This window comes from Streptopelia decaocto (genome assembly GCF_964273445.1).
Source record: "Streptopelia decaocto genome assembly, chromosome: 2".
Lineage (NCBI taxonomy): Eukaryota > Metazoa > Chordata > Aves > Columbiformes > Columbidae > Streptopelia > Streptopelia decaocto.
In genome coordinates, this window is record NC_138655.1 from 113,690,833 (window position 1) to 113,818,191 (window position 127,359).

The 127,359-nt window shown below is 41.5% G+C and overlaps 2 protein-coding genes across 3 annotated transcripts; one reads left to right on the forward strand and one right to left on the reverse strand.

Moving 5' to 3' along the window:
- Positions 1-2,682: 2,682 nt before the first annotated feature.
- Positions 2,683-84,833, forward strand: AOAH (acyloxyacyl hydrolase; the record flags this gene model as incomplete). Its single annotated transcript, XM_082045962.1, has 22 exons — positions 2,683-2,807; positions 3,200-3,354; positions 17,778-17,873; positions 22,285-22,345; positions 23,446-23,545; positions 32,653-32,712; positions 39,834-39,904; positions 41,988-42,048; positions 42,549-42,619; positions 43,788-43,836; positions 44,275-44,323; positions 45,434-45,528; positions 51,117-51,208; positions 53,577-53,659; positions 60,180-60,216; positions 61,228-61,302; positions 68,042-68,214; positions 70,917-70,975; positions 71,058-71,117; positions 72,703-72,799; positions 76,035-76,111; positions 84,401-84,833. 22 exons carry the CDS (start codon positions 2,683-2,685, stop codon positions 84,527-84,529), a joined length of 1,875 nt encoding a protein of 624 aa, XP_081902088.1. The 3' UTR covers positions 84,530-84,833.
- A 3,880-nt stretch (positions 84,834-88,713) lies between these two features.
- ANLN (anillin, actin binding protein) lies at positions 88,714-117,156 on the reverse strand. Of its 2 annotated transcripts, XM_082045960.1 has the most exons (25): positions 117,038-117,156; positions 112,317-112,470; positions 111,633-111,917; positions 110,911-111,257; positions 109,988-110,210; positions 108,848-109,041; positions 108,603-108,710; positions 107,996-108,113; positions 106,978-107,094; positions 106,195-106,421; positions 105,489-105,637; positions 105,046-105,193; positions 104,267-104,402; positions 103,769-103,951; positions 101,940-102,066; positions 100,961-101,009; positions 100,825-100,881; positions 100,076-100,114; positions 99,695-99,716; positions 98,944-99,056; positions 97,236-97,289; positions 94,316-94,402; positions 92,745-92,852; positions 90,538-90,710; positions 88,714-90,135 (listed from the first exon to the last, which is right to left on the reverse strand). In XM_082045960.1, exons 1-25 carry the CDS (start codon positions 117,053-117,055, stop codon positions 90,012-90,014), a joined length of 3,360 nt encoding a protein of 1,119 aa, XP_081902086.1. In that variant the 5' UTR covers positions 117,056-117,156; the 3' UTR covers positions 88,714-90,011. The 2 variants fall into 2 exon arrangements, with proteins under 2 accessions (XP_081902086.1, XP_081902087.1); XM_082045961.1 differs by lacking the exon at positions 97,236-97,289.
- Between the last annotated feature and the right edge of the window lie 10,203 nt (positions 117,157-127,359).

Below are 127,359 nucleotides of genomic sequence, written 5' to 3' on the forward strand. Positions count from 1 at the left end.
ACAAAATGTTGACTGCATTCTCAGCTCCATTAAGGTGTGTAATACTGCAGACAGGTACTTAGTGGGATTTCCAGGAGTTCATTCCCACAGCCCAGCTGGCTCTCATGGTCCCCCAAGGCAAGTGTCAAGGCCCTTGGGCACCTATGGACCATAACAACCCTGGTCAGCCCCACCTGGGACCCTCACCCAGGCATGCAGCTCAGCTCTGAGCTGGACCTGGTGCAAACACATTGAAAAAAATAAAACATGAGAATTGAGGGGGACAAAGATATTCGCAAGCTGTCGGGTTACCCTGCCAGACCTTTTTTGGATAAGGGCCATCACAGGCATCACCCCTGTGCCCTGGTGCTTTGCAGAGGGCAGAGCTCTGCTCCCCCATCACTCTTGCTGCCGCACTCTTTATTTATAGGTAGGCAGCACCTTCCGAGTCACCCTTGTCTCAGGTTGGCTTCCCTGACTTAGATGCTGTGCACAAGCCTAATGGAAGTGTTTATGATCACATCCCTTCCTTTGGGACAGACCTAATGTGTTTTTTACCTCCCATTAACATTGTTCATGCACTTATTAAGATTAAGAGACAAAGTCATGTGCTCCTTCACTGCTGTAGCAAGGCAGCTTTACGTCTTACTGTCTTTGGGTCTTAGGGACCTGGAAGTAACATAAAATCTACTTGGCAAAAGGCAGGGCTTGCTATTTGATTTGAGTGGGAAGGAGAAAGATTTAACCCCAGGGGGAGGGGTCACCTTCCCAGCTGGCCTCTAAATCTGTGTATGCAAATCCCTCATTTGTCTGACCAGACTGAGTATTTCAAAAGCTTTTGGGGTTTTTGTTTAACTGGTTTAAGAGCTTGGCTAATGCATAAGGTATAGCAAAAAACAGCTCTGTGCTACACACGATTCTGAGTTATCTCACCACTCCTTCCACAGCCTGAAATGAAAGAAAATAAACAACTGATTACAGGCTAGAGCTGTATGCTTTACTGGTTTACATGCCTGGGAGCAGCCTGGGATCTATCTATATACTTTATAAGTGCCGTTGTTTAGACTTGTATTTTGCCATAGATTTAAAGCGGAAACCATTCCGAAGACCTCTCTGCTAGGAAGATTATTCTTGCCTATTATTAGCACTCTGCTTTTTCAGCGAGAGCTCATGAGCCAATATGCAGAGTTTTAAAGGACTTCAAGGTGTCATTGGGAACCAAGTGATATGTGTGTTAAAAAGGGTTTAATGGAGCTGCAGTCACTGTAGCACAGTGTCTTTTTATAGCAAGTTTTTACAGCATTAAGAAAAACATCCTGCAGATTTCAGTAGGATTGGCATATGGATAAGGTGCTTTGCACTATGATTTTTGTTTATCTGCTATGAAAAAAAAAAAACCCAGCATTGCTAGCTATAGAGAAAACGATAAGCAGGAGCAGGTCTGGAAAACTCATGCAACAGCTATTACTTCTATTTTGGGCTTTTTTTTTTTCTTTTTTTAGGAAAAAAAATACATTTGGAAACCCATGTCTTGGTTTAGAGAATGGAGATACGGAGTGATTAGTATTCACATTGAAGCTTTTAACAGTATTTTTTTTTTCCTCAGAGCTGCTGTATTATATTATCGTTACCACCAGGCAAATTCTGCTTATCAAAGTTGAGGCAAACTTTCTGGGACTGTGTTTAAAAATGTCACAGGTCGGGCTCCCACAGAAAAGAAGTAGTTTGCGAAAACTACATTAAATATGAAAGCCAACCTGATGCCTGCGTAGTCATGTTGATCTGCAGGTATGTCTGAAGATTTGTCATGGAATCACTGATTTTAATGTATTTTCTATTTCTCCTTTTACAATACCATTTACAAGCCTCCTTTAATTATGCCCGGGATGCCAAATGAGACAGGCTCCTCATTACCTTGAAGCAACCCAAGTCAACAGCCTGCCCACTTCTGAAAGAGCCAGGCAAGGAGTGGAAGGGAAAGATGAATACCCACAGCCAGCTGGGGAGGTAAGAAACTTGCCCAGGGTTATACAAAAAGGCAGAGGTAGAGGTGGGATGTAGCTTTGGCCTTCCAGTGCCTCAGTCCTACATTGTATTCATAGAGCCAACCTTGCATGCACAGGGATTGAGCTGTTTGGACTTTACCTCTGAAGCGATGTCATTTAAACACATTTTACTCACTGCTTTTGCTTCAGACTGGGGAACAACTGGTTTCTGCCTTATCTGGAGGATTAAAAAAAAAAAAAAAAGAAACAGGGAAACCTTTAGTTGTTGTGACTGCCAAAGCAGGAAAAGCTCAGGATTTTTCAAGCCTTGCAGGCAGCTGGGAGCTGCAAACGAGTGCGCTCGAAGCTGATGTGAAGAGCGGTTCAGCCCCCACAGCTGCCTCCTGTTCCCATGGCTTGACCCCAGCAAAAACAAAGCCCTGACAAAACCCTGGTGTGGGAGCCCTGTCCCTCTCACCACTTTGTGACTCCAGCCCCAGCGGCACCTTGCTTTTATTTTTCGTGCCTGGTCCTCTCAAATGAAAATGCTGCTTGAAAAATCTTACAGAAGCAGACGGAGATATATATATATATATTTTTGTCTGCGGAGGAGGGCAGAGTGGAGGCAGCAAGGGGGAAGGGTTTCTGGAGTTGTGTTGTGTTTTTTTTTTTTTCTTTTTGCAACACTAGTTGTTCAGGGGAGTGTCTTACGTTATTAATGCTGAGTGGCTCCAGCAGCTACTGTGGTTTAAGGTCGTTAGTCATCTGCCGCTACGGCAGGAGAAGCAGCAGCGCTGAGCCAGAGCTGTTCATGCAACCCCCTTGGTCCTCCCAGGCCAGCAGGTTGGGAAGAGCTGCAAACGGGGCAGCGGGGGCGTGGGAGGCGGGTGCGGGGAATGACCCGGGGTGCCCACGTCTATGGGTCTCGCTGGGATGTGGTGGGTGCCCCCCAAAATGGACTGAGAGGGGCTGAGGGGTATGCAGAAGGCAGGAGCCAGGAGAGCACCTGCTATGTGTGGGTGCGAGATCCTCTGTGCACCCCATGAGAGGGCAGATGTGGGTGTCCTCCCTCCAGGAAGCAGCTCCTGCATTCCGTTTAGCAACATGGGCGTTGAGCCTCCTTTCACAGCAAGCTGCTCATGAGAGAAGGATGCAGGATGCTCCCTGAGCATTCAGGGAATACAGGTCCATATGTACCCTTCCCACCTGATTTCTTCCTTTTTTTCCTTCCTTAGGATGAGGGGGTCAAGGCAAATATTCCTTAATTTATTCTGCATCCTCTGGCTCATGCTTCTGCTAAAGGCTGCCTCTTCCTCACCTCTCCCCCATGGAAATGACCCACCAGCCCCTTCGTTCCCCTCTGGGCTGTACAAAGGACACACCTGTGTTGGTATGTATTCAGGTTTTGTTTGCCTGCTGGACTAGTTCATTTGTTACTTCACCAGTGAGCTGAGAATTCCTCTGCACATCGTAAATCATTCCTTTATCTATTTCAACAGCTATACTACAAAATACTCACAGTCTTTGTTGAAATAACCACCAAAGATTTTACAAGGCCAGCATGGTGTCTGGAACTATTTTATGATTTTGTTTTTGAGTGGCTGCTTCCCAAAGTTCATGTTTTTACTCTGTGGGGAACGGCATCTGAAAAGCTGGCTTTAACATCTGCAGGTCTGGAAAGAAGTTGTTATGGGGTCCTGGTATTTGTTAGGGTTCACGATGCTTTTTGATTAACTGCAGGACGGCAAAGGTTTCCCTCAGACTTGCCCAGGGTCTCCTAATTGATTTCATTGCCTAGGAAACAATTCTTAAGAATTGTTGGTCCATATGCAGGCCAGAGAGCTTTGTGGTCTGGATGGCCATCTCCGGGTAGCCAAGTTGCAAGGTCTGTTTCCTCACATTTCCTTTCTGTTTCGTGAGCACATGCATCTGCATGACATGTACTAAAGTGGAGCGGGCATGTTTTGGCAACCCCTCCTCTCATGTCACTTGGTGACTGTGACGATCTCCACAGCAGCTATAGCTGGGGGTATCCTATAGCCTCAGCTGTTTAAGTGATTCCCAAAGCAAGACCAGTTATGCCAAAGTCAGCATGAACTGTGGGTATTTCTGCACCAGAAATGCCCTTGGTGGGAAACTGTATACCTAAAGAGATGTGGTAGCTTATATTTAATATGTGAGCAAGTTTTAAATGATGGATATAACTCATGCATTGTGATCAAACATTTTATTTTATTTTAGCTTTTGTGCTGTAAACATAAATCCTGTCACAGTTCTCCATCCTTTAGAAGGAAATATTTCCTTTCAGCCCCAAATTATTTTCTCTGTGGCTCAAGGAGCACAATTAGAAATAATAATCCTACACTTGATAAAAACAGCTTTTTTCCTTACTTCTGAGCTGTCTGCAGTGCCCCTGCGGATTTTGGGGCTGGTGAGGCAGGGTGAACTGAAAGCGGGGTGAAGTCAGGTCGGTGAGGCTTGCGGAGCCCCTGCTGGGGTTCAGCCACCAGCCAGAAATTGAGAGCAAGTTGTGAAAAGCAGAAATGGCTGTCAGAGGCTGACCTTGTTTGGGCTGACAGCCACATAAGCAGTGACCCAGCAGCTGCCAGAGCGAGAGGGAAGTGGTGGCTTTTAATGGTGAGATCTTTAGGCAGCTACCATTTCAATGTCGCAGGAAAGGCGGTGAGCCTGCTCACCCACATGATTTTTATGCTGCTGTTTTTTAAATGTCAGGTATGAGCATCCTATTGTCCCAGCAAGGCTCTAAATTCCTAAAGTGACTGTACATTGGATTGAATTTGCCTTGCACAAGATAAATTGTGCACCAGCCTTTTTGCTGGGACCACTGAGCATCTCCCCAGCATGTTTGGTCAGCGGGTAGACAGCAAAAAAACTGCCTCCCATACCAGTTACTCTCTCTGAGGTGTCCATTCACTTAAAAGCCTCCACATGAGCTTGACTTGGGACCAAAACAGACCGTCTACACTTCTGTAAACCACAACCTAAAAATGAAGCACACAGGGCATTAAACCACACAGGCCAGGGCTAGCAAGGAGGGCTGCTGGCTGCAAGCCCAGGAGGCCACCTCTCAGCTTTCAGTGATCATCTGCTCTCTCAAGTAACCCTTGAAAACACTGACAAGCCATCCACATCTCTTCCTTTTCACAAGTGGGAAAGGGAGCAGCTGTGGGTTACACCTGCTGTGGCATGGAGAAGGGATAATGTCAGTTCTTGTGGCAGATTCAGTGACCAGCCCTTTTAGGAGCAGAAATTAAGCCGAGATTAACTTCAGCTGTGGGAGGAAGCTTGTGATTTCCTTTCAACAGCTCAACCCCAGACCCTGCTAGCTCAGTTTGTCATCTGGGAAGGCATTGGGAGAGAGCCCCAAAAACTTTTTCCATGTCTTCTTGCCCTTATAGATCAAGATAGCTTTTTTAACATGAAAAATGCCAAGTATGTAGGAGATTTTATTGAAGAAATTGAATTTTCAATGCAAGTTAAATGCGTGGTCAGATGTGTAATCTTTCAAAGTTATTTGCCTCTCTTTTTCTGAGGGAAATGAGGTGTCTGCACATTGAATAATCGTTTCTGATCACTTCTGTGTGTGTACCACCTGCATGATCGAGATTGCTATGTTAGTAGCCAAACCAGTCAGAAAACGGATGCTCTTTCAGTAACAAACCCAAGAAAATATTTTCCATTAAGCCTTTCCACTGAAAGTATCACACTTATTAAAGAAAAATATAGAAATGATATGACAGGAGAGCAAAATGCAACTCTGGTAGCTCTGTTGAATGTGATACAACTTGATTGATGCCACCTTCTGTTGCCCTTGCTAATAGTGCTCCCTGGGTTGGCCGCATCTCCCCCGGTATACTCTGGTAACACTGGGAAAGCATCTGGATGCTTCAAGGGACTTTCCTGCCCTTAGCACATCCTAGGAAATGTATTCTGGGAAGCACCTATATGCTGATACTGAATAAGGCTGGAAGAGAGGAGGGTAAGTGTCCAGGGATGTGCCACAGCAGGCTGAACAATGCAGATGACATAGGGGGAGGTTGACCAAAACATTTCTGCTTTCAAATTTTTATTTGTCTAAATAAGAAGGTGACTTTTTTACAGCAAACTTGTGTTAGAAAACATCTGGAGAAAAGTTTTAGTCAGCCTCAGTAACTACAGAAAAAGTCACATCATTTTTGCTGCATTTTCTTGAAAAGTTTGGCTGCTTCATGCAGGGAAAAATCTTTTCATAACTGATTTGGTGTAAAAGTAAAGCATCCGGAAAGTGTTCCCACTTGAAAAGGGCTTCAATACTACTGCCCTTTAGAATTATGGAAAAGAGAGGCAAAGGACCTGATGATGATCCTCCTGGCCATAAAATCAGATGTAGTATACCAAAGCAGTTCCTAACCATCTCCAACCTGCTCTTAAATAGATACATGGTCTTTCTTTGGCCCTGTAACTAGAAAAAAAATTCCCAATATCTGACAGTCTCTTTTTTCCATCAGTGTTTCTTGCCTCCCAGGCTGGAAAGAATGCCAGCCTTTTGCATAACATGAAATCAGCTCAGGTACTTCCTCTGGGCCTCTTGCACGCTTGGTGTGTGATATACTCTTCTGCTTTTTCCTTATGGTAGACAAAAGGGTTTTAATAAGTTTTCCACTATGCAAAGGCCCATGAAGCTGTTTCTCCTCATGTAAAGATGGTGGGTTTTTTGCTCTGTGCACTGTTTTTGAAGCTGGATGCTAGGTCTGGTTTTTATTTCTGGGTTTGTTACTGACTGGCAGTATGGCTTAAGGGATTTATTCAGGACAAGACCTGGAAACCCTTTTGCTAGGTACAACCTCAGAATTTCAGTTGGACATCCTGACAACAAGATGTTGTGTATTTTTCTCTCAAAAAACAAGTTTGAAAGAGCCCTTTAGATACTCAGGTCTTTGATTTCCCCACCTGTTAAATGAAAAAAGTACTGCCTATTTCACAGGGCAAGTAAAGTTTTACTTAAGTTAAAATTCACAAAGACAGTACAGTAACACTGTGAACTGTTCACACTGGTGTTAATGTTTCATCATACCTAAGATCATGTTCTTTAATTTTCTACTACTTCTGGTTAATTTTTAAAGGTTTTATTCCACACCTCTCACCACCCTGAATTACAACAAAGCCCTTAAAGGGTCTTTGCAAATTATCCTGTTCTTTAGCAAAGGTGAATTCATCCAGAAGGATGTGAAGCAACCTCAGGAAAGGCAGAAGCTGCCCTGGAGGACACAGAAAGTGGGGGAGATACTGAAAAGCAGGAGGGAACTGCTGTGTTCATCTCTCTTCAACATGGTGCTGAAAGGAAATTTGAGGAATCAGTCAGTTAAACATCAATTCCTAGAAAAATCCTGCAATAGTTAATAAAACTTTGTAAAAGTGCCATTCAGAAGTAAATATGAGTAAGATCCTCACTGGATTTATCAAGGAGAAACAATGTCAGATCAATCTAATTTTCTTTTCTGGTGTGATAATGGCATGTAAGCACAGAAGGAGTAGTAGATATTACAGCTGGACTTTAGCAGGGATTTTGGCACCACCTAAGCACTAATCTAATGGCTGAGAGATATGTGACATTGATTAAGCTTCTACAGGGCAGGACAAAACTGATGGGTGGCCTTGTTGAGAGAGTAATTACGAGTGACTCACTCCCTAAGTGTAAGGATGTACAAAATGAGGTCTTTCTTGGACCTCTGTTTTGAACATAGTATCATTCAATATATTCATTAGCCAGGATAATGAAATAGTGTGCTATTAAATTAGCAGCTCATTTAAAGCTGAAAAGGTTTGCAATGGAGGGCAGGATTAAATTCATAACAATCTTGAAAACTTGGAGTACTTGCCCCCCGAAAAGATCATTTTAATATGGGTATGTTGAAGGCACTTCAGCAGAAGCACAATGACACACGTAGCAGATGAGGAACAACCAGCAGGGTAGCATCCCTAGGGAAGATCATCTGGGCTTAGTGGCACGATGATGGCATGCTGTCACAAAGAATGCACACGCTGCGTACACCGAGATGTGTCAACAGGAGAGTGACAAGAGGTTTTGTAGAAAAACAAACATGAACTGTAAAGAAAGACTGAATAAATTGGAATTATTAAGTCTAGAGAAGAAAAACTTGAGAAAAAACACGATATCTGTCCTCTAAAACATTAAAGGGGTGATCTGTTCTCCAGGTTCATAACAGCTATGGCAAGAAATAACAGAAATGGATACCAGTAGGGACATTCAGGTTAGGCAGAAAATTTTCTAATCGTAGTGATAAGTGAGCCCTGTCACCAGTTCCTGAGAAGGCTGTGGAAGACCTCATTAGAGATCTTAACAGATCTGTGTCTTCCCTGTCCCTTTGGAATGACATATATGCCATAGATCAGCTACTAGGGCAGAGGCTTGTGTGAGATGACTTCTGCTAGGCTGGCTTTTCGGGGTTTCTGTGCTGTGACCACAAGAACCATTTACAAATAGCAAGGTTTATTTATTTTCTCCCCAGCAGCAGACTGCCCTGCTCCTTAGGCGATTAACTTTGGCTGCCCTTATTGGAAGGAAGGGATTAGTCAGGGAGTGCTCAATAGAGTCAGACAGCAGCGCTTTCCATCTCCTTTGCTCGCGAGCAGAGATCCTGCAAGTCAGCAGCCGGGAAAGCAAATTTCCGTGTCTTTATACTTGATATAATGCCATTCTCAGCAAACTTTGCAGGTCACCTCTTCCCTTAACCCACTAGCATATAATTCCTGGCGTATGAAGAAGCATGTTTTTGAAATGTATTTTTAGCGTTGATTACATTAAAGAATGGATGTTTCCAAGCTTCCCAGCAGTGTAAAACACCAGCTTCTACCTGTGTTGATTTGTGTGATAGTCAATGTCCCCAACAGTTTGCCTCTGTCAAGCTGCGCGTGAGTGCAGGGATGAAATATGCCCTGTGGTGCGGCAGCAGGACCGGTGGCATTTGGAGTTCCCAATAACCTCAACACAATGGAACACGCCAAATGGACTTGGAGGCTTTTAATAACTGCGCTCAGACAAAGCAGCTGTACACATATTGTCTGGGGAGGCACCATGACAGAACGTATAATTTACAGCTCAGTGAGTTCTGTAAAAAGGCCATGCCCAATATCAATGTAGCACTACAATGTATTTTGCTCTAAAAGGCTGGGAATCGACTTTGAGTCCAGATAAAGCAGTGCCAAGCCACAGAACCTCTGTTCACTTCATCAACATTGTTCATTTTACTCAGTGGCAAAATTTGGCCTGATGATCAGTAATAAATATCAAATCTGACCATAAAATTTTTTCATATGATTATACTTCAGATAAAAGAAAGACAGGCATTTGAGCAGTACTGTAGTGATAATAAAGCAGCTATTAAAATAAGAATGTTTTCTACAGGGATTCACATTTTTCAGCAACTGATGGTAAAAATTTAATTTTCAAAATCACACCAAGTCTTATTGAAAGTTTATGTCTGTAAAATGCAAATATATCTATCAATCACTATAAAAAGATGTGCTTAGCATACCGACATATATACATGTATGTGTATGTAAATACACAGTCATATATATTTTTTTGCTCATTGGTAAACATGGGTAGTCTTGTATGCTTTTCTTTCTGGTGCTTGCCTTTGGTATAAGTTTCTTTTTATAATCTTATTTATTTAGTATTAATGGTCTGGTTGGTTGCTGATTGCCACAACGTGTGTGCCTCCCACACTTGTTCATATGTTAGCCCTGTACAGAACTTCTGCTTATGTTTAAGCAATCACTTTAAGCAGTTTTAGGAACTGTATATCCGAAACAAAGTTTGTGCATTCAGAATCTTAAAATGGTCAAACCATTGTGACAAGGATGAATATATCCAGTTCCATTAGCTACCCCTGCAACCATGCAGCCTTCAGTAAATTTTTAATACACTTTTCTGATTTGAAAAAGAAAAATATGTTAATGGCACACATACATACACTTTTTTCCCCCTCTTAATTAGTGCAGAAAGCATTTCCATCGGAAATGCTTGGAGTTATAGATTTTGTTAAATAAGGTTCTTTAAAGTGTAATGTAGGAATCACTAGGGATACATTTGGCTGGCAGGTATGGATACCAGAGTCTTCTACTAGACAGAAACTGAATTTTCTGTACTGGCATAACTGTATCACAGTCCTCTTTGGGTGTCTTAAGGAAACAATAATGAATACATAGAGCTCTGAAGCTAGGGGTCTGAAGTGGCTCACTGCTATTGCATGAGCAACAGAAATCACAATTGATATTCTAGGGTTACAGAGCTACAATGCACTCAAAGTACTGCCATATTGATATTAATATTTTTTAAATGTCTTTAGCCAGTATACTATATGTAATTTTATGCCCAGTGACAGGTTTGGTTATAGTGTACTATTTAGCATTTCCAAGATCTTTTATGACACTTAGCGAATTTAGGGGGAAAAGGTCTGGTATATGCCAACAGATTTGAATATGGATACCTATAATTATATTCCATCACTTCAGTATCTCTGTGAAATACATTAACACTGTAAATGGAATAGGAAGCAAAGTCTGAGTTAAAAGACTTTTACACTCAGTTCCTTTTCTAAATTACCTTTCAAAGCAACAAATCCTCTGCCTGTATATGGGAAAATAACTATCCTAAGTTTGAATGTACAGGTATGTCATTTGAGCTTTATATTTCCACACTGGAATGAAATCTTGAGGTTATAGAGGACTGTTCTTTGAAAGTATCAGCTCAGTTCTGAGAAGCAGCAAAAGATGGCAAAATGGGTATTGAGAAGTATTAGGAAAGGAATGCATAGTGAAAAAGAAAACATTCCTGTATCGTAACTTTGCATTTCCATGGTCTGCCTGTACCTAAAACACCCATGTGCATGTATCCATCTCAGAGGATCCCCATGTGAACACTCTTATTTCAAACAGGAATATCTTGTTCTATGTTGAACTGGAACTGGATTAGATGCATTAGAAAGGAGTTGTTTTTACACCAGATCAACAGCATCTGCATGAGAAGTAGCAGTATCATCTTTTGTAGACAGGCTCTGGGGACTCCTCATCCTCAGGCTTTAAGAACTGCATTTGAGCCTATGATCACCTCTAAAAGGAAGAAGCGAAGATTATGTTTTGGGAAAACCTTCATCTTCTGTATAAAACCAGCAATGTGATAGATAGGTTAACTTACACAGGGTCTCGGTGCTGCAGGCAGATATTTGAGTCAGAGTTTTGCCTCTTTGCCAAGAGAGGCTCCGGCTCCACCAGAAGTGAGCAGGGTGACCACAGCCCAGCTGGCAGGGTTTGCAGGGAGCTATTTGTGTCCAGGGCCACTTTCTTGGGCTTATTTCCTCCTTGTGCTCCAGGGGGTATGTTTAATTTATGGCTGGGGAACAGTGATATGGTTGGAGGGGCAAGAGATATCTCCAGCACCCAGGAATGTGAGCAAAGGATGGCAAAGAAGGATGTGCCAGGTGCCAGAAATCCCATTTAACAGAGTTTTACTCAGACAAATATATCTACAAATCTGAAACTTAGAGAGGCAGCTTTCACTATCCAGACACTTCTTGACGTCCCTGGGTATAATTCTAATTATAGAGGCTTTCAAACGTGTGCGGCAGAAGTGGATTAAGTTAAATAGTCTGCTCAAACTGCCAGAGGCTTCACAGTGAAGAAATGAATTTCTCTAGCTCCGATTTTTTATTGGAGTATGATTTTTTTTTTTCCCTGAGCTTATTGGAAATGTCATTTTATTATTACACACTATTTTCAAATTCATGAAGAGAAGTACTTCCTGACGTATGAGTTTTCAGATTACTTCTGCTGAGCAAAATGGTTATGGTTTTCTCTTATCTCTTCAGAAATTAATAGCAGATGGGACAAACTATCATGAAAAGAGACAGGCATTTTATTAATACCAGAGTCTAGTTTCTAATGGCTGGTAGGTATTAAAATATCAATGAATTTCTTCCAGAGAAAGCATCCTTCAGCCTGTCAAGGCACTGAAACCTGTTATTGAAGTGTGAAAACAGAGTCAATTTCTTGAAACTTATTTCTGAAGAAATGATGTGCAACTATAAAAAATTTAGAGCTTTTTTTGACCTTTAATTATGAAGCCTATCTACATTGCCTTATATGTGCCCAGCTCAAGAAGAGAAACAAATAGCATGTAAATATCTACTAAATTAAAAGCAAGCAATAGTTGCTAATGACTGTCCAGATCTGGAAGTGCTTTTCTACTGATACCAGACTATTATAGAGCTTAAATTCTCATGCACATCATAAGTAATTGAAGTAGTGAGATTTCTACAGCCGAAGACAGCTGAGTTCCCCCTGTCCTTTTCAGCTAACTAATTATTTTCCATTTTTAGCCAGCAGAATTAAGACCTATTAAAGGCTAGGATAACTGGTTAGCATTTCTGATGATACTTGGTGTGCAGGGAGATTTCTGTTGACTTCATTAGAGGGTAGTGACTTCTTATGCTGCAGCCAATAGTGAAGTCTTTTTCTGTCACTAAATCCAGAGAAGATGATACATACAGTTAAAAAGAGGGCAGGTTTGGAGTAGGAGTGAGGACAGTCTGAGTTAACTTTAATTTATAGACCCTAACCTCTTGAGGGTTTGCCTGTAGCCCAACACAGGAGATAGGTTGTCCTAAAAGATAAATCTGAATTACTGGGAGGAGCACATTTTTATTAAAAAAGAAAGGATTGTGGGTGTATTAGACTGCCTGACCTACAGTGAGTCCTCTCAGATATTCCTCCTCCTCTCCTCCCAGGATGCAGACTTTTTCCTAAGTAATTTACAATCTTCAGCCCAAAAACTGGTCCTGATGACATCAGTCTAAATGAAAGGCTCTGAAGCCAGCAGGGCTCAAACATAAGCAGTCATTGCCATGGACATGATCCATGGTGGGTCAGTAAGAGCTGCCAGCAGGCCACGAGAAGTAAAGAGAGGTGGACCAAGAGCACCTGATAAAATCTTGGGTAAACAGGGGAACCACAGAGCAGATCAGCTGGTGACACATGTTAGTGACACACATTCCTGGGGAGCACCTTTCCCACTGAAGGGCAGGAAGGCTCCCCAGATTTGGGTCTAGGGACTTCAGCTGCAGCACCTGAGGCTGAGGATGCCTCAAGTAAAACTGCAGACGCCTTTGAAAATCAGTCAAGACTTTCTTGATTGTCTTGTCCTGTGAAGTGTAAGCATTTCATCTGGAATAAGTGCATTTGTGTGGGAGCATTTGAAAAACCAAGGTGGGGTCTGTGGGTACCTGAGTCAGAGAGGGTATAACAGTGTGACCAGAAGCATCCTCTCTCTGATAGCAAGGACTAGTTTAGGAGGGTAAACATTTTGAAGTTCAGCTCTGTGGGGTTTTCCCAAGTAGTCAGGGTATTATTATTGTTATTTATATTCATATTGCATCTGGTAGCCCAAGGTACTGCATTAAGTACTACACAAACTCAGCGATGGCTCCATTAATTCTCATGTGAAGCAAATCTCCCTTTAGGCCTGGTTCAATAGACATAAAAGTGTCTAACTGACTTAATCAACATGAAAAAATTCCATTTAATTGCTGGGAGACCGCTCCATGAGCAGGGTTACCTGCATGATTGTGTTTGTGATTAAGAATTCTGTTTCCATTTGGCAGAGCTGAATCAAAAATAGCTATTCTTTTTCCCCCTCTCTGTGGTACCTTGACAAACATGAGAGAGAAACACATTCCATGGAGACTGTTGTCTTGTATAACAGAGGAAATAGAAACACCAGGGCTATTTTTATCCTCGGCCTAACTTTCTGGATTTTGAGCAATCGGGCTGGTTGTCCTTAAGCCCCTTTCTCTGCACTGACTCTACTGGAGGCAAGAAGACCTCACTGTGATGATGAAAATGAGAGTCATGGGGACAACATCTGAGTCAGAGAGAGAGGAGTCTCTTTGCACCCTCACCCTGAGACGAACCATTAGGCAGGCTGCTCAGCCTGCACTTGGGATGAATTACTCTATTTCAGCACAAAAGCGGTGCTCTGAGGTGCAACGGGGCTGTGCAGCACTGCAGCCACAGGAAAGCTCTTTCCTCATCTGCCCACACCTTCCCCAGCAGACAAGGAAAGAACTTTCCTCTCGCCATGTCATGGGCTGGTCTCTCCCATTGTGAGAGGGTCAGCTTGTTGCATGGATGTTTTTATCAGGCCAGCATTTTCACTGAAATAAAATATCTCCTTGCAGCACTGGAGCCAGCATTTTGGCACCCAAGGATGCAGAGATGCTGCAGGTGTTGACTTCTGCTTGCGGCTGGAGCAGACCCACCACCACACAGGAGGCACAAGTCGTGGTGTGGGCACTGGGGGGAGATGAGCAGCGTTTGCATTGTGACAATGCATGGCACACTCTTGGCCTGCAGAGGATGAGGGTGTGCTGGATGTGGGAGATAGACTTCTAGAAAGCTGGACCCAGCTGGAGCCCCCTGTTTCCATGCCACTCAGCGGGGATGCCGATCAAGTGAGGCGGGTGGAAGAGGTGGGCAGGGCAGCCAGGGACCAAGAGACAAGAACTATCTCCTCTCTGCAAAGCGTGCTGGGAGGCCCTGGTTGAAGGCGCAGGGGTGCTGAGTTACACAGCACAGGCAAAATGAGTGTAATTTCTCTCTGCTGCAGCTGGTGACACTGTCAGCTCCCTGGTGTGACAGCCTCAGGGACTTGACATCCCAGATCCCTCTGATTTTCTCTTGTCCCCCTGTGTCTTGGCTCATGCTTGTGCTCACAATGGGGGCTTTACCCTTGCTTTGTTTGCATCCAGGCTTGCAGTTTCACAGTATGGTCAGGTCATCCTATTTCTCAAGCTGCATTGGCATCTAGTCCATCTGTGCTGTCCATTTGCCCCTCTGCTCAGTTCTGTTCTTCTACCCACTGAAGCATTTTCCTCTGCTAACATTGCTAACCTCTGTGTCTCCCGAGTTTCCTTCTCTCCTTATCTTCACCCCTCACAGACTCCTGGACCCATGTTCGCTAAGCTATGGCACATCCTTATTCATAGCTTCCTCAAGCTCCTGGTGCAAAAGAATGAGAGGTAAAACAACAAAAGCTGTCTCCTTTAGAAAATATCAAAGGACTGGCTTTTTGCTCTCTTTCTGCTTGGACTCCTTTTTGTCTTTCAGACTTCTAGACAGCAAGATTGTTAGACGAGGGCCTGACCTTGGTAACAGGAGAAAGGAAGACAATGAAATAGTATGTGGTTTTGTGGTTAAGGCAACATTTTGGTAATTTAATTTTTCTGAGCCTCCATCCTCATGAATAAAGCAGACATGGAAGGCTAGTTTTGGTTATCTGTAGGTTGCTCATGTGTGTTAATAATATGGCCTTGTAAGAACCAAGTTATGCTATGTCTTTTAGGTGTGTTTCCAGTGTGTTTCAAGGACATGCACTGCCATCTCAGCCCTAAGTAACGGAGTCGGTCCACAGTGGCTGTGCTCACGCTACCCTTGCAAATAAGCCAGCGTCTGTTTTCTGTCTCTGGGGCCAGTGCAGGTCATGGCTTGCACCCAAACAACTGAAGTTTCTTACACATCTCAACTCCGCCCTGCCTCAGCTGGGTGTTGTCATCCGCCTGTGCTCTGGGGACTGTTCCTCAGCACAGGAACAAACATTGTGCCTGGAGAACAGAAGGCTCTGGGGAGACCTTATTGTGGCCTTTCAGTACTTAAAAGGGGCCTATAAGGAAGATGGAGACAGACTTTTTAGCAGGGCCACTTGCAATAGGACAAAGGATAATGCTTCTAAACTAAAAGAGGGGAGATTCAGGCTAGACATCTAGTTGAAGGGTTGGACTAGATGGCCTTCTATGATTGCCTGGAGCATGGCATGGGTTAAGGCTGTGCTAAGGCATCTGCTTGTGGTTTAACAGGGGCCAGATAGCCCTGAGCTGTTCTCCAAGCCCAAGTCCTGAGCACGCTTTCCCCTCCAGCTTGGATATACCTTTTGGTTTTAGTTTGGATCTTTATTATTCTACTTGTACTTTTTTCTTTATGAGCTCTTGTGTTTTAATTAACTGTTAATTCCTTGGGCTAGCCTGTGGCTATTTTGGGGGGTGGAAGGGAGATGGAAGATGGAATGACTTGCTTCAGGGGTTTTTCTTAGTTGTATTTGTCTCCATTTGTTCTCCTGTTCTTTTAGGCTGACTGGAGGTAATGGCTCTTAGCAAACTTTATAAATCATTCTGCAGAGGACTTTGAGTGAGCATTTTATTTAATAAGTATGGAGAAGTGGGCTTTTATCCCTGCAAAAGAGGTGGCAAGTTCACTGTAATTTCCAGTAGATTTCTGTATTTGGGCTAGAAGAAGTAATAGAAGACTCGAAGATATTGGTCTTACAGCAAGTTCCAATTGTATTACCTCCTCTTTGACTTGCTACTTGATCCATAGGAGCATCAAAGTTATTTATGTTGAAAAACCACACTTTGATTTAATAGCACATAGGCAGAGGTACTTGGAAGGAATTTAAAAGCTCACTTTGAAGAGCTGGGCCAGTCTGAAAACATAAACATTAATGCTCTTGAGCTTTGGAAAAAAGTAGGTCTGCAGCTACATCCAAATACTGCAGCTCACTTCCAGACTGTGTCAGAGCAAGCCCTGAGAGCTGAGATTTCTTCCAGAAGGGAGGAAATAGGGCTCAGCTACAGGGATTTCAAAGAGAAATCTTTATTCAGGCTGCTGGAAACTGGCATCCTGACTCCTTGTGTCCTGGCTGCCTGGGATACCCATCTCTGTTACACAGGCTCTGAGTCCAGGCACTGACCTCACTCTGACTGTCAGGTCTGACTATATTGGTCAGACTTTGCATCACCAAATGCGGTTTCTTTATAAAATGGTGAAGCCACTACAGAGAGAGCATGGTGCTGGCCTACAGCAATTTAAAATTGAATTGAAATGAACCACTTGTGGTCATCACCTGGATTTTGAATGATTGCTGTGTGGGGATCACATTGAACCTACTTCATCCCCAAAATACCAGAAAAAGTACTGCACATCTCAAGAAACACTTTATAACAGTGTGTGAGTTCTTGGGTCTCAGCCACAGCCAGTCCAAGGAGCAATTAGACTTAGCAATGAGAAATAACCAGCTTTGTAGGTCATAGGAAGTGGTTTCTTTCCAACCACAGCAGGAGAGCAGAATGAACTCTGAAGACATTATGGCTTTAGCAAATGCGTAGCTGGGCCCATCAGCCCTGTGCATGCCAAGCACCGTGGGGCTTCGGAGGAAACTCTGTGAAGAAGTGAAGCCACGGAAGCCACATTTGCTTCATGCCATCTCTCCTGCAGGCAGTCACACCCATTTGTTTTTCAGTTTCAGTAGCTCTCTGTGTGGCTTGTGTGGAGAGGTATAGAACTCCTATCAAGTACAGACCTGTGCCTTTTTTGTTGTGAGAAATAATGAGAGAGCAGGTGGCCAGGCAGGCAGTTGTAACAGTGTCTGTCCTCCCAGCTCCTTGAATCTTAATCCTTGAAAGGGTGGAAAATCATTTTTTCAGGAGCAACATCCAGTGCTGTAAAAGCCAGGCAGTTCAGTGCACTCCTCTGGCATCAGCATCCTCTATCTGATAACTTACAGGTTTTGAATAAAGTCAGAAATTCACAGGTATTTTTTTCCCCTTGAACACTCGTCTGCCATGGAACATCTCAAGAAATGAAATGCCCAATGATGCCTGAAATACTTTGATGGCGTGGAGTGCTTCATCACACTTCACAGATAACCATATTCACTCTTTTTGTTTGTTTGTTTGTTTGAAGGATGCGTGCTTGTGGTGTCTGTAATTGAACAGCTTGCACAGTGGCACAACAGTACAGTAAAGGCAGCCATGGAGAGACTGTGCAACTACATACCAGGTAAGTACCAAATAATATGCCATATGTTATGTTGGTACTGCTGTATTTCTCTGTTAATTAAAAATTCAGACGTGGAGTTTGAAAAAGCTTTATACACTTCTTGTGCACCATCTTAAATGAAGAGAACTGAAAGATAGCAAGGTGCTATCTGCAAGGAAGTCAGTGGTGTGTCTCACTTGGCTTCAGAGCTGGGATTTTGTCCCAAAGTTAGAGGGGATGGGGTTGTGTTAAGCCCACACGTGTGTGAGCAACAACACATGCAGACCCCTTCCCTCCCTTTTTGTCCACTTTGTCTCTTTGTTAGCAGCTTAATAATAGATTCGCTGTATGCCCAACCATTTGTCCTTCTTGTTGATATGGGTCTTTATAGCAACGGTGAAGATGAAAATGTTTTCAGCAGGTACAGAGAGCTGCTATTGTAAAAATCTCAAAAATGAGCTGAGATTGACAGGTGTAAGATGTGAGCATTTGGTCTGCACAGCAAAGCTATTGAAATGTAACTGATGATACAAATTTCAAAGCCCTTTATTTTATCTGTACAAAGGAGCTTAGCTGTCCGAATGCACATCCCTAAATAGAGAACAGCATGAATGCCAGAAGAGCTTTGTGCCTCAAAGACCAGTCCTATAACTATTTAAGTAACTAGATCTCGTATTCATTATATCTTTTAACATTATGAATGTAAAAAGATGGCTTAGGATTCTTCATTAAGAAGTCATTTATATAAGACATCACAAATTGTATCTCTGAGAAACCATCTTGCTCTGAAGACCCTAGTTTCATGGAAGATGCATGTAGAATATTAATTCCCTCCTTTCCAAGAGAGGATTTCCCAATGCAGGAGGGGGCAGGGAGGTAATTGCTGGGATTCATTCATTGATAGAATGATGCTTATCTGATTTCTATTCCATAAGTCGTATCTTCAGTGTTTTAAATTACAGGCACATAACCATGAAGTAACAATCAGAAGAACTGATCCTGGTATTAAAATACAATTTTCTTCTTTAAAATATGACATGCTAGCTCTATGTTCATGATTCACTCAGTGGACCTTGTTCCACTGACATGTCAAGATATATTTTTTCAGCTGCCATTCTTTACAAACATAAAATCCTATTATCCCTGTAGTTAATCTGTATAATCCAGTTACCTTCTATGAGATGCATGGATACACTCAATAGAAAAAACTGACCCTGAACTTGAAAGGAGTGAAAAATCCTATGGATTGTGTGGGAGCTACAGTGTAACCTGATTTATCCTCTCCTGGGAGGTGAATGCTGCAGCCCGGGAGGAATCAACAGCTGCTTCTTGCTGCTTGGAACAGTAGAAAAGCTTTGAATGTTCACAAGGAGCAAACCTACTAAAACAGGCCATGCCATTTCACCTGAAGGAACAATTTCATTATTATACACTTGCCTACAATTGATTGCAAGAGTAACAGCAACAAATTAATGGTAATGGGGCTTTTCCTAGGGCCAAAGAGGGAATGAGAACTAGTGTGATTTAAGTGTCTCCTATAATTTTGATACAATCAAGTTGGGGCTGGATCAAGCCTCCAGGAAAGTAACACGGTGTTCAAATACAAAAAATGTTTAGAGAAAAAGAGAGAGAAAAATTCAGTACCTGTCAAGCCCACTCAATCCCATAGGCTGTGTAGAAAAAACAATCACATCCTTATTTATATGTAAATATTTGCAACGTGTGTGATTCCAGCAACACGTCCAATAAACCTGTGAAAATAAGAACAGTAATACCATGAGTGAAGGAGGCTTTTGAGCAGCCAGAAAGGCCAGGTCTGAGGCAATGGGCAGTATTTACTGTGTAAGAGATGTTGTTAGCAAGAATGTATGTTCACCTGGCTACTGGCTGTCTGCTTGATGAAACAGAGGTATCTGACACCCGAAATGTGCTCTGAGACCATCTGCCTCTGGCATTGCCTCTGAGTCCTGCTCTACTTCTGTGTTGGCCACCGCTATGTAAACACCTTAGTCCTCAAGTGGAAACGGCAACATGATTAGGACCATCTTTCTTGTAAATATTTATCCTCTGGGATTCAGCCAGAATTTGTGTTTCTAGGGCTGTGAAACTACAGAGGAAAACCTTCTGGATTTTTATCACATAAGAACAGGGCAGTTTAGGGAATCTCTTTTACCTGAAGCAGGACAAAAGCAAACAAACTCTAAATTTTCTCTAATTTTTCCAGCATTTAGTTTGATTTAAGCTCTTCTCTTGCCCCGAGCACTCAAAGTTATTAGTCCTTTTTTTCTCTTTCTCTCTTCTCGTCCTTTCTGACTTATGCAACTTTTTCCTAACAGAGCTTTCTCTCTGCAAAATCCTCTCCTTGTGTGTGTTAGCAGAACCGGAGGTTTGTGAAGAGGTGAATGCAGACTGGTCAGAGGGCAAGTCCTCTAAACACCGTGACTGGCTTGGGTCTGTTTTGCTGGAAGCCGAAGCCTGAATGGCATCTGTATCTTCCAAGAGGACAATAATTTTATGTTATGGCTGTGTTTTTTTCTACCCGTCATTTGTTACACCATGGGATACTTACACGTCAAGTTTCCTATACGCATAAGGAAATCAGCGCGTAGAAATCAGTGTGACCAGCAGACCCCCAACATCAATTCCCCAGAGCTTGACAGCCAGCCAAACCCTCCCCTCCTCGCTGCTACCAGGACAGGTTACAGCAGCCAGCTGGCTCCTCCAGGGCCAGAATTGTTATGGAAACCAGCTGATTTGGGAAACTCATGAGGAGAGTATTGCCTGTGATGCACAGGGGGGAGTGCTGGGGAAGCCGGCCACCTTCTCTTTTGACTGCTATAGGAAGCCAGGTGTCCCACAGGCAAGGCTTGTCAGAGGGTGTTTTAATCAGTGATGATACCAAACACAGGGCTGTTGATATCTGTGATGTCTTTCCTTTTAGGTGAGCAAGAGTAAAATCTAATTCTAGCCAGGAGGCCAATTTTTAACTTGCAGATTGCTTCTAAAGAGCCAATAGAGAGGAGTTATATGGCGAAGGAGGTAAAGAAATGAAGATAATAACTTGATTGAAATAAAACACCTGGCAGCGGATAAGAAAAATCAGCTATCGTAGTTACAGAAGCTACCTGCAATACTGTATGAGTAGGAGGGTGTTGGGAAAATTATCTTTTCATTCCCTGCTCTGCCTTTCTGATGCCAGTCCTCCTTTCTTGGGTGCAAATTGCCAGCTGGGGTGTTTGTAGTCCTGGTGCAAGAGCAGCTGCAGGAGCGAGAACAACCCATCCCTGCTGATGCAGTCAGTGCTGCAAGGTTTTGTACCTTCCTCGGAGCAAAACTGCCCACCTTGTAGGCAGCAGACCCCCAGCCCTGGGCATGTCGAGCCTGATGCTGGTTGAAATTGAATATTCAGCTTTGTGGTTTTCTAAGGCTTTTCTTTGGGAACGACAAGGATGGTCTATGTTTTCTTCCCCAAGTACAAATAGTTATCTGTCTGGTTAATGGAGGTGCAAGAGAAAGTGACATGTCTCAGGAATTTCAGTAGCTGCAAGTTTGTCAGCACTGCACTTGTATGAACCTGCCTCTTCACTACTTTTCACAACACCACCCCTGCCAAAACAAGGCCTGACATCTCCTTTACTGCATATGTGAATGGTTAACCAGCTCTTGTCTGTTCAGGCCAAGAAATAGTCAATTTTCCTTCATGGGATCTATGAGACCGGTGCTACCATCATGCCCTACCTGTATTTAAACCCGCAAACTCTCCTGAAAGTGTCTTTGCTCAGGTGTGGGCACCAATTTTTTACAACAGCACCTTAAAGAAATCTCTGATGAGCTGTCTTCTGGAAGGCATGCTTCACCAGGATTAAAGAAAGCCACCTGAGCCAGCATCCAAAAAAAGGCACACGGCTGCAGTCTGTGAAAGGAAGCCAAATGAAAAGTGTCAAATATTTGTTTGAATGTAATTACTCCTGCGCAACTCCTGCTCTACACAAAACATATTCTTTTAACTCACAAAAACCCTCAGAAGCTCCAAGGCAGCTCTAGCAGTAGCATCAAGCCCTACATCACTTTCTGCACTTCAGTTTATATATTTGTTTTCTTTCTTCTTGCAAATGTATTGAGCTGTTTGTATAAACTGCTTAGAAGATGCTGTGGCATGTATGATTTCTTTTGATTTTTCATTATGCCATACTGAGAATATTCAACAAATGCTAGTTACCCTTTTTAGTCTTTATCATGTGGCTTGCCTACAGCTAGAGAAGGGCTCTAGGCAAGGTTAGAAATTCAGGCTTTCTCATTCTCTGGTGTTATACTGAGGTCATGGATTCACACACCTTCCTCTAAGATAAATCAGCATTCACCTTAATGAACGAACTCCTGATATATTTTGACTGTTATAAAACCAGTTTCACTGTGCTCAATTACTTTCTAGAAAAACTGCAAGGAGTCTGTTACGTACTTGCTGAACTTTACGGACCACACATAGCTGAACTGTAAGTATTGCTGCGTCCTCTCAGGTCTTTGCTTGTTTAGCTTGTTATTGACATGTACAGATGTGCTGTTGGATTGAAGTGCAGGGGTTTTGCTCTTAAAATCACATTATCATTAAAGCAGAGATGCTTGGGAGTGATGCTGGTTTGGCATTTGGCACAGCTATTCCTGAGTGAACAAACACAGGCTGCCACTGGTAACCATTTTCATACTCCATTTGAATCTCAGATCAGGCCCACCTGATGTAATTACCTTTTGAAATTCAGCTCGTTTGGCTGAGGGTGGAATATGAATAACCGTGTGTGCGAGACAGGTTCTACAGAGTCATGCTACTGTAATACTTGGCTCTTGCTTTCCCTTCTACCTTTAATCAAGCTAATTGTCAGTCCCTACATTCTCTCAGCCCCAACCTTGATACACACTCTTGGGGAAGCCTACTAAGTAATGTAAGTGATTAAAAAAATAAAATGTAGGTCATTTTATTCCTCTTTGAAAGTTCTCAGTTTAATTAACAGAGCTTTTGCTAGACCTTCTTTCTCCCTAAGGTTTTTATTTTTATTTTTAAAACTAGTCAAGGGACTGCAAAGTGCTTACAGGACTAAGAAGTGCTATAATCAGACATTTTAATTTAATTCCTGATTAGCCCAGAGGTGTATCCCAAAAAGAAAGAAACAATCCTAGCACTTGTGCTTGGTGATTAAAGGTTAAGGATCTTTGAAGGTTTTCTGGTTATTTTCTTGAGTTAATGACTGAACATTCATATGTGTCAAATTGCATATGCATTAACTTTAACCTTTACAATCTTTGTCAGACTTATGATTGATTAAAAACCAGAACAATCATAATATATTTGATTCAGGTGCTGTGTATAAAGCATGGTGCTTTTTCATCATCCTGGGATCCAATTTTAAATGCTGAATAGGGTGTCACGGCAGAAAATCGTTAGGACCCAACAATGAACTGAGGAGCAATTTCAGGCCACAGTGAAAGGAGCTGAGGTTATTGTTTGGCGTTAGGGAGATTAAGCTTCCCATGGAAATAGCTTCTCCTTCAAGCACCCAGAAGAACATAATAGTCTTTGTTTATGCACCATTTCCTTCAGCATAGACAAGGAAATGAATGCCGATGTGGTCTGCCATTCCTTGAAGCTGTGTAAACAGGATCCAGGCCAACCACTTTGTCATCTCTACCCTCCTCCCAAGGTGAGTTGGTTTTCTGCTTTTCTCAAAGCTACTGATTGTGGAAGGTCTTTTAAGCTGGAGCTGAACAGTATAGAGGCTACCAGTACATGTGCATCTTCTGGGAAATAAACTTCAAAATTTTGAGCATGGACACTTTAAGAAAAGGTCTATTTGAAAGGTGCATAACATGCTAGCTGTGTGTGCCACTAACAACATTGTTGTCAGACAGTGGACATTACTGAGCCAAATTCTCTTGTACCAGTCTGGGTCAAAGAACAGTAGAGAAAATAAAATCTCACTTTCTCCAGACTTTATTGTTTAGTGGTACAGTAACTCCAAACCAGATACTGAGATTCATCTACACCACAGCATTACTACGGCATGGTAAGTTATCCCCACATTGCCCGATTTGCTGTGGCAGGCTGTGTAGGCTCTAGATACCTGCTGCAAATGCAGGGCTGTTTGACTTGGATTAGTCTGCAATGCAAGAGGTTTAAGTTCACATGCATAATCTTTCACCACAGGCTGGAAACATAATGAGTTACCGCTACTTTTGTTATGTACAGTTACCTGCTGCACCATGGTAACCTGATTGCATCTCCTAGACCTTTGCTACACAGACACATACATAGGTGTCTAGACAGATACAGTTTGTTTTGGGATTTTTTTTTAGTTGTGGTGGGGTTTGTTTGTTTGTTTTCTTTGTTTTCTAAGTCATCATGCAGCCCCAGTCACGCTAAAACCTGTGAGTGATGGTCAGGTTTTGGCAGTGTCAAGAAGCAAGTGATTCACTTAGGCATCTGTTTTTGGAAATATTTTTCCTTGCATCTGAATGGATAAAGCTAAGTTTGATTTCTAAAGGTTTCCACCAGATATTTTACATGGGGCCTCATCCAACAGCCACTTAAATCAGTCAGAGCCTTTTTATGAGATTTGGTGAGCTGTGGTTCATCCCCAAGATGGATTTAGTTCTGGCAATATTAAGGCATGGAGAAACACTTGCATTCCAAGAATGACAGTAACATTTGTTTTATAGCAGGTGTGTCCCATGTGACTACTATGCTCCACGCTATACCAACATAGAGATACATGGGTGTGCAACCAGGAAGGGGTGAAAGAAGAGTGCAGGCAGCAGAGTGGGCCCCCACTAACTTGACTCAATCAGGATATTGTCCAAACTTCATCAAATGCGTTCCTTCAGAAATTCTGCATCTGAATTGATAAAACAGTTCATGGGTCCTTCCGCCCTTCCCCAAGGTAAATTAGAGTGACCCTACTACAAACTCTCCCTTTATAATTGCCAGGTCTTTACTCACCCCACAAACACTCATGAGTCTCTAGCACCTTCTGACCAGGTAATTGCATATTTTTTTCCTCCCCTGCACTTCTAACAGCAGCTGGCTGTGGGGCCTTTTATTATTTTATTTTATTTTATTTTATTTTATTTTATTTTATTTTATTTTATTTTATTTTATTTTATTTTATTTTATTTTATTTTATTTATTTTATTTTTTAAATTGGGAGTCCTGGAGGTAAAGGGGAGAGTACAGCAGGGGCTGGGAGGCTCCCCCAGCCCCCAGTGTAGCAGCTCACTCAGGGGGACAGCAGGAGCTGTAGCAATGGTGATAGCACATGCATTGCACTGCCAGCATGAGGGTTAGATTTTTATGTGGACTTCCTTGCTTGTGCGAGGGAACAAAGAGAAGCAGAAACCACCCTGCACCCTGACTTCTGCTGGTGGCAGATGTGCCAGCTGTCTTTTGGAGTGAAAGAGGATGCAGACAGTCAACTGCATTGAAAGAAAGGGATGGACTCTCTGTGGCTGCACAGCAAGCTAGACTAACGAGACTGGACAGGGAGGCTGTTTAAACCAAGGTGGCTCCCATGCAGAAATTAGGAGACCTGTGGTGAAGTTCCTGACCTATCAACCAAAGGGGACAGGCTGCCACTCATGGGGTTGCTGTCAAATCTTTGGTTAGCTCTTCCCATCTGTCAGAGCAGGTGTGGGACCAAGCTGTTGACTCCTTCCACCTCCAGTGACAGCTCCAGTGACTGCACTTTCTTTGAGGAAAACAACGGATGATTTTGTTTTGATTTGGGTTTTTTTTTTTTTAAACAAAATTAAAAATCTCATTTTTGTAGCCTGGACACTGTCCCTGTGAGTGTCTCAAGTAAACTCTCTCTCTTCCAAGAGGTAGTTAAATTCCTTTCTGTCAAGGTGTATTTGTTTCTCACCCATGATAAGGAAACTCTACCAACAAAACAATTTTACTACCCTGACTACGCCTTCCTTTCTAGCACACCTGGTGCCCCAAGACAGTGTGAGGAGGCTGGTGGAGATGGGAGGAGAAGAGCAGTGCTTAGAGTTCATGCTCAAGTGGTTGATAAATTGCCCACAGTAACTCTGTGACAAGTCAGATTGAGTAAAGATGAATTATGGGTGAAAAAAAAATATACAGTCAGAGATGCAGATGCATAAAATGCAGTTTACCTCACATTTGCTTCTTTGGTTTGTAATTTGATTGATCACTTCAGTTATATGATCCTGCAAATGTTGGCTCAGTCCCCTGCCAAGTGTTTGAACAAGACTTTAATACTAATGACTATTTTGTTCAACTCTATTGATTTTCAGGTACTTCATTTATTCATTTAGATTTTTGGATGCCCATTTTCCCAGGATTGGTATCATATTTGTAGTGGTGAAGGGAGTGAAATAATTATAGAATTACTGTCTCTCAAAAGGCAATGTAACGTTCAGGTTTTAATTGCCTTTAAGGTGCCAAATATCAACATGTAGCTGCTTTTTCAGTCAGTAGTTTGTTTTTTTCTGTTTCTTTGATGTTGCTCCAGTGAAGATTGTGTGTCTTGAGGAAGGAAGAGCCCCTGCTTCAGAGGCCCTGCAAAGAATCTACATAAAGGAGACACTGCAAGCTGAATAAATGATACATGTGTTATATTACATACTTCCCTGGTCCCTGACAAATTAGCCCAAATTAATTTTTTGCCAACCTACTTGGAGCTATTAGCACTCTGTGATTGTTCTACGAGACTTGACTCTAATTATGAATAAAAAATGTTGCTCATTTGCACAGAGCACAGTGCTCTCAGCACAGAGCTGGAGGAGGAGATCATCTAACCTGGGCGAGGGCAACTCCGTCACAGGGGCTTGGGCAAGGTGGGCTACCCCTCTGGTGGACAGTGACAGGAGGAGACCCTGATGCTGGTGGGGAAGAGTGGATCCTCGATTACCGGCATGGCTATGCAAGTAGATGTCATTCATAATGGGGGTCCTGTGAGCCCCTAGTTGCCATCAGTGGCCCATAGACCAGAGCCTGGGCCAGGGCTGGAACTGTGGGTAGAGGTGCATGAGTAGGCTGGACATCTACACTGCATGTTTCTTGCTCAGCGATATGTTCCTTTCTATCATTAGTATGAAAGTAGCAACACTGTGGGTTCCTTCAAGTCAGGAGGCAAAATAATATGGCTCATGACAAGTCTAGGCTTACCATAGGTAGCTGAAAACTGGGCAGCATCTCAGGCTGCTGTAATATGCCTTGTGGTTTAAGATGCATTGACAGCAGATGCTCTCATATTTGCTGCAGCACCACTCCAAAATGCTGACAGTGGGTACAGGTATCCAAACTACCTGTTTTAGGATGACCACATGTTTTTTTAGTCAAAAAAGTTTATCAGCTCACATGGTGGAGCATTTTCTGCAACAGGTCCCGTGATGCAGGGACATTCCTCTAGTGAGTAAAAAGGGTTGAAATAGGGTGAGGGGCTATAGGCACTACCTACCAAGTTCCCCTTCTGGCCCTGGGAGCAAGCAGGTTTGTGGGACATTGTTCTCAGCTTGTCAGTAGATCTTTTCAAGCCAGCTGGCCTGTTTGGTTAAATGGCAATACTTTAATTGATTTTGCTGGGGCCAGAATAATGGCTCAACTTCAGCACTGAAGTCCTGCTGCTGGCAATCTTAAATGGTCTGTGTTGGAAGGAGCTTATGCTCTTCTTTCTGCCTTTCAGAGTGCCTCTTCTGCTCCCCATCACTTTTCTGCTCTGGATTATCAGAGACCTTGTGGCTGCAGACTTTAGCTTAAACTCCAGTAGTAGGATTTTGCCAGGAGTCATTTTAAGTCAGCAAAAATATACATATTTATGCTAATGTCATTTTATCTTACCAAAATAAGCTTCATTGCCACAAGCACTCGTGCTGGTACTTGTCCCCTCTGTCAGGTCTTTCACTGACTTTGTGAAAAGCAAAAGCTACATCCCTCATGGACATTACTGCTGCCAGCCTGTTCTTTGACAAAGTAGGAGCCAAACAATTCTGGCTTGGAAAAAAGCAAGCATTTAGGGTTCCATAAAATAAAAATACTCCCACTATTTTCTCTTGTTCCTCTCTCTCTTTCAGTGAAAATGTGAACTGCTTCCCAGGAGGTGAGGCAGAACCAAACTCCGGGGAGAGAATGCTTCTGCATTCCTGATAAGAGCAGGTTGCCACCCAAAGGTAGACCTTGTGACAGGGATCCATTTCCTTCTTTTGTGACCACTGACTGTAAAGCAAGCATCTGGGAGGCAGGATAGGTCTTGGGGAGGAAGATGCCCTCCGTTCAGTCTTTCTTTTTAGAAACAGGTAAAATCTAATGAAATGTGAGTTATTTCTGCTGCAGTCAGAGCTAAGCCCTGAAGAAACAACCTATAGATAAGCAATAGCAGAAGGCACAGTTTGAGCACTAGTTCTTCTTTCACTTGTTTTTCACAATTTCCTCTGTTCCTCTTCATTGGCAGAACATAAAATGAAAAAACAAACCAACCAAACAACAACTACAATAAGAATCAAAGCCAAAAACAAACAAACCAAAAACCCAGCTAACCAAACACTAAGCCACACAAGCCTAACTTTCCACCAAATAAACCCAAAGAAAATAGGGTGGTGTGGGGTTTGCAGTGTGCTGTGTGCAGCTGTGTTATAACAACGCAGATGCTTCTCCAGGCAGGTCCCCTGAAAACAAGTCTCGGGTGACCCACAGGCACAGTGGCATTCGGGGTGGGAGACTGGCAGACAAAAGTATGAGGTCAAGGGAACGTTGCTCATGGATACTGACTGTGGCAGAGGTAAGCTAGAAAAAGTAAATCAAAATGTTTCATCCAGAACACACAGAGTCCAAGTCCAAAGGAAACAAGTGGTGTAAAATAAGCGGAAGTGAGACTGCCCTGGGAGGAAAAAGAGTCAAGTCAGGCTTCACGTGGTTTAGATGTGAGCTTGCAGGGAAGGTCACTATTTTGTGTCCAGAGCACATATTGTTTGGTTGAGCTGTCTCATGCAATCATAAAGATTCCCTCTTGGCCTCTGCAGGATGAAAGGTGCGAGTTGTAGAACAAAACACAGTTTTGCCAGTGCTGTTTAACAAGCTCTGCTGCATTTTGGTACCTTTCTAGGTATACTCCTGGTATAAGGATGAAGAAAATGAATTAGAATGGAAAATTTCTCGAGTGTTTTGTAAATATCCACTCTCCTGGGAAAGAGCTGGCTAACAAGGGTGATAAATGAGAGACAATTAAAGTTGGTCTGTGCATTTGTTTATGATGAGAAATAGATCTGTTTGCAAAAAAAATTAATTACTGGGAATACACAGGCTCTGTGGAGACCATTGAAAGCAAGCAGTGAATGAAATCTCAGTGACCCTACTGCCCCAGCCCCAGGATATTCGATATTTTGTGTAGTGCTGGGCATTGGGGCTGCACGGATTCTAGCGTGTGGGGCATTGCTGCTCCCCAAGACCTCTGCACACCTTATGGGTAGCGGTGACAAGTTCGTCCATCATCTGCTGAAGACTGGGACCTTTCTCGGTGGTGCTGTCATGCCATGGGCAAGAGAGGAGGCTACTTGTTAGCTGAGTTGCAGCGAGAGAGGTTGTATTGGCTGTATGGCCCTTGGTGGGGCAGGCTTGACATGTTGGTGTCAACCAGGGATTACAACCCATGAAACCACAAGTGTTTTCTCTTGGGTGAGTGTTTCAGCTTCCAGTCCTCCACAACCCACCCCGGAGTCCTGGCTGAAGTAACTTCTGCAGTGGGAGGAGATCTCATTTCAGAGAGAGCATTTTCTACTTGCAGAGGCAATTCAGCCTTTCCTCCCTTGTTTTTTGCTTTCTCTGTGCAATATTGCTGTAGCTGGCTGAAGTGTGTGCTTCTCACGCACTGCTATTGAGAGCAAGAAAGGTTTCTCCTCTCCTGCCCAGCAAAAAGGGATTGATGGAACTTGCCTCCCTGGAAATTTTTCATGCATCACTCAATTTTAAGCCATTTTCTTCATCCAAGTCTCGAGTTATTTTATAGCAGAAGTGACAGAAGCTGTTTGCATACAACGTAACTAAGGCAAATGCAAGAAGCATGTTTGGTTTTGGGGACAACAGTTGCCCTGGGGGAAGAAACTAGGAAACCAGCTAGGTTCTTTCATAGCATCTCTCATCTGTTTGTGACATACCCAGTAGACACAGTGAATTAAGCATATATTGAACACATATATTAATGTGACACGTATATTAATGTCACATGTATATTAAAAACCAGTAACTTAGAAGTCTGTTCCTTGCTGCTTATTCTTATTCTTCCTTATTCCTTTATATTGTTCATTGTAAATTTTTGACCCTTGAATACCACAGTTAATTAATTTGCTTTGATCACTGCCTAAATCAACTATAATGACATGCTAAATTTTACCCCTAGTAAAAAAAATGTTGGTAATGGTTGCTTTAAATGCAAATATATGCTGCTTTACTATTCCAGCTGGTATGCCCGCTGTTCAGTAAGGTGCCATCACTTGAGGGATATTTTCTTTTTTTCCAAATGCTTTAACACTACCACTTGGCCAAGCATAGTTTTTCCCCCCATGTTGAGTTCCTGTAGCTCCAGCCAGATAAATATAAACTTGTACTGAACTTTACCTCAGAGCCCTCAGACCTGTTTGGTATGAAGCTAGCAGTTATGTCCTTAGGCTGAGCTGTAGGAGAGACTGATGACAGGTCATCATCAGACAGAACAATTTGTCCTCACTTAACATTTTTATCAGAAACAAAGTGCTAGCATGTTTCTGATATACCAGATTTTCCCTTCCATTTTTGAAAGTAATTGATTTTTGTCCCTTTTTATTTTATTTTATTTTTTAAACTATCCTCAAAGCCTACAGAACAAGAGAAATTATTTCTCCTCAAAGAGGGCGAGTGGGTGATATTTTCAGCCTTCATGCTGGATGCTGAGGGGAAGGACAGAGGCCATCACACAGATAGTGCCTCACAGATATGACTGAAAGGTGGCCCTAATAAAAGCAGGACACCATATGGCAATTATCATCATTGAGATGAAGGAATATTGTCCAAAAGTGAAAAGGGAGCAGCAGGAGGGAGCATGCTGGCATTATCCTGCCAAAACTAAATGCTTTTGCCTGAAGTTTGCACACAAGTCTGCAAGCTGGGCTCATCTCAGGGGCACTCAACAACTGGCTGTCTCATGAGCAGGACACCCATAGCACAAACTTAAACCACCCTCCCAGACCTCTGGGACTAGATTTTTTTTTTTCATTGAAGTTGTGGGATCTTCTTTTCCTACGGAAGATGTGGCTGAATTTACAAAGTGCTGTTCATCACAGTTGTTAAGCAGTTGTTAAACATTTTGGACTGCATGAACGTGTCTGGGGCATCTCCTCACCTCCATGACTGGGTAGAGTCCTTGTGACAGGAAAAACACTCGTGACAGTGTGATCCTTCTGCACTGTGGTACAGGCCACACTTCATAAGGCCAGAGTAAGCACTTAACAGCATGATGCAGAAACAGCTCCTGCTTACTCCCCAAGCCTCAGCATTCAGCCAGGGCTGTGGACCAGGCGGGCAGAAAAAGTCTATGGGTTGAGGTTTCTGCAGTGGAAGAGCCTGGAGGAAGCCTCCAGAGCAGGACCTCAGCAGTGCTGGGCAATTCCCAGTTGTGACAAGCGGCCATCACTGTGTGTTCAACTGCAGCCCTGCTGCACTTCTTGTGGCACATCCATCCTCCTGTTGCCAGGCGCTGGTCCCTGGCTGTCACTCGCATGCACAGTTGATGCCCCTTGCACAAAATTTCCTCTCCTCCTTGAGGAGCATGCTTATAAATGGGAAGGCATTTGGGGAATTATGAAGTTTGAGTCACCATCCTCAGGAGGTGTTTAAAAGACATGAAGATGAGGTTCGCAGGGACATGGTCTAGAGGTGTTCTTGGCAGTGCTAGGTTAACCCTTGGACTTGATGATCTTAAGGGTCTTTTCCAACCAAAACAATTCTATGATTCTACCACCAGTAGCTGTAACTCATGGCCTTATGATGGCCAACCCATTCTCCTTTGATAAGGATGCCTTTCCAAGGTCTTTTCTTACAATGGTTCTCCCACTCTCCCTTTCTATTTAGGTATAAGTACCTAATTTTGAAGAGTCCCAAAAATGCTTCTTCAACACAAATTTGCATGAACCCAACAGAAAAACACTCTTGCCACTGTCTGGGAGAACTTGCCCTCCAGGGCAGGTATTTCCAGAATAAATTCTAACCTTCCTAGGTCCTAAGCAGGAAACTTTTCTTCCAAATTCTATTCCCTGCTTTGTACCTTCCCACATGGCAGCTGTTCCCCTGCTGAGATGAACCTCAGCTGAGAATAACCCTTATTCATGCAAGACCAAATGTTTCCTCTGTACCCTTCTGCAGCAAGTCAGACCAGCATCACATGTGTAGCCCTCTTTTGACCATCTAATGGATGAGTTGTTCTTCAGCAGGAGTCCCTAGAGAAGTCTGTCCTCTGCAGCTCATGCAGTGCAGTCAGGATATGAATCTCAGCTTTTTAACCATTCTGGACTTTTCCTGAGGAGATAAATGATGCCCTGGAGCAAAATAAATGAACTCTTGCAACTGGAATTTCATAGTGGGTGATCAGATAATTGATTGTTAGTCCAATAAAAAGTAACTGATGATGAGTTTGTGCACTCATACATCATTTTTGTGCTGTGACTGATATATTTTTTTTAAATGATAGAAAATGGGGAGGAAAATTGGTAGAACACTGTAATGCTGATCTGTTTTTTTTTTTTAATTTTGTTCTTGCTCTTCTAGGTGGGGCTGAGTACTGCAATAAGGAAAGCAAAAAGGATGATGAAGACTTCCAAGGATCTGGTAAGAAATCAGTGGCATTATGATTTTTTTCACTGTACTTGCATTTTATCAGGAATGAGTCCGTGTTTAATATGTCCAATTGAGAACACACCTGTTCATCACTGAATTGAATGCTGACTCTCTCCTACCTGGTATAGGATCTGCTCTATCAGGTGACAACAGGAAGAAGGAGAGGGAGATGACAGAGAAGAAATATGAAAGTGTGGGGAGAGCAGAAAAAAACTCATAAAAAATGCAGACTGCTTGTAGAGTAGGCATAACTGCCTACATCCATCCCAGACATAAATTCTGTGAATGGAATTCATGCAGCAGCTGAGGATATTATCTGTGAGCTCCATAGTGCAACTCTATGCTGAGACACTCACTTGTACTAGTCCAACTCACCTTTGATGGGGCAGCCAGCCTTAAAATAAGACAGAAACAGATATAGATTTTGTTTAGATTTTTTTTACAAAAGCAAGAATTTCCCACTGAGATTTGCCCTGTGCTTTTTCATCTAGAAAAGCTTCCTTCCTTAGTTCTTTCAAAATTCTTGCAGTGTTTATTATTTCTTCTCCTCATTTTATGCTTCTTCCTTGTCCCTTGTCATCCCTGTCTTGCCCTTTTAGCCTTATGTAAGAGGGAGCCTCAGGAACTGAGCCGCTGCCTCAGAACAGTGACTGGTTGCACTTTGGGGTTGTCTGAAACTCATGCAATGGCCCGAACGAAAATTCTGCCTAGTTCTTATTGATTTGAGAGGCTGCTTTTGCCTCTAAACTTGAGAACTGGGATTTAAAATCTTACCACCTCCACCAGTTTTCAGATTTATAGAGGATATTTAAAAGGTAGCAGAGAAAGGAATAGCAGATTTTATTCTGCTGGGTTCACTTACATGAGTCAGCTCAGCCATGGAGTTTGCTTTTAGTTGTCCTCAGACACTTAATGCAGAGCTAATCTTTTTGCTCTTTGTGAAGAAATTATTGAAATTGCTTCTTCCTGAATCCTCACTGTGATGCTACTCACATAAATGAAAATCGAGGTGCCTAATTAGCCTTTGGGCAATTGCCAAATTGCCAAGCCAGGGAAATAACCAATGTGCTGGAGAGACGGGTCTCAGCTCCCGCAGAACAGCAACCAGCAGGATCTTATTCATCTTCCTTCCTCTTCAGCACTGTGCTACTGATGGCCTGAGATTTCTGCTCAAATTACATGAAGTTTCTAGTCCCCTTTCCCCGGGTGCAAGTCCTCATGTTAACACCTGCAGCAAGATGCTCTGTGTCAAGGAGGTTCTCTCTGATAGCCAGAGCCAGGGCGCAGGTGTGGGGATGAAGAAGGATCAGAGTGCTGTTTCTGCTTGCTAGGACACAGGGCTTCTTTGGTCCCTCACACGTGCTTCTACCCCTGGCATATCAGGCTGTGTCCCTTTTATGGTTGGCATCATCTGGCCTCTGATGTCCATGCATGCCATGTCCTGTCATAGAATCATAGAATAGTTTGGGTTGGAGGGGACCTTCAAAGGTCATCTAGTCCAACTACCTTGCAATGAGCAAGGACATCTTCAACTAGATCAGGTTGCTCAGAGCCCCATCCAGCCTGGCCTTGAACATCTCCAGGGATGGGGTGTCTCTCTGGGAAACCTGTGCCAGTGTTTTACTACTTTCATTGTAAAATATTTCTTCCTCATGTCTAGCCTCCTTTAGTTATAGACCATTAACTCTTGTCCTTTCACAACAGGCCCTGCTAAAAAGTCTGTCCCCATCTTTCTTATAGGCCCCTTTTAAGTACTGAAAGGCCTTGAGTAGGGTGGCATGGTTTTCATCAATCTTTGGGTGCAATGGGGTCTCCTTCCAGCTTGTCTCTACTCTCCCATATCCTCAAAGCTGTTTGATGCCCTGATGACTCTATGTCTCTGTTGCTCTCTATCATGATGCCCTTGGCCTCTTCCTGCTCCTACTTGCCTATTTAGCAGCAGGAGGAAGGAGCAGACTGTGTCTCAGCTAGAAGCAGCAAGGCCCTGGTTATAGTTGCGTTTCTTCAGTCAATGTATTTCTAAACTCACAATACAAGGTCAGATCAAATTAAAACAGGCATCATGTGGTTGTTTGGGCACCTCCTGCAGTTATTGCTAGCACGTTCTCTGTAATGACCCTTGCTGAAGCTTATTTTAAAGCTAGAAAATTTAAAACCAACATTTCTAGAGGCATTGCTGTCTCTTACAACTTCCCCTTCAGCTGAGTTGTGGTAAATTTCATTTCAAATCCAGAAAAACAATGGAAAATCTCCAGGAGAGAGCACAGCATGTATTACACCTGCATAAGCCCCATATCCCAGAGCAGCATCATGTGATGAAATGGTAGGAAAATCACCAGCAGAAACTGAATGCTGCTAAATCATGTTCACCTGCCTAAGCACATACACATCAGTGAGCAAGGGCCAGAGAAATTAAGGTGCTCTTGCTGCTTGGGGAGAGGGTTGTGTGGGTGAGGATCCAGAAATGCCCTGTCTGTGGTGTGGGACATCTCTGCATCCACACCAGTGCAAAGAGAAAACATTCACCTGACATGCTTTGGCTTATACTGGACAAAACCATCAAATTGTATCTTCTTATTCTTACCATATCTGATATTTTACTTGCTTTTGCCCCATTATGTATTTGGGGAAAACCATGTGAAGAGGTTCATGTAAGTTATCTGTTCCCATCTTTGCTTGGCAGCTGTGTGTGACTGTGCATAAAAAACATGCAGGATTATGGCTATGGGTAATGAGAATGGTAAGTCTGTCTGGCTTCCAGGGCGGTTGTATTTACTGGGCATTTCTTAGCATCATTGTGGATTTGGGAAAAATAAAAGGTGTTTTTCCAGATATAGAGACGCAGTGAAAGTGGCTACAACCATCGAAAAATCTAATAAATGTCTCCATTCTTTGAGAGTAGTGAGCTACCTGTGAGCGACCGGTTTAAACCAAACACCAACAAGCGTTAAGGGCTCGTTATTATTCTTTTTTGTAAAACAAATTAAAATCATTAAGCAAATGTCATTAGGGAATGTTAACAGGCAATTAATAAAGTATTGGTGTTATCAATCACTGTGAGCACTTCCAGTGCTAACTTTTCTAATGGGTGGAGAAGACACTAAGAGGCATCTTTGAGCAACAGCAGTGAAAGAATACAAATAGAGTCATGGCTGTAGCATTTCATGAGAGCAACCACACAGAACCACAGAACCACAGAACCACAGAATCACAGAATGTTGGGGATTGGAAGGGACCTCAAAAGATCATCCAGTCCAATCCCCCTGCCACAGCAGGAACACCTAGATGAGGTTACACAGGAATGTGTCCAGATGGGTTTTGAATGTCCCCAGAGTAGGAGACTCCACAAGGTCCCTAGGCAGCCTGTTCCAGTGTTCTGTCACCCTCACTGTGAAGAAGTTTCTTCTCAAATTTAAGTGGAACCTCTTGTGTTCCAGTTTGAACCCATTACCCCTTGTCCTATCATTGGTTGTCAGCGAGAAGAGCCTGGCTCCATCCTCGTGACACTCACCCTTTACATATTTGTAAACATTAATAAGGTCACCCCTCAGTCTTCTCTTCTCCGAGCTAAAGAGACCCAGCTCCCTCAGCCTTTCCTCATAAGGGAGATGCTCCACTCCCTTAATTATCTTCATTGCCCTGCGCTGGACTCTCTCTGGCAGTTCCCTGTCCTTCTTGAACTGAGGGGCCCAGAACTGGACACAATATTCCAGGTGCAGTCTCACCAGGGCAGAGTAGAGGAGGAGAAGAACCTCTCTCGACCTACTAACCACCCCGCTTCTAATACACCCCAGGATGCCATTGGCCTTACTGACCACAAGGGCACAGTGCTGGCTCATGGTCATCCTGCTGTCCACCAGGACCCCCAGGTCCCTTTCCCCTGCACTGTTCTCCAACAGGTTGTTCCCCAACTTATACTGGAACCTGGGGTTGTTCCTACCCAGATGCAATACTCTACACTTTCCATTGTTATATTTCATTAAATTTTTCCCCGCCCAACTCTCCAGCCTGTCCAGGTCTCGCTGGATGGCAGCACAGCCTTCTGGCGTGTCAGCCACTCCTCCCATTTTGGTGTCATCAGCAGACTTGCTGATAGTACACTCTATTCCCTCATCCAAATCATTGATGAATATGTTGAATAATACCAGCCCCAGTACTGACCCCTGAGGCACTCCACTAGATACAGGCCTCCAACTAGACTCCGCCCCAATGCACGCAATCCTGTCATGGCTACGTGGTACCTGCAATTCCCAACCCAGCAGCAGGAGAAGTGGAAAGCCACGGAAGGAGCCAAAAGGGAATTGTAAGGCAGAGGGGAGTATGAACCTGTCTCCTGCCCACCCACTCATAACCTGTCTCCTCCAAAAAACACATACTGCAATCATAGCCTGGCTCTGCTGGGAAGGGTCCTGTAGTGCTTGCTCACCTGTATTCCCTGCTTACACATGCATATGCAAAGGTTATCCCTTTTTTTAAACCCTGTGCTCCTTGCTGCCTTTCAAGAGTAGACCAAGACACCTTCTAAGAGCAGGTGAGCTGCTCTCCTGCACATCTCCAGACAGAGCCAAAGCATTATCTTCAGATCTCACTGTCACACATGCTGTGGGGATATGTAGGCTGGGGAGTCCAGCTCGACATCACCCATACCACTTCCAGGGCACCATCATGCCAACTACTCCCACTCAAGTTAGGCAGTCTCTGGGACTGCAGGATGGTCTTCCTTTGAAACTAACAGAGATCCGGTCAGCAACAATCTTCAAATGACTAGCTGAGAAAAGGGCAGGGAAGATTTTATTCTACTTACCACAAAGGGCAGATTTCAAATGCAGCCAATGAGCGGAATGAAAGGATGTTTTATTTATTTATTTCTTGCAAGCCCTGTAGTTTGTCTTTCTGGCACAGTTTCAGCTCCAGTTGCCTTAACTTCAAAGGCTTTACATCCTGTGACTTAGGCTGAAGTGAAAAGCTGGCAGCTCAAATTAAGACCCTGCAAATCTTAGCCTGATGGAAAGCTTTAAAAGCCTCTAGTGCTTTTTGTAGGCAGCACTGAGATTATTCCTACATGGAGGAGGTGGGGGAAGTGGTTTCTTTCCTCTTTCCAGGAAGGTGTGGCTAGGTTTGCAAAGCTCTTTGAGAAAAGCTGGCATCCCACTTGTGCACCCCTCAATCTCTACCTGGCTGGCCATCCATGCATATGCACATGCACAGAGCAAAGAGGGAGTCTGCGTCCCTGCCGGGCTGCAGGACGTAGCCTTGCAGCAGCCAGGCTGGCAGGAAGGTTAAATACAGGGACATGGATGGGGAAGAGCATGGGGTGACTGGAGCCACAGCAGTGGGGCCAGGTTGGTCTTTCATCTCACGGAAAGGCCTCGCTCCCTGTTGCTTTTGGCTGTGTCTATCCCCTTCTTTTGCAGCTGTGTTCTGCTTTCTCCTTTGAATCCACTGACACCCCCTCCACCTCATGGCCCCCTCCAAGCTGGTGTGACTTCAGCTTTATCTTTTGCCTGTGTTGGACAGAGCTGAAGAGAGTCAACTGGTGGGTTCTTTTGCAGGTTTCTTGTCTCCCCAAGTTTCCTCCTTTTTTTGTCCTTTGATTTCTCCATGTCATCCATCAGAAAGTGCAGTGTTACAGCTGCACCTCCACTGTAGGTCTCCTCCACAGGTTACCACTCTTTTTCGTCTTCACTTTGTTGCTTGGTCACTTCAGCCACCAGTGCAAATGTTGGCTACCATCTTTGTACTAGGTCTCCCATCCCGTCTTCACTAGTCCAGCCCTCCTCTCCATATTGATATCCTGGTCGTGACACACTGCTGTGGCTGACCTCCTGCTCTGGGCAGTGCAAGACCCTTATCTCCATCACCCCTTGTTACCTGCCCAGGCAAACACACTCCTGCTTTCCCTGGAGCTGCAGGGCAATCCCTTACTCACTGTGGTACTGCTGGCCCATTGCCCTGCAGTGCGACCTCGAAGTTCTCCTTCATCACTCAGAGCTTTATATGCTGGCGTTACTGCCCCTCATGGTGATTAACAGCTTTTCATTGTCCTCTCCTGAGCTGTATCCAACATTTATCTTCTGTTCTGTGTTAGATTTGGGTTGTAGTCTTATTAAAGCAAGGACCATCTTATTTTTTTTTCTGTGTGGAACACAAGGGAGTTGGTCCAAGGATAGAACTCTTAAGTGCTATGTCAATAAAAATTATTACCCTTCTTTGCATAACGTTATGAGTATGTCCATCTGCTCATTTGCTCCATAGTTACATGCTGAATGCAGCCTCAGTGAATACAGATAATTAGACCGTGCACTGACTAGCCCTCCGTAGTTTTAGACTACCCAAATGCTCTTGGTGTTTAAAGACCACATGAACTCAGAATGAAGGCTGTTTTGAGATTAATTGCTGATGCTGCACAATGTTTCTGTAACTTGAGTATTCATTAACAAAATCTCTTTGAGCTTCTGAACCTTCCTGTTTACCTGAGACCTCAACTGGATTGGCCCATGGTTATGGTCTACCAATGTTGAAAGAGTTTATTACGCAGCAGCTGTCTTTTACAACTTGTAGCTCTGACCAAGATAAAGTCTAGTTATGAGATTTCCAGGTTAAAATCTCATTAAAAATCAAGGGCATTCTATGCACATGCTGGATCTTCCCATTTTTCCTTTCTTTGTGCTTGTTCCTTTCCTTTTCCATTCCCTGAGCATGCAGAAACCAGCCTTATGGCCCACGGTGTGTTGCTTTCACTAGTTTTGCACTAAGTGTCAGATACCACCAAGTTTATCAAACATGAGAACAGTAATTTTTACAAAGAGTGAAAAATAACTTTGGTACATGAGTGGAGACAGTTTCACAGGAGCTTCTTCCTTCCTTTTTACTTTTGTGGCTCTTTGAAAGCAAGAGTAGTTGGTTTATAAAATGTTCCATCGAAATCTTTGACTGCGGCCTCAGGTCAAAATCCTCTGGCATGTAGCACCCTTAATAGAGTTGTTGGAATTTTCAGGTGTTTCTAGGCAGAAAATACATGATTTAGGACTGGACTTTACTGACACTGAATATCGCAAGCCACAGTGCCCCTGTGAACTAATGCATCCTTCTTCTATTTTCTTCCCCTCCAGAAGAGCTTCATGGGGTTCTCAAGTGTATGTACATTTCCTCTTGTGGCTAACCTGTGTGAGAAGATTAAACAGTATGTATAAAGTTTTCAGCCCTTAACCAGAAACAGAATATGATACATTTGTTTCTTTCAAAAATCATCCTCAGTTAACAAATCTTCCTGTACTTCTGTTGATTTCCTTCATAAAACCACTGTGCAGGTAGCATAGAGGGAGGTTACACAGACTTCAGGTAAGATTCCTCAGAGAGAGGTTTCAATACTTAAAATATCTGCATAATTTTAGCAGGTCTCAGAAGTCAATTATACAACATACTCAAAGATATGACACTTCCAAGAGGGAGTAGATTTTCTCCTGACATTTTCTGCACCCAGGATACTTCTTGGTTTCATTTGTTCACACAGTTGGGGTGCCCACAGCTCAGGTGCAGGAAGGACACCAACACCTTTGTAACTCTGTGAGGAACATGAATTAAGTGGTAGTTGCAAAGTGCAGGATAATCTCCAGGTGCAAAGAAAGCTGAGTGGACGGTGGGCAGGAAAAACAACTTATGCCAGTGCTGACTTTGAGTCAGTTTCTGAGAAAGGCCGAGGACATCAGCTGGGTTATTACTCCTGGAGCATATTTGACAACATGCTCCCATGAGTTGGAGTAGGAGTCAAGAAAATCTAAGAATAAATCAGTATTATCAGTAGAATATTTTTACTAATTTGACTGCCAAGACCAACTCTATCACCAATTTCTGCTCATTTGACTGAAACTGCAAATATCAGGAGTTTATTTGGAATGGATTGATTAACATGAAACACCTTGCAACTGCCTTTGAAATGCTAGTCGGGACAAATAATCTGAGTTTGATCCCTGTGAATTCGGATAGTATAAGCAGGAATCAAATTGCGTATAATATGTTGCATTGAATGTGTTCAACTCTTCTGACCTCTTTCTCTCATGCACTCTCTCACTTTCCTTGGTTTTTTCTTTCTGTAGCTACAAAAAACCACATTTGGCAGCTGGACTTTTGGACTTTTTCATGTGGTCTGGATCTGTACCACTTCCTTGTAACTAAACCTTACTGCAGAGAATAAGTGGCCCAAATCAGCATGTGGAAATTATTGATTACAGACAGAATAAGGGTTACAAGCCCCATCAAAAGTGCATGTCACCTGTCATCTCAGTATTTTTTCTTACCCATCTGTGTCCTGTAGCCAGAGAGAGGTGACACACTTGGGCAGCACCATGTGGAAACTAGGATGTGTCCAAGTTTAAAAGGAAGGGGCACAGAGCTGACACCATCATTTGAACACTCAGTTCAGGCACTGCTAACACCTAGAGGGTTGCTGGAAACAAAAATCACAATGAAAAAAAAGGAAAAAAATAAGGTGTCATTTTCAAAGGTTAATGTAATTAAGCATTGTGGGGGACCACTGAGGGCTCAGGTCTGCATTGCTCAGATCAAGGTAAAATACTTTTCTCAAATGTGTTTCAGCATGTCCAGAAGTTTGTGGGACTAAATACAGAAATTGCAAGATGAGACCCTGATCCTCAGTTAAAGCATAAAGCTACCTATGAATTCAATGTGTATGGTCCTATTAAATTCACTTTTACTCCATAAAATCAGCTACTTTTGTGTAAACTCCAAGTCTTCTAGACTGAACACAACAGGAGAGAGATGGTCTAAAGACTTGAGGGATGAATATGAGAAAGGGTGTTTGCCATTTGTTTTTAATGAAAGGAGGAGGTTAGTCTCCATCAGCACAAGGTCCCATTCTGCAGCTCTTTCCCAGGCAGAAGGACTTATGCCAGGCTGTGTCTAGCATTTGCTTCCAAAAATGATAACTACTTTACATATTTGATGTCCTAGTTTGGTTTAGAGACTGAAGGTTTGACATTGCAGCGATAAACGAGTCCATCAGCCTCACCTCCTGAGCTCAGTCAGCAGATATTGAAAGAAATCAGAATGTCCTCATTTGGACAGAATCACTTTGTTGAAGTACAAGCCTGGAGCTAAAACTGAATATGGAACTGCAAACAACATGCTAGCTATTATCTATTCTGTACTCTTTACTGTGTTTTTTCTTTCTGTTTTTTTTTTTTTTCTTTTCAAATAGGTTCCCTTCCATATGCTAACACTGCATTTGTTGCTTTTGTTTTTTACAGTGTCATAAGAAATAAACTGCCTTTTGAAGATTTTGATGGGGATAAATTTAGCACTTTCCCAGTAAGCAAAGCCTTTCCTCTGGTACAGTAATCCCTCGGTAATAACAATGTCTCCGGTATTCCCCCTACTTTCTACAAAGCCTTTTTCATTCATGTGAAAATAGGTATAGGAGTGAAGTGAATGGAGGGTTTTTTGTTATAAAAAGTGTTTTATTCTGGTTGAAAAAACAATCGCCCATTTATGCCACCTGGGAGATACACACATAAAGCTGTGCTCCTTGCAGAAGCAAATTGCTCTGCTGCTGAGTGGTCCGTTTACTGAATTAATAAGAGGTGAAATAAAGTTATATTAAAAAAAAATTAAATTGCCATCTTGTTTTATTTCTGCACCAAGTGTGCAAAGTGTCATTTATTAAAGCCTAGCAAAGGGACTCTGGAATACAACCCATTTACTGAGTTTTATTCCTATACCTTGAGTTAGATTCTCATTTTAGATATTTTAAATTAGAAGTGCAAGAGTAACAATGAATGTCTGATCTATGTGCTTCTCCTGGTTTTCAGACATTGAGGGGCTATCACTGGCGAGGCAGAGACTGCGATGACAAAAATGCCACTGTGTACCCTGGCAGACGGTAAAGCTTTTAATTATTTTTAAAGTTTCCTGGTAATTGCAGCTCCTTGAAGAATGAGCTCCTTACTGGATTTTGGCCATACCCTTAAGAGAGCATGACGCTGCTTGTTGCTTGAAGTCACTGTGATGGAGATGAGAGGGGATGACCGAGACCAGGGATGGGGCACATTAGCATGAGGGGTGGTCCACAGGCTTCTTTCCTTTCTCTGAAGCATCTGCAGCCAAAATGGGTCAGACAGACCAAAGGTGGGGAAGGAAACCAAGCTGCTGAGGCTTACAAGCCTTATGACACTTGAGGTAATGTGGGCTGTGCCTACTTCAGGGAGCAGCAGGGCAGGAGGTGAAACAGTGGTGCTTGTGGCTGGCTGCTGAGCTCCAGCATCCCATCGTCATGTTGTGACAGTGGATAGTAGAGCTAAATATGTGTCCTTCCAAGTGAACATCTTCTGGCTGAATACCTCCCAGCTGCTTCAGCATGGACTTCCATGCACACCTGAAATGGAAAACAAGGTCCCTGTTCTTGCTATTTTATCCTGTGCTCAAAGTACTCATTCAAAAATAGAGCTCTCCTCTACATTGGGTCTGTTAGGAAGTTGTTGACCAGGACTGTTTTTAAAGCCTGAGCATTAACTGGCTTGTGACTAGATAAGCGCAGTTTAAGGGTGTGGGCTTGGAAGAATTATATACCATCAGCCTGGGCAGCACACCTGCACCAGCAGAAATAGGCTTACGGAATCCATGTGTAATGCCAGACTGAATAGATGGAGTTTCCCTGTAAAAGGGATCTGAGCTAATTAAACTGTGTTATGGGCCAGAGCAAATCCTCATTACCCTGCACTGAATTTGGAATGATGGTCTTGGTGGATTTCAGTGAACACTTAAAAGCAAAGAAAAGGGCAGGAAAAAGGGGTCCATCTTCTGCAAAAATTATCTCCACTTTGCCTAAGTGAATATGCAGACTAAAAGAGTAAGTTTCATTCAGCAACTTCCAGTATTAACTTTAAATTAGTACTGGATTTTGCTAGGAAAAAATACCCTTCTGTGTAGAAAGGAATTTCTAATTAATTTATATTTTTAGTGAAAAATGAAAGAGAGGATCTCCTTTCCTCAAAACCTCCTTTTGCTTTATTTTCTGTAACACAATATATCCTTTTGTAACTCTTTTTCAGTCCTGATAACTGGGATGTGAAAAGTGACTCTAACTGCAATGGCATATGGGTAAGTAAATGAAGTTATATCTTACACTTCCTTCTTGATGGCTTCTTCTCTTTTTTCCTCCTTTTAAATTATTCTGCAAATGTTTCTTCTTTTATTTATCCTGGTTATTAACTGATTTAGATTACGCCTCTTTATTTACTACCTTTGATATTCCAAGTAATAGAACTGTATTTATCAAAAACTAAGGAAGCACAGGGGAAGTGGTTATGAGCGAAGTTTGTTTATTAATGTTTATGATTATTTAAATGATAGCTATTATAATTAAGTTAAATATGCATATACTTATTAAAATAATGTAATGGAAAGCATCATTATCATGATACAGTGCTACCTGCTGGCAAACATTCAAGAAGAACTTAATTCTCAGCCTCTGTTTCTCACTGCCATTTTTCAGGGACTAGATAGATTCTATCATCTGTCCCTTCTCTCTTCCAACAGGGCGTGGATCCGAAAGACGGAATTCCCTACGAAGAGAAATTCTGCAAAGGTAAATCTTTACAGTCATTACAAGAAACCATGTGTCTTTTGCATTAGTTTCATAAAAATTTTAATATTTTCACAGTCATTGCCAATGTAGTGGAAAGACAATGGGTTTTACAATTGCAAGAGAAAGGCAAAATGGCAAAATCTTTTTTTTTTTTTTTTTCTTTTATTATCTTGAGGATGGGCAAAGATCAAATGTGAAAAGCAGAGGCTGCTGGTAATTTCCTGTTAAAAGCCAGCTCAGTTATTAAGTTGAAATACAAAGACGAGGGACAGCATCAAACAGAGATGTCACCCCTGCATCTTCTGTGGTGCCCGAAGCCCAACCAGAGGGTCCAGGAGAGCAGTTTAGTTGCTCTGTGTGTCCTGTTTGACCCATTGCCATAAACACTGACAATTGTGCCAGCAGTGATGCTGATGCTTTTCCAGAGAAGGCCTTAGAGAGGTGAAGTGATGCTGTCAGCCACTCTCGCTGACAGTGATATGGGTGCCTGTACATGCATGTATGCACAAATAACACTCCTACTAAACGGCTGTGGCTACAGCTGCTGGTCATCTTGCTTTACATTTAAATCAGCATCCTGGGGGTGAACTGTTGCCTGGCAAGACTGTTCAACATTTTTAGATGAAAGGCAATCTACAAGTGCTAAGTAACATTAACTATAAACCAGCCAGATTGATCCAGCAGAAATAACTCATATGAAGAGCGCATCCACCACCCGGTTCTGTTATTACAATAAGGAGCTTTAAGCAATTTCCTGAGTAGTCTGATTTCTCTATATGTTTGAGTACTTTATAATGCTTATTCTATGGGTAGTAAAGATAAATGTTAGCCACATATCCTTGAATGCAACCAGGATTTTTTCTGATTAGCAAGACCTCTCCCTGTTTTTCATGCCCAGTCCCCATTGGTTTCTCTAGGGTTGCTGGCACACGCCTGTCAATCAGCTTTTGCTGCAGATGGAGCAAAAAATCCCATTGCAGGGTCTGAACACTTCAGCCAGGTGGAAGGTGTTGTAGCCTTCATCAGCTGCCATTGCTATAAGGGTTGTTTTCCATCCTCAGTTTCCGTTTGCTCTTTCTGCATGTGTGACTAATAAAATGCATTAATTAGGTGCAGACTCGCAAGGGGTCGTGCTGTTGGGCGACTCAGCCGGTGCTCACTTCCACATCCCTCCCGAGTGGATGACCGTCACGCAAATGTCAGCGGTGAGGAATCGTGCTTGGGTTGCCAAAACCTCTCTGTCGCGGGTTGCTGTTCGCTTTCTCCCCGTGCGCCACAGGTTGCCAAGGGGAAACAAGTGCAAAATGTCTCACTGCACTGGAATTTGTAGTCATGGTCTCACGTGAGTCAGTGCCCTACCGTGGCTGCTCTTCTGCTGATAAAAAAAGCACAGCCCTGTGCTACCGCCGCTCCCCCAACATCTGTGCAATTGGGTCGGGGAAGAGTTTGGCTTCAGTGGTACGATGCTGTGCCAGAGACACAAACCAGGACATCTGGCCTTCCATGCGCATGCCTGCAGCTCAAGGCAACCCGTGCTGTCTATGGGATCAGTCCTGCCATTAGCGGGCTTATTGGTATGGCTCCTTGCTGTGACAGTGCTGCAGAAGTGACACTGCTGACAGTCTGGGAACTTCTGTTTTAGGCATTTGACTTTGAAATGACACATCCTGGATTGTTTTCCCTCATCTGTGGCATATGTGAAATAGGTCTAGTAACTCCAGTGTTGAGGCTTTGAGGCTCCTTCCACAGATACATCTGCAGGTGTTTAGGGGTCATCCAAAGGTTTATAATGGACTTGTCCAAAAGGGAGAAGTTTCAGTACTGACCATAAAATATCACCAACACATTGATGTCAGTCTCTGGGCAGTACCCCAGCATTTCCCATTTTCAAACAACAACAAAATGCGCCTGACTGTGAATTATGCTGAGCCTCAGCTGTTGCAGTTCACTGGCATGGAATGAAGTAATTGAGAAGAACAGATCATTCTAGCAAAGTGCAATTGGGGAGTGGAGATAATCACACAGTTACGCTCCTGTCCTTCGCTGTTGTTTCCTATCCTGAGCTGGTGTCACTCCCTAGCCAGGGAGGACCATGTGTTGTCCTTCTCTGCACAAGGATCTGCTGTACAGGGCTGAGTGGATCATCATTGCCCACTTTCCCTGGTGAAAACCTGCTACTCCTCCACTGATCTCTGTGGAAGAAAGATGTCGACATTTTCTGGAGAACAGTACTTATTCCAAAATACAAGTAGTTACAGTGCTGTTGGAGGTCTGAGAGTTTTCATGCATTTTCCCACTTTTGCTCCTAGATCTCAACTGATTTAAAAGTTGCAGATTAGCAGTTGTTTTCATTTGTTAAACGTTTATGAGCAACGATTAGATGAATGACACTGATGACAGAGCTGATGATGAGTGTAATAAATTAGCACTAATGATAATTGAGATTATCTTGTCTAATAAAGATGGTAATAATACTGATGGTGATGATGATTCTGGCAGTAACGATGGTAGCAGAGCCGTGTAGGCAATAATACTTTTAGACTATATCAGCACTTTGTTATCACTGCCGTGAAGGGTTAGAAAGTGTTTCTCTTGCTTGAATCTTGCTGGTCCACTAGCGGGATGGGCTGAAGGCTGGTAGTGGCACACAGAGGCAGAAACTTCAAGGTAAGGAGACGCAGTGCGGATTATAAAGTGAGTTTTGATGACAATTTGTTACTCTCTGATGGATGCAGAGCAACTTGCATGGGAAGGGAACTGGTGCTCTCTGTGTAAGGCCCAACAAATAGATACTCTCAGTGCCCAACTCCATCTGGCCAGCATGTGAGGAAGATCAATAACTGATTGGAAAGGGAGAAATGGGCTGCTTTCCTTTGCAGAAAAGGTGACTCCAGTTTAGAGTTAGTGGCCTATACTGGGGCAAGGAAGTTACAGCTACCTTGATTTTGAAGTTTTTGACCAACCTGGTACTGCTGAGTCCCAAGGTGTACCCTACAGAGATCTAGCTCAGGTGCAGCAACACAGAGAAAATTATGTTGGAACCATCGCTGAGGACACCTGCCTGCCTGTTCTTGCAAAGGCAGACAGGAACATGGCTCTGTCCTTAACTTGCCATCGCTCCAGTAAATCCAATGCAATTACAGGAAGAGAATTATACAGCTGTAACAAGGGGATGAGTCAACTTTATTTTGGCTTTCTGCTTGTCGATAGGTTTTGGGTTTGCCAGGCTTTTCTTCTTTTAAAAGGTTCAGCAAGAATTGAGCTGAATGTTCATTCCTTTGACCTGAAAATTCAGACACTAAAAATGAAGTGTAATGCAGTGGACATGCACTTGATGATGTTTATCAAAGCAGAAGAAATACTGGGGTGTTTTTTTTTTTTGAGGTGATGGTTTTCACGGAAAGCTAATGTTGAAAATACTGGTGTGTCTAGTGATGGATATTATGCTCCTGCTGCTCTGTCCATCTGCTTGCAATTGACTTCCAAATAGCTACTAAATGCAGCATTTTTCTGTTATATGTCTGGGATAGAAGCTTACTTTTAAATCTCATTTTAGAGACTATTTTATCTGGAGATAAAAGCACTGTATTTATAAATGTGCTGGAAATTATACCCTTTCTAGGAAGATGCATTTTAAAACTCTTGGATCTCTATTTCATGCTGAATAAAGAGAAAAATAAATCCCATGTCTATCTATAATCCCGTAAACATCAACTTGTGCACAAGCTCAAGAGGTTCTCAGTTTTCATTAAAGTAACTGTTTTATACTGTATATTTCCTGTTAAAAGAACCCAATATTTCTTAAAATGCGGATTCAGGCTATTCCGAACACTTATCCCACTGACTTCCTTTTTTTGCACCACTAGAAAAAACAGGAGTTTCACCTGTGATAATCTTATTAAAAACATTTGCTAGCTTCCTTCTAAACCCAGTGAATTGCAGGCAAGTTTATTCCAGGTAGTATTGTGATGACTAAGATGCTACATTTTGGGGGAAATAATAAATTTTCTAATTTCAAACCTATGTCCCATGCAGCTTTACAGAGTAGAAATGCCATGCATACTTTTTAAAAAGACAGGCTGTGCTTTCCTCAAGAGCTCTAAGGCTTCCTTATTTGTATACTTAGAATAAGAAAGTCATCTGCTATACTTAATGCCATCATGAGGATTTGAATATCATTAAAGTCAGTATGAAAACAAATATTCAATTTCCCTTCAAATTAAGGGACACTTCAGTGTTTCCAGGATTTTGACAAGTGCAATTTCTAAAGACCAGCATCACTGTTAGGTTTCCAATGCCATTTTGTGGCCTGATTTTGAAAATCTCCTACCACAACAGCCCCAAACCTTGTTCCATTTAAGCTAACTTGGTCCAGAGCATCTCGGGGTGTGTGTGCACTTAGCATCAGCCATGGCTTTGGTTACACGCTGCAAGAGAATCTGGAGGATTCAGAGAGATGTATTTCGAGGTAGGACACATCTAGGAGGTGAGGACATTCCTTTGAAATGAGACCCATCTAGAGCATTTGAGGCTAAAACATGGCATTTGAAGCTAGGCTGGAATAATTTTCTAATCATTCTCTGCTAAAATCTGGCAGATAGGCTGAAACATGGTTTCTCAGCCAGAATAATCTAGGGAATGGTATTTAAACAAGGCTGTGCTCAGAAGAGTTTTAAACTAAAAGTCAACATAGAGTGTCCCTCTAGAGTGGGACAGATTTGCATCTGAGATTAAGCAAAACACAGTCTGTTAGACCATGCTTTCCAAACTACATCACTGCAGAGTTCAAGGTCTAGAAATTTCCAATAACTACTCATCTTCAACCTTCAGTCCTGAAATATTTTCAAAAGTCTGGCTTTAAGTGCTTTGCTGGAACAGTGTCAATGCTAAACGTATATAAAGTTTTCAAATGCAACTGTAATTCTGGGCTCAAATGTTCCTTTCCAAATCAATTTGCAAGTCAATTAGGTTCTATCTAATTCATATTTAAGCTAAGTTTTCAGGGAAAAAAAAAATGCAGTTAAAAATTATTGGGGCTTGTCCAATGAAAATATTGTTTTAGAGTGCCAGTGGGAAATAATGAGAGAATTGGTCATAGAAGGGTTTGTTTTAAAAATATCTAAACATTTTTGGGCTCTTTTTATACTCTTACATGCTGTGACTTATAAGAGATCATATCTATAGTTTGTTCTATGCTAAGTGACAATTTCAATGTTTCTTTCACCTTTAATGCAAAGCTACAAGGAGGCAAATATTGCAAATGGCTAAGCCATTCTGTACACCTCCACTTCTGCTCACAGTTATGCCCTTAGAATAAGTGCCTCTTTGCATGCAAAACTATCAGATTTGAAGAAGGCAAATCTGGAAGGACACAAACGTGTATTTTTTATATATACATATATATATATGAGAGAGAACCAACTGAAAGATAATTAAACCAGGCCCATTTTCACCCTGGTAACTAATGCAAATCTACTGTAAGTAGGTCAAATATGCTGTTATATGCTTTAAACTGGCATCTGCTCTGCATTAGGCTGCTTAGAGCTTGGCTTCAGGATTTCTCCCACCCCACACAACCCCCATTTTCTCACCTCTCCTCGCCTTTCCCTGCATCTCCCCCATCCTCTTACAGACAAAACCTATAGTCATATACTCAAGCAGAGCTCCCATTCACCTAAACAATAATTTTGTGGGAGTGAGGATTTGGTGGGGACCACAAGCATTAGCTCTTCTGTGGCTCCTCAGTTACCTCTGACCCTCCTGGAGAAAGAATTACTCACCTGCTTGCTGTTTATAGCAGTGAGTGTTTAAGGTAACCCCACAATTGCAGCAAAAGAAAATTAAGCTAATAAATTACATGGATTAAACTAGCCTGTAAGTTCTCTGATTTTATGTTTTGACCTTCTTTTGGTTATTACCTTTTTCATCAACAGTTTTTCAGTGTGAGCACACTGGATTTATGCATTTGTCTTTGCGAGTGTACCCCAGACTAAGAGAAGCTGAAAATTTACTCCATGTTCTCGTCCTTCTGAGGTGGCGCAATTTCTTGAGGCCATTTTTCTCGCCTTTCATGATTTTTGACACATTCACAAATCAAAGTGGAAATAAACAGGGGACTGTGTTTTGAATGTGCAACATGGCTTGCATCTGCATAGAGACAGTCACTTAAAAAAATCATTAAGGACTAAAAAACATAGAAGGGTAAAGGTTGCATCTGTTTGCATGGAAAGGTTATAGCAGAGCATGCCTTTTTCCTCCCTGGTCCCTTCCATGCTTAGGGGCCTTTCTGACTCTGTTTCTTCAGTGACAACCCAGAAATTTGCAGTGAGGACCAGGCAGAGGTTTTTAGGGTGTCAGATGTCTGCAGTTCATCCTGCAAGAGAGCTTTGAGTGAATTTGGTGTTGTCCCTCTGCCGTATATGCATCTCCCCTCGTGCCCAAGGAGACCTACCTTTGGACAGGACAGATGTTGCCGCAAACATCTGCCACCTTGGTGGTCTGCACCTGCAGTACGTGCTCCACCTCAGGAGGAGTTTTGGGCTCTTCCAGAATTAAACAGTGCCAGGAGATGCAGTTCAGATTTCTCTTCTGCTTTTCCTTCCTCTGTCTCTTGATATGCCCATCTTAAAATAGTCAGCTTTTTAAGTATATGCATAAATAATTACTGCTACAGCTATAGTTACAGTCGCTTCTGCCCAGCTAATGCTCCAGCTAAGAAGTGCTCAAGTTTGCTAAAAGGATTGTTTTGTCTGTGAGGGTGAAACTGTGTTGATTTTAAAATTTCTCTTTTCAGAAATCATTTTCTAACCTCCCAATGGCTTTGACTGATGAGTTTGACTGGCCCCAGTTCTCGGAGATCACTGGATTTCTGAACTCCACCATCGGGTAAGACAACAGGCGGGGTGGCCAAGTCGTAGAAAGTCTGAAGGTCCCTCAAAGCACAGCAAAACAAAAAAAATGCTTGAAAGATAAAAATGCTAGTCAGCTCTGCTTCTGCTCTTTTTAAAATCAAAATCAACATGGGATCTAGGGATTTAAAGAAACCTTTTAAATATATAGACAATGCACAATACTCTAGCCCAGTCAGTCTTCCTGAAATTCAGGGTAGATTTTAGAGCTGGTCAATCTGTAATTTAGAAGGAGAAAAAACTGAATAAAGAAAAAGCAATCTTGCTTTTCTCCAAAGTTTTGGAGCACATGAAAGGGAAGCATTGCTGAAACTAACAAAAAAATCAGTATTTTCTTTTTTTTTTTCCCTACTGTTTCTTTTTTTGCTGCTGAAACAATGGAATATATGGTAATCCCAGGTTATTTCATGGTCTTCCCCTTTTTTGGGCAATCTTGCTTCTCCTTTTTTTTTTTTTTTTTTTCCACATTTAGAGGGAAGTAGCAAAAGATGAATTCAGAAGTGCCTGTGACCTAATTTGCTGCGTTACATTGCTCATGTGGATGGAGAAGGATGCAGGGGTAGATGGAAGAAAACAAGTCTCTGCCAAAAGGGAAGAAAAATAAGTCCAAACACAAATAAAGCACCTTGGAATGCCTGCAGTTTTAATTGTGAAGTTAAAAAAAAAAATTAATAATTTTGTTAATCATCTTTCTGGCCAGCATTAAGACGCCCTTGACCCCTGCCAGATCGGATACAATCATCAACAGTGCTTGTTTGGTCTGAATTTCAGATAATTTTTATTTTATATGTCTAAGATAGGTCACAGATATAGTGAAATGCCAAATCAAGCATGAGTCAAGCCTAAAGAGGCTCTCTACCAACAGAATTTGAAAGTTGGCAGAATGTATTTTTTTCCAGGAAAAAAATCTGTTGCACCATACACTTGTACTTTTGCTTCCTTTTTTCTCCCTGTGCAAAACCCAGGCTCCTAGTCTCAGCTGCTGTCATACAGTCTATGCTTTAAGGAGGTACACTATTTGACAAGCCAGCAGAGAATATCTATGCAGCCTCCTTTTTTGGAGTCAGCAGCAAAACCGACCTTTAAAAAGCTATTACGATGTCCAACTACTCAATACACAGTGTTTAACTGAAGTTCACAAGTGATCAGAGCTTGGTATTGACCCTGAAGTTGTCAGTGATAGGCCTTGGTTCAATGTTTAGTTTTAATCTCTTTTCTAATCTTTTAATAGTTGCCACATCGGGGGAAAAAAAAATAAATAAAAGGACTGTTTGGGACTTCAAGGCATTTTTAAGAGAGGAATCTCAAAATCCCACATCTCAATGACAAAGTGTAGTGCAGACTGCTCTGGCAATGCGCAGTGGGAGGCTCCCATTTACTCCAAGACTGCAGAAGTAGAGACACAAATTGATGTGTTCCATGCCCATCTTTCCCACTCCTTGATGGATGAACGAGGACACTACTTTTTAACTAATATCCTCTGACCCAGATCATCTATTCGCTTCTCCTCATCCACCCATCTGCTATGCTGAACACCAAAGAGCTTGACCATTTCTTGTGTAGTGCATTGCATGGTGACTGGTTGATGTTCTCCTGCATTTCTATGTAGGTAGTTACTTTTTATTGCTGGTTTCAAAACTTGTCATTGTCTTCTGTTTCTCTGCATTCATCCAATTTCACTGTTCTTAAGGCATTGTGTTCAAGTTATCTAATTCCTTCGGTGTCTATGTTCAAACAAAAAATCACCAGCCTGGATCAAGATGACCATGTACTCATGGCTGGGAGTGTGGTCTTTTCATCAGCTTCCTTTTGGCCTGTTACCCTTTTCATTTGCATTTTCATTTTTCTCAACAGTGCAAACTAAAGAAGAGAACTAATTACAATTAAGCATAACCTGTTTTCAGATCAATCCTTCCAAAATATATGGCATTGAGAAATGAATGCCTTGCCAATATTTCTTCTCTCTTATTTACTGTTCCATAACAACCAATTGAAAAGTCAATTAGTGAGCAATCAGCAGGATTGTTTTGATAAATGATGTATAACAAAAAGGTTTTTAAACACCTTATCTGAAAGACCAACATAAAAGCACCCTGGATGGAACAATTTCAAAGAAACTCTCCATGAGTTTATAGTTTCTGAGAGGATATCTTGGCTTCCATTTTAGGCCAACCTGTTAAAGGTGAAAAAGATTTATGACCACAAAAAAAAGAGAGATGGTCAAATAGAAGTATACGCATAACTGGGGCACAGAGTTGTTCAGAGATTAAAACACACTTCATTTTTAATATCATCTGTGTTTTCATCATGAGTTTAGCAGCTTGCATTTTCTCAATTTATTTTAGAGGCTGGACAGACTCTCTGTATCTACGTTTACGCAGGAGAAATCGCTGTAATCACAGAGACTTACAGAACATTTCCCAAAATGGTATGTTAAATTTTTCAATTTCTTTTTCTCAGCCTTATTAGTCTGATACTTGATGCTGCATTAATGAACATCTTTCAGAGACAAAGAGAAACCCCCTTCTGATTGCGTGAGTTTCTCATGGGAAAATAGAGAACAGCACTTATTTAACTCAGTGTCTTTTCTTCTAGCTCGGAGTAGGGAGGTGTGTGGCTTGATCACTTCTATCCATGCACAAAGAATTTTCACTGGGCTAAAAACCAGTGTACCCCACTGTAACTCTGTGGGTTTGTTTTTTTTCTTTGGCCATAGCCAAAAGGGGGGATTTAGAGGGATGTCACTAGTAGTGATGGAGCTAAAACTCTGCCCTACATCTTCTCCAGAGGCAGTGGCATGGTCTCCTCTTGCCTGTACCCTCCTGCTCTGCACTCCCATGCGGGATGCTGGGGAGGTCCTATACTGCACCCCACAGCAGCACAGGGGACTCACAGGGCTGCCACACCAGCTGGCAGAGTGGGCACAAAACAGTCATCAGTCTCATAGCAAGGGTGTCCATGAAATCCTGTGACATCCTGTGGAGCTGGAGACCAGCAAACCTCTTGTAAAACTTGAGAGGCCAGTGGTGCAGGCATCTTCATGTGCTCTTAGAAAAGATTTTAAAAGAATAATCAAGGACACACAGGTAAACCAAAACTGGGACAAAATTTAACACTTAAATTTTAATTAATTCATTAATTTCATGAGACTGGCTTAACACCTCTCTATGAAATAACATCTTGAGTTGCCAAGGGTATATGCAACGGACCTAATATATCTCGAATTAAATGTCTTGCATGGTACCTCACAGGAAATGCTTGTGTACAGTGAAGAAAGGAAGATTAATACAAGATATAAGAGGTGGGTGGAGAACCACCTAAGAGGGGAAGAGCAGTGGGTTTGAGCAGAGGACCTGTGTTCCTCATGCTCTCTCCTGAGGGTAATGCTGCTTAAGACTTGGTGTGCTCACCTGAGAACAAAGACCAAGGTGCATGCTGGACAGCATCTGTAAATGATGCAAAATTCCATATTAACCATCCTGAATTGGGCCACTTTCTTTCATAGGAATAATTTAGGTGAGCTTGGGAACAGCAGTGACAGAAATTGCAGAAAATACAATTGTACGATACATGCATTTCAGAGCTAATGATGAAACTCTTGTCTGTACACTAGTGGCTCATCAGCCAGAGATAGCGGCAGGAGAGAGGCATTGGGATGCAAAGGGGAATTTCAAGGAACAGTTGGTAGTGCAGGATAAAGCTGGAAAGAGACCAAGGCAGTTGCAAAATGCATCATGCACAGTATTTTCTCTAGAGACAGTCCTTCCTCGTATAAGCCACTGATAAGACCTCAGAATTTGGTCCCCTTTGCTTAGGGAGGACAGATTTAGGTGGGAATAGATGCAGAGAAGGGCTTTGGAGAAGATTAGGGCAATGGAGATTTCTGAAGGGATGTTAAGACACCTTGGCAATTGAGCAAAGCAAAAATTAAAAGGGATTACAACAACATGGATTTAATTAATCATTAATCCTACCTCTATTTGGAGAGGAAATTTTTTAAAAAGGTTACTATCAAGGAGAGAGAAACTAGAATAGCCCTCAAAATCAAGGAGTGGGGACAAAACAGAAACCCTGAGTTGTTTCAAGACGGAGTTTGATTAAATTTGTCAAAGGGATTTTATGAAGAGATGACAGTAATCTCCCTTAGAAATTAATGTTTATGATGTTAGCTTTTGTGTGTTGGATTAGGTGATGTCCCCAACAGCAGGTTTAAAAGATACTTGATTATTCTATGATTATCTCATTGTGTTTCTATTGTATTTAATTAATTTTTGTGCTTCAGAAAACTGGCTGTAGAAGCTTGGGAAAATTTATTCTCCTTGGGTAGATAATTTGGATTTCCATAAGAGTGCTCTTCCTCTACAACAGATGAGTCATGTGGACTGCGAGTGAGGAGCTCTGCTGCCCCTAGTAATACTTAGAAACTTGTTAAAAGCTCCGAATTTCCTTTGAGATTTAGGATCAGAAAGGGTCTGCCCCAGCCCCCCACCTTTGACTGACAGAGATCTTACCAGGCAGAAAAGGTTGCAGGGATGGTGACATGAAGCAAGGATCACTTCCAAGCTCAGATGGGCATTTTTGCCTAAAAAATTGCCTTCTGGTGCCAGCACTGATGACATTGGCAATGCCTCTCATTCACCTGTGGCACACGTGGTGCTCCTGAGGCTCTGGGTCTTCTGCACAAGTGTTTTACAATCTATTTGGTGTCATGGGTTGGGAGGTTCTTTCTCATCTGTAAGCGCAGGGCACTAGAACTGGTGGCTCCCATTATTGCAGTTCCCTATATGTGCTTTCTGGTGAAAAAATTTTAAAAAAGGCCAAAATAGATGGTCAATGGATGACTAAGTGTCAGTGGTTCTTCTCATTTATATCCAGTTCATCTCAGTACCCGGTATGCTATTACCGTGTTCTGCCTTCTTTGAGTTAATGGGGGTTGTACTTTCTGCTCTTCCTTTTTTCCCAATTCCATCACAGACCTTTTTTTTTTTCTTTAAAGTCTCTCACTGTGTTCATCATTCCTTTTTCTCTCCACTTCACATATCTCCTTTCCACTTACCCTACAGACACCTGCAGGATATCTGCAGGATAAAAGGAGGTGAACCTGTGTCAGGGAAAAGGCTCTGAAGAAAATTGAGAAGGGAATTTAAAAAGGGGGAAATTACAAGTGACAGAAAAATCCCAGGATATCTTCCCTCAGTATCTTCTCTTAATCATTGCACAAACACTGCATTGTAAAGGTTTGCTTTTCTTGCCTCATTTGGCATAGTAGTTTCCCTGAATGAGAGAATTTGAATGGCTGCTCTTAATGACCTGACCTTAGCCCCACCTGGAACAACTTAACCTTTCTCTGAAAATTATGATTCACAACCCCACATATGCGCAGTGAGAGGATGAGACACTAGAGATACAGTTCTGATGGGGGAGGCATGCAGCCAAAAGCCCAGGGATGGCAAGCCAAGCTGGAGACCAAGAACAGTGGTCATCTCCAGCCCCTCAGCGGAAATACCAGTGCTGTGTCAGAGCTCAGCATGGAGGGACTTTCCCCCATTACCATTCCCAGGACATACATCTTAAGCCTGGAGGAAGGCTGCCTCAACATCCATGCTAGCAGGATTTCTGCCTTTCTTAAAAGATCCCATTATCTTAAAAAATCCCATTATCCCCTGCAGATGGTGGACCTTTCCCTCCTGTGCAGCCTGCTGAGGGGTAGGGTGTTTACCCAGGGACAGGGATGGTGCCCCTCAGCTCTCTGTTTATATTACCTATGATCTGTGTATTTATTTGCATCAGAATCGCTGGTGTTCATTTTGGGTGATCAGCTTTGCTCACCGAACACCCCACAAGGCATTTGGTATATGAGGTATAGGTTAATAATCTAAAGCAAATCTGTTCTATGCCACCATTACTGCTTTCAGCTTGTGGCTGCACAACAAGCTGCTCATAGTCCTAACTAATGTTTTCCGCCCAAGTGGCTTCCTGAACAGTTTTCTACAGATAATTTTTACTGGTCCATTGTTTCCAATATGGTTTTGGTGTCTGGCCTTCCAGCAGCTTCACACAGGTTTGTAGGCCATGTGCTGATTTGGGGTTCTGACTGGATGAGCGGGATCCTTAGGCATGAGGGCCAGGAATGAACGCTCAGGTGTGGAGTCACAAAGTTCTTCTAAATGTTCTCCAGCATGTGTTGAAGATCCCTCGTTTTGATAGGAGTATACTGATAGCAAAATCAGTTGCTAAAATATTCCAACAAATCATTAGGTAAACATGGCGAAAATGAAGACCCTCAGAATTTCTAAATAGTTACAGAACAATCTTGTGATTGTCATCCATGTTTTGTATTAGGTACTTGGATAATGTATGCTATTTCAAAACACAGGTATTGTATATTCCTTTGCCATTTGTAATCTGATCTGTCTCTTTGAGGTTCTTGCCACTGACCAGAAAAATTATGCCTTGTTAGCACATGCTATGGCTCACTGAACCACCAAGCACCAGATATCTCACATTGGCTTCAAAAACATTTAAGAAGTAATAACTTTTCTTTTTCCTTCATGTCTTGGAAATTGTAGCCCACCTGGAGTTCATTTGGGGAAACCAGAGACATTTTCCTTTGCAGTGTTAAATTTCCAATTGCTTTTACAGCAAAAAGGACCAAGGATTAGAGGGCCATCAGCTATTCTCAGCCATGCAGTCCTTTTGTTGCTATCTGGACCCAGGCTCTTTCAGCACACGTTAGTGCTGCTCCTTGTCAGCCACATAAGGTATGAGAGCAAGAAAATCAAGAAGTGCATCTGAAGTATAGCAAGGTTTATGAAAGCTGGGGTTGCTTGCAAGCAGAAACAAACCCAACCCTGACTTCTCAAACTAAAACTAAAAAATGTCACTGGTCTGAAAATGTTTGGCAAGCAACAGAGAAGGGGGCAGGAAGGGTCCAGGAATAGCTGCCAGGACATTCAGCTGCGTGAGGGTAGCTGTTCAGACTCATCCCATTTTGAATGTTTTCATTACAGATTGCTTCCTGTGTCACAAAAACTTCCTTGAAGACTCAATTTACCCATGAAAACAGTTCTCTAAAAACTCACTTCATTTTCTTGATGTTTTTACTTGATTTGTAACTGTGCTGATGCTTTCCACAGAGCTGCTTATAACTGCCTGCGCTGGTGGGGGTAATACACAACCAAGAACAGCTTCCTACTTTTTTGTAAATACTTTTTTAATTTTTAGAGATCCCAGCAGTTTATTTGTGCTGGAACTGCAGCCTCAGTCCAGGAAGCCATGCAGCAGAATGGCTTAACAGAGGGGTGTTGAACTCTAGCTAAAAGAAGGCTATTAAACAGAAAAAAAAATCTACTGGTGGTAGTTATGTTCCAAGCTGTATTTTCTAAGGATTTTGTGGGGTTCTTATTCTACTGAAAAGAGCTTCTCAGCAGAAGGGCTGGATTTTGAATGGACCGGCAACCCTCAGGAGAGAAGCAGCAGACAGATATATTCACTTTTAGCCTGGAAGAACTGGATTATTTAAAACATAAAGGATTCCTTGATATATGTGATTGGCATCGCTGCGAGTGATAATAACAAAGGCACCACTATTAAAATGCAAAGTGTACCATTGCTACCTCAGGGGTTTATCTCTTAGATCTTTCCCTAATACCAATCCAGCAGGGATTTAACGATGTTCTGTCCACAAGTTTCTCCCCAAGAGCTGCGGGGAGGACAGGATTTGCTCCTCAAAGCAAGTTTCAGAGCCACAATGCAGAAAAGAGAAGAGAGACCAGGGAAGAGCTGAGTGAAGAATAGAAGAAGCATAACACAAGAGGAGAAGGAGTGAGAAAAGAGAGTGAAAATACTGCAAAATAAAAGCCAGTACAACCTGTAGGGCCTGCTTCTCTGAAGTTTATATTTCTGTACATTGCTGTGAGGTGTGCTTCTTGCAATCACAGTCCTGGTCTGATCTTGAACAAAGCATAAAGCCCTTTTTGTCTCTTTGTTTGCTATCGTTCTTGCATCGCAGGTGATGGACTTTGATTTGCACGCTGTGGGTAGCTGGGATGTATATGCGTAACCTTTAAAGACCTGCTAGTAAGTTTTATGCATAAAAGCTTTCCTAATTGGGAATGCTTTTCTCATTCAAGACATAAATGAAGAATTGTAGGCACTCACAGATGCTTAGGTGTAGCTAGCTCTTTTCCCGGAGAAGGAGAGTTTTGTATCCAACCAGTTGGGCAGATTACCATTGAAATGCAGAACTTTTTGGGAGGGGTGCAGCTGGCCTAATGCTGTTTTTCATAAGACTGCCACTCATGGGGAGAGCAATGCAGACATCCAAATGTTGGTATCTAGTGCTGTTTAAGATGCTTTACAGTATCTTTCCCACTGCCAGCTGCCTTTCCAGAAGTGCACAATCTCTCAGGCATCCTGTGTTGTATCTGCCAACCCTGCTGCAGGTGTCTTGGATACTCTGGGATGTCAAAAATGGCACTTGGTGCCTATGTTTAGGACCTGAATCTGTCCCAACATGGTATAGCTGTGAGACGCTTACTCTCTCAGAAGAGTGAGAACAGTTCTCTTTGCAATTTATGGGGAAGTTAAAAGTAGATCAACTATTGACAAGTCAGGTTGGCTGGTTTACAAGAGACTACAATGTTCAACAGATGGGAAGAAGCTGCCAGATCTAGATTAAAAGCTGGATCCAAACAACCCAGCACTTAAAAGTATTTGATTTCCTGCAGTCTGAAGCTCAGGACTCAGGTGAGAGGCAGTAGGCCCCTGGATATTGCTGGATAGTGCCAGCACCCAAAAAGCTTGCAGAGAAGGCTTGTTGTTCCATTTTTATTTTTAATGTTTCTACATTCTTGGAAACATGCAATGAAGTTGGGTTTTGCATGTTCTTTTGTTTGTCACTATAATGATGTTCTACTATTTCTCTTATTCCCACTATGTGTGATCAGGTGGTTCTTCAGGAAACCTCCGCTATTTAATAAAAAGGTGAGTGTTTAATGGGATTCCAGTACTGATTGGAAGTACACAAGTGTTTCTGGAGTCTTGCTTCTTGGAAATAAACAAGCAAAGTACTGTAAAGAATGCATTATGCACAAATGTCCCAAAAAGCACAGCTTCCCTGGGCCACTGTGCTCTGAAGTGCTGGCTATTTGTTCTCTGCTATAAACGTTCATCAACAGAAGAAAAACTGTCACCATCTCCAGGGCCTTGGTCTTAGCCCAGTTAAGCCAATGGAGCGTTTCCAATGATTTTAGGGAAGAGATTAAGCCTTTCCCTAAATCTGTGCTTTGTGTCCCCCTAAATGTGCTACTCCTGATGTGTAAAAATGTAGACAGACATGGGCAGGCCCACTGTGTTATCTCCATATGGACATGATTGAGTAGCTACTGGATAGTGAGCGGCAGCAACTCTCCTTTTCAGATGAATTTGGATGGGCTGTGGGTCAGCTGGGTTTGATTTAGTTTGCTTGATGCTGACATAGTTCACATCCTAAGGGATTTATTGTTCTCTCCTCCAAAAAAAGTAGTAATGAATCCTTGCCCTCTAGCACTGATCTTTAAACCACATCCTGATTCAATCTTGAGCCCAGTCCTACACATAAACTTAGTTGTCAGCCAAACATAGTCTTCTTCTCCCATCTCTGATTAAAAACTTCCCATCTTGATTTATGTCTTTGCCCCAGGATGAAACTACTTAATTTGGCTTCTGAATAGTACAAAGAAGATAGAAAGCCAGCAGGAAAAACACTGAAGATGACAAGTCCATGAGGGACAAAAGGGAGAAGTGAAAAACAAACAAATGAACAAAATTTCAGAAATGTTACTAAAATATAAAACTGCAGGGAAAAAAATCTCCCAAATTTAGAAGCATGGTCATCTGAGCATTGGCCAAATCTAAATGAGCTAATTCCAACCGTGATCTCATGCAAGCATGGTGTGTGATTCAGACACTGAGAATGTATTTCCCCATTAATATGGCTGTGTATTTATCTTTTAGCCTGGCCAGAAACCAGCTGTTGGACAATCCAGCCATAGTTATCTATGCTACAATTGGGAATGATGTCTGCAATGGGTAAGGTGTAAACCAAATTAACATTCAGAGTATCATAAATTTGACTTCTTTGGAGTATTGCTGGCTGCTTGGACATTTATGTCTCACTGCTTTGCGCTTCCCTGTGCTGGCATTTTTCTTTGCTATTGGTCTGTGCTTCATTCGTATTTTTCTGCTGAAAGTGCTGGTTGTTGCCTTACCTGTATTTGTCATAGTCACCTACTTGTCCTCATTCAGAGCTTGTCTTTTTTTCTTTCTTTTACAACCTGGTAATAAAGTGACCAATAGCATGTCTGAAGTAGAATATTTCTAACTTAGTAGATGAAACAAAGTATAACAACAACAAGAGGGGGAAAAAAAAATTAAAAATAGTTTAAAAGCATATATATGCGTCTTACCCAGTGTGTCACCTCCTGTCAGCAGGTAGAGCATGACTGGTTTACCTTTTCTGAAGAATGACAACTTAGTGCCCTGTTGAGGTCTATTTTCACCCTGCCTCAGCTGCACGCTGCCTGCAGTCTTTGCTGTGCTCTCCTGACAAGGTTTTTTGTCTTTCTGGCTTTACTCACGTCATAAGCTCAGCAGGAGAATGAACTGAAGCTTTCAAAACTAATAGTTCTGGCATTATCCATTAACAATGCTCTCAGGGACGCCAAGAGGTCACTAGTTGGATGCTTCCCTTCCTCCTGGCAGTGGGAAGGCAATAAACACCAGGCCAATGCACAGCACATACCTACCACAGTTTTGGTTTTGCAGGTGGTCCAAGTGCTGTTTTTAGTTAACATTATTTTCACCATGATGAATCTTCAGGTTTTATTTTAAGCATAAGAAATACATATGACTGATGTGGAGACTTTAGAAACATTCATTTTACTAAATGACGTACGCTCAGCTAAGTCCCCTTCCGGAGCCTTTGAAGAGTCTCACCTGCAGATCGCGTAATAAAGTTGGAGCTATTATGCAGGCTTTCAGGATTCACAACTAAAATATCCTGGTTTTGGTACCCTAAAACTTTGTTGAACAGCAAGTGCTTGGGTTGAAACTTTGCACATCAGGTGTTGTGCTCCAGACAGGGACGGCCAAAGGCCAGGCAGGGCTTTCCCTGCTGCTGCAGCACCTGGGAGCCCTCAGATGGGCTAGAGCTTGTAGGTCCTTCCCTGGTAGCAAGCAGAAATAACCTCCCATGACACCTTCAACCTTGGCATCTCCCTCTGGTGTTTGTGCTTTCCCTACGCCACTGCCCAGAACTGCCAGATCTGCCCTCAGCACCACCCTCCTGTTACGGGAAGAGCATGCAAATCCTCAAAAGTAACACCACCACCGTTCAGCTGAGTGGGAAAAAGCAGTCACAGACCTCCTGATACTTGCTGACAAGACTGTCCTTTGCCCTTGTTTATTGAGAAGCTTATGGAGGTATCATTACAACCACCCCCAGGATGATGAGCCCCCGGCGCCAAATAGCACCTTCAATAAAGTCTGTGGCTCCTCCCACTGAGTCTCTTGAGGTGTCTTCTCCCAGGCTTGGCCCAGGCTCTGTTGTGTTCATATTTCAGTTCTGCTGTTTCACTAGCTTTGCTAAAAGCACCTCTTTTTCCTTTGTTTTATTCCTCATTCTGCAGGTTATTCTCTTCACTTGCCCTGTCTTTAACACTGATTTCTATTCTTGCCTGAAGTAAAAAGAAATTTTCCACAAATTTAAACCATTTTGACCTCGCCTCGCCCATTTGTATGTTACAAAACAGTATTTATTACTTGAAACTCTGTTGTCTTTTTATCCCAGCTTCTGTTACCTGGCAGAGACACTTTCGTCTGCTCAAATTCTCTCTGCTCTCTGTTTTCTTCCAACACATTTACAGCATCAAAAGAGGCTATCAGGCTGTAGTGATCCCTGTGACTCCAGCAAGGAAAGATGCTGCAGCTTCTGTAGCAACATGCTGTTTCCATCAAGTGGGTTGTACAGTGGAAAGAGGTTTTTTCAGCATCCGGTCACCGTGTGTAGCTGCCCTTGCCCTGATGTACCCACAGAGGTTACGGAGGATGTGGAGCATCTGACAGGCTTGCCTTCAAACCTTGGGGTTGACAAATAAAAAAGCCTCTTCAAGGACAGCTTTAAACTGCAGTAATAGAGCCTTTCTGGCCACGTCCTGTATTTTACCTTCAAAAGGTAAAATGTGCTGAGCACACTGGAGACACAGCCCATAGCCAAAGGATTGCTAAAATGCCAGTATTTAATTCCATGCAAAGTGCGGGGCAATGAGTAATATAGATGTTTGTGGAGGAGAAAGATAATGAAATTGGCATCCTGTGTTACGTGTTCCCAGTAGTCTCCACATTGTGGTGTCCAAACAGGGGGGTTAGAAAAATAAAGACAGATGGCAACGGTATCTCTCAGCCCACTGAGGTGTAAATGTGGGACACATAAACCTAGAAAAGAAAAAAAAGAGACAAGAAAATAATGAGTACCAGCAGTCTCAAATAATGTACAATTATCACACCTATTAGTTGTATTTGGGGTAATGCACCATTTATCCAGCCTCTCTTTCCCAGCTTTGCAGTTATGACATCTACAACAAACAGAAAGGTGACAGCAGCAAAGCGGGGTGAGCAGGCAGCGATTGGGAAGGAAATTTGTACAAGCTGACACTGGCACCAGCAAGAGAATAACATGCCCTTATTGTAAGGCCACTTTTCACCAAAGCACTGCTATACCCCTGCAGCCCTAAGAATAGTATGCAATCATGGAACACATCTAGCGCTCGTGTCCTGGGCATGCCACCTGTCTGCAGTGATCTGGAGCTGAACTGTGGATCCAGCTTTCCACGTACGTGCATGTGGCACGTGTGTGTGCACGTGGTGTGAACACTCACCAGGTCATCGCCCCATGTGCCCAAACCCTGGGCGTGTAACAGCATGTGGCTGGAAAGCAGAGGTGTAGCTGAAACCTCGGCTGGGGGGATATTTGTATGGAGAGGGGGGAATTGCTGCCCTGCAGGACATGGCAGGCCAGGCCCACGAACTTCATGCAGAAGGAGGGTGGAGAGCTGTGTTTGGACTATGCCAGACCCAGTTATAAGGGATTGGAGGAGGTCTCTGTGACAGAGGAGAGCTGGAACAGCTTTGCACAGGTTGCATGAGGCTATCTGGCCTCTCTGTGTTGTATGTGTGGTGGGGTACACATGGTGGTGTGACATCCAGGAGCTGTGTATTTGCGTATTGTAGTGGGGTAGGGAGAGTTCCCTAAAATACCCAGCTCCAATGCAGCAAGAATCCTAATATTAACATCCTCTTGCTATATTCTGGTGCAATAAACTGTGGCCAACATCAGCTTCCAGAGGTTCCAGGTGGACAGAGGTGGTAACTGGCTGATGCCTCCTAGGGGGACTATATGAGGGTACCACAACAGCCCCCAGTCCTCACCCAGGCACCTTGAAGTCATTATGGCAGAGCCCAAAACAAACATGACTACAAGACATCTTGCTTCTCGGTCAGTTTTAATTTCATAACCTGACACAGAAAGGATATGTGAAGAAACACACTGAAATACTTGCCTGACTTCAGCAGAGAATGACAAAAGAAAGTGAAATTATGAATGTCATATTAATTTCATCTCACTGGTGTGTTAACTTGTGGTAGAGGCTTTACATCAGAGCAGTGCTTTGAAATCAAGTGCTGTTATACCTGTAGGCAAAATGAAGTAATTTAAGGGCAAAACCACAGTCTTATCTCAAAAGTACCTTGCTTGGGTGGTTGTTACAAGGATAAGCCTGAATCTTAATGCTGTTTTTCAGTTCTCCCTAACCAGAAAGTCTCAAACGCTTCAGCAACACATACTGCATTAAGAAAAATTTCTGGGCTCAGGGAATTCATCTAATTATTATTTTGTGTGCAAATTGCAGCCCACTGAAGAATCCCAAATTCTTGCTAGGGAACAGCGTTCTCTCACATGGGACTCAGCATCTCCACCCCTCGAGCACAAACATTTCTAATGCCTCAAGACAGAACAACACTTTTGAAAGTTCCTGTTTCTTTGTTGTTCACTGAAAATAAATCCTACCTGATTCCCCAGTAGCTCCCTTGGCACTGCAAGCATCAAGTTTGCCCTTCTCTGACTCCTGGGAAGCCATGAAAGGGATTAAAGGACTTTCTCAGGGAAAGGAGCAGGATGGAGCCTCCTGGCTACTGACCTGATGGCTTCCCTGCAAGCCCACAAGGAGAAAATGTGGGAATAGCTAAAAAACTAAGGATGGATATTAGTGCAACCTTATACACTACTTGGAGTGACATCCCCTGTCTTTCTTCTTGAGCAACAAGATCAGCTCCTCAGCAGGTGTTGTGGGTTTCTCTCTGAAAGCCTTGGTCCAGCTGAACTGCACCACCAAGGCAGGACCAAAACTGTCACAAGAGCCTGCTTCCCAAGGTGCATGGTCCACGCCATGCATGGCTGCACACCTTAATGTGCTCCAAATCCTGGTTATGGTGCCGTTGCTGCTATATCTGAGGGCTCTTTTAAGAGCTTATGTTGCAATTGTGTGTCTTTATTGTCTTTCTCAATTCAAAACAAAGGCAACTTACGTATTTATATGCTCTTCTCCATATGCCCCAAGGGGTTCCAGGCCACCCTAGAGCTGCTTGGGTTTTGTGGAAGCACACAATGGCATCCTTCTTTCTATCCCACTGACTCTTCGCTCTGAGAGAGGGCAGTGGGACATCTCCAGACAATGGAAGGTTTCTTCCCAGAGCTAGTCTTGCTCTACATCCAGGTGTTGCTGGAGCAGGGCTCCATGGAGCTGGAGTCTCTCCCATCCCATGGATGCTCTCTTGCTGGGATGGGACATTAGCTTCTGGACAGCATTCACCTGCTTGCTTGTAGCCCCTGTTACAGACACGTGCACCATGAGAGCGTGGCGATAGCTCTCCGGGGGACAGCAGGTGATCACTTTTTCTGTAATAAAGTGGTTGTTTTAATAACGTAACTAGAACAATGTTCTCTAGGCAGCCTGGGGTGGTTTTGCTTGTTTGTTTTGCTTATATAAGTTGAAATTTATTTCAACTTCAGGATTTTTTTTTCCCTGTGCAGCATTTACAGCTAAATGCAAGAGGGGAAAGATAAACCTGAACCTGGGATTGTGGGTTGAAGAGGTTCAGGCCTGCCAGTGAGCCATAAAACGTGGGCTTTCAGTCCATGTAGGACACTGACAAATCTCCTGTATCCTAATGAACATTTCTGAGGACTATTTTAACCTAAATACCTCTCCTCTGCGACCTCCTACCCTTCCCTCCAGTCTCCCATGTTTGTCCAGACCCTTTGCTACTCTTCTGCCTTCCTACAGCACTGTAGTGCGAGGCATTCAACACATAAGAGACAAAGCTACCTTAGATATTTATACCTTGCATAATCAAAGACCATGTTGAATGTAAGCTACACATGGCAACTCATATGGAAAGAAACATTCCTGTCACCCATCTGTAGGGCATTCTGCACCCTGAAGCCATGTGTGTGGAGCAGAACTGTTTCCACCTTGTTCAGATCTGAACCATGGAGGCTCTTAATTAGGTGCAGCAGCACCCTACATCCCCTTAGGGCAATGGATTCTTTGCCTGCAGAAACTTGAGGTAGACATTAGCTCAGTCAAATGCCAGTTGCAGGCTGGAGTTTGAGAAGTACACGAAGGGCAGGATGGACTTTTAAGGACTCCATCTAGGCAAGTTCCTGGGTTTATATACTATCAAATGGCTTAAGATGCTCTGTGACAACTGAAAAGAGTGAGTCGCCAGGGTTACCAAAGTAATTTTACATGGACCTTTAACACCGCAGGAAACCAATGTGATCATAGTCTGCTTCATAGCTCTCATTTGCCTCTCTGCACTGTAAATAAAGACTCACTCATTTTCAAGCTATGGAACAAAACCAGCAGGAGAGCTAAGGCTTTTTTATTCATGGAGGTATGCTTGGCCTGGCTAGAATAGAGTTAATTTTCTTCATAACAGCCCCTGTGGTGCTGTGGTTTAGATTTTTGACCAAAACAATGCTAATAACACACTTTTTCAGCAGTTGCTGAGCAGTATTTGCATAGCATTGGGGCCTCCTCTATTTCTTACTCTGCTCGCCCAGTGAATAGATTGGGGTTGCCCACAACTGGGCAGGTGACCCAAGCTGACAGAAGGGATAGTCTATAGTCCATGCTCAGCAATAAAAGGGAGAGGAGAGGATTTGGGTGGGGTGGTTTAGCCACTTTTTGCTCAGGAGCTGGCTGGAAACCATGGTAGGTGATAAGTGGTTGTCTTTGCATCACTGCTTTTGCTTGCTTTTCTCCTTCTTCTGCTTCTCCTTTGCTTATTGAACAATAACTTTTTTGTTTGTTTTGTTTTGTTATCTTGACCCACAGGTTTTCTTGCTTTTACTTTTCCTTTCCTCTTCCCCCACCTCACTGTGGGGTAGAGGAGAAGCAAGCAAGAGGCTTTGTGGTGCTCTGCTGCCCACCGGGGTTAACCCACAGCAGGATGCCACTCCATAAAAACAGGTTGCATCTGTCTGTTTTTAGCAGGGAGAAGGGTTATACCAAGGGAGATTTCAATATCACTTTTGATTTTGGCAATAACAACGAGAGACCAAAACATGTAGCAACATTTTTGTAAGGTTTTGTTTAGCTTACTTAACGTGGAAGAACAGCAAAGAAGAAAATTCTGCTGTTTCATGTGCCTTTTGGGGGGCACTGTATTACCTGACACAGTGTCCTGTTGGCATCCTCTTCTTCTGCAGGAACCGTGACACACTGGCTCACATGACTACACCCAAAGAAATGCTCTCCAATGTGGTGCAAGCTCTGCAATACCTGGACTCCCATCTTCCAAACGGCAGCCACGTGATTTTAACAGGCTTGGTAGATGGCCGCTTCCTCTGGGACAACCTCCATGACAGATACCATCCTCTAGGTAAATATGAGGTATTGTGGGGTCCTCGTGGTTATCTGCCAGGTCATGTTGCCTTTTCTCCCTGAATAATTTATGAATCTATTGACAATTTCAAGCAGACCTGACAGGGTGGAGGAGGTCTGCAGTGCAGGACAGGGCAGGTAGAGGGCAGACCCCTAACCTACCTGCCCTCCCTGCCCCAAACTGGAACCTCTCAGCTCCAAACCAGGATCAGCACTTGCTGTGGATGTGCAAACATGCTGATGTGCCTCAGCCATGACCCAAAATTGTGGCCAGTCTTCCTGCACTTCATCCTTGTTGTCCAGCTACAGGTGTAGCTGGACATTTGTTGAACACCTCCACTCACTGATTGATGGATGTCTTGGTAGAACTGGATGTGGGCTAGGACAGAAGATTAAGTCAGTGGGTGGCAAAAGACTGGTTAGATATTAGAGAAATACATTTTCCACAAGCACTGGCTGCCTGCCACCTCCTACCCTACCTATACGTGTCGATTGAAACCTCGCACCACCTGCAAGCGTGTTTTGGGGCATTGCCTCAGAGTGCAGTTGCTGCAAGGTGCTTTGGGGCAGTTTTTTCAGAGGCTCAGAGGCTGCCTTTGGGAACTGTCATCTCAGAGCTTGCACCAACAGAGCACTGCATCAACAGACCACTTGCTCCTTGGCTTCATCCTGTGCCAAGCAGCAAGGAGGAACATCATCACAGTGGGCTGCATTCACAGGCAATGACATGTGACATCCTTGGTTAGTCCGATGGCCATCCCTCTGGGGTCAGTGTGGAAATGTTTCCCTGGGGACGTAGGAGGTTGTGGGGTGGGGAAGCTTGGAAGCTACAAATTCATACCACCCCACAGTGGATAGAGAAGGTGAAATATTTTATGCAGGTAGGAAAGAAATACAAAACAGCTGATGTAAGTTTTATTCTCCAGTCAAATGTGTGTACAAGGAGCTGTCACGGCCATTCTGCTGTCAAATTTTAGAGCAAAAGCATGTTGGTTTTGTTTTGGTAAAGGAAGTCCTCTTGCATGTGAACAAATTGAAAGTTGTCATCTTAGTTCTCATCCATGAAGAGAGAAGCTAAATCGCATCATTAAAATGGTAGATTATATCTTCAGATCATTTTGGCAACCACTGGATACTAGCACTTTCAGCAGACTTTGTGCCATGTTTTCCCCAAGGTTCCCGAATTACTGCCTCACAGCTTCTGCATTATCTACTGTGGGTTATTTTACCCCTCAAAAGTACTGTCTCTTCTCAGAAAGTCTGAGGTCTCCGTTTCTATTCCTGACATCTTGCTACATTTTTCTCTAGTAAGCAATATGCTACTATCAAGTGAAAGCAGAAAAAAATAAAAATAAAAGAAAAATCTTGTCCCTTTCAGGGCAAGGGGAGCCTGTGATAATTATTTTTTTAATCACATAAACATATTTTTTCCCTTGCGTGCATGTTTATCACAGGGACTGTTCCTCTACTGGATATCTAATTATCAGAGAAAACACGTAGCATTTTTGGCACAAGCCAAATCAGGAGTGATATAGGACCAGTTGGAAATTTTTCAGAGGGGCTGATTTGCCTTAGAGGGACCCAATTAATCCTAAGCAACACGTTTTATAGCAAGAGATCACTTCTGTCAGATCCTCTGATGGGCTGTGAACAGGTTTCCTCTCTTGGCTGCCAGGCAGGCACGACCAGACATGGGTCTGGCTTTCTGCCACATCCCTGGTCCCTCTGAGAGCCCATCCCAGGGCCTGATGCTTTCAGGCTATGCGGGTCTGGGACATCCCCAATATCCAGGAGTGACACTAGATCTTTGAGCTCGTTTACTCCTCAGGTAGCTGATACTGGGTGATGGGCAGCCATGAGATAGGCAGGAATCACATCTCTGTCAGGGAGCCACTGCAAAGCAACCTGAGGAGCCTGTTTCACCTGGGAGAGATCACACTTCTTAGTTCCCAAAACAACAACAAGCATTTCATATTTCAGCACTGTGGGAATAACGAAGCCTGACAGGGTGATCAGTGCACTGCAAACTCAGAGGACTGAGAACGGAGTGGCCATTTAATTTCCAACTTGGTTGTAGCTACCAAAGAAGCACAAAGGTCAAGAAAATTATTTTCTTGACAAGCCAGGCTATTGCATGGCACAGTGAATTTTAGGGCACGTCAGATGAGTGTTTGACTTGGTGCTTGAATTTGCTCACCCGCACAAGCATATCTGCTATCCTCCGTGACAGCAAAATTGTTCCTCCCGTTTAAGCCTAACCTCTCCAAGCTAAATGCAGAGCTCAGAGTATATGCAGTCACCTCCAGTTTTCCCTTCATCTTTGCAAACCCTGCATTTGTTTGGCGGGTGATAGACACGTTAATAGATAAAATATCAGTCACGCACCTGGGAGATTGGCACAGGCCATGATGAATAACCCCACAGACAAGACAAATCACCCATGAAAGGCCAAGAGGGTTGTTGGAGAGGTGAAAGTGGCTCTGCAGGCTGTGGGAACACGGGTGCCTTAGTGGGATGGATGAATGGGTGCCACCTCTGTTGCGTCCTGGCTGTGGTGGCAGGGTGCTAACCTGGGAGGAGTTGCTGCTCCAGGGGTGCCTTTCCTCCTTGAGAGGTCTATGCAAGGGAATGCATAGACCTGCAAAATGAAGTTACATTTGGCCATCAGGCGCACAAGGTTTCCTTCTCTGTGCTTTGCAGGGCAGCTGAACAGAGACATCACGTACAGTCAAATTTATTCTTTCCTCGACTGCCTCCAGGTAAGGTCTCTGGCTGTAGCTTACAAGCCTCTCCCTCTCTTCTCCTCCCACGTCTAAAACGCACCTCCCCGTACCTGCCCAGGTGAGCCCCTGCAGCGGATGGCTGACCCCCAACGAGACTCTCAGGAATTTGACCTCAGAGGTAAGTTTGGACGAGGATGCAACAGGACAGCCCTCTTGCACAGAGGGCCTCCCAGCCTGTCCCTGTGTCTGGGGATGTAAGCCTAATAACTCAAAGGCAAGACGTCAGCACACTTTTTTCTTCCAAAGGCTGGGAGATGTGGAAACATCCCTGCCCATCCTTTCAAACTCCTCTTAGGTTCTGGGAAGCAGCATGGTTGAGGGGTTCATAAATGTATTCCCTTTCCAACTTCTCAGCTGCCCAAATTTATTCTGAAGGGGTGCAATCTACCTGAGGCAAAACTGTTCCTGTTCATGTCCTTGAAGGACCAAAGGTACCTGATAAGAAAGAAAAGGCTTGTGAATCAAGCAGCTGTGAGTATGAAAAGCCAGCTGCATAGATTTTACTGGCAGCAGAAACAGGGCCCAAGAGCAAGAGCCTTACCCGGTCTTCATTTGGGATTTGTGCTAATCTTCCTCAGACACATTTCTGTGGACTTAATCGCCAGATGGTGTGACCAAGGAGCATCCAAGCTCAGTGCAGGAATGGGAACAGACAGAACAGAGAGGTCTTAAAACTCACCCTAAACATCTGACTGCAGAAGTGAATGTCACATAATATCAGCCACTTATTCCCTTGCAGTACAAGCTGATTTTTAATCCTAGCACCCCCCTGCAGCCATGTAAAAGATCCAGTAACCAAATATCATCAAAGGTGTCATCACTGTGTATAGTTGTATTAATGTTTGCATTCACTTGACAAAAAAATATGGCCTTAATTTCACCAAGGCTTACAAATGTTTCATTTTATATCCTGTCCCTCTTGACTTCAGAGAAGGCGATTACGCACATTCCTAAATCTTTGCAGGATTGCAGTTTATATATCTGTACCAACAATACAGAACATACAGTGCATGTAACTTCTGTCCATGAACAATTCATATGTCTGCAGGGTATGAATTAATCTTCTTTCTGAGCCCCTGTCTGAAACTAATTGCCTATGTTATTATCCAAACTGCACAATTTAAATATTTAGGAAATCATGATCTCTGTTACGACTGTAGAAATCACAGTGGATATATCAGTTAGGTAGACAATGGTGGTAGTTTACTCTGCTGAAAGTAAGAGCAGAATTTGGTCCCTCTAGATAAGCATTAGCACCAACAACACGATAGTGGAAAGGATAATGGGAAAGAACATTTTTCCTGTATGAAAAGTTTTAGTTTTCTTTAAGAGGAATGGAAAAGATTGGGCTGCTACTCATCAAATGGGGCCTCTAAACCAATAAATTTGAAATATTTATATAGGCGCAGAGAAACTACTAAAAGGGGTCTCCAGTAAAATAACCATGTGCTGTATTAAACTTATTTCATCAGCTGAGGCCTCAGTGCAACCTGCAATGATGAATTGTGTGCGGAGCCCAAAGGCTGGTCATGCTCATGCAAGTCTATGTTAGAATGAAGAATCCCATTTCAGCTCCTTTCCCCCAGCTAAAAGGGCAACATTAGCTTTCAAATTCCTGACTGCACATCAGTGACAAAAGCTGTATCCATGCAAAGCAGCATGAGTAGCAATGAACTGTCATTAAATTGCTTGATTTTTTGCAGAGAGCTTTACAACTTTCCAATGTCCTGAAAGAAATAGCAAGATCTGAGAAATTTGCCAACTTTGACATTTTCTACATGGATTTCCCACTGAAACAAAGTAAGTTGCTTTTTTCCTGTCTTTCTCATGAAGCATTTAGTCAAGTGCTGGGCTGTTGATATGCTCCTCATATGTTATCTCTGTACTGGGAGAAGGGCAGTGCAGCCAGCCAGTCTGGTTGACTTTGCGGATAGGCCAAGGGAGGACCCTTAATGCCATCTTCTGGCTTTTCTGGTTGGGGTGATCACAGACCTCTGCTAAGACAAGACCACATCACCAACCTGGGGGCCACAACCTCCCCTCTGCTCCCAGTTGCTGGCATCCACAACCTGGTGGACAGCACCCTGACTGTTTGCACTTCGAATGTCAGGGGGTGTTTGTGGTGAAATGATAGGGACAGCAGATGAGCCTCTGCAAAATATTCCTCCTGCTTGTCCACTGCAGCTTATCTGGCTGATGAAGAAAAAAAAAGAAATCTCAAACCTATCTCAGTGCATAGGATTTGTTTTTATTTTTGATCGTTGCTTTTATAACGGGTCATCTGGGCTGGAGGTGGCATATCTGCAATGGTGAAGGTGGTCTTCATGAGCTGTAGTGTACAACATCACTGACTGGGCTTCACATTGACTCCCCTGGGATGAGCAGTGCCTCAGGAAGGATAACTTTTCTCTGACAGTTTTTCTGCTTGAATAACACAGCCACCCTCTCTCAACTCACTGCTTTCAAAAGTAGAAGCACCTCTGCCAGGATGAGCTACCTTCTTTCATATGCTTCCTTAAGCACCTATATACTGCTGTAACTTTTGACTTGAAGAGTTTACAAAACTCATCCTTCTGTGATCTTAACTGACATTAAGTAAGCTCATTACCTAAATCACCTTGTTCTGCAACTGACACTTAAAAAAAAAAAATTACAGGAACCAAAAAATTTTCCTCATTTCCATGAACGTGGGTGGATTGTGGCCTTGCAGGGCTGGGGACAGACACCTGTCCCCAGATCCCTGTCAGCAGAAGCACCCTGGCAATATTTCAAGGTGTACATCTCAAACACCGCTCCCCATCAGTGCCTGGCTGTCCTTGGAATCACAAAGCTGCCAAACAGCCTAGGATTACTGCAAAGTTCTCATTTGCAGCCAAATCCTCTCAAAATTCGCAAACTTATTTTATCCTACACGACCCAGTTCAGGAAGCTGTTTCTGGGTCTCATGAACACCACACAGAGGAGGAGGTAAAGAAGAGAGGATGGGGAAGGGAGCCTTTCTGTCCAAAACTGCATCTTGGTGAGGTGGCCTCTACTATTGAGTTCAATATTGTAGCACAGAGTTTAAGGATATCCAAGTCTCTTTGTGGCCTTTGCCTCAGCTACTTAATATTTAACAAGTCATTAGGATTTGGAACAAACTACCTGCTGGGTAGGCAAATTACTTTAATAAGTTAAATTACTAACTTTAGGTAATTTATTTGCTTTCACGAAAATAAACATCTAATATAATTTGCTGTTCTTGATTACATCGCGTTACATAAATGAGGTAAACAAAATCACGCATGCACATACTAACATCAACTCTGAAAAACGCTTTGCAAAGTTTCCTGAAGCCCTGGAGCCAACAATTTGAGTTTCCCATCAGGAAAGCTGTCAGCTCATGAGTGTGCTCAAAAGCCAGCTATGGCTGCTGACCTACTTTTCTGTTCTCCTTCTAAAGCAAGCACAAATCCCCCCTAAACTCTCCAGCCATCAAATATTTAGCATTGGTTGCACGCTGTGATGACTACATTGATTTCAGGCTGGCCTGGACATATATATATACACATAGCAGCACCCAGCTTTCTTGGAGTAAAAATTGAGTATACTAGCATTTATTCCAGGTTCACATGGCCATTGAAGCTCAGATATTGCCTTTGGCTGTAGAACGTAGTGGTTTCTTTAAGAAGCAGTGCAATAAATAGGAGAGAGGTATTGCTTGTTTTGGCTTTTTCTTGGTGTGGATGAGAGCAAACTCCAATCTAGTCTAGGCAAGGCAATAGGCACTTTTAAGACAAACTCTGGACATACTCAAGATGGTAGATATTTGTTTAACTGCTCCAAGATTTTTGGAGGTCAAGTATAATGGTCTAAATTCACCTATCTTGATATAAACCTTACTTACCTTTCTTACTCCTCTGATATTTCTGGCACTGAAACAGTAGTTCCTCTATGAAGTAAAACACAATATATAGCCTCATACTCAACATATAAAAGGAGTTAGGCAAGCTCATTCTGTGTGCCTGTATGTGTGCTCTATGGTGTAATCTAAGGCGAATATGTGTCGTATCCAATATATTGCAAATCTGAAACAAAGCTACAAGCCTTGTATCTTGAAATAGGTTACTTTGGGTGTTGACTAATGCATCTCAATTAGGTTCCTATAGTAAAACCAGGAATAACGCCCTTCTGTGAATTCAGTGTTAGTACAGAGACCCAGACATCACTTCTTGACACAATAGCCAGGGTCCAACAAACAGTCACGAGTCTAGGTCAAAACTGTGGTGCTTGAATGGAGAATATTTCCCTCCTGACAGGACCCCTGCATAATGTTATTAAGAATTCTGAATCTGTCGTTGTAAAAGAAATTATTGAATTTACAGTCTGTTAATGCCATAACCACTAGCCTCATGTTTGATCACTCCGCAGCCCTTTTGAAGAGAGAGAGATTTTTAGTTCTCTAATGGCTCTGGGGCTTACAGCACAGCATCATTTGCATTGAATGTCATGCTTACGTAATTCAAAAGCTTGTTTTGTTGGAGTTGAAAAAGACTGCTCAGAAGAGAAGTAACTGAAAATGACAGTCTATTCCTGAAGACATCAGCCTATGCGAATATTTTATTACCATATCTTTCTCTAAAAAGCAGATTTCTCTCTCTTTTTTTTTTTTTTTTTTTACACTGCTGAAGATGAGACTAAAATGGAAAATGCAAAAGCATTAAATCAGTATTAAATAATTTACAGCCTTACTTGCTACAGCATCTGTCTTAGTTGGGAGGGAAAATGAATTGTTTTACCATCATTTGTGTTCAAAGTGCTTCCTTGCATAAATATAACAGAGAAAAAAAATAACAATAAAGGCTTAAATACTGCCACGAGGAGAGAGGATTGTACACAATATTGGCTTTGACAACTTTATATGAATTATCATAATCTTCATGCAGAGCTGTCGTGTGCTTAAAAATACTGGCGGTGCTTTGAGGAAGTGGGAGCTACATCTGGTGGGCGCCTACGTGGTCACAGGTGATAACCCCTCTCCTTATCTTGTTGGCAGCGGCTGAGGAGTGGCAGAAGATGGGAGGTGAGCCCTGGCAGCTGATCGAACCAGTCGATGGTTTCCACCCCAGCCAGGTAAAAATCGGGTCCTGGGAGATGGGCAGGAGCAGGTGGGGATGCCAGCACCCAGTGTTGCCCCAAGCACACGGTTGGCACACCGCAGGGATTCAGGTGTCTGGGATTTCTCTTTTAAATGAGATCATGGCTTTAGCCCCAGGGCAGATGTCCCTGTTTCAGCCGCCTGCACTCTGCTTGAACTCCTGCAAGGTCTTCCGCTGCTTTCTGCCACTCATTGACCAGTACCCTCGACAAACAGGTCTTAAACCACAAAACCAGACCCTTGCTGCGGGAGTTCTGCAGGATCAGGGCAGTGGGGCAGCACTGGGAAAACCCGAGAGGATCCCTCCAGCCAGCCCCTGTCCCTGCCCTGCAGCCTCAGCCTCTGAGGTCCCCAGCAGAACAAAGCTTTCTTTTTGAAGCTATGCATTTAAATTGCTTTATGCTCTGCGGCTACATATTATGAAGTCTTCTCCCGCTTGCTTGGCCTCCAAGGACAAGTGTCAGGGGAAGGTTTACAGTCAGAAATAAATGAAAGGGAAGGAGAAGCAGCTGCTCCACTCTAAGTCCTTGCTTGGGTTTGTTAAGTGAGTGCGAGGTTGCCCGATTCCCACTGCATTCACTTTCAAAGTACCTCTTTTCTGACTCTCTAAAATGCTTGGAGAGAGCATGTTCTGCAATCAGCTACAAACCAAGCCAATTGCTTTTTTATACACTAGCTTCAACTTTCAAACACACAGAGTGAAGCAGCAGCCAGTCTTCCCCACACTGCCCTGAGAAAAACACTGTGAGCTGAAATATCGCATGGAGCTGAAATCCTGTGTGGAGCCTGTAGCAGCAATGGCTCACCCCAAAACCAAAGACCACTCCTGTTTCCCATGATTTTCAGTCTTGGCTTTTGAAGCAAGAATTAGGCTGGGCTAAACTACAAGGGGACAAATTGCAGGAGGTGGGTTAGATGGGGAGGCACAGCAACAGCAGCGCTGATTTTCCCCTCTCTGCCAGAGGGATCTGCCCGACAGCAGCAGCAGCGGCTGCTCTCCATCCCATATACTTAGCAGTGGGGCAAGAAGTTTCTTGCTACCTGCTGCCATGAGGGAAATGTGCTGTCCAAGCAGCCAACTCCACTCCCAACATCCCTGCCTAGAGGTGCACATCTGGAGGGCAGCTGGGAGAAGAAGGAGTGACACTCAGCGATGTTCTTGTGGTGCCATGACAAGAGCAGTTTTGAGAAGGGCGTTGTGTAGGGCACTGCTGCTTTCCTCTGTGCTCCCAGCTGTGTGCTCTATTCCACCCCAGCACAACCAAGCCATGCAAGCGAACCCCACCATGCCACCCAGCCAACAGCAGTGCCACTTGGTAGCTCCTCCTGCTCAAAAGCATGGGGTGAATTTGTGGAACATTTTTATGATGCAAGCTAAGACCCTGCATATATTCACTTCTACTCCCTCATCACCAAACAACCCTACGCAATGCTGTTTGCACGCTGAGAAAGAGCAGTCCATGGAGAAGTACTTCAAGGTGTGCATTTTAAGTACTGATGGATTCCAACATTTCAGCAGCTTCCCTGTTGACTGTACTGTCAGTTCAGCCATGGGAGACCAACAGGGAGAAGTCCAAAGGCAAAATACATATTTTAGTTGCTATCTCTTAACACCTGTGCTGGTCAACTAGAGCAGTACAATGGCTTGCTTAGCCTTGCCGAGTCAAAAGAGCCTCCTGTTCAAAGAGGGACTCCTTCATAGCAGAAATTCCTGCCTTGCTACCAAACAGTACCAGCAGATAGCTGCGTGGAAGTATGAGCTTGTAGCCTGGGGACATGGAGAAAGTGCATCTGGGTTTTTTGCTGCAGGCCTTTTGCAAGGAAGCGATTAGAGAAAACTTGGCAAATGAAATGAGAGTGAAAACAGTGATGAAATGAACCCTGTTCCCAACCCTGCCATCTGGGAAACCTGTGTGATACAAAGGGTCTGGAGTGAAGAAGAAAAGGTCTTTCCATTATTTTTATGTCCCACCCTGAGGCTTCTTATAACCCCCAGCCACAGGCCACTGAGGGAGCCAAGCTCAGGGATCACAGCTTTTTGTCCAGGCTCTAGCCCACATCCCGTATCCCACCAGCAGCTGAAACATAGCACAGACCTGAAGGCAGCAAGTGTTTATCTTAGTGAGATCCTGCCTAAGACAGAAGAAAATTACAAAAGGGCACTGAAGGGCAGCTGCAAACCTACATGCATCCCTTGGCGTGCCGAGCTGCAGGACTCAGCCAAGCGCTGCCATATTTCACTCCCTGGGGACCTGGCATCCTGCAGCGGTTCTGATCTCCCCCTCCTGCTGTTAGGATGACGTTAATGCTTTTATAGGTACATTTTCCCTTACAGTCAAGGTGCCAGCTGTAGATATGTCTCACTTCAAGTGAGTTATTGCCCTTCTAGGATTTATTAATTAGCCTTATCCAAACATCCACCGTTTTAAATCCATTTTTGTTTTCCTGCTAGTATACAGATGTCTGTTATCAACATACCACTGTTTGGACTGAGCCATAGCACTCTGCTCTGAAAGCTTGGCTCTCTTAAAAAGAAGGGGAAGTGTGAGCAGAGGTTGATATTTAAGCGGATGCTTGAGAGAGATGATAAGCAATTCACTCCCTCCTCATACTAGTTTTATTTAAAGTTTTACTTTATCCTGACGTGAATGCATCTGGCCAGGTACAGTTTTTATACCATCTAGAGTTGCCTACTGGGAGAGGATTGGTGCTGTGTGGCTCATCAAGTGAATGGGGCTCTTACTTCAATCTCTGCAGCTGTTCCCTTTGCCTTACCTACAGCTTGACTAATAAACAGGATGGATAAGACCTAGCCTGGGCATTTATACTGAATTTTCTCTCTGAAGATCTCAAAGCACTTGACAAATATTCACACATTTTTGAACTGAGAAGCACTCCAAGGAAAATATAAACATTTTAGCTCTTTCCTTCAGATACAGGGAAACCTTGGAGTTTGGGATACAAGAACCACAGTGCCCCTCTCTGCCAAGAGAAAGCTGGAAAGGTACCAGGATCCTTAGTCATTATGATACCGGAGTGGGCAGGATAAGCTGGTATCTGGGATTTGCCCCTGGATTTCCCCTGCTGTTTATCTGCTCTTTAATTAAAAAAAAATAATCTGCTGGCATAAACGTTGCAGAAGCAGGTGTCAGCATGGATATCCAGCAGTCCATCTATGCAGGACAGTTGTGGAAGGGAATTGAACTTCCCTAACTGAGAGTTGTGCACTTAGCATTGCAAGGAGAAGGAAAAGAAAAAAAGGAAAAAAAAAAGGCAAAACTTGCCTTGTCTCATTAGAGCTATTCTGTTTTTTTTCATGCATTGGAAAAAAGGCTAGGCTGGGACACTCTTGAAGCTCTTATAGTCCCCACTCTAGGCAGTATTTTATGTTTAAAAACCCTTGAAAGAAGGGATAAACACCAAGTACTCATTTGCTTAGCCAGGCCCAGAACTATATTCTCTTACTGCAAATTTCTTGGGAGGGAAGGGGGTTCCCTGCATGTTTTTATTAAGTTGCAAAACAGAGGGCTGCAAACAAGACACTCATTCTTGGCATAACTCTTATGTTTCAAAGCTAAAATTGGGCTCCATGAGTTTGTTTTTTTTTGGATATTCAGAACACCTAGCTCAGGACATAGGTGGAAAAAATTCACACCATTTCCTTTTGACACCTAAAAGCAAAGTGTATCACTCAGTCCTGCTAAGTTCCCTCTAGAGCTGTGTCTGGATGCACAGTTCCCCAAAGCCCATCTCAGTTGTCTTTAGATGGCATCTGACTTCTTCTGTTATGGTGGAAGCCTAGGGACTTCTTTTTCAGCATCTGTCCCATACGATGAAATCTCACAGTGAACTGTTCTGAGTGCCAGATGGCTTCAAGGGCATCACTTCTCTCTAGAACAGCTGATTGCTCTGTTTGGATGACAAGGCCATGCATTTCTGTGATAAGTAAGAAGGATGGTCAGCAGAACTGCTACTTTGGTCTTCTGAAGGGCAGACTGTTTAGGAGGCTGGTTGGCAGGGTCCCTTGGGAGGCAGTCCTGAATGGCAAAGGAGCCCAGGAAGGCTGGTCACTGCTTAAGATAGAAATCTTAGAGGCACAGAAGCAGGCTGTCCCCGTGTGCCGAAAGATGAGCTGGTGGGAAGAAGACTGTCCTGGCTGAATAGAGAGCTGCAGCTGGAACTTGGGGATAAAAGGATAATTTATAAGCTTTGGAGGAAGGGGCAGGCTACTCAAGAGGAATACAAAGATGCTGTGAAGTTATGCAGGGAGAAAATTGGAGGCCAAAGCTCAACTAGAGCTGAGTCTGGCTACTGCTGTAAAAGGCAACAAAAAGTGCTTTTAATAAATACATTGGCAACAAAAGGAGGGCTAAGGAGGATCTTTACTGCTGGTGGATGTGGGGAGAACATAGTGACAGAGGATGAGGGAAAGGCTGAGGTACTAAATGCCTTCTTTGCTTCAGTCTTTAACAGTAAAACCAGCAGTTCTCAGGGTACCCACCCCCTGAGCTGGAAGACATGGACAGGGAGCAGAATGAAGTCCCAATAATCCAAAGTGAAATGGTTAGTGACCTGCTAAACCACTTAGACACACAAGTCTTTGGGGCCAGATGGGATCCATCCAAGGGTTCTGAGAGCGCTGGTGGAGGTGCTCACTAAGCCACTTCCAATCATTTATCAGAAGTCCTGACTAAATTGGGAGGTCACAGCTGACTGGAAGCTGGCAAATGTGATGCCCATGTACAAGAAGGGCCAGAAGCAGGATCTGGAAAATTACAGGCCTGTGAGTCTGACCTCAGTGCCAGGGAGGGTCATGGAACAGATCATCCTGAGTGCCATCACACAGAACATACAAGACAACCAATTGATGAGGCCCAGTCAGCATGGGATTATGAAAGGCAGGTCCTGCTTGACCAATGTGATCTCCTCTATGACCAGGTGACCCACTTAGTAGATGAGAGAAAGGCTGTGGATGCTGTATACCTAGACTTTAGTAAAGCCTTTGACACCATATCCCACAGCATTCCCCTGGGGAAGCTGACAGCTCATGGCTTGGACGGGCACACTCTTCAATGGATAAAGAACTGTCTGGATGGTGGGGCCTAAAGAGTTGTTGTGAGCCGAGTCAAATCCAGCTGATGGCCAGTCATGAGTGGTGTTCCCCAGGGCTCAGTATTTGGGCCAGTTCAGTTTAATCTCTTTATCAATGATCTGGATGAGCAGATTGAGTGCACCCTCATTAAGTTTGCAGATGACATCAAGTTGAGTAGGAATGTTGATGTGCTTGAGGGTAGGAAGGATCTATAGAGGAATCTGGACTGGCTGGATTGCTGGGCTGAGGCCAGTTATATGAGGTTTAACAAGGCCAAGTGCTGGGTCATGCACTTGGGTCACAACAACCCCAGGCAGTGCTACAGGCTCAGGGAAGAGTGGCTGGAAAGTTGCCTGGCAGGGAGGGATCTGGGGGTGTTGATTGACAGCCATCTGAACATGAGCCAGCGGTGTGCCCAGGTGGCCAAAAAGGCCAACAGCATCCTGGCTTGTATCAGGAATAGTGTGGCCAGCAGGACTAGAGAACTGATTGCGCCACTGTACTCAGCACTGGTGAGGCCCCACCTCGAATCCTGTGTTCAGTTTTGGGCCCCTCATAACAAGAAAGACATTGAGGTGCTGGAGCAAGATCAGAGAAGGGCAACAAAACTGGTGAAGGGCCTAGAGCACAAGTCTTATGAGGAGTGGTTGAGGAACTGGGGCTGTTCAGGAGAAAAGGAGGCTGAGAGGAGACCTTATCACTGTCTACAACTACCTGAAAGGAGGTTGTAGCATGGAGGGTGTTGGTCTCTTCTCCTGAGTAGCAAGTGATAGGACAAGAGGAAATGGCCTTGAGTTGCACCAGGGGAGATTTAGATTGGATATTAGGAAAAATTTCTTCACAGAAAGGGTTGTGAAGCATCGGAACAGGCTGCCCAGGGAAGTGGTGGAGTCACCATCCCTGGAGGTGTTTATAAGATGTATAGATGAGGTTCTTAGGGACATGGTTTAGTGCTAGTGTTATGTTATGGTTGTACTTGATGATCTTGAGGATCTCTTCCAAGCAAAATAACTCTATGATTCTATGATTTCAACTGGATCCTGCATAAATGGCTTCATTTCTTGCTTTTATGAAGTTACCAGAGAGAATGCAAAAGCCCTGAGCATCAAAAACTGGAACCTGAGACACTTGGAAGATTCTTAATGACTATGTACAGCCAGAAAAGCACAGCTTGAGCATGATTAGATTCTCCTTTTTCCTTAAGACACAGCAAAGCACAATCCAGGCAGGAAAAACAAAACCACAAAGAGAGAGAAAAAAACTGAAGTGATGCATATCAAATCAGCTGGTTATTTACACTTTGCTCAGAGACATACCCATCACCAGATTGGTGCAGAAAGAGGAAAGAGATAGCCAGAAGCTGCTGAAAAACACAGCCGCCTCCCAGTTTTGATCACTTAGGCCTCTATGAGGAATAGGTAATACTTATTTTAAAATACTGCTTATGGGTTGTCGTCCTCACAAAAAAATTAATTGCAAAAACATATGACTTGTAGCAGGCCTCAAAGCACAGGAGCTTTGGAATTTAAAAAAGACCTACAAGAAAAGTGATTTCTAGAATCAAGAACATTTCTATGTGCCATGCTACTCATCCAAAGTAAATGACCAAAACCATTAGGACCACATTAAATGATGTCTGAGCTGGACCTACGTAATTTAGGGCAGTCTAAGCACATATGCCTTAAATTCCAATCAACAGCAGACACATTGTAGAGCATACTTCCAGCAATACTTTTGCAGAGGGTGAACCATGCAAAGGTAGTAGGGCTTTTTAAACAAACAAACTCTGGAAAAGAAAAAAAAAAATGAAGCTTAGGGACTTGTAAAGAAGATTTGGAGACGATCATGCCAGAATGGATCACTCTGAAAGAGACCAGTCTCAGTCTTCTGGCAGCCATAGGATGTCCCAGAAAAATCCACATTTTGTAACATTAGAAATTTTGACCAGGAGAAAACAACCTATTGTTGCACAATCTCCCCATCCCTCTCACCCCCAATTCCTCCAATAACTTAGTGAGACCTCGAGTGACCAGAGACTAAGAGCTTCCACCTCACAAATGTGTCTCTTTGCATATTAGCTCTGAATAAAATAGAATTTTTGTCTCCTGGCCCATCATTTGAGCTTCTTTCAAAAAGCACAGGATTTAAAAAGAAGTGCACAACAGTTCTCCAAAGGCTCCAGTCTGTCCCAAACTCTGAAACATCAGTATTCAAATACTTTGATTCCATAAAGCCATCTTGGCCCTTAATAAAAAGGCTTCGTTAGCCTTGGTTAAGCCTCAAAATTATAATCCATGTCAGAGCGAGTTTTAGGATTAAAAATGTTGTTGCTGTATAGCAGAATATAATCATGGGTCAGAAATTGAAACAAAAATGCATTAGCAGGATGTAAAAACTTGTTTAAAGGAGAACTGAGCTGTTCTCTCTTCCCTGTTCTCCTGCCCTTAACATTTTCCACCCTGGTGATATAACGGATGCAATTTCTCTTCGGTGCTTAACTTCTATGTCAAAGCTAGAGTGGTTCTGATAGTGAGGAGAAAAGCTATTTTACCACTTCTGTAGGTCTCATGGAAAAAAGCTCTGAAGACAACCAGCAGCAGGAGCAAACTTAGAGCATCAGAGCTGGGTGGTTTTGAACCTAGGTATAATAGGGCCTCTTTTTCCTCAACACCCGTGGTTTCCTTGTAGGACAGCAGAGTACTTATTAGAAGTATCAGCAGTGTTTGAGAGCATTAATTCCTTTGGGCTTGCGAGAGTTTTATGCATTGTATCCAAGCGGTGCTTTTGAAACACTTTCAAAATGCTTTTATTTGTTTGTTTGGTTTGTTTTTTTTGGTGGGGGCGGGGGTGTGTGAAAATCAGACTCTAGGGCTTTTGAATACAAGTTTATGGACCAGACATCACAGGCATCAGCAAGTGGTTGCAGACTATAAGTAGATGAAATGACTGGTCAGGGAGGTGCAGATATATGGTCCTTATCTTATTTTTACTGTTCAGAATGATTTCCATCCATTGAAGCAACTGGAGTGTGATATTTTCTTTGGTTAGAGGTTACAGTCCATCAAGTGGCCATACAGGGGAGTCTTCTTTCTGTTGGAGTCTCTGAAGTGCTGGCATGAAACAGCTACATTATAGGGGCACAAGAAGTTGATGGTATTTGTGCTGTTTGCAGATTGCTGGAGCCCTTGGAACAAGCATTACCTGGCAGAAGGCGTTACGTGAATGGCCTCAAGTGCTTGGAAAGGAGAATCCATTCAACGAGCAGATTGAAGCTATATTCAAAGATCAAGGCGGACACTGACTTCCAGACTGCTAGAACCCTGACATGGTTTATGGTGATGCTTCCCAGTGCATTCCACAAAACAAGATGATTAAAGACACACAAAAAAAGGGGAGGGCAAGTTATCAGAGCCAGTAGCAGTGGACATAACACAACAGCTTTCTTTTCAGCTTGTAACTCACATGCACAAATAGGCTATGCTTTTTCTGTGGAGCTACAAAAATAAAAATCAAAGGATACCTGCTAGTTAGGCCATTTATTGTACTGGTTTGCAAATCTGTATGATTTTTTTTTCCATACATAGTAAACTCCAAGCCCCACCTTTTTTTGTTTGTTCATTTTTTCTTTCCCCTGCAGAACACTATTTCTGGGCTTTCAGTTTGTACTGTTTCAACAGTTAATCTGATCCCGAGGGAGTGTGGGGGAACCCCAAACTCATGATGTTGCTATAAATTGTCTGTATGCAATTGCCCTGACTGTCAATACATTATTTAGCTGCTATTTGCTTATTAAAATGTGCCAGGAATAACAAGCATTCTGATTTGCCTGGCACCATTAGTGCAGGCTGACTGAACACTTTGCTGAGCTCTCTTCCCCCCATTAATGAGACAGTAACTTGACAACAGTAACTTGACAACCCTATGTGTATTTAAAACAGGTTGCTTTTTCAAGCTTTAGTATAGTTTTACTCGTTTGCTTCCTAATGATATGCCCAGTCCTGTGTCTTTCACGGGCATGACCTAAGGAATCACTGAAGATACTGGGCAGCTCTTACCTGCTGTGTTTCATACACAGACTTGAAGGTTGAGAATTACTAGTAGTTTATTTTTCTCCAACTTATCCAATGCCCTTAGCAAAACAGATGAATAAATTAATAAATACATAGACAGCTCTACCCTACTTGCAGCCCTGCTGAAGGGATCGGACAGCATAAAATGTCACTAATTATATGTGGAAAAAAATCTGGTAAATAGAAAGTGTTAGCAAGATATGGCTAAACCCTGTCCAAATCAGCCAAAGCTCAGGTAGATTTGCTCTGCTTTTTGTTCGGAACATGTTCTCTGTGTCTGGCTGGGTCACCCATGTACCAGCTCCTGGGCTGTGGTCCAAGCTGAAGGTGATGGCCTGGCCATGTATGGACCTCACCACGCTGGCCGTGGCCACAGGAGATGCATCTGCTCAGCATTTTGAAAAGGCAGACGGTGACCTGGCAAATACTATTTCGATTAAAGTGAGTATTATTTCTACCCTAGAGTCTCTTCCTTTTTTTTAAGTACAGTCAATGCTACAACTTTTATTAAGATAGAAATTCCTTTGGGACAACCACTAACATTTAAGGAAATACTCAAGTCACCTACTTTAGGAAACCAAAAGGGAATACGTTCCTTAATTGAATGATACTTACTAATAAGGCCCCAATTCATTCAAGGCATTTAGATGTTACCAAAATACCCAGCCTCCCAAGAAACAGTTTCAACTCCATAGAGGCATGACTAAGGAAGACTATTTAGTACTAAAAGTAGGAAATCCATGTGCTTTCTACACAAATTATCTCCACCAAACAACATAACATTTGATGCACACTAGCTAGGTAGAACACCTTCTAAATATTCATTACTTACACAGGCTTCCTATCTTTCATTAAAAAACAGTACAAGGACAGAGACAAATGCATCCACGTGGCTTTACTATAGACCAAGTACAGAGAAGACAATAATTATAGAATATCAGATAATTTCCTTTACACCAAAATACAGAAATGTAGCAGTTAAAAGGGGGAAGGGAACAGTACATGTTTAGAAGCCAAAATTTCAGGCAATCTCATTGCAAAGTGTTGTATTTCATTTGGGTTTGGGATTTAATAATGACAATTAGGAGTTTTACAAGCTAGTAACACTGAAACTTCCTCAGTTAAAATAAGCTCATTGCCCAGAGCAAAGCATTTTCCATTTATAGACTTTCTTATCAGCGAACATCTTGAATTTCTGAGCAATGCAGTAAAACTTTCTTATAAAATTAGAACAGCAACTTCTCAAAGACGACCTGAGATCCCCATACCTGAATCCTAAAGCAAAGCTCTCAGATTTGCCCAGTACAACTGCTCTGTGCTTGATCAGCGGACTCTGAGGGACTTCATGAAATGGGCTTGTCCCTGGCTGAAGGAGCACTAACCAAACCATGAGTCTTCCTGCCTGAGGCAAGCTCCACAGCTCAGAATTAGGCTGTGTAAGAAACTTGATTTGTAACTAACACAGTAACTATTTGCAAATAAGGATGGATTTGGGGCCTTTTAAGCCATGAGCTTTTACAACCACTGTGCCTCTCCATTCTTTCAAGGAATGCCAAAACCAGCTGAAGATTTGCACCTCAACCATCAATCACTTACCAGTACCATTCTAAAAATAAATGTCTTATATTTAAACAAATGCTTTTGAATGTGTTTATTTATTCTAACAAACTGTGTATCCTAGTCTACTCCATTGGTTTAACTGTCTCCAGGCACTTAGATTGGTTGAAAGTGACAGATGCATGAGGAAGAGAAATAAACAGGAAAGAAAAAAACCAATTATTTTGGAAGGCCAGGTGTAGTTCCATGAAATTCAAGATGTATAGCAGTACAGATCAAGAAGAAACAGTCTATGAAGGTGCTTTTGGGGACAGAGTTAGAGCACATGATTAGAGGGGGGGATTATGTCCTTGGCTAGTTCTAGCACACTGCAAATGGGAAGGGGTTTTTTGATCTTGTTCTGTTCATAAACTGTTTTGCAAAAACTTGAAGCTTTGTTTGAAATCACACAGTAGCAACTGGTTTTGAGATGCACAACATCTACAGCTACCTGAAGCTATTGGAGTCTGGCCTCTTCCAAAAAGATCTGTTACAAATGTGAAAAAAAATAACCTGTAGAATTTAAAGCTCTCACCACTTAGTGGTATGTTTCACAGAATCACAGAATGGTTGGGGTTGGAAGGGACCTCTGGAGATCATCTAGTCCAACCCACCTGCTAAAGCAGGTTCACCCAGAGCAGATCACACAGGAATGTGTCTGGGCAGGTCTTGAATATCTCCAGAGAAGGAGACTCCACAACCTCTCTGGGCAGCCTGTTCCAGTGCTCTGGCACTCTCAGAGAAGTTTTTCCTCATATCCAGATGAAATATATAATTTTCTAATGTTTATATCTGAAGGCTTTCAAGCCCTGCAGTCTTATTTGGCATGATACTTTCCCCAAAACAGAGATATTCTTTGCAAGGTGTCTAGGATTCTGTTTAGCAAGCTTTACAGTATCTGTGCTGCTAGCACTGATCAAAGTTTAAATATGCCAGCTGCCAAAAGCCCATAGTAAGTCTCACCCTGCACAACACTGTTTTCCTTGCTCCCTTGTGCCTGTCTTGCAACGCTCAGGAAGCAAACTACCTCCCCCCGAAGATTTTTGAAAAATTTTCCACAGCTCACCCTTAAAAAGAGGCAGGGAAGCGGGAAAGGGAGAAGGCATACCCCAGTGCAAGTGGGTAAAGCTGTAAATGCGTGCCCCATGCTAAGCCAGAGTCATATACTTCAGCTTGCTCAGTAGCACATGTCACCATCACTGACAACTTGTACCTAAAGCTCACCATCCAGGTCAGCTTTTCTAATGTACATCATCTGTCACACTTATTACCTTTCCTTCATGAGGACAATTTTTCATCTTCAGTAATGAAAAAACACAGATTAGTTTCTGCAATGGATAACAGCCCAATTACCCTAAATAAAAGTATGTCATGACCTTAGATCCAGTTCCATTCCTAACACCTTCATAATATAATATTTAACAATTTTTATTTTAAGTAGACAGAGTGTTGTGTATCCACGCATGAAATGTCACACTCTCCATGTTGTATTGCTACTCTGCTACCCTGTCTCTAACACAAAAGAACCATCTCTCCTCTCAAACCTGATGAACTGTTGGCCTCTAGCAGCCTCTACATTCAGATACATTCCAAACAGTTCATAGTAACTGCCCATGGACCATCTGGCCTCCCACTACAAAATTTAGTGCTAGCTACTCCTGAAGCATCATGTTATTTCCCAATTCAAGTGGTATTTTGGAATAAACATACTGAATAGAATCCCTTTTTTAAACAAGGTGTGGAGTGCAGCTGTTCTTCAGCCTACAAACTATTATAATAATCTCAAATGCATAGATTACATCATGGGAAAAAAAGCAGAAAGTGTTTTATGCTTTATTTTAAATGAATAAAATAAATCAATACATAGATTGAAAATATTTAAAGATGCCAGAAAAAGAAAACCAGATTTAAAAGCAAGTACAAAAGTGGCAGCATGAAAACAGTATAAGCTAACAGAATTTAGTGTTTCAAGTGTAAATATATAACAGGAATAGCGATTTTAAGTATTCCACTATTGCATTCACAATAGTGAAGTAATGAGATAGTATTTCACTAAAAAGCTGTGAAAATTGCAAGTTTTAACTGTGAATTTTCGCTATTTTAATGATGGGTCTGAAGTACTGTTTTTATCTGCATTTATGGACATGTATGTGAGGGGGAGGAAGACCCATACTTTTCGCCAGCAGAGTATTAGGTGGTACAATAGCAGCTTTGTAGTGTCTTACAAAAAAAAAAAAAAAAAGCAGTTTTACAACCTATTCCTTATTCTCATGAGAATTCTAGCTTGTACAAACCATAAATCTCAGGAAATACTGACATATAAAACCCTAAAACTATTTTTTTTCTGTTTGTTTTTTATTTTTTTCCATATAGCAATCCTAACAAAAATATTCGAGACCTTTCATTTCCACCAAAGTGCAATATACTGCATACATAATTCCACACCTGTAAACCACATAGGATACATGCCATGCGCTTATCCATACCAGTTTCGTATGAGAAATTGCAAAAGAAATATGAATATGTTGTGCATGTCTTTTGTTCTGACCACAAGGACACAGCAAGCAAGAAATACCTATAATGCATATTGTAGAGTAAAATTTACTAGTAACTTCTATGCCTGATCATTACAAAAAACCTGACGAACCCTCCAATATTAAATCTTGTGCTTCAGCACCATTGTTGTTAGAGAACTCTGAGCTACTGTTTCCTCCAGGGAGCTGGGTTATCTAGTAAGCTTTTTTTTTTTTTCACTAGCTTGCCCCCACTTCCTGCACTTAGGTGTGATTTCCTGCAATAATTTAGTTGTTTAAAAGAAGAGAATGTACTTAGCTAAAAGAGACTTCCAAAAAAGGAGTTACATAAACATTTAGCACATTTAGAAACAACTAATCACTTCCTACCATACTCAAAAGCTAGGAAGTAAAAAAGTTTTAAAATTCTTAAAGTGAAATAAAAATACTGCATAACATAGTCCTGTATAATGTTAAATACTCTCTCAAATTTAAAGCATAAGTGACCCAGAGGAATTCCCATATTTTCATTTAAGTTCTTTTTTTTTTGTGTAGTTCATGCTGTTTTTTCCAGACATGTTTTCTTCTATTTCCCCTCCAGAATTTAAAGCTTTCCAATAGGTTTGTAGCAGGCATCAGGCTGCCACATGCGAAGGTCAACGAGGACTTGGTTGAGCTTTTGCATCCAAAGGTTACGCTCTTCTTTAGTATCAGCAGACAGCCAGTTCCTAAAAGGCAAAGAACTGAATGGAGGAGATGCATCTTTCTCCACCTCTGCTTAGTTATTCTGAAAAGTGTCAAGTCAAATATACATGGAAGCCCAAATAGTAGTGGAAAAAACAAAGCTAAATATTCCACAATCTGCTATCAAGCTACCTGGCATTTCCATTTTTGGAAAAGCTGAGTTCTTTGTCCCCAGAAGATTGAAATGGGACAGCAAGACAAAAAAGAAAGAAAAGTGAACCAAAGAGTTCACATGCCATCGCAAAGTCTTAGCATTTAAGTGAGCTTTGCATTGGCACAAAGTTGTAAAGCTCCTACATTATTAAAACTATCACTTGAGGCAAAACACCCCTCCCACACACATCCCATAACTCCCCCATACCACCTTCATGATTTTATCCACTCACTTTGTAACACAGAGTGTGTCTCTGCACTGGCTGACAAGAGTCTCTCTGTCATCTTCCCTCTGAGGACGGACAGTTATTAGTTCAAAAGTGTTGGGACGGGCACAGAACTCCCTGTTGGCAGGTTCGATCTGATGATTAGTGCAGTTGGCCAAGTTTATCCGTCCCAAAGGATGCTGAAAGTGAAGTTAGTTCATCAGTCAAGAATACTGAAATCAAGTGTAACTCTGAACAACATATGCTTTGACAATTTTTGCCATATTAAGTGAACCCCCCTCAAATCTATTTTCTATAGAAAAACAGATTCCACCTTTTGCATTTAAGAGTTATGGCTGAAGCAAGATAATTCAGACAATGGACTATGTCCTGCCCAGCTACATACAATACAGCTAAGAAATCCTTACCAAAGGCTTAGGTTCTAGACAGATATAGCCCTCCTTTTGTTTATTGCTTTAAAAAAAGCAGCTTTTTAACTGTCAAATTCAAGAGAACTTAACAAAATTCAAATTGATAGAGTAAAACCTGTCAAAGCCTACAGAAAACAAGCATTTTAAGAATGCTTGCATCATTCTTGTCAAAACTTATAAGCATATGGATTCATCTTCAAACATGCAACTAAGGTGTCTTAAATGCCACGTTCAGCTGCTTTAGCTCCCTCTACAGTCAATAGCCGGACCCTTTCAAAGAGCATTTCAAATTTCACAGCAGTTCTCTCTTTCTGCTGACTATAGACAGAGGCTCAGCTGTGTGCCTAAAGTTAGTTACAGCCCTTGGCTCTGTTTCTTCACACCTACACAATCCTTCATCAGGGAAACTTCACAGGCTGCTCTTGGCTTGGAGAAGAGTGTGTTATTTATCGGGCATGTTCACCATACCATAGATAGTCAAAATAACCTAAGTTACAGGAAAAAGGATAGCTCAGTTTCAAGAACATTAAGAAAAAGGTTGCATGTTGCTGATATATGTACAGCCATGGGAAATTTATTTTAAAAAGACATTCCACAATTTAAAGAACTCATTGCCCAACACTGATATTTCTGAGCTACATCTCTCTTTGCACAGCTGAACAGATATAGTATTGGTAATGGGAAGCATTCAGTAAGGAAAGAGTTTAATATTGCTGTAGATGGTAGTATAACAAAAGAATATAGCTGATGCTGTCTCAGAATGATAGTGAAACAAGTTTAGAAGATTTTCAATAAAAGAATCTGGAAAACAAACCAAGGCTCCACGGCTTCATTCTTGCCACCAAAAGCAGAATAGGAACCATTTTCTAGCTTAACTCTCTTTTTTTTTTGCCTATCTTCTGTTACAGTAGGCAGAGATTTTTCCCTCTCTGCTGGCTGGGAAAGAAAGAACATTGATGTATTTTGGCAATGTCAACTATCAGCATATGGTCCTCCTCTGTTAGCAGGGAGGAAACTAAGCTAAGGCATCTGGGTTTGCATAGAAGACCCAAAAGGACCAGAGTTTGCCACAGAGTTTGGGAAAGAAAGTGTTCTGCCAACAAACAAGCAAGTGTTTAATGGTAAATTGCTTAAGTGAGTCAGAAAAACGCTCTTGAAAGCAGTGTTTGAAAGAACCTGGAAATATTTCAGTGTGCACTGCAATAACAGGCTAAGGAGACAAGAAGGTTCACCCCAGTGTCAGATGAACTTCTGATTTGTCTCACTAGCCAGACAATAACTGGAGTGTTCCTTGAGAACTGTTTAAAAAGCACCAGTTTTAGCTACAACATGGAGCTGCAAGAAAACAATGAGTGCAAATAAGATAGTCCATAATTACAGTTATAGAAGGATTGCCCACTTGCCATATTAAGTGTTAAAATCATTATTTTATCTAAAACTTAGGGCAACTAGATACAGTCTTCTTATTAAACTGTAAAAGTCAGGTCACTTTCCATTAAATAATGAGTCATTTGACAAATGCAATGGAAAGCCTTAAGACTAAAGGGAAAATTAAATATGATTCTTCCTTCACTTTTCTCCTTTCCCACTAGATAAAGTAGTCAGATTCTAAGTTTGCCCTGATTTAGGTCAGATTTATGAAGGCAAGTCTCTTCCATTCCTCAAGGAAATTTTGAGCTTGAGTCCCATGCTTTGAATATATTTACGTGTTTTAAGCCTAAACAGTACTGTTATTAAAACTTAACAGCTAGTTTTGTAGGGTACTACACAACTTTAGAACAGAGCTTTATAAAACAGCATTACCTTTCGTTTTTCATCATCTGGGTATGTCCAGTAAGAGATACAATTTCCAGACAGCACACACCAGCGCCTATGCCATGCTCCAAATCCACTAACATCTTCAAACATAGTCTTAAAAAAGAAAAAAGTAACATTATACTTTCATTTGGTCTCAACTATTTTTCTACAAGAATAGTTCTGTAGATACAACCCTTCATAGGAGTAAACATAAGAGAAGGAAAAAATATATACTGGGAGAGGCTTCTACTAGTACAGCATATTTATTTTCCAGATAGCATAGAAAATGGGCTTATACTACCAGTCTCAATTTTGCAGCCTTTGCTCAAAATGCACCTACTACTTTAGATTACCAAATTTTCATCTTGACAGGTAAGATAATGGAGTGTTACTTACAGCAAATACAGGGTGAATAGTTCACAAAACATGTTTACTATAACATAATAAATTATGATTAGGTATTTAAGCCATCTTTGATTTAGAGTTCAGAATTACAAAATGTTTGTCTATTCTACAGGCCACACTCAGGACTTCAGTCAATTTAACAGAAATCAGAAGCTGATTTTTAAATGCCTGTGTTGGCAGTTATTTTACTGGATGTAGGATTATGCCAATTTCAAGCCCCATTTCCTTAGTACAGGAATGGAAAATTTAGTATCTGACTTCTATTTCCTCTTGAACTTGTACAGATTATTTTTTCCAATTAATTTTCATGTGTTGTGTTTTTCATGTCCAGAATTCAGATCTTAGTTTTTAATGATGCAGCGAGTTTCTGAACTCTGACAAAAAGAAGAGAAAGACATCAACAGCATTCCTCAGGTTTTACATATTTTACAGAAGTACACAAAAACATGGGATAGCAAATAACAAGCATGTGAAATGTTTGCATCTAATGAAGTCTGTTCAACTTGAATTAAGTGAAGGGGAAGGAGACAGAAATGGCTGCTTGAAAAGAGTCTAAAGAAACTCCGATTCTGAACACACCAAAATAACAGCAAACGTTCATGTTTTGCTGAAGTATTTTCGTAGCACATTTCCTGCCATCTGCTGGACATAATCTCAACAGCTTCATTAGACCCAAGTATCAGCTGCATTTTCTAGGTCTAGTTTTAGAGAGAGAACTGCTCAAAATGTTTCTCAAAAAATACTGTTGCTTCCTTATAAGTCAATGTCCATTAACATAGTGAAAAAAAAACTCATCTTTTTCTAGGGAGAATTTGGCTTTACCAGAGGAAAACACACACCCCACCAAGATGTCCCTTAAAAGCTTCTGACAGAGAAACCAGAATCCCATCTCACATCATAGATTAGAGCAAGAGAAAATTAACTGAAGTTCACAAAAATAAATGAACAGTGTTTAGAAGAAAAAAAGATATACAAATTCCTCACAGGTTGCTTTAATTTAGGCAAGTTTAGAAGATAAACTAGAAAAGTTTTGAGGTCTGGCTCAGGGTAGGGGGGAAAATCAAACCAGTTTTAAGTTTCACAATCACTACAAATATATGTGTGAAGTTAAAGTGACTACATTTAATAGGACCTGTAATTTCCAAGGAAGGAATTTGAAGTGAATACCTTACCAAGAACCCTTTCTCCTCCACAGAAGAGTCCACTTGGCATTTTAGCTTTAGATATATATGACCTTCCAAAGGAGACAAAAAGGGAACCTGCGAAAAGCAAAACAATTAATCATTTGATTTTGACACCTCTCAACTCTATCAGTTGGAGCAAGCCACCTTCACCAAGGTGTTAGCACCATCTTGTTCTTAGGATCTGCAGCCAGAAAGAAGCAGTCAGTCTCAAGCAAGAAAGTAATAATCACTTTTTGTTTGAAGTTCATTTAGAAGCTTTTAAAGACTTATTTGCTTATTAGTTTGCTCAGGATATATGCACGAACATGCTTTTATATAGAAAAACCGGCACTTCAAGCATGGTTAAAAACAACATAAGGCAACAGTCCACATCCTGCAAGCTTCTGCCTCAGTTTGACATCAAGCTGTTTGGAAAATATCAAAGTGGGCTTAAACAGGATTGGTACTTGCATGCCATAAGCATTTTTGGCAGATACTGATGTAGTAGTGCCTACTCAGTTAAATATTTGTATAAAAAACCTAGAAGGAGAAAAAGTAATGAAAGCAGTTCTCAACTGGCACTCATGGTGTTGAAGTAATTTCTAACAAAAGAGGTTCCCAGCCCTATGTTATACCACTGGAGAAAAAAAAAAAGGCAGCTTAACTGCTGTATCAGAGGTTGGTTGCATGGTTATTCGATATTAAAGAGTTTTGAGAAAGCACATGCAACAAGACCTGCCTTTGAACCTCTCCCAGTCCCTCCACACACAGCACCCCATTGACAGCTCCCAACACTACTATCAAGAAACCACATCCCTTCTTTTTTTCCCCCACAGGGAAGCTAAGAGACAAAATGCTAATTCAGCAAGCAAATTATGATCTGCAAGGCATTCCACACACCATATTTTGCTGCTAATCTGAATATGCAACAACGTAAGAATCTTGAAAAAAAAAAATCAGAAACAGTGTTCTGGCTAACAGAAAACAACAGAAAGGTTGATGGTGCTGCTTAAATGGAAAGAACAAACCACTTGCAAGGGAATAGGCATGCGTGAACAATCATGAAGTAACTTTTAGAGCCACAGAATCAATGTCAATCAGAGGGAATTAAATTTTGCTGTTAATTAAGATGAACAAGAGTAACCCTTGGTAGGTAAAAGTATACATCTGTAGGCCTCAGTGAACCCTGCAGAACATGAAAATAGATACTACTGTTAGAAATCGATCACCTTTGAATCGTAGGCACACTGCAGCTTCCTCCCAGACAGGATGCACATGTGCAAATGAAGGTGATCAAATAATTTTTCCATGTTAGATCTAATCCAACTAAGACAGCATGCAAGGCTTGCTCATGTACTTGGCACTACAGTACAGCACAGCAAAGTTTTGAGAACTAAGTGGGAGTCTGCATGATCATTTGAAAAGCAAAAACAGTCAAATGTTTGCACACAACAGAAATAAGTTGCATCAGTCCTGGATTTTTTTTTTTGGCAAAGACACCTGTAAACCTACATGCTACATCAGGGAATGTTGGCTGATATCTTACTTAACCACAGTAAAATCCATTTCTGAATGAGAGTCTCAAGGAAGTTTGGCCGCTTCCAGTTTGTAGGTTTTGCATTCCTTTCTCATTTACATCAGGAGAGAAGAATCTACTTTATACATTATGACGTTTATCAGTAAAGGGCTGTGTGGCATTAGAGCAAAAAGGCTGTATAACAAACTGAACATATCAGTTACGCAGAGTCTACACCACCATTGCCAATTACTAAAGGAGGTCTCAAAACACCTTTCTCTACACAAAATGGGAAAGTATTACATTCTAGTCAACAATATAACCCTTTCAAAGGCAAGTGGAGTGGAGGTTATGGAAAGAAAGCAATTTATTAAATATACAACTAGATGAAGAGAAAACTAAAGCCCATGACTAGGCTAGCTTGCATTCTGGTGCAATCATTCAGATATCTACCATAAGAAACTGGCTTTACTGTCATAGATTATCTGTAAAGATACTCAAGACAACTCAAGAATTTTCAAAAAAATGGTTTCTTAGAAGACTCAATTACAAGTAGCAGATGATAGGCACTAAAATTATCACCTGCTTAGATTTGATAGAAAACATATGTAGTTATCTAAAACACTTTCTTCTGAGGGATCTGAGTAAACTATTAACTAAAAAAAAAAAAAAACAAACCTATTTTCAAGAGATTAAAGACCTATTTTTATCTTAAGCATATAAATTTACACAACTTTTAAAGCCAAAAGTATATACACCAAGCAAAATATTTAAATTGCACCTTTGGGTACAAATAAGAACCTCACACTTCTATGTGTTCAGTACTTTCGAAACTTTAGTTCTTTACGATCACTTTTTGCTTAAAAACCAAGCCCTAATAGGTCTTGACAGAACAAGGTCTCAATAGAACATGGAACAAGAGATTTACTTTGTGTGATTTTCTTCAACGACAACAATCTGAGGTAAACCAACATTAAAGCTGCCAATCATTTTTCCCTGGTCCTCTATCAGCCAAGTGGTTGATTCTGTGTTCTGTGCAGTTCATCAAGACATTGGTTCAAATTTCCTGATTAGCAATCTTTAAGAGACACATTGATTTGTTTTGAAGTAAGAAAAACCCTCCTCTAGTGATTGAGGAGGACAAGAGACACATGCTAGTTAAGGAAAAACCCCAGGTGGCCTAAATAACTTTCAGTTCTAGCAGCATGCTTATTGTTTTAAAAGACAGGGAGTAGAATTCTGAAAGTCCTAAAAGGCCCTAACATCTTATGCTTAGTTAGTAAATTTTTGTAAGCATTTTCTTAGAAGAATAATTTTTTTAAAATACATTGTAAACAGGCCATGCAGACATAAGCAACATGCACTAGGAAGCAGTCTTCTGTTTTAAGTTATAAACTAAAGGATCACAGCAACCTTGTCCTGGAACATATAGCCCAACAGTTCTTTTTCCTCCCCTTCAAAATTTATCTAGGAAAAAAAAAGAAACATGCTCAATGCAATTAGTATAAAGTTAACTTTTTTTTTTTTTAAAAAAAAAGGAGAAATGAAGAAAGATATACATAGGTACATTTTGGTCCTTTCTACATACACTGCATACAAAAGGGAGGAATGAAACTCAAAAAAATCCACTGTGTCAGCAAGTTGCTCCGTATTAGAAATGCATGGGGCAAGTTAAAAAGCAGCTGTTTGGTACAGCCACAGGCCTGTACAAAACTGAATATTTACAGATGTGACAACTATTTTTTGTTAAATTGTCTGACAAAAAGGGGAATTCTTATTCATAACTGTTGAAGCTTGCACCTTGAAAATTTTAACCACATGATGGCTTCCCTGGAATTCTATTTGAACCTTGTGCTTGTGCTACAGTTTACTAGGCCAGTCCAGTGTCCTGTCCTAAAGAGTGAAGTAAAACAGTTCAAACCCACATTGCTGAATATAATGTATAAGCTGATTCTCACAACTTCAAGAACAAGGGGTTTTCCAGTAACCAAGTCATACACAGAATAAGATTTCTATACAGAGTTTTGGTCAAGAGGAACATGTTGCTGAAGAACCAAAGCTGGTAATTTGGAAGTTCACACAGTCAGTAAAACAATTCAAATGTTAAGTTCTGCAAAGTGTTTCAGTAAAGGAGTTTATTTCTATCCATGAAAAGTAAAACTTCTAAAAAGCAAATTGGGATTATTGTGATATTTTGTTTTCAATCTTGTGTGCAAACACAAACAATTCTTGTTATCTCATCTCTCATCATAAGCTATAATTGCAATAGTACTACCATCACAATAAGACTTAATTAGCCAAGAAGAAAATTTATTCTTACACTGCTGTTTGGATAGACAAAGCTGTAATTTAGTACTACCATAATCTGTAACAACTTTTGAATTAATTTAAGTTAATTTAGGATAGCTGCTGGCATAAACACGTATTAAAATAGTGTTTAGGTGTAAGACACCACAAGGTTAGAGATTACAATGAATATAAGAAGGTATTTTTTAACTTCTAATGGTAAGAGCCAATAAACACACTCAGTTTAGACAAGGAACTAATGATATAAAACTCAATAATAGCTCTCGTTCAAAAACACTCAGATAGTTTGCTTATAGAAATTTAATTGGAATATGAAAGGAAACTCATATTCCTAACTGTATAAACCCAGTAATTTTTAAGTCCATTAAATGCAGAAAGCTTCAAATACCTAATTATCATTAAAACACACTAAATGTCTTTTTTAGTGATGACTGCAAGACTGTAAGAGCAACAAAAAATATGAAGACCATGCACAGAGATGCTACATGCATACATAATCTTTTGTCAGCGGAAGGAAACCAGTAACGAAATGCATTCATTATCTTTGCATAACTATACCTTACACTGAGCTACAGAAAGAACATCTGGCACAATAATTCAAGTCTTTTTCTGTTGTATCTGAATTTCATTTCAGTCATATGAAATTAAATACGAGTAGCAACAACTATACATATTTTAATATAGATATAGGTTTATATATGGGGAGTTTTATATGTTTCATTTCTAGGATGACAGTTTCACCTGAAAACAGTAAACCCAGGCTCATATTTTTTCTAGTAGTATCTTTGGATCAGTAACCAATAACTTCCATTACCTTGTCCAATGCAAATTTGACATTTCCTACAGAAGACAGCGATAGCTTGTGGGATCCAACAAGGTTGAAATTAGTAGTGCGTACAGCATTAGGGCCACCTGGACTGGACATGGCTGTGGAGAAAGAAGTTAAAGACAAGTTGTAACACAACAAACAATCAGGACCCTGCAAGGCTTAAAAAGGTTTTATTTGTACTACTGTATGTGTGCTCTCTACTCATTACTCCAGGAGAAGCACTCTTTGCAGTGCATCCCAGCAGGACATTCAGACAGGTTCTTACTACACATTCCTCCTCAACAAGTCTTTCAGAAGATGTTTTGAAATATCCACAAACAAGACGACAAAGGATTTTATTGGTCCCGAACTATCATCTCTTACAAGTATCATTTATTCATTTACTGCTTTAGACAGCAAGTGTATATTATTCATCTTAGCATAAGATGAACCATGAGGATGGAGCCAGGCTCTTCTCAGTGACAGCCAATGATAGGACAAGGGGCAATGGGTATAAACTAGAATGCAGGAGGTTCCACTTAAATTTGAGAAGAAACTTATTCACAGTGAGGGTGACAGAACACTGGAACAGGCTGCCCAGGGAGGTTGTGAAGTCTCTTCCTCTGCAGACATCCAAAACCCGCCTGGATGCCTTCCTGTGGAACCTCATCTAGAAGCTCCTGCTCCAGCAGGGGGATTGGACTAAGTGATCTTTCGAGGTCCCTTCCAATCCCTAACATTTTGTGATTTTACTTACCTGGAGTAAGAAGGGTGCTTTTCTAGAAAGAGAAAGAAAACCAAAAATCTTAGTGGAAAAGTGATTTCTGATAACTTTTTACACAAGACTAAGCTAGGTTAGAAAGAAACTAGATCTGAAATACTTTGAAAAGCAAACAAAAACAACTTGGGAAGAAAATATGAATAAACATGTAATAACTCCATGTTTCCAACATTACGTGTTTAGAGTTGTTACCTGTTTTTTGAGTCGATGGATGAAGAGTTTGGCAAGAAGCTGGACAGTTTATAGATTTTCAAATAAGGGACACAAAGAGTCTAACACAGGCACAGCCTTATTTAGTGAGAATATGGCCTTTGGAAGCAGTCAAACAGATCTGGTTACAATATTATTCATACTTACAGAGGTAATAGATGTTAATAGTCTCTTTGGAGTAATAACCTACAAAAGAATAGTAGAAAATAAACATATTTGCTACTGAATTTGTTCACAGTGTGAAAATTAGACTGTGAAACTACTGAAGGCTTATCATCTAAATAAATTTTTGACAGATAATAGTTGTTCTTAGAAGTCTTGTTTCTTGTTTGGGGTCACAAGGCCTTGATAAAGCACAAACAGTTGAAATGTGCACCCTATCCAAGCTGAAATATTTGTGTTCAAGGAGTCAAGACATTTCCTTTAAAAATGAGCAACTAATGCTTTTACTTAACACTGGAAAAAACTGTTGCAATTGATCAATAAAACCTTCAAGACAAATCAGACTGCAACATCAGGCATATTAAGTGGTGTAGTTTAAGTAAAATGAGGAATATTAAGTAAAATGAAGAATAATGGCACTAAATCACTATCAGAGGCACTACACCTAATAAATAAAAGCTTGCAAAGCATAGCATTTTTGCAGAACTAGTAAGATTCCTTTTCCTTCCCCTCCAATATATTTCAGACTCAACCAAGTGCTGCAGGTCCAGTCTTCTAATAGCTGCAGGACTCCAGAACCCATCTGTCATTGCAGATGTTCCAAGAAAGAACAAGAACTGTTAAAGCAAGCAACAGATTGTCTAAGACTATCAGTCAGTTCTCCCAGAACACTACAGTCTTTCTAGTGTACCTTCTGTTGAAACACAACATACCGATTTTCAGGTTTCATTTACCTTTGATTTATTTGCCTTTTTCCTTTTTTCAGTGCTTGTAACTTCTCTTCTCTGCACCTGTAAGGCAAGAAGGTATTGAGAAAGTACAACACATCATTCTCCCTCATACATCCTCTTTACAGGAAATAATACATACCAAACTGTAAACTTCTATATTTATTTCAAAGTCATTTGACACATCATGCCTAAAAGGAAGGAGAGGGGAAAAAAAATTAAACACAGACTAAAGAAAACAGTGGGTTTATGTTTTAAGGTTACTTATTACTTCTTCCATCCTTCCACTCCTTAAAACTCTCCAGGGAGCAGCTAGGTTCTACTCAAGAGAAGCTTAGCCACAGTGCTGACAAATAGTTAAACTCTTATTAATAATAGTCATAGTTTGTTCCTGCAGGTCAGCTGGGCTGTCTGACATCTTTTCACTTCTACAATAGTAATATCCAGGGCAAGCAGCACTGCCATTTTTAATACTTGAGTGTATTACTATAAAGATACTTCCTACAAGAGGGGAGGGTGAGCAAGGGGTAGATAGTGTGCATCTACTGTTTCTCAGAATACATCGTTCAGTCCACTGCTGGCACATGTATTTCTAGAAGCAGAGATTGTTAGTAAAATTCTTCCAAAATAAATAAGCAAACTCCATTTTTTGAAGTCCAAACCAATTGGTACTTTCACTTAAAGCTATTTACTCAAAAAACAAACAGCCATTTGAACTCACAACATTTTTAGCTAACCTATGAGAGCTGAAGTTTTAGTTTTAAGAGTACTGTTTTTTCCAGACACGAACCAAATGGCTATATAAAATGTTAGCTGTTGCAAAAGAGAAAAACACATTGTTTCAGGCAGAGCAATCCATTTGTCATTGCAGGTGTTCCAGGAAAGAACAAAAGCAGAAAAAGCAAGAGACACATTAGTTGATGGATGGTAGGATAACTCTAGATTGCTCTTTTGAGAGAAGTGCATTCCACATGTTCCTTGAAGCAGGAAATACCCATACCACAAGACCTCACCATATTTGTTTGCAGAATATGACATCCTTATATAAAAATTTTAAATATTTTTATGTGTCTTCCACCATCAGAGTTGAAACTGGTTCCAAACAGTTTATTTATACTTACATAGTAAATGTCGTAGTAAAAGTAAGAGCATCTCCATTCAAGGAGCTGGCAGTACTTGCTAATGGAGTTGCAACCAAGTTTTCTGATCCAGATCTCAGTATTATTACATAGTAGTAATTTGCTGCTTCTGTAAATACATATCAGATGACTTTGTTAGCCAGACGTGTCCAAGCATCTAAAAACCCTCAAGTCCTGCATTGCCATTAATCACACTGTTTCACCTCACTTAAACACTTGATTAGAGTCATGATTTGCTTATAGACTTATTTTTAAAATGAGGTTTTTCCCATATTGTGTCCATGAGTAAGACTGTCTCCACAAGGTTCACGACAACTGCATTACTGCCTGAGCCAGACCTGAAGCCAGACCTACACTACCCAGTGCATGAAAGGTGAGGAAGAACTTTCAGTCAGATTCAGCAGTTAATCTTAGACTCTGGTGTTATTCTCTAGGTATGTCAGCTTAACCATACAGCAGCTTTTGTTACTTCCTATTCTCATCCTTTTTGTAATCCCATGAAGGAACTAGTCATCCAAGCAACTCATTTCCCTAACTTTTCACATAAGGGGACAAAAAACAAAGATGACCACAAAAGCACATCTCAATAGTGTCAGGTGAATGACAAGTCACAGCTTTCAGAACAACTGATGGAGACTCCAGTAAGCACTGATTTGTACTCTTTACATTTGAGGTTCTCTTAGAGATGAAAGTGATTAATAAATCTTGCTCTGGTGCACAATGTATAGCAAATGCTGCACCTCTGGACTAAGATTTGGATGACAAACAGTTCATAGTTGTTTGTTCAGACAATTTGATTGCAAGAATTACCAACAGAAAAAAAAAGTATTTTGTAACAATTTGAGAGGCTTTTCTGTAACACAAATGAATAGTCTTATGCAACAAGAAATGTAATATGTCAGGGGGTAAATTAGGTCAAATATTTACATTTCTATTGTTGGCTGTGGGGTTTTACTTGAAGATATAAAAAATACACTTTACATTTCACAGAACTATTAAACAAGAAAAAAGGTTACATATGAATTCATTAGTAGAAGTTTGGCAAACAATATTAAACAAGACTTTGCCCAATGACTTTTGTCTTCAAATTTTAGTGATGTAAGAAGTAGGAACCTGTTAGAAAAATCCAGCTACACTCATATTCTGTGACATTATATAAAATCACACTGGTTATTGTGAGCTTGAAGATTCTTTAAACAACCACATGACACAGAAGCTTAGTATGTTCCAACATAAGTATCTAGACCTACAAAGATATTACCAAATATTGTTCTGGAACAAAAGAAGGGACAAATCCACATTTTTAACACTTTAATGACTTAACTATAATAAGATAATGAAAGACTAGTCTTTGTAAATGAAGTGTTTTGGGATGTTAACCAGACTGAAAAAAGAGGATTCCTGAGCATTACACACCACCACAAAGGTCAGAATTGATATAATAATATTTATTACTAGAATTTCATCGATCAAAAAAATTTCAAGGCAACAAGAGGGAAGACAACCCGCGATACAAAATTCCGCTTCTTCCCCAACAGGTCAGTGGACCAACAAAAGATACTTAAAGACTGGTTGGGAAGGTCTTGTTAAGTTTATTGGAACTCACAAGACAGAAAATGATGTGGGAAAATATTGAAAACTTAACCAAAAAGCAGATCGATTATATGTAATTTCTAAATTTGTATCACCCCCAGAGTTCTGAAAAATGTCACACAGAAAGACAAAAACCCCAAGAGAAATAAACTAGAAGTATACGTAGAGAGGATGGGGAAATGGGGAGAGAAGGTATAACACTTTCAGTTGCTGTTTACCTGGCTTTTGAACTGTACCACATACAAAGTCTGCTTTTAGAGGTAGACGCATTTCTGAAATGGAAACAGATCCCCTGGATGGAGCAAATTCAGTGGATGCAGAAGCAGCTTTATTTCTTCTGCTCTGAGGTCCCTCACTCTTCAGTTTGTTCAGTTCTTCCAATAAAGCAGTTCTCTTCTCAGCTGCACAGAGGAATTACAGTTGTAACAGAGGAAAATGTCACACTGAACACTTTTTTTGCCATACGTATGTAAAATGCAACAGAAATATTAATCATCTTCCAGAAGAGTAGGAACATTAGGGACAAGATGGATACAAACATGTCCTCTTGCCTGTAGAAGAAGCTGAGATAGAATAGATAATATTCTCTCTTGTTTTCTACGTGAAGAACTATAAATAAGCAGCTACAAAGTAGCATCATAAATACATTTCCAGAGTTCACAAATTCTTCCCAAAGTGTTCAAGACAAAGAAATGACCTTGAACCTGAAAACCTACTTGCAAGGAGAAGTAGCCTCTCTGCTTCTGCTTCTTCTTGTGACCCTTTTCCATGTTCCTCATCAAAGCAGCAGTTCAGAGCTTGACTGGCTTGATAAATCACTGTCTGCTGCATGTTGATCTCATTATTCAGCTCCTAGAGGAAACCGGTAGTAAAAATAATTAGCAAGAAGAGAGATTTAGTGTTACATTCAAACAAGGAAAAGAGAAAATGTCTCAAGATTAGTGTTTTTGGGGGCTAAGCTTCAGAAAAATAACACCATTTTGATAATAAACTACAAAATCTTGCAGTTTAGAGTTTAATTCTGCAAAAGAATACAGCAGTACAACTTTTTTTGAGCTCAGAGGCAGTTCAAAAATATTGGGATGACTTCAATGTTTTTACACTCCATATCTAGTCTAGTCTTCCCTTCACTGGGGAAGAAGCAGTTAGCCAGAAATTCAGCAGTGTAGATGAACAAGGCACCAGTAGAGATCAGAATATTGCTAATTGAAAGTATGTAGTTATGAATCCTACCTAACTCAAAGGCAGTAATAAGATATAGATTCCCTGTCCCCTGCTCAAAAAGATGGCTTGTTCTCTCTAGACTTACTCTATAGCATCATCCTTCTAAGAGATACATTATGTTGAAATCATCATTCCCTACTGTTAGATATTTGCACTGAACAATGTAATTTTGCAGTTCTAAGCAGTATATTAAGGTCCTGAACTTTCAAAGGGAGAATTAATGAAGGAATTAGTAAATTAGAAAAAGGATATTAAGAAGTACATCAGATACCTGCATTTTCTTTTTTATATTGACTTGATCAGATGGGCCGTTCTTTTTCATTTCCAGTTTGGAAGCAACATCTTCTTTGCGAACGATAATTTGCTTTATCGAAGGACGATCGGTTTCTTTAAATCTTTGAGATCTATATGCATCGATGCTTTTAAAAGAGAAAAGCCTGTTAAATGCTTCCAGGTGTGCCAAGGTCTTTTTTTTTTTATATACATATCAGATATCGATGTTTTTCAACTTGCATAAATGGTTTTTAAAATAAGCTGATAAGTGCTTTTTAAGTTTAAATATCATAAAGATGCCACAGAGACAATATTTAATGAAGGTAAAGATCTTGATTAAAAGCTTCATTTGTAGTTTAAGCAGTATGCTTCATTAGAAGAGTTAAAAAAGCCAGTGTCTCAGTTTGTACACTTAGAGAATAAGGTGTGTGTGTTTATTACCTATATGGAAGGTTGTGATCTTCTGACATAGAGCCAATACTGTCTCCAGATTCTGCCCTTGGGACTTTAGTCCTTTGGAACTTTTCAGACTTCAGACTTACATCACTGATACTGCTGCCTTCACCAGACTTACAAGGAGAAACAAATGCCTAGGGAAAAAAGGTTATGTTACAGATACCTGTCCACATTAATCGTTATCCATTTTCTCTCACCTTTACTTGTTTTGCATGTAAACAGTAAATTTGGAGGCTGCTTAATTCTATTTAACAGACATTTTACAAATATTTTCTGGGACATGGATCAAGCTATTTATATATTTTAAAGACACCAACAGATCATTGAATTCAAAGAGATTTCACCCTTAGTTTCCAAACTGGCACAGTTACATAATTTCTTCTCTTCAGATTTTCATCAGCAACTACTTCACTGAATACACGTATACCACTGGAAGTCTAGCACAAGTAATAGATGTATATACTCAAGACTGATTTAGCAGAAGATGAACCACTTGTTTAGCAGAAAATCCAATCTGATATGCTATTTTCAGAGGAAGATAACTTTACCTCATTATGTTTTCATTAGCAAAATGTCATTTCTAACTTATATATTTGCCCGGGTATCACAATACAAAGTATTGCTGTTCACAAGCAAATTGTACATCTCTATGTGATAAACAAGTCCTTCCCCACCTCCTAAGAACTCTCACCTCTGAGCCAACAGACTCCACTAGAGGGGTTAGCAGAGACATTGACGAAATATTCAGTGATTCTTCCTGCTCATCCTCATCACTTTCACCTTCCAGGCTCATGCTCATTTCTTTCTTCAGCTTTTCTATGTCTGGACTAGTCTCTTGAAGAACTTCAAAAATTTCATTTATCACTTTTGAGCTATTCAGCTCATCATCCACACTCATTTCAATTTCATATCCTTCATCTAAAGGATGATATTTTAAAAATATTAGTAACAGCAAGACTAAACTCTCCTCATTAAATGAACAGAAAGATTTTAACAGAAAAACCAACTATTTTTGCTTTTTAAGTAAGCTTGATTAAAAAGCACTTATTATAGTCAGGCATACAGAACAGTGTAGTATACTTCCATCCTTATTTTAATATATTGTTATCATATATACTGCATAAGTGATAGAGAGTGAATAAAAAGATGCACTTGTTAGACAGGTTTCAACATTTTAGTTCAAACAGGCCTGAAACTTAACTGCAAGTCCCATAGTAGAGCAGGAATTTCTATCCTTTCCTAATAAGCTTTTAATATCAGCATTTAATATATTCCTTTAAGACTTCAGTGTCAAGAAAGAAGAGTTACAATAAAAGAACTTTCCTGCTTTGTTTTATATAAACCTTATTACAAAACACATAGGACGGTAAGCAGAGGTATGCTGAATTAATTGTTCAGACTTCAAGGATATTAACACTCTGCTGGACAAGTGGCAACAGATAAGTGCATTAATATACATCTACTCAATACAAACCTTTTGGTTTCTCAACAAGTTGCTCAAGTTTTGAGACAGGCATCACTTGTACAGGGCTCTTTGGCTCAGTATTTTTCAGAGGACTGGGTTTATCGCTCTCTTCACATTTAGGAGCATCTAAGTAGTTTATGAAAAAAGAGGTTGCTGAAGATCATGTCTAGCCTTTGAATTTTATTTTATTTTTTTTTATTTTTTTAAAGTTATTGAATTTTGGAAGTTTGATAAGATAGCTGACAACTTACAAAAAGCTTGCCAGATTAAGTATTCCAGTTCAAAAAAAAAGGCATTAGAATACATACCCTCCACAACCTGTACAGTTAGATTTCTGTCGTATAATCAAAAAACCCATAACACAAGAAACAATGTTGAAACCATAGTAGAGTGCAGCCACTCAAAAGCTAAAAGGGAAAATTTTAAAAAGCAACCAACCACACAAAAAACACCCCGCCCAAACCATACCCAAAAACGGGATATCATTCTCTTCTTCTGGAAGCACATTTGATAGCATGATTACCCATAATGTCTATAAGAAGCGCTAAGTTCACTCTTTTTCACAGAGAACTGAAAGCTCTTCCACTCAGTAAGCACCAGATAGGATATCACAAGCATCTCAGAATGCTTTTCATATCCCCTACTATAAGAATTAATATCATAAGGGGATACTGATAAGGGAAGAATTCCCTCCCATTAGATTATTGTGGAAATTTAAATACGCAGATACAGAACAGACTGTATCTATAACTGACAATTCTCATTCACTCTCCCCGCACTTAACATGCATGAAAGGATGAAACACAGGTAAACCCACTGAGAAACTAAAAGGCAGTCTGCCCTGTCAGTCTTTCAAGTGGTATAGGAGAGCAGAGTATTATCATCATATGAGAAGATTTAGACAAATGAGTAACCAAATAAAAGGTCCAGTTCTATACTTCAGTGCTACAAACATTTTTATCTGCTCAGTGTCAAGGGCAGTGCTTCAGTCTGGTATTAGCCACAAGCAAACAGTGACAGTTCTTACCTGAAGACTCCACACTGGGAGACTTTGGTGGCCTGTCACCTGCTTGTGTGTCTTCTGCTGATCCAAAAGTGGCGGCATCTGAACTAAGACGTTTTGGACTAACCTGAGACTGGCTTTCCTGGCAAAAATAAAACCAGTAAATTTAGGAGAATGTTCAAAGTGACTAAGAAAACTGCCAGAAAAAACACAATTTTAACATCTGTTAGGAAAGTGAGGCTGCCTATCCAATATCAAGAAGGTCCTACTTATTTACCTAAGACGTTCAGCTGAATTACTAAATACTAAATTGAGTGTTTGTGTAAGAAGCTTTCTTCTGGTTTTAATGTTATAAAATATAAAAACCCCACATACTTAACATCGAAAAAATAAATAAATCAATTGGCTCAAAGCAGTATTGCTTCTGTCCTTAATTGATTCCACAGGAGGAAAAAATTTAATAATTTGTTAATAATCATACAAACCACTTGACAAGCAGTCTTGCACAGCCTCAGCATACACAAATCATAGATTTTTACCATTTATTTACATTTGCACTTCTACCCCTGTGTTCAGAACACGTAAAGCAATTCACAGACTATCTTATGATACATGGGAGGTAACACATTACCATTTTAGCTTCTGGAAGTTTTCTCTTCGAACCTTCACTTTTTTCAGCACTCCACAGATTGCCTCTATCAAACCGGCCACGAAGGCATGCAAGTTCTCGTTCACGTTCCTAAGCAAATAAAGGGGAACAGGGGAAAAAGCTGACAGCTTTAAGATGTCAAAACATTTCAAATTCCTCAGGTAGGTGCAAACCAGTAAGAGTCCTCCCCAAGCTTATAAACAAGCTATGAATGCAGCAAGTCATACCTGCTTAAGCTGAAGAGCTAAACTGGCAGTAGAGGAATTTTCATTTTGTTTGAGCAGCCTTTCCTGGATTGTCCTTGTATTTGGGGTAACAATAGGTGTCCTGCACCCTGGAGTATTCGTAGCAGGGCTCCTTGCACTACGCTCTGCACAGCGCTCCCCAAAGCGTTCCAGGAAGGGCTTAATTCCTGATCCCCCTAAAAGAACAATTGTTTTGCTTTGAAAGAAACTCTCAAAAATACAGAAAGAAATCATTGCAATTTGCATCCTCCTGAAGGTTCTCAGTGAAACAATTCGGCCATTTCCTTCACAGGTCTTACTCCATTCTACTGCATACAAACAAAACCTGAAGTACAAACCACCACAGTAACAGAACACTGAAGTTAATAAAGCAGCAAGTCAGAGCAAACAGAGGTTCTTCTCTTACTGAAGTACACATGTGACCCACCAGTTATTTAAACTGGGTTGCTTTTTCAACAATTCCTCTACAATCAGCCTTACTTGCATCCTTCATGTATATAAGCATTCTAGTACATAAGGCAGACACATTGTTTGGCTTCTGCCCCACTTTATTGAGCTTGTCTTTTATTGTCAGCATATCTAGAGACACAGGCTTGCTCTACTGACCATCGTTTCAAAGAGTTCAAGCTGTTAGTCCAAGTTTCTGACCCAACAAACAGTTGAGTTTAAAACTGGGAATGATCACTTTTTTCGTGACATCAATGCTAACTGAAAAGACAGACGCTATGCAGCTATGTGGCATTTAGCTTTGATTTCTTCTGTCATATGCAGACACTTTACCTTATATAGATTGGATATACACAGTTTCCAACAATTTGAAAGCTTTGAAAAGTGTCAATTAACTGATGTTGGAATATATTTTTACATAGAGAGAAAAGTTAGATTAGTTTTGCTCTCAAAAGTTACTGAAATCATGTCCAAAAAAATACGCTTGCAAAAATATAGAAGCTGTACAATTTATGATAATTGCCACAGAACTGTTCAGGACTTTACTGAAGTTACAGAAGGAAATAGGCATTACCTGATACATTGCCATGAAGTCTTAACTAATCTGTAGTTTTCAGCATAGTACTCACAAGCCTAATTTGAATGAACATTTATTGAAGCTGAAAAACATCCTACCTGGTGTTGTGGGTTTACCCTTAGGTTCAAGTTGCACATGTGTTCCTTTGACTGGCTCTTCTTTGGACTGAATTGGTTGAGGCAAAGTTGATTTTGCTGTTTGTGTACGCTTTTCAGTTTTCTGAGGGCTGCAGGGATTCTCTGTTAGAGGTTGTTGTACCTCAGGTTCCTTAGAACAGGGAACAGTGACTCCTGAGGATTGTGTTAACAACTTGTTTGGATCCTTAGCAAGAGAAAAAGGAGTAACATTAAAATGAGTCTGTACCCTCTTATTTTCTCAGGAGGAAGAAGAATGAAAGCATTCTCTACAGCATGCTATAATATGACACACCTATTCCATCAACAACAGAAAAAGCTGAGAACAAGCATTATAAACTTTTCGTAGATTTTTTAAATCCAGTATTTCAAATTCTTTCAGCATTTGATTCCATGTACTTTTGTCAGCTTCTTTAGGTATTACCCCACATTTACCTAAACAAGACTGTACATGGCAGATATTGCCATTTCATAAATGCCATAAATTGAAAAACAGGTATCTGGCACTACTAATTTCAGCATTCTGACTGAGTTTCCTTACAGTAATAATATTTACAATTTAAGTCAATAAACACACTGGGTTTCATAGAGTGAAATATAGAATCTCTGTAAGAAGTCTCTGATGGTTGAAAGAGCAGCAATCAATTACTGTGACAGCAAATTTTACAAAACTTAAGTACATTTAGCTTTAAGTCTCAATAAAAAAGACTGTAAACATTTCAGGTCTGCTATTAAAAAAAGGGCATATGGGATTGCAATAAAGCAAAAGTTGTAAATAGGCTAAGATTTCTCACACCAAATCTTTAAATTCAGATTAAACAGTTATAAGTTAACATTTGTGCCCCCAATTCTCAAATTTTTAATCAGCGACTAAATCAGACACTCACCGCTATCTTGGAGTTTGCTGGTTTATTAATAGAAGCCTCAACAAGCCTTTGAGAACAGGATGCAGCTTCCTGCTTTACACTGCTACTATTGATTCTAGCAGATGCTTCACTTGTAGTGGACAATTTGGATAAACAAGTAGTGCCAGGCTGTTCTTGTGCATTGTTTTGCTTTGCAGATGGATGACTTAGGTCATCTTCCCAGGAACCAATTGTAGCAGCAAGGTTAGCTAAACGGCCTCTTCTCCCAATAGGGGTATCACTTGCCAGGGCATTAGATGTCTGCTTAGGTGGAGAAACAGACAGATCTTTTGACTGGAGGGGAGACAGAGTAACACATTCAGACGGATCTGGAAAAAAAAAACACACACCACATTTATTTTGCTAATAAAATATATTGAGATACATTTGCCTTTTTTGCATATTGCTATATTTTGAGTTTATCAACAGTTAGATGTTCTCACTATCAACAGAATCAAGCTACCAGCTCTGAAGGCATTGAGACAAATGAAGTTAAATTAAAGCTTATTGCAAAGCCAACACATTTTTAACCGAGCAGATTACTAGTTTTACATCACTGTTGTGATGAGGAAAGCGTCACACTAGTAGGGAAAAACATGTATAAAATTAATCTGTAGTCAACAGTTTCGTTATTTTAGGCCCTCCCCAGTGCTAAGAATGCAAACACTGAAAAATACCAATAATGCTTAGCAAGTGAAACGTACCCTCGCTATCCCAGCAGCGTCGCTGTTCTGCCAATCTCTGCATACGTGTTTTGACTGAAAGGGCTGCAGGAGTTTCTGACTTGGTGTTTGTTTTTCCTTTCTCAATAGGCTGAACCAATGAAGCCCTGTTGGAAGCAGTTACGTGCAGCTCTGAAGTAATCTCAGCAGAATGATGGCTTGTGGAACTTGAAGGAACTGGCTGTATGTTCTCTGAACTGGAAGCCTGAGTCTCCACATTGTTAGGGCAGAGCCTTTTTGATGGTGATGGCTTTGTACCAGGTTTGTCTGTACAGGTCAGAATATTCAAGCAAATTAGTATTCAATCTAAAATATTTTCAGAGGTAGTACAGAACTCTAATGCAAATGAAGTTATGAATTATTTCATAATTCATAACATGCTTCCCAGAAAACTGTCCTTCCCAAAATCTACCAGGCACAAGACACTATCTTTGGCATTATACAATTATTTTTAAATAGCTTACTAATTACTTAGAGCTTCTGCTCTCAGGTTAAGCTAAACATTAGCCATATTCAGTCCTAGTGGTCAGGTAACTGCATTCATTGCTGTTTAGTTTAAGATAAACACTAAGGGTTTTCACTTGCCCTCAGGGGAAAGAAAAAAAAAAAAAAAAAAAAAAAGGACTTGTATCAAAAGACGATCTTTATTAAACTTGTTCAAAATACCTTGTTCACCAGGAAGAGGTGCCTGGTTACCAGTTTCTAACAAAGGCTCTCTGACTCTCTTGGTCTGTATTGTGGGTCTCACTCCCATCTTGGGCCGCTCAGCCATTTTCTTCTGCAAGTTCTCTCGCCTGGCACGGGTTCTTTCAAGGAGTTTCTGTGTAGTCAATAAATCATGTGTTACTGTACACTGTAATAAGTGTCTTAACTAGTAATAGCCCAAATTAAAAATAGTTGAATTTTATATAACATATCCCCAGATCCACAATACCAGAAATCTATAGTGAAGGCTACATTAAGACAAATGCAGCTCTCAGTTGTTGCTAACTGATCCACTGTAATGCAATGCGATAGAAATATTCAAAGTCCGGTTTTGTGACTGGCTACCTCCTCCTGAAAGCAGAACAAACAAAACATGTTTTCTACACTGTCAGCTATATGGCTTTTCTGTCTACCTCCTTCTCACTGTGATAGCCCCTGATCTCCATACTTCAATTCCACCATTGCTATATCCACAGCTTCCCCAGTTTTCAGCAGTTAGATAACAGGTAGCTTATACCGTAAAACATCCCAAGCTACCTTCTTGCTGTCTGTTTGGTCAGTACATGTTTGCAGGTTATCTGAAATCCTTTGGCCTACCAGACAGATAACAGGCTGCAGCATTCTCTTCAGAGACAGTAGTTTGTGTCTTTTCACCTAGCCATGAAATTAGATGAAAATTGTAGAAGCAGTTAAGTTCCAGTCATTAAATCAGCTAGTGCCTCCCAATAACTCAGCTTTCAAAGGAAACCAGGCTAAAGAGACACAAGCAATGGCACAAATAAAAAGGGAGGCTTCTATAGAGCCTGAAGTAGTCAGAAATATTTGAAAGTAACTACTTTTTTTTACTGCATCACCACATGACAGACTTGAATTGTCAAGTCTTTCTAGTAGGTTTTTTTGACACATTGTTAAAGCACATGGTCAAGTCATCTGATTGGCACCAACCCTCTGACAAAATAAACAACATTGAAGTTGTTTCAAAGTGACATGCAGAAAGTTGTCATAAAAGAAAATCTAACTAAATGCACAGCTGTCAATATTTTTAAAAATGCTGCTATTACAGCTTCTAAATCAAAAGGTGAATTTATCTTCCTCAAGCTTAAATTTTAAGAATAGACTGATGTTTTAACTAGTTGTCTTAAACAGGCTATTTATCATAATATATCTGTATACGGAAGAACATATAAAGAGATACCAATTAAGCTACATAACATTTTATTTCATTCCCTGTCCATTAGAAATTTTAGTACTATGATCACATTCCATACAAAATGGCTGTTTTAGCAAACATACCATGCTAGTAGAAATTATTCTTCGTAGCATCAAAGTTTGAAAGAGGTTATTTTAAAAAAACCCAAACTACTACATTCATAAATCATTATCATTCACTTTGATCACATCTAAAATATATTTAGTTAGTCCTTTGATCTAGGTTTTAAGGCACTTTGAGACAAGAAATTGTGTCATTGAACTAATGGCTTTTAAAGGGAAGCATATAAAGTGCACTTGTTTGGTGGCACATAAATTACTGTGAGAACTGTGCCAGCCATTATCTGTCCTGTTGCACAGCAATTAAATACACATTTCACATTTTTAACTGTCTAAGGCTGAAGTCTTAAACAATGTCCCATTGTATGGCAACAGAGGACAAATGGAATGTCAATCTCAACAGTTTTTTGTGAAAGCAAAAATCAGCTTCTTCAACTTCCATAAAAAATAGGAGGATTTTGGAAAAAGATTAAAAAAAAAATAATAATAAAGGGACACATGAAATGCCAGGAATGTCTTCAATGCAAGGTCCACACTAGTTGTGTCTCCAGGTCAGGTTTCCTTACGTCAACCTCAAAAAGGCAGAGCTAGAAAGTACAGGTAATGCCCACATATATAAAATCTTAAAGGCTATATAAATTAACTTTATTTTCTGTGTGCAAAGTCAAGTATGCCTTCCTCAGCAGTATTCCTACAGTTCTGTTCAGATGCAGTCACATTCCTTTCTGTTTTGTTAGTCCAGTAAAATGGAGTTTCAGTTGTTACAAATAGGATGTCACTTCCCAAGAATGCACGCCTCTGTTGTTGAGCTCCAGCTCCTATTGGCTCTTTGTATCTCAAGTTTTCCATGCAACTGCCATATTTCAAACTCTGCTATTACACATGATGAGTAAGCCACTCACCAGAACTTGAGATTTGTTTTCAAGTTCATCAGCAGGTTATTTGCTATAAGTACGTTCTCCAAGTGTTCTGATGATAGCCAAAGTTTCAGAGTAGGACATACCTATTTCATTAAATCTAGCCATCTGAGAATTACTCAGTCACAGTTAAGAGGATCACAGTTTGTGTTTTAAAAGCACCTTCTAAAAATCAGAAAAGGCCTTCCTACTTTAAATGTTGACAAGCTTGTTTTCAAAAAGGTACCTTTTAAAGTACTCATTTATCAGCATTAAAGATACTCAGGCTCGTATCTGACTACAAGAATTTGTTCTAATGACACTGCTTTACTAGCAGAGTGCAGCAAAGGGATAAAATTTACCCATGCCATTGAAGGTTAACTACTCCAAAGTTCACATATATGCATATTTTGCCCTGAGCAACTGCATCACTTATTTCTCTCTGGTCAGCCTTCATACTAGGAAACTACACTTTGCTCTATGAATGTTAACAAGTGTTTCAAAGTACAAAATAACCTAGACTATTTCTAACATCTTGTAGTACCAAAACAAGTCTTTTGTGCAAGAAAGGTGAATTAAATTGTCAGCTTAAACTGAAAGTCAGAAATAGTATGTTAATTGGGATCCTAAAAGATATCAACTGCACCATCTCCTCAGTGCATTCTGTATTAATAATTTGGTTGAGGTTCAGGAGGTTATTAGTTTTTACTTGTAAGATTAATCAAAAGAAACATTATTTCAGAACTGTCTTTGAAAGTATTCTAACTGAATCTGACAGCAAGATTTGAGTATAAATTCAGTGAGACCATGACAAAATTTGTTACTGTGAAGTAATCAGCAAACACTGAATGAACAGTATGCGTTGGCCAATTCAGGTTCATATAACACCACTTCACATAATCAACAGTTACACAATGCCTCACCATTTCCCTGCAAGTAACAGAGCAAAGTTTATCTGAAAATAGTTAAGCTAAGGAAAGGTTATATTAAAAGAAAGAAAAAAAGAGCATAAATACTTCATGGCAGGTAAAAAGCTTCCTTTTCAGAAAAACTTTTTGAGGAAAGTTATTAAACTTCAATACTAATATACTAGTATTAGTCAGATTTTTACACTACGCTGGAATGTCTTCCACAACATAAACATTCTTGGTAAAGAAATCTTTTCTAGGCTTTGCAATACCAGCTAACATTTGAATGAAGTTTACTCTGAGGAGTGGCTTTACAGTTGGTCACAACTTTTCCAAATCAGTTATCTACTAGAAGGGTGTGTTGAGGCTGGAATATGTCCCAGCTTGCAAAACCATTTTAAACTTGATTCACTAGTCTGGACTTGAAGTTTATATAAGACTAGTCTCATCATGGCACTCACTACCAATTAAGGAAAGATGTTTTAGCTGTTTATACTTAGGAAGACTTCACATTGGGGTACGGTTAATTTGCCTTGGCATAACACATTTAGTAAAGATGTTCAGATCAATATCTTATGCTCAGTTTTTTACATCAGATCTGTGCAGTCTCCTTTTTTGGGCACTATATTTTTTTTAAAAGTACGTTAATTTCAAATACAGATTTTTTTCAAGGGGACAAGAAAGTATTTCACCAATGTATTTGATTAGGTTCTTTTTTGCAATTAGCTTAGGTTTTTGTGTAGGCAGGCTGTGCCATTTTTACTATGTCATTTCTCAAAGCAGTCACAAGACAGCTCCAGAGCTTTACATTTGTCACACACAAAAAGAGAGTGCAGCATCTTTAAGAAATCTCCATCCTTCACACAGATTCAAGACAGTCAGTTCCACTAGTTTTGTTACAATTTTGCCTCTGTAAATCTCAAGCACACACACGCAAATCCACCCTAACAACTGGTTTATTCTGTTTTTTTTCAAAAATGAGGAACTGTGCCTGCCGACAAAAGTAGCCAATCACACGGGGCAATAATGTCAAACAGGACGCATTTTTAATCAGATTGTTGCTGCTTTGGGCAAACTTCACTTGCGACCTTTAGATATGGCAGGCACGTTGTGTGTCAATACCACTCCCATTAGCTCACAGTGTTTCTTCTGTTTCAGCCGAAAATCTTATCTGCCGGACGCACACGAGGTGCAAACACTAAAGCGCTGGGAAGCACACTCAAGCATCAGCCCAGTTTAGAAAAGGTCCCCTCCTTCGCAACCCCTTCCGTGAATAACCCTCTGTCCTCTCTTGGAAGAGACCTGACGTCCCACAAATACCTGGGCGGCTGCAGCGCTGGAGGTACGAGCAAGACGAAGGGGCAGGGAGAGGTGGTGGCAAGGAGACCTGTCATCCTGTCGCAGAGAAAGGGGCTCTCCACAAGCCGGAAAAAAGGGGAGATGGAAGAAACTATCCCAACCCAACAGCGCGGCCGCAAGTAACAGCTGCCCTGCTGATCCCGACCGGCCTCCGCCACTGACAATTCGACCCCACCGTCGACCCCTCCCCCGGATCAGGCCCCATGTGTGCAGCTCACGACTCCGTGGCCGGCCTAGGCCATGCCCTCACCTCAGTGAAGGGGTCCATCGCTGCTGCTGCTGATACCGACACCGCCCCACGCTCCGTCCGCTCCCTCAGGCCGCCCGCGAGCCGCAGAACCACCACCCCAACCGCTCCTCGGATTTGAATTTCAGCGCCCGCCGGAGATGAGCATGCGCGGGGCGGTGCGAGGCGGCGCGCACGCGCGCGCGACAGGGCGTGGCGAGCCGCTGCGCGCGCTCGGCCGCCCGCCCACGCGTGCCCCGCCCCGTTCCGCCCCGCCCCGCCCCTACCGTGTTCGAGGCAGGCGCGACGGGCGGAGGGAGGGGCGCCGCAGCGGGCATTGATTAACATGAGTACTATCCAATCCGACAGCAGTCTGCCCTGTCAGGGAGAGAGTGGGGTGGGGGCGGGTGCGACGCAGCGGGGATTGACAGGAGCACTATCCAATCCGACAGCAGGCTGTTTGCACTCTCAGGGACAGGCCTGGGTAGGCGGTCGGTCCGCGAGGAGCGGATCGGGGCCGCAGGGTTGCGAGGCCCGTCTGGCCTGTATTCGGAGCTGGCTCTTCCTTTCCCGGTTCTGGGAGCCCGCCTGGCTTCCCGTGCTGCATGCCCGGGATCTGGATCTGACCCGTGCCTTTCGTGCCGCTCAGGGTGTCCGTGTGTTGTGTGCAGGGAGCGCACCCAGCCATGGCGGCCCTGTCACCTTCCTTCCTCTACCTCCTCATCAGTCCAGCCGGCTGCAAACTGTGTTTGTTTTTTGTTGTTTTTCGTTTGTTTGTGGGTTTTTGTTTGTTTGTTTGTTTGTTTGTTTGTTTAAGCTATAGCTTTTTAGCTCCATTACTGGCAAGCAGAGCAGTGCTGCCAGGTTGACTCCACATCCTGCCTCAGATGCTCAGTAGGAGTGTCCCCAGAGCATTTTTCATTTGAAGCTTCGTTTTTCAGCTGGCGTTGACAGGAAAACATGATTTTAGTGTTACTCTGTGAATGGAGAGGATGCTTATCCCAGTGCAGCCGTGAGAATTGCAGCTCCTCCTCATGACTTTTACATTACTCCTTGTGTTACAGCCTTTGGTGTTATCAGACCTCACCCACCAGTTCCTCCCCCTGTCTGCTTCTCCATTTCACTGATAGACCTGTATTAATCATAGAATCATTTTGGTTGGAAGACACCTTCAAGATCATTGAGTCCAACCATAACCTAACTCTGGCACTAAACCATGTCCCTAAGAACTTCATCTAAACGCCTTTGAAACACCTCAAGGGATAGTGACTGCACCACTTCCCTGGGCAGCCTCTTCCAATGCCTGACAGCCCTTTCCATGAAGAATGTTTTCCTAATATCTAATCTAAACCTCTCCTGGCACAACTTGAGAGCATTTCTTCTTGTCCTATCACTTGCTACTTGTGAGAAGAGACCAACACCCTCCATGCTGCAACCTCCTTTCAGGTAGTTGTAGGCAGCAATAAGGTCTCCCTTCAGCCTTCTTTTCTCCAGGCTAAACAGCCCCAGTTCCCTCAGCTGTTCCTCATCTTGTGCTCCAGGCGCCTCACCAGCTTCATTGCCCTTCTCTGAACTCTCTCCATCACCTCAATGTCTGTTGTGAGGGGCCCAAAACTGAAGACAGTATTCATGGTGGGGCAAGTGTGAGGGATGCTGAATTGGCAGAGAACTATTGGGTGCTCAGGTCCCGTCCTTGCTCTCTGGGGACCGTCTCAAAATCCCTTCCCATAAATGTGCTGAACAGAACTGCAAATACAGCTTGTTTTGTTGTCTCTGCTGTTTCCCCCAGGAGGCTACTATAGATAGGCCTGACTGCCCAAATGACTAAACATTGTCCAATTTCCAGTCTACCCATACATATTGGCAACCCTACACACCTCTTTTCTGGTATACAAATAGTGTTCATTACATTGCACCCTAGTGCTGTGCTTCTTGCCACTTGGATTATTTATAGGCAGAAGTCAATTATTCTTCCAACCTTTGCCTTGCTAAACAAACCACATTCTTCTAATTGTCCCTCATTAGAAAAATATCTCCAATGCCTTATTTACAAACAGCATGGCATCAGCATGCAGCAGAATCTATAAATACAATATCAAATAATCTGTTCCTGAAGAAATTTTCAAGATTGGACACCCTGGTCAACAAATGTCCCTGCACTATTCTCAGATAAATGTGGATAGGAACAGCCCAAGTTCCAGCATGGAAACTTGCTCACATAGCAGGTTGAAAATTAGGACTTAGCAGGTGGGACTCATCACTCATTGATAATCTCTGAATGAGCCTGTGCAGTGATAAGAAGGGACAGGCTTTATTTTCTTCAAGAGAAACTAGGTATAGCTATCACTGGGAAATAACAGAAACATTCCTTTAATGGAACAGTAGACAATCAATGCAGGCAAACAGCAGAAGACAGTATAGCCAATATAGAGCTCAAAGTCATTGGCAGAAAATAAAGAGAGAGTTACCTTCAAGTCTTTTTTTTCTCCTGCCATTCCAAAGGAAGGAAAGTCATATATTATTTGAGCCCTTCAAATACAGCAGAATTATTGCAATTTAAACATGCTTTCTGCTTCACATGTGGATCTATCAGATTTATACAGTGCAGCTCCAGCTATTTTTGGTGCATTTCCAAATGTGGCTCCATCCATTGGTGTCATCTTTCAAATGATACAACACAGTGCATGATGCTCAGCCTGGGGACCAACTCAAATGGTGTTAGCTGCACTGTTTGTGTACATAATAATCTTGTCTGCTATTTAATATTAAAAAAGAGGGAAATAATCAGGCTTTATTCTGTAAAATAAATTTATTGTAAAGAATATTTCTCTGAAGTATATTCTGAAAAATGAAATTCAGGTTATTAAGTGTGTAACTGCTTTAGACATCAATGTAACATGCATGTGACAATTGTCCTTTCCTTTTGGTCTCTACAGAGCCAATAATTTCTTAATCATTTTGATCCAGAGTAAATGGGGCCCTGCTAGAAATAAATAGAATACTTAGTTTCTCATCTTCTCAAAGTGTTATATCTGTCTTCCAGAAGAGCAATGGATACTAAATGGATAGCAAAATCTTATCCCTTTATCACTCCAAAGAGCCAAAGAACGTCAGTCTTTTATAAGGATGGTGCTATAAAATGGCTACGAGATCTGTTGTCAGTGTAATGGTGGGGGTTACAGCCCATAGCAATGGAATTCCCAGTCAGGGTTATTTTTTTTCTTAATAAATTAATAAAAGTATTTGAAACTCATAATAAAAATCAATTGATGTTTCACAATCCAAAGGCACAAAGAAAAAGAGAGGGAAAGAAAGGAATGCCATGTTGAAACCAGCAGAACAATGAGCTGGCTCTGCCTGCTGAACAGCGTTATTTTTTATGCCAGCCTCTTGCATTCAAAAATTATGAATCACACCCTTCACTGTCTCCTCACCCCACGTGATATGGTTTAAGATTTCTTCTTGCCAGGGCCAAGCTAGTGAAAAGTAATCCCTTCTGTAACAATAAATAACACAATACAAAGCACTCGGGGAACGGGTTTTGCTGGCTTGCAGTTTTCGTGGGAATTGAGAGCATGGGCAGGGAAGCCAGTCATTTTTCTTTTAATGTGGCAAGAAAAACATTTTTACTTTCCCAAGTTTTCCTTCAAAATTTTTTAAAGCATATTGAGTGTTGTCAGGGGTGTATTTTCATTTTCAGAAGGTTATAGAAGTTTGCATTAGCACTTTAATGAGAATGGAGCACTTTTTAACTAATAAGGAGAGCGCTAGCCAAAGTTTTTGTAGCTCTGGCTTCTTTATAATACCGATATGATCATAAATGTAAAATGTTGAAGATGAAAATGCTGATCCCAGTGTAGTCCACTGTATAGCTCTATTCGGTAATCCTCAGGGAATATTTCCTAAAACTTCATTTCTGCTGAGGAATTGAGTTCACAATTCTGATTCCAAATGAAAGATGAGGAAGATACTTCCTTGATTCACAGAAAAATCTCAGTAATCCTGTCATTTAGAGAAAAATACTACTTTCCAATTTGTATTTTCCTTTTATTCACAGTTAAATAATTCAAAGTGAAAGCTGATGCTCACCTATCTTGCCCTTGCTAGCAGATTCAATCTATTGCATGGTAATACAGTGCATTATAATGCAGGGTGTTTGAAAAAGATGGACACAATTTCAAATTGAAGGAAATTGCAAATTTGGTCCATCTTTTTGAAACACCCTGTACAGTGCCTTGTAGTATTACTTGTAGTTTAGATTTACCTTCAAATGGCATTTTTACCAGAAAATTCACTCTTCCACTGATCAGTTGGAGAGCTGTCACGATTCTGATACTCATTTCACTCTGGTAGTATGACTGCATAGGATGCCATGCAAATTTATAGTGCAGTACAAAGCGCTGTGCATCCTTATTTCTGGGCTATAGTCCCATTAGAACTAATTCTTCCCAGGGACTTCAAAGAGTTTAACCCTGGGGAAGAGGCATGGAGACAGGCCTTGCAGAGCTTCTGGAGGACTGTCCCACAAGCATGGACATCCCTTTCCCCCAGCCCACCATCGTTTTGCCTCCAGTGGATCCTGGAGGATGTTTGGTGCCGGACTGACGTGGTGCCTCAGATTCAGCCAGGCTGTAAGAAATTCACCTCCTCACCAGCCCAACACCAGGATCTTTGTATAAGGGAATCCCGCACTACAGAAGAGCAGTAAGAATATCATATCCATCCTTCTCGTCGGTGATTCTGAGATTAAGACCAAACTGTGCCTTTGGATCGTCTTGAATATATTAACATGACTTACCCTGGGAAAAGGCAATTTCACCCCTTAGCAATGAATAGAAGAGCTGGTCCATAGTATGGCAAAACACGGCAGTTGGATTAATCCGTATTATCTATTGCAAATATTACATAATCCGAAACATTTTGATGGGCAACATGTAGGATCTGTTCTCTGTGCCAAGCCAAAGGTGATTATACTGCTTTTATCAGCTCCTGTGATAATCACAGAGGCAACTTAGGCTGACATTATTCAGTAAAGGAATATATTTATGTCAGGAATAAGACAGGTTTCATGAGTAAGTAACCCAACGCGTGACATGGATTTAAATTAGCAATGCTCAGAGCACAAGTCTTTGTTCTAGTAGCTCAAGTAGGAAATAGATAACCAGCTCAACCAGATAAAAACAGTGAGACCCCATAGTCATTACAGTCTAACTTTCAGCTGGGACTGTCCTTTATCATAGCAAAAGGCTTCATTTATTCCTCTGCCTTGGGACAAAAATCCTTTACACTGGACATTTGCAGGGGGAAAAATGGCTACATTTTCAGAATGTACAGAATGAATTTCAAACAGCGTGAATTTTGTTTGTTCCTTCACATGTCATTTGCAAAATGTGGGAGGTTCTCAAGAAAATGCTGTTTCACTGAAGACACCATTTATATTGAAGGTTGGACAAGTACACCATCATTTGTATTCTGCACTAAATTACTGTATGATGACATGGATGGATTAGTATTAACTGTTAGAGCTGAAATGCACCACCTCGTATGAGGAGCGACTGAGGGAAAATCACACAGAAATCGAAACTGGAGGGAAAAGCAAAAATATTATGGGGAGAAAGAATTTATTTTTTTTTTTTTAAAAAGAGTGGAGAATGGCAAATAACAAGGGAGGATAACAAAGAAAACAGGAGAAAGAGACAGAAGAGAAAATATATTAAAATGGAAAAATGGTGAGACAAAGAATGAGACAAAACTCGTATCCATTAACAAGAGACAGTTGTCAAGTTAACTCCGTTTCATAAAAAATCTCTAGGTGGTTGAACTCTGCATTTTTACAATGCTGTGGGAGTTAAGAAATATTTGCCTGTCATGCACTCTGAAAAGATTTATTGTGTTCACAGCTTTCTTAGTATAATATTGCGTTTTTATCACTAAGTCACAGAAAGTTTCTCAGGACCTTTCATTTAGGTCTCCTAACTGATTTACACAAGACAAAGGGAATTAGACTTCCTTCTTTTGTGTCTGTTATAAAATACCCACTTTCTTTATCCATGCAGTACAGTCGTACCATTGACTGACACAAAAATTCTGAAATGAAGGAAAGGGCCTGAGAGTACATAAGTGCCCGTATGTTAATTTAGACCATTATGTTAATTTACCGTACCTGAGACTTGCTTGCAACTCTGCATAATGCAGATTAACTGCACAATCACATCAACAGTTTCACCAGCCAAACTGTATTACATTCTTGAAATAATTTTCTCAAAGATGGAAAAAATAGGAGATTCTTGTTGAAAAAAACAGTTCTCACAAAAAAAAGTTTTCTATCAGCTCTAGTTCCTTTTTTTTGAAGACTCAGTATGCTGTAAGCTCAAAAGGTGATAATTTTCTGACCTCATTCTTGCCATCTTATTCTCATATTTTAAATCAATGAATGAAACTATAGGACAAACATAAACTATAAATGATGCATAAGGAAGGCCAAGAGTGTTTCCTACAAAATTACCTGAAAGTTTTAAGAAATAAAGTAGGTGCTGCAAGTTAAGCATAGCCTCTATTCTTGCTAAACAAGGAAAGACCTAAGGCTATTAAATGGGTTTTACTTGAGTTTATGATTCTTTTTTTTTCTCCTTACTCTCCATGTAATTCCTCTGAATAAAATTCAGACAGTAACATGAAATCTTTTCTGCAATAGTAGCATGTTTACGCTAGAGGGTGCTAACAAGTCAGGATTTTAGGCTGCTTAGTGTTTTGCTTTGGAAATCTCTCAGTATTCTGGGAAAAAATGCTCATCTGAAATAAGAAGCAGCTGGTTTTGGAGGGAGAAATTCTACTGAAATTTGAACAAACACAATTAAAATGTAACAGTGATGATATTTTCCACACATGTGCCCATAAGGGACACTGATAATACAGTCAGCTTCAGTAGAAACTGCATATATAATTACATTAAGGCTGTGTTAGAGATGAGTAAATATCCCAAATATTTCAGTCTGCTTTTGCTTAAAAAACTATTATGACATGGAAAATAGATTAACTAAAGGGATATGAAAATGACATCATGGCTTGTTGTTAATGAGAGGGACAGAAACATCTGATGGAGTAAAACATAAAAGTAGCAGCCTATAGGACAAATATAGTCTCAGTGAATGTCTGGGTGTGATGTGATGGAGGGTTGCCTCTCCTTGCAATAAAGCATGAAAGAAGGTAAAGGGAATGGAAATGGCCAAGAGGTTATTTTAGGTAATTCTTCCCTCATCCTTCCAGCGCCCATGAGGATTGTCAGAGCCCTGAACATCTCCATATCTCCAGGGGCTTTGGCTGCCTGGAGTCAGAGCCCATGTGGAGATGGTTGAAGGTCTTGGGGCATAAAGCTCCCCGACAGCTATTTGCAAGTGGCTTGATATGGGAAGTTTGTCTTCTTATACATCTAATCCAAAAATTTCTTTTGAATTCAGCAGATCTGTAAGAAGGCAAGACGTGTGCCCTGCACCGTCCCCCACTCAGAGACTCTGAAGCTCCAACTCTGGGACTCTAGTAACACTGTGATAAAGTGGTATGCAGGGAATCTCCAAAACCAGACATGAGATGGAGGAGAATAAAGTCTGAAAAGAACTCTGTCTTGGCTTATGCTTTTCACGAGTTTGAACTCTATTTCCTTCAGCTGAATTTGTCACTGGTACCGCTTGAAAGGGATTATTCACCATGGAGTATGTAAAATAGCCCCAGTGGTTTTGTAGTCCCATCTAATCCCCAAAACTATGCAGGAACCTGCAAGGTAAAGCCAAGTATGACAGGCATGTATTTGGAAACTGGAAAAAGAGAGTGGGCTTACAACTTGGGTTCTGCCCATCATTGATACAAGTGCTTCTCCTTGAAAATGGGCCTTACCGGAAGACCACCTTCTCCAGGCCAGGCAAAGCCCCTTCTGCTCTGCAGATCCTGTCCTAAGTTAGAAGATCTGGATGTCCCATGAAATGAAATGCTTTGATGAAGAAGTAGATCATTGCTCTTTCCCCAGCTGCTGGGTCTTTGCCCAGTGAGGTCAACTGCGAAGGGTCCTCTGCTCCCAGCGCTGGGGCTTCAGCTCTGGGAGAGCACTGGCCCCTGCATGCAGGTGAGACCTCCTTCTCCAAAGCACCATGTAGTCACACCTATTATTGCACAAATTGCATCTTGTAAAAAGCTTCTAAGATGGTGTTTTGTGTTTCTTGGATATCCTCTTTTCATTTTTTAAGTCCGTTGTACAGCCTGGACTAGCAAAAATTAGGGGATCGGGTAGGCGATGTGGAAGACAAAGGGATAAGGAAATGGTTGGCAATAGGGAGAGGAACATTGTGCTTTTCTCAGGTTGGTTAAGAAACAAGTGAATTCCCCATCTGATCAGCCAAAAAGGGCAATGCATTACTATGAAAACATTTGCTTGTCGACTGAAATTATCCCAGTGCCACAGGAGAGCTGGCAAACTTCAAAAGGCCCAAAGATAAAAGTATTAACATTAAAAAAAAAATTCTCATAATCTGGGGGCAGATTGTCGTTAGCCCTGTGCTGCCTCACCTGGTATTTGTGTTGCCACAGCAAAGTTTATGTGACTCATCTACAGGTGTTTGCAGTTCGGCAGGGAGCCTGCTCTTGCTCCGGCTGCCTGCCAGCCCTGCCTGCTTAGTCCTGCCTACTAGTCCTGCCTGCCAGTCCTGCCTACTAGTCTTGCCTGCGAGTCCTGCCTGCTGCTGCTGAAGGCAACAACCTGCCTTTCTTAGGAGGACCCCTGTGGTGACAAGGCATTGCTGCAGAAGTGGGCAGACAGTTAGAGGAGGAAAGGTTCAAGGGGTGTATTGGTCCACCAGTCCATAATGTCAGCAGGTGCATGCTTGACTGTCACTAATGTATTTATATAACCCAGTTCTCTGCCGTAGGAAAGCAGCCTCTCTTTTTTTCTTAATAGGTATAACGACATTTGTGAGTATACTATAGATATTTCTGATTTTTTTCCCACATATGATAAAAGACAACAGTCAGCTATGATTGAAGGTTCACATCACGAGGCTCTTAAACTGCTTTCACTTCTCTGCACTTCACTGCAAGGTTTGCCTGCATTTTGTTTCCCGTTGTTGGGCTGGGTTTACAGTATTGAGCCTCCTTATCATAAAAATAGGAAAAAATTCAATGGAGAAATCAATCCAAATACTGGAGCTGTATCAAGTTGTGCTCTTCAAGGCATCTTAAAATAGCAGTCCCATTGAGTAAGACACTATGAGTAAGCATCTCCCACAAGCATGTGCTGCCTTTGCTGTGTACTAGAAATGTCAGACCCAGCTGGAATCAGACAGCAATGTTAGACATTTCAGAAAGACCTTCTAGAAATAATATGGCTGGAAAGGTGGTCAGTCGGAGTCACTTGGTTAATAAAATTGTTTGATCAGAAGATGCTCAGCCAGCCAAGAGTCATGAAGTCAAGGAGGGGAGGCTAACCTTGCCACTCTGATGGCCCTGAAGCTGTGCCAAATGATGCAGAGTTAGTTAAGGACTCTCATTCTCAGTTTTCCGATTTCCTCAGTGATTCTTTCTTGTCAGCACAGAGAAGCGGAAGAAAGATGTTGGTGTGAATATGCGGGAGGAACCAAATAAAACTGACATTAAAACGAGTGTGTGTATGTATGTATATATATATATATACACATATCTAAAATCCGTATTTAAAATCCATATATAGTTATATATGCATGTGTGTGTTTGAATTTTGCAGTGTTAGCTTGTGACAGATGTAGAGACCAAAAAAATGTATCACTGCCCTTACAGACTTGCCCTTGCAGAGCTTACCGATGCTAGTATTTCTAGAAAGATACTTTTCTGCATGAAAGACATTGCAGTATTTTTGACTGGGTGAATATGAAATTATCTCTGAATGCATGACCAGGTAAATCTGAAATTATCTCTGAATGCGTGACCAAGTAAATCTGAAATGATCTCTGGAAGTAATATTATGTTGAAGCTGAAATACAAGATGCATGTCAGCTTTAACTCTGTCTCCTAACAAAGGCTACATGATATCAAGATATAGATCTATTTGTATTGTGGAACTGTATTATTTAAGCTGTATTCCACAGTGTGGCTTATCTAAATGTTACCATTTGTCCCCAAGTCCCCTCGCCTCACTACAATGCGATCCATGCCAGCTGCACTGACAGCCTCCAGGAATGTTTTCAATGACAGAGTAGCTCATCTTTTTGCCAGTGTCCACCCAGATAGATTTGCAAGCTAAGATGCCTTTGAGGTCAGAACTCTTAGAGCTACATTAAATACATATATAGTATTTTATATATAAGCATTGAGATGCTTAGTAATGT

Bases quoted from the DNA above. Each gene is read 5' to 3' on its own strand.
- ANLN (XM_082045960.1), bottom strand. The intron at 109,042-109,987 runs GTAGGATGTTTT...TTGTTCTTTTAG, and splicing joins GGGTAAACCCACAACACCAG to GGGGATCAGGAATTAAGCCC. The intron at 99,057-99,694 runs GTAAGTAAAATC...CTTTCTCCACAG, and splicing joins AAGCACCCTTCTTACTCCAG to CCATGTCCAGTCCAGGTGGC.